Consider the following 139987-nt stretch of genomic DNA (forward strand, 5'->3'; position numbering starts at 1 on the left):
CAGGCCCCTCGGGACAGACAGGGCGCTTCATCTGCCTGTCTGTCCAGACCTCACTTGCCCTGGGGATCTTCCAGATGGGAAGGTCCCAGCTTGGCCTTCCTCTCTGAGGTCGGACATCCCTCATAATTGAGAAGTCCTGCCTGGTGTTCTGCTCAAAACTTTCCTGCGCCCTCTGTTCTGAAGACAAGTGGCTCGCCGAAGGCCCTTTGCCACTACCAGCACAGAAGTGCTGATAATCTGTGCCACCAAGCCGTGGGGGGATATCCATTGGGTTGGTGAGCTGGGGTCTGTACCAAAACCCTCCTTCAGGCAGAGGCTCCGTAACCATCTTTATTTCTCCCTTAAAAGCCCTAACATACAACCTTCCCTTGGGGGCCACTCTGCCCTTCCCACACCCCAGTGAGAGCCCCACTCACTGAGGACACCCTAACTCCCCAGATGGCCCTTTTAGTACCGAAATCCTGCAGAGGACCACCCCAGGTGGTCCCTTCCATTTGGGCCTCAAGATTGTCCAGCCAGCCCAGGAAAATAACTGCTTGGACTCCATGCAACCTGATTTTGTAAAGCAGAGGCGGGGAGAGCAAGCTACCCTCCGTTGCCCCCATCGGACTTCTGAAGGTTGCAGGGGAGATCCAGGTTAGACTACTTCCTCTGGTTCAGCGAGGAGGCACGGCGCCCGGGTGGTCGGCCTCCCCGCGGTCACCAGGAGGGGGCGCCCCAGGCCAGGCCACGCCAGCAGAAAACCCGGCCAGGTGGCCGAGAGCCAGTGGGGTTCGGGCGGGCCCTGGGAGCGCTGGGGGCGGGGCAGCTGGCCAGCGGCTGGAGAAGCCAGGCCACCTGGGGAGCGGGGGGGGGGGCAGTGGGGGCAGTGGGGAGGCAGAACGACACACCCCGCGCCCGCCGGGACACGGGAAAGGGAGTGGCATCGCGTTCTGCCTAGTCATCGCCTGCGAGGTCGCGTCATCCCTGATGTCAGGCCTTCGAGGGGCTTCGTTCCAGCTCCGGGCTCCAGGAAAGGACGTCGCGGAGCCCAGAGGTTACACAACCTCCCCAAGGTCGCGCCGGAAGGGCCCGGCACGCCAGGGAATCCGGACCCGGCCCGGTGTGTCCGCGGGCACAGTCTGCAGGGGGTCGGGCTCCGCGCAGCGCTCTTGACCAACCCGCGGCCTTGTCCTAGCGTCCTTCTTCCTGGCTCAAAAATGGTCTTTCATGCTAAGCTGTCCTTGGCGGCTGTATCATTAAAAAAGAGCCTCTTGAAACCACACGTGTTTTGAAATGAACCCGGGAGGGGTGTGAGTGGAGGCGGGTGTACTCCTTCTGTTACAGCCGCAGAGCGCAGCCCTCCTGCCCGGCCCGGCTCGGACCCCGCGAGCGCGCGGGTGGCACACGAGGGCCTTCGAGGCTCTCCTGAAAGCTCGCGAGTCCTTGGGCTCTGAGTGGTTGGAGTTCGGTCCATTATGAGAAATCTCCTTTTGAGCATGGATATATTCAAATCCAGATGTTGTCCCCGCAGAACAAAAAACTCTCCTAATTCTCTTTATGAAGAAGGAAGTTCTCGTTGAAGGAATAACATCTCTTGAGAAGTGCTTTTTTTTTTTTTTTTTTTTTTTTTTTTCCCTCCCAGCCAAGGACCTGCTGCTCTGAATATTTTAAAACCGATTTAATAGCCTCTCTCCATCCCACTTCAGATGCCAGGACGCCAGCGACAAGGTGAATGTCACCCGCTGATGGATTCAATAGATTGGGTATGGCTTCACTAAGAAGAGAATGCTGGGGTTTTTGTTGTTTGTTTTTTGTTTTAATTGGGTTTTTTTTTTTAATGTGTTATTTATTTAGGTAGATTTAACTCAAGATATGCATTCTAATGGGACAAGGGACACAAGAAATACAGATTGTCCAAAAGCTCCCAACTGCACACTTTGCTGATTCAAAAATGCTTAAGTAACGACTTTTCAGAAAAGAAAGATGCATTAAATATACATATGGATTGTAAGACAGTCCCAGTTTCAGTAATATTCACTTTTAAGTATACCTTAGAATAGGAGAAATATGGATTACATATTTGTTAACTGTAAGATGTGTATATAGAGCCGAGGAAGATTTTTTTTTTTAATCAGTAGGGCCCAGTGTTTTTGAGACTCTCTGAGGGCTCAAAGCAGGATCCTCTCCTGACGTGACTTGCACCTGCTCTTGACAATCACAGAGTGGGCTCTCAGTTCTTCCCTGGAGCGGGGCAGGGGGATACTTCCGCTCCTTCCTCCGTGCCTGGGTCTTCTCTCCAAAGTCAGTGTCCCCAGTTCTTCACGGTCCTTTGTCCTCCTCCACAGCCTGGACTCCAGCCTCTCCCTGTCGCCTCAAAAGCAGGACAACCAGAATTGAACCCAACCCTCCAGCGATCACCTCCCTTATTCTCAACCTTATACCTCTACAGATACAACCTGACATCACATTAGTTCGGGGCAGCCATTTAACGTGGGATTATACTGAACCTTTAGCTGAAAGCTTTTCATGAAAAATCTTTGCACTTTACGCCCATCCCTGTTCCATTTTATTTCAGGGGAGTTAGTCCATCCTGTCATCTGTTTTAGATTTCTTTGAACCCTGGTTTTATCACTTAAAATACCAGCCACTGCGTCTAGTCTTAGGTCTTCTGCAAAACGAATAAGCATGCCTCTTGTTTATTTATTCCACCTAGGGACAGACATGTTGCATGGGGTTCTTGACCCAGCCAGCCAGTGTCCTGGGACCCGAGTTTCCCCATCAATAACAGACAAGAGTGAAGAGATGAGCTCTGTTAACAGAGCTTGTGCACTGTGAGTCAGACACCATGTTAACATCCTGACATTTAATTCCTCACATCAATTCTCTGATGGAGGAATTCTCCTCCTCCTCATTCTGCAGGTGAGGAAAACCAAGACTTGCAGGATTCGAACCCAGTTCTGTCTGGCACGCAATCCGTGCTTTTCGGCACAACTTTAGCCACTGGCCAGCATCAGTATGGCCTAGAATTGGGCCCACTAGGAGTCATCTTCTTGCAAGCTGCTAAATGGCGTTCCTTGGGTACTCCTCAAAGACCCCCAAGTCCTACGCCTGGATCAGAAGCTGTGGAAAGCGGAGGACTTCCAGGGGCTTCGGAAAGAACACCAGATGCCTCAACCATGACAGGTGTGTGTGTGCGCATGCGTGTGCATGTGTGAACAGATGATCAGAGACAAATAATGACCACAGAAAAATGGAAACCTTTCTCTCACCCCATGCCTGATTCTTCTTCAGAGCAAGGCAGATTAAAAACTTCAAGGGCAACAGAAAGCAAGGTGTTAGCCCCCTCCAGAGAGCCGCAGACTTGGCGTCAGAACTTCAAGCTGGTTTCAGTGCAGAAAGGAAGCCCAGGCTTCTTACACGCCTGAGTGTGCAGTCCCGGAGTCAGACCCAGCCCACCCCTGCCTGGGTGCAGATGATGTATGCTCACTCAGAACCCCCAACAGCCCGGTGAAGAAGCTACTATTTTCAGAGATTAGTCTGGGGGGAAGGCAATAAAGTTAATCTAGGGGAGAGAGGCCCTTCCCAGATCCTGCAGGGCGGGGGGTGCTTAGCTTTCCATTTGTAAGTGGTTTGTTTGTTTTTTAAAGACTTTATTTATTTATTTGGCAGAAAGAGATCATAAGCAGGGCGAGCAGCAGGGGAGCAGCTGGCAGAGGAAGAGGGAGAAGCAGGCTCCCGGCTGAGCAGGGAGCCCAACATGGGACTGGGATCCTGGGATCATGACCTGAGCCAAAGGCAGAACATAAACGACTGAGCCACCCAGGCACCCCACATTTGTAAATTTTAAGAGGGCTCCCCCAAATTGCAGAAGCTTCAGGCCCCACCAAACCTACCCTTATTTCTGTCCCTATTTTCTAGATGGTGGAAAATACGGCAAAGAGAGGTCAAGCAAGTTCTCGGGGGAGGCAGGGCCTACAGGTGGTAAAGTCCAGATTTGAACTCTTAGCTCCCTCTGGTTCTGAGGGAACTCTTAGCTCCCAAGCATTCTGAGGGGTTCTCCCTGGGGATTCACGTCTTTAAATGCACTACTAGCATCTGCTACTTCTATATTATGATCAATTAATAAATATTCACTAATTTTTAAAAGGGAACCGTTTGAGAAACTTATGAGTGCTTACTGAATGGGCATTCACAGTTACTCAGTCCTTTTCTCATGGCTGAATACTGCCAGGTGTGCCTATGAAACTGTTTTTGAATGACTTTTATTACAATAACAAACTCATAGTCTATACCCATAATGGATCATGGGTTAAAGGAAAGAATTATTTTTTTAAAGATGTATTTATTTCAGAGAGAAAAAGAGAGAGCAGGCAGAGGGGCAGAGGAAGAGAGAGAATGCTCAAGCAGACACCCCACTGAGCACCGAGCCCAACACAGGGCTTGGCTCCATCTCATGACCCTGAGATCATGATCTGAGCCGAAATCAAGAACCAGCTGCCTAACCAACTGAGCCACTCAGGAGCCCCCTTTCTTTAAAAAAAAATAAAAAGATGGTGAACCCCAAATGCCAAGACCAAGAGCATACACTCTACTGACTGAGCCAGCCCGGTGCCCCAGTCAGGATAACATTTTAGTGAAAATATTTCTGCAAATTCCACATATCGACACACTGCTTACATCTGATAATGGCTTTCACACATTATTTGATAAATGCTGTTGGTACCATCAGGTATGCACCAGGATGGCTAGATTGGCCACCTTATACCTATGCCAAAATTATGTTCCAGTAGATTTTTTTAAACTATATATATGGGGCACCTGGGTGGCTCCATCGTTAAGCATCTGCCTTCGGCTCAGGTCATGATCCCAGGGTCCTAGGATCGAGCCCCATGGCAGGTTCCCCACTTGGCAGGAAGCCTGCTTCTCCCTCTCCCACTTCCCCTGCTTATGTTCCTTCTCTTGCTGTGTCTCTCTCTGTCAAATAAATAAATAAAATCTTTAAAAAATAAATAAATAAGCTATATGCATTAAAAAATGAAACCATAGGGGCACCTGGGTGGCTCAGTCAGTTAAGCATCTGACTTCAGCTCAGGTCATGATCTCTGGATCCTGAGATCAAGCCCATCACGGCTGCCTGCTCAGCAGGGAGTCTGTTTGTCTCTCTCCCTCTGCTCCTCCCCCCCACCTCATGTTCTTTCCCTAATAAATAAGTAAAATCCTAAAAAAAAAAAAAAAAAGTGGAGCCATAAGTGTGTCAGGGGAAAAAAAAAATGGGAGAATTTGCGTCATCATCTTAGAGTGGAGAAAGCCTTCCTAAGTATCACAGAAATCCCCCAAACCATAACAGAAAATAATCTGTCCACATACATTAAACTGAAAGATTCCCCCCCATAAAGGAAAAAGAAAAGAAAAAAGAAACTCACATACAAAGTCAATTAACAATCAACTCATAGGAAAAGAAAATAGGTAAAATTAAAAAAGAGTTAATTTTCCTACAAATCAGTAAGGGATAAGAAACCACCAATCCAATAGAAAAACAGGCCAACTGGCCACCAGAAAACGCAAACTGGGGGCAACTGGGTGGCACCGTGGTTTAAGCATCTGACTCTTGATTTCGGTTCCTGTCATCTCGGAGTGGCGTGAACCCCTAGTCCAATAGGACTGATGTCCTTATTAAAAGAGGAAATTTGGACACAGACACACAGGGAGCATGCCTTGAGAACATCAAGGTGGAGATAGTGTGACCTGTTTACAAGCCAAACCACCAGAAGGCATATTTATCTTCGCATCTCTCAGAATGAACCAACCCCTCCCGGAACCTTCCCAGCCTCCAGAAGTGTGAAATAATATGCTTCTGTTGTTTAAGCACCCAGTGTACAGGACTTGGTTATGGCAGCCCTTGCAAACCGAGACAGCCTTTGGCTCAATAAGACGAATTTATCCTGCTCCGTATTTGCTTGGTTGCCAAGTGCTGGGTGACTAGGGTCTACACTGTAGTATTGCTTGCCAATAATAGCTAACGATTAGAAAGGCCCAAATGTCTATCAGGCAAAAAGGCCTAAACAAATTATGATGCGTCCTTACAATGAAATATTTTTCGGCCGAATATTTTTCAGTAATGAGGCAGCACAACACACAGTGGTAGAGATTATCACAAAGGTTTATTAGGAAGTGAGCAAAGCAAGGTGCGAGGGCCTTGTTTGAATAGAAATAAGGAGAAACCTAGCAGATTGCACAGTATATATGTAAACATTCCCTTGTAGATGCACAGATTCTGTCTAGAAAGATACACAAGAAACTGCTAACTTGGGTTGATCTCGGCGAACAGGACCCCTTTAAGAACCAAGGAGAGGAGGCTTTGTTTCTACTAGAAACACACCTGTACCTTTTGAACTTTTGACGTTGTTTATGTATCACCTGCTCAAAAAAAAAAAAAAAATCTTATGTGAACGTCAAAATGGCTCTAGGACTTCAAAAACCCACACTAAAAAGAGAAAATATAGCCATTTTGGCTTTTCATCTTTTGGAAATAACAGCTATTCGTCCCCGAAATGGGTTATTTGAGGAGATCGTATCTCCTCTCTTATCTCTTCTTTTAGAATCAAAGCACAAAATTTGTTTTTAAAATAACTAAATAAATCACAGAAATGAAGCGCAGAATGCAAGAATTCCGAACTCACATGTAGTGAGAGCAAAGCCTATCTATTTTTTTAAATTCACAGCATGTACATTTCAATCTATTATGATAATTTCAGCATACATTCCGTCCTCAAACCAAGCCTGACAAAATGTTTAATTCATTCGTCTATAAATCGTACTCTTCCTCATAAAGTTAATTTAAATTCTGCTAAACAGTGGGCCTTACTTACTAAATAGGAAAGGGTCAAAAGTCACCTGTAAAAATAAGGAATCTTAATGGATAGAAACTTCCTCGTACAATCTCTGGGATCAGACTGATGTAAAATAAAATAAATTTTCTTCAAATATTTTACCTTGCAAAAAAAGTTGGAATTATTTTTTTTATTGAAAAAGTGTTTGCAAGTTTATTTATGGCTGTGAAACCAGTCTGAGTGTTCAAACATGTTGAGAAACAAAACCTAGGCTCACTGTGTATGGTTGTACAAGCTGTGAACTACATGACTCCAGGGGGTGCCATTCAGATCATAATCCAAATTGGGCAGTGCACCACCTATGCATCTGTGCTTCTATCCATCCCATGACTACTGAAAATGTTGGGGAGCCGTGGAAGACTTTTGGGGAGGGAGGTGTCAGAGCTGGGGCCACATGGACTATGAAGCCAGACTCTCAAGCACACAGCTTCCTACCTCTCTAGATTGACCTCCCTTTTGGAGTCTCTGGTCTAAGTTTTCTCTGAGCCTCATAACTTGGTTTTCCTAAGGCTGGGGGGTGGGGTGGGGCAGGACCATCTGCTAGGCCTACAATCACTTCCTTAGACCGTACAACTCAAACCCCTCTGTATTCACTTGGCCAGAAGAAGGGACCCCACCATGCCCCAAATCTTTACTCCTACCCTCATGGAGGCAGAGGTGGTAAGCACAAGGGACAAGGTAGAGGGGGTTGAACTTTAAGTGACACTCAGGACATGTGGACTCCAGGACCAGCTCTGCCACCACCTTTCTGTGTGATGTTAGCAAATCTTTTAAGCCTCTCTGGGCCTCTGTCTCCTTGTTCTGCAATATGAAGAGGATTACTGCCATTCTTGTCTCTGCCTTGTGGGAAAACAGACAAGGGGGGAAAAGACAGGTAGGGATGATTTCACAGGAAATGCATACAAATTCAAGCATTCCAATCATTATCATGAAACATCAAGAATTAGTGGACTGAGAGCCAGAGGGCCTACTGAGCAGCTATAAAATCTCAAACAAGTCTTGTGACTTCTCTGGGCCTTACTATGTGCCAAACAGCAGATGGTGAACCAGATCAGCAGTTTGCTAGCCTTTTCACCACTAAGAGTCAGTTCTATTATTTCCAAACATCCCCACAGAGCTCCTATTTTGTAAGATTTTATCCCCGATGCTGTATTTAGGTAATTATTACATACTTAATAAGTATTAAGTCGTTGTTGAGACCAATATAAAGGATATTTTCCGTTGTGAGTGATAGAAGTTAAGGCTTAGAGCTAGGAATAGCTTCAGGCAAGGCTTGATCTGGCAGCTGTTACCAAGGATCTATGTTCTTTCAGTCTCTTGGCTCTGCCTCCTGTGATGGTCACAAGGTGGCTTCCAGGAGCTCCTGGCACTGCTTGCTTTACTCATTTGTGATTGGCAAAAATCAGAGAGCTTGCTTCACAGTTAGCTCAAAGAAAAGACCTAGAATTGAGACTTGTTAACCCTGATTGGCCTGATTTGGGTCATGTGCCTTTTCCTGACCAATTACTAGAGCCTGGAGGCTGAGCTACTCTGACTTGCAATGGGGTCATTTCTGGCCAGATCACGGGCCTGGGAAATTCCCAGTACTGTCAGGAGGGAGAATGGGGCAAGGGCACTGTGGAGACCACCAGCAAGCTTCCTGCCCTGTGTTTATCAGCCAGTGGTATCTCAAACAGCCCATTACCCCTTCTGACCCGCATGTGAGCTACACACTGATGACCTCTGGGATCTTGTGAGCTGGCGGAGATGACAACCCGGTCTGTGGGCGGGCATGTGAACCATGTGAGCTGACGTCAGCACGGCTAGCAGCAGGCTCCTGACTCTGGGGTTAGATCTGGCCTAGATGCAGCTTCATCCCTGTCCAGCTTCCAGTTTTCCACTCCCTTCTGAACCTTCACAGGTGGCTCAGTTGGAGAGGCCTAGGACTGCCATTTTCAGAAGGGACATGTATGAGCTGCACTTGGCAAAGAGGGTACAACGTAGAAGCCTAATGCCAAACCCAGCTGGCATCCCTCGAGCTCACTCACATATTAACTCAACATGCATCTACCGACATCGGTGTATGCCAGATCCCGTCCTGGGGAGCCACAGTCAGGTGGGGAGCCAGGGGCAGTCCCAGACCATCACAGTTAAGTGTGGGAACATAGTATAGGGGACAGTGGGCATCCAGGGTAGAAGGCATGACTGGCCAGCCCAGCACACTCTGCAGCAAGGCCACCTTGGCCCAGCCCTTACTCTCCAGGCCCTAGGGAAGCCCAGGGGCCTGTCTGGCAGCCCCCAGGATATCACCAAGGTTGTGTTCCCTTGTGTGTAGATGAGGGAGCATTCAACCCAAAACTGGGGACCCGACCCCTGTGCACACCCTTAAGGCTTTACAGAATTCTCTTGGGCCTCTTCAGTGCAGTAGCTCTGGGGCAGGAGCCAGAGGACGGACCCTTCTGCCCCACCCCTGCTTCAGCCTCCATGTCTTCCTGGATCTCCAAAACCAGGTGGGGTTCACCCGGCAAGGGGGTACACAGAGGGGCCAAAGGGCAAACCGCGGCTGCCTTTAACGGACACTTGAGATACGACCATTCCTTCGGGTTAGGCACTGCCCTGATCTAGTCCGAGTGAGTCACCAAGCCTTCCCAGCACTTGCGTGGGTCTGAACCTCAGGGCTGCCACAAATGGGGCCACGGAGGCCAGCGATGGAGAAAGCCCGGCCAGTCCCGTTCTCAGCTATGCCTGAATTAACTTGCTGTGTGGCCGGGGGCAAGTCCCTTTCCCCATCCATCTCCCCATCTATAAAACAAAGACTCCAGGCTAGTGAAGTCTCTCTGGGGCTTTCCAGCTCTAACCATGCAGAATGTGAGCAGAATTCAAGGTTCAGAAGAGATGGAGCAGGGGGTACCTGGGTAGAGGGAGAGAGGGAGTAGGTGGGATCTAGGGAGGGGAGGCAGGAGGGCCATCTGGCCAGGGCCCCAGAGACAAAAAGGCCCCAAGTGTAGACTTGGGACACTGTCTCCAAATGGAAATATACTCGGTCACAGTGTACACACACACCCATGGAAATGAACAAAGACATCGGCCCCCTTGCCAAAACACACCGCCTTAAGGCCCATGATGTTTTATATACATACACAGATTTTTTTTTTACATCAACTTTTTTACTTTTGGAGTTGACGTTGGATTTATAGAAGAGCTGGAAAGATATAGAGTTCCCATACACCCCTCACCCCATTTCACTTTCTCTGATGTTGTCATCTGTCATCTCACACCACAGTGGCCCATTTGTGAACGCGACAACCACACAACATTGCTACATCTTTGTTGCTGAAGTCCAATCTTTTGTGGACTTAACTGGCTTTTCCATCAACCCTCGCTCTGATCCGGGAACCAACCCAGGGAACCACATTGCTTCCACTTGGCTTGTTTACAGGTGTCCTCTAGGCTGTGACTGTTTCTGTCTTTCCATACTTTTCATTTTTGGTGGTGGGGGGGGCAGATTTATGTATTTATTTGGGGAGAAGGAGGAGAGAATCTCGAGCAGGCTCTTCGTTGAGCGCAGAGCCCGACGCAGGGCTTGAGCTCACAATCCTGGGATCGTGACCTGAACCAAAATCAAGAATGGCACGCTTCCCAGACTAAACCAGCCACGCGCCCCTCTGTGCTTTTTAGTCTTAAGAAGCCCCTGTCAAGTGTTTTGTAAAATGTCCTTAAGTTGGTGTTCATCTGAGGCTTTCTCTGGGGTCATGGGTTTGGGGAAGAAGAATCACAGAAGGCACGTGCCCTTCTCATCACGTGATATCAGGCTCGCACAACAGCCACAATGCTCACTCCTGGCAAAGTAACCTTGAGCACTTGGTCAAGGTAGTGACTGACAGGCTTCTCCACCGTAAGGTTACTGTTTTCCCATTTCCTTCTCTATTGTCATTAGTCCACTGCGAGGTGGGGGGGTGGGGGTGGAAGGGGCAGGGCTCATGAACTCCAGATCCCGGAAGGGAGCATCTACATAGATTACTTGGAATTCTCCAGTAAGGAAGATTTATTTCTTCTTTCCGGGTTAGCTATCTATGCAATAAGTTATTTCTACCAGCATGGACTCATGGATATACATTTTATACTTTGGGTTATAATCTAATACTCTGTTATTTCTTTTATTGCTCTAATGGTTGCTGCCGTGGCCACTGGAGCAATGTAGCTCCTGGGTCCTTGAGACACACTCTATCCTTTTGCGTTTTGATCGCTTTCCAACTCTGGTGTCTCCTGGTGCTCCCAACTCACCTTTTCCTTGACCCTGCCCTACAGTCAGCCATTACTCCAAGGAAATGATATATTTTTAAGACCAATCCCCCAATTACTATCTTGTCAGTAGTCCACTGCATTTGAATACATGATGAAAAAAGTTATTTTGTTCAATTACTGTTTCAAACCTACCTCAATTTTTTTGTTTGTTTGGTTTCTTTTTGTAGCTCTACTGTGATGTCTTTTTAAAATATACTAGGAGACGGGGCGCTTGCCTGGCTCAGTCAGAGGAGCACGTGACTCGATCTTGGGGTTGTGAATTTGAACCCCAGGTAGAGATTACGTAGGTAAAAAAAAAAAAATTTTAAATAACTTAAAATAAAATATACTAGGAACGTTAAGACATGGGAGGGACCTGCTCTTTTCTCCAATTCTAGAAGTCCTTGATGAATTTAACCTCTGTGGCTACTCTGCTAAGGCTTGAGGTGCAGCCTGCCCACCCTTGCTACAGATGAGATCGATCTAGCTTCGGGGTCCTCCCCATTCTGAGTGGCCCAGTGGAGCTATCAAAGGCCAAGGTGATTCCTGCAACCTTTCTCTCTCCAGGTCCCCCATCCCCCACCAAGTGGGTGACCAGTCCTGGACCTCTGCGGACCTCACCCAGGCTGGCTGGGTGGCAAGAAAGCAGGCAAGCTGCAGGAAGGAAGCTGGCCAGCCCAGCCTCCAAAGACAGACAAGCGTGGGCTGGACACCATTCTATCCAGAGTGCTCCTGGGAATTAAGGCCAACGTTTGCAAAATCCAGCTGTAAGTGGAGCAGGGGTTCCCCAGAGCAGCCCTGGATTCTGCAGAAGAGTCAGCTTCTCAGGAAAGAGCCGCCTTCAAGAGCCGGAAGAGAGTGAGACTTCAGTTCACTTGGGGAGGGGACAGAGCTGCATGACTCATCACCCGGTCTTGCTGGCTACAACTGGCACAGCACTGGACCTCCCAGAGGAGGTCCCAGGCAGGCAATCACAATCCGGCACGTAGGGACACAGGCCGGGTGCCATGGGAGCACTAGGGAGGAAGCAGAGTGGCGTTTGAAGAGTCTCGGCGGGCCTCCCAGAGGAGGTGACATCATCAAAAAGATGAATGGAATTGGTCAGGTGGGAAGGAGGGGAGGGCACTCCCTGCCAAGGAAGAAGCAGATGCAAAGCACTGGCCCAGGGCCTGCAGCCTGGTGAGCAGTCCTTCAAGGTGAGGTGTTATCGCTGCGGCTGACTTACCATCATCACAGTGATTAACCTGGGCTTGTTTCTTAATATTTTTCTTATCTTAAAGTTAGTTCCTGCAATGAATAAATGCCTCATGGCACTGAGCTTTTCCTTACTATAAAAGGGTGGCGCTGAAAATCAGGGGTTCGGTATCCTCAGCATTCAGCCTGAGTAGCTGAGACCAGCAGGGGTGGGGGGGGGCATGGAAAGGGGCCTTGTTCTGCCTCTCTCCTTGGCTGGCGGCCCTCCCCTGGGGGGCATAGGAGGGAACATTCTGGGGTCTTTAAAGTTGAGAGGCAACAAGGCAGGGACCTGGGTAGACAGGGTCAGGCAAGTCCCAAGGAAGAGCTTCCCGGCCTGGCTAGAAATGAACGCTCCCTCCTCCCTGGGTCTTCTGTGGCTTCTTAAAACAGGAAGGTACTGGAGGTGGGTACCTCAGAAGGAGCTTCACCTTTCTGAAACTCTGAGTTTTGTTTTGTTTTTTTTTTAAAGATTTTATTTATTTATTTGACAGACAGAGATCACAAGTAGCCAGAGAGGTAAGTAGAGAGCGAGGGGAAAGCAGGCTCCCCACTGAGCAGAGAGCCGATATGGGGCTCGATCCCAAGATCCTGAGATCATAACCTGAGCCGAAGGCAGAAACCTAAACCACTGAGCCACCCAGGCGCCCTGAAACTCTGAGTTTTTGTTGCTTCAACTCTACAAGTGCATTAAGATATGTACGAAAATTTTCAAAGCACATGCCTGGTAACAGCTACCTATGTAAATAAGTAACAAATCCCAGAAATCACATCCGATAACAGAACGGACAAATAACTAGTGGTATAGTTCTAAAATGGAATATTATTCAATCGTAAAATAAATAACTTATAGGGACACCGACAACAGAAATGTATTTTAAAAAAACATTTCTTTTTTATGTCGGGGGAGCCTGGCTGGCTCAGTCAGTGGAATGTGCAACTCTTGATCTTGGGGTTGTGGGTTCAAGACCCACATTGGGTGCAGAGACTAGTTAAAAATAAATCTTAAAAAAAAAAAATCTGTGTGAAAATAGGGAGTCACATAATTATAGAATGATTCCATCTGCACACAAAAAAGGCAAAACTAAACTAAACAATACGATGTTTAGGGATTTATACCGAAGTGGTAAAACCAAGAGAAAGCCAAGGAAATGATTAGCACAATTAAAACAAAATTCAGGAAAATGGTCCTTCAAGGATGAAGGGCGGAAGCTGCAGTGGAGGCATGTGGAGGGTCTCAAAGCTACTGGTATGGGTCTAGTTTTTCAGCTAGCTAGTGGACACATAGATATTTTATTGTTACTACTATTATCCATTAAGCCGTACCTGTAGAGCATATACAGTGTCTTTTACCATAAAACTTTATGGCTGTTACACTATACTTACCTTATAGGATGCATGCCTACGATAAGGCAGAGAAAATTAAAGTACTGGTACACAGTCAGCTCCCAGTTTTGAGGGCTTTGGCTCTCTAAGCCTCAGTTTCCCCATCTTCAAAGAGAGCGCGTGATACTGCTGAGGCTTCATCCTCTAGCTTGAGGGTTCTGTGTTCCCCTTTTAAACACATACACACACACACACACACACACACTTGAGGGCAGGTGTCAGGCCCGATCTTCTCACCAAAAAGTCTCCCCTCTGCCCCAGGTCACTGGTGGTTTCAAAAATGGCAAAGGTGGCTCCTGGGGCCCTGGTGTGGAAGCCCCTGGTCCTCCTTCCAGTCCTTTCCAGACAGGGCAATTAAGCCTTTTCTGAATTTCTCGAGGGTAAAATGGGCCTAGCAATCTGTCTTCCTCACCTAAGGCCACGGATAAACAGTGGAAAGTGCTGTGCTGCAGTGGGAGGCCATGACTGCCTGACCTGGGACCTAAGAGCACCCTCACGGCGCGGGGCGGGGTGGGGTGCATCCGTGAGCTGCGCGAGAGAATACTGTGTGAACACTCCTGGTGATTGGTGTAAACGGACCTCTTTGCCAAGTTTTTCGCCTCGGCCACTGTGTATTTCCTGATTGTACTTTCCTATTCTGCTAAGTGTCCTCACCACGGCCCCACCTGTGTGTCCCTGTTCCAGTCACGGTGTACCTGTTGAGTGCTCCTGGCTCGGTCTGAAAGGTGCCCGTCTTTGCAACTAAGGACCTACCTCCAACGGTGGGTGGATCGACCTCTGGGTACCTGATTCATTCAGCGCGACCGTGACTGTACCGGGCTCAGTCGGGGCGTACTTGTCAAGCGCTCCTGGGTGTGAACGTGCGCGGCCGACCCGGTCCCCGCGTGGCCGTGTGCACCTGGCTCGGTCCGCGCCTCCCTGACGCCTGCGGGGAGATGCGCTGCGGCCGGGCACACGGAGGCGCTGCCTCCGCGGCTGCCCGCGCATTCCTGACCACCTCCCGGATTTGGACCGGCCGGCGGCCGCTCTCGGGCCGCGGGGGCGGGGCCAGGGTGGGGCGGGGCGGCGCGGGGGCGGAGCAGGAAGGGGCGGTGGCCGCTCCGCCCCCTACCGCCCTGGCCGGCTACCGCCTCCCGGCCCGGCTTCCGCGTCACGGTGCCGAACGCCACCTGCGCGCTCCGTATAAAGGCGCCGCGGGCCGCCCACCCCAGGACTCGGCCCGATGGAGACGCCGCGGGCCGAGGCTGGCGCTCGGCGGGGTGAGGCGCGCGGCGGGGGGCGCGGGCTCCGGGGAAGGGCGGGCGGCGCGGGGAGGGCTCCGGCTAAGACCGGCCGGAGGGGAGGGACGTGGGGCGGGTCCCCTCCGATCTCGCCGGTCCCCAGGAACCCCGCCAACTTAGTTCAAGTTGGGGGAGTCTGAGGGAGGGGCAAGGTACAGAGGGGAGCCGAGAGAGCTCGCGGCCGGGACAGGCTCCGCGTCACCCGCGCCCGCGGCCAGCCAGAGTTTCCCAGCAACTTTTCTCGCGGGTGGGTCTCCCCGGAAACTTCCCCCTTCCCGGCCCGCGAGCCCGGCCGCGGGCCCTGCGCCTCCTGGGCCTGGGCTCGGAGCGCGGGGCGAGCGGAGGCGATTGCCTCAGCGGGGAAGCCCCCGGCACCCCCTCCCCCCTCCCCGAGCGCACTTCCAACCTCGGGTTTCCATCCGAGAGCCCCGCCCAGCAGCTGTGGGGGCGCGGCGACGTCCTGCGAGGCCTCCCAGGACTGCTGGGTCCCCTGGGTTGCCGTGGGGCTGGGGGCGGGGTAGGAGGTGGAGCCAAACTGCCTAAGTTCAAGTCTTTGCGCCACCAGCTAACAGCTGGGTGACCTTAAGTTCTTGAAGTCTGTGGCTCAGTTTCATCCTTTATATAGTGAGAATGATGCCTCCTAGCCAGGACAGCTTTTGAGAGGGTAGGAGAGGTGACACACGCAGATGGCTTTGCCTGGTGCCACCAGTCAGTGTAGCCTCAACCTGTTGGGTGGGTAGGGACTGGAGAGGGGTGGGAGAGAGTGCTGCTCCCATCCCTCTCTAATTCTTACGGTTGTCCTACAGGAGCCGTGACAGGTGCCTTCCACCCGTGTGAACTGTGAGTGGCAGGTGGAGAGAGGTCCACTCAGAAAGCCAGCCCACCATGAGTCTGTGGGAACTGGGTTCCCCCAGACCGGCTCAGGAGCCCAGCACGGAGGAGACATCGGCTGTGGAGCTGCAGATGAAGGTTGATTTCTTCCGGAAGCTTGGCTACTCATCTGCTGAGATCCACAGTGTCCTGCAGAAACTGGGGGTGCAGGCCGACACCAACACAGTGCTGGGCGAGCTGGTCAAACATGGGTCAGCAGCCGAGCGGGAGCGCCAGGCCTCCCCAGACCCTTGCACTCAGCCTCCACTGGTCCCCCGGGGTGGGGGCACCCCCAAGGCTCCCACCCTGGAACCCTCGGCCCCAGAGGAGAACAAGGAGGGCAGTGACCTGAGACCTGTGGTCATCGATGGGAGCAACGTGGCCATGAGGTACATGTCACGTCCGGGGCCAAGGCCAGGGCCTGTGGTGGAGTGTGGTGGCCTTATGTCTCTGCATCTCTGGTAGAGGGGCTTTCAGGAAAGCGTTCGAACTGTTCTCACAGACGGATCGAGAGGAAGGGAAAACTCTTTACTGAGGCTCTCCCTTAATACTTACGGCTTCTTGGAAGTGGGTTTGTTAGGAATGCTTTAGGGATGAGGACAGGGGCTCAAAGATGTGCCCGTGGGCACACACCACTGGTAAGTGGTAGAGCAGGAATTCAAACTCAGGTCCCTCTGTCTCTGGTGTTCACCCTGGGCTTTTCGTCTCTCCCTAAAGACCAACACTCAGTCTCAGTTCCTCTCCTGTGACACGAAGCAGTATGGTGTAAGGGATTATAGTTCTCCAGTATAGGAGTCGGTCACTTAATGTCTTGGAGCTTTCTCTCCTTGTCAGTAAGACCCAGGTAACCCCTACTGAGGTGACATTGTGAGGAGAGGAGGCACGGAGCCTGCAGACACCCAAGCTCAGTAAGCAGTAGCTGTTACCACTGTTACTTCGGGGTCTGGGGCCTCTAAGCCTTGTGCCAGACCTGGACTCCTGTGGAAGTAGGCCCAGGTACTGGGACCTTTGTCGCTGTGACCAAGAGTGACCCCCAGGATCTGGCTTACATGGGGGCGAGGGCAGGCCAGCTGTGACTTGGGTCACCTCTGCTACAACCAGGTTTACCTGCGCTAGACTGGGCCTAGCCCCCAGGGCCAGAGCCAGGACTCCACCCCAGCAGTCTTCCCCTCTTCGCCAAGACTCTTAGAGGGAATGGGGTCAGGTGAAGCCCCGGCCGGGGCTGAGCCTAGGGAGCCCAGACCTACCTTCAGTCCAGGCTCCGCCCTCTAGGTCGGGGGTGGGTGGGTCGTCGACCGGGAAAAGTTCCGGTGGGCGTGGTCAGGGAGCCCCTCCTCCCTGCCTTCCCACCCCCGCCCCGCCACTGGTCGGGGTTCTGGGGAGCGCTCCTTCCCTGGCTGCCCTGAGGGGTCTTCCTGGGAGGTGTGGGGGGCTGCTTAAGGCTTCAATGCCCTTGGCCCCGCCCACTCCCAACCCAGCTGGGTCATGTCAGCTGTCAGGCCGGTCCTGGCCCAGCTAAGCGGTTGTGCAGGGGGCCCTGTTCCGCCAACTTGGGATCAATCTTCCTGCCTCTGAAATGGGCTGAGCCTCCGTGGGAGGTCGGATAAAGCTGGCTCCCGCATGCTAGCGGCAGCTGGTCAGAACCTGTGCTTTGAGAGGGATCCCCTCTCTGGCTCCAGCAGCTTGTGGCTGGCCCAGGAGCCTCGCGGGTCTGTGACTTTTTCCCCTGGAACCTTGGGCAGGCTTCGCTGACCATCTCCCGCCACATACACCCCCCGCCCCCGGGACAGCCATGTGCTCTGTGTGTTTGTGTCCTGGCGGGAGGAGGAGGGGCCTGGGCGGGAGGGGGAGCTGGCCGTAGGAGCCAGCCGGGAGAGGCACAGCCGCGGGGGGGTTTCTGAGCTGGGGCTGTAGCAGGAGGGGAATTCCAGCCTCAGACTTCCTGTCTCAGCTGCCGCTGGGTTCCTGCCCTGCTGCCCCCTCCCCCGCAAGGGCAGGCAGGCCAGCCCCCAGCGTATGCAAATTGTGGGGAAATTCACCTCTGTTTCCTTCTAAGGGAATTTTTTCTCCTCTAGCTGGGCCCAGCCCAGGCAGATCTCTTCACCTGGCTAGTCTGGCCTGGCCCTGCCCTCTGTCCTTGGGTGGGAGCAGGCCGGCCAGAGTGCCCTGCGTCCTCCCACAACTTAGCCAGTGTCTAGTTAGCTGGACTGGGGGTGCCTGAGCTTCTAGGCAGACAGGACTGCGGTGGAGAGGGAGGATGTCGGCTTTCCTGTGCCAGCAGAGCTTCCTCCACTGCAGCAAGAGGGACTAAAGTTAGCTCTAGCGAGGCGCTCTAGCGAGGCATTCCTGGCCTAGCTCGACCTGTGGAACTGCCTCGTGAGTTCAGCTCCTTCCAAGAGCAGGACTCTGACTACCTGCCTGGGGAGTATTTTAGGGGCTAGGACAGCTGTGAGCAGACTTGTCCCCAGCACAGGTTTTTCATGCCCAGAGGCAGTAACTCCTGGATTAAATCCCCGAGCTTGCAGATGCTGGCTAGGATGGGGCATGTGCACGCACACATGTGTGTACAGACATGGGGACGGTGGGTGTGTGTGTGCCGGCTGCTCTCCTGAGTCAGGGAGCCAAACCGGGGATGATCACATTCCCATGGTTGTGGGGAGGCAGCAGAGGCTCAGGGAGTGGCCAGGGGGCGGGGGTGTGTGGAATGTGACAGGAGAAGCACTGGGCATTTGAAGAGAAACCAGGGATCTGAGTTATCCTGGAAGGTCCTGGAAGGCTTCTCAGAGGCAGTGCCGTTTCTCGTGGGTCATGAAGAAAGAGCTGAAGTTAGCCAGATGCATCCTTGTCTCCTGTTCCCAGCCTGTTCCTACCTCCTAACACTTTGTTCAGGCTCACATTGGGGAGCTTTTCTTTCCGCTGCACAAACTTCAGGTCTTGCTGTTAGGACTAGGAAGGCAAGCCAGGGGCCCCAGATGTCGGTTCAAGTTCTGCCCCTTCCCACTAGCCGAGGAGCCTTAGATGAGTTCTGGATCCCCAGTTGCCTTCACTGTGGCCGTGTAAGGATGACGAAAGCAGGTGTGGGACCCATCTGGCCTCCAGAAGGAGCTTGGTGCCCCCTCAGCCCCATCTGCCCCCCTCCCCCAGCCAGGGTTGGTGCTTTGTGCCTGAGAATGAGCACAAGCTCTGGGCTGCGTCCCTGTTCCACAGTCCCTGCAACTGGTTGTGCTCCGTGGATTGGTTTTCTCATGGGAATGGAGGGGAGAGGGGCCTTTAATGATAGGACCCTCCTCAGAGGCTTGCTGATGATTCCCTGCTAAGCACTTAGATCAGGGCTGGGCTCCCTGCTCTCAGTAAATGTTAACTTTCATTATAAACAGGCTGGTGGACAGTGGGGGAGGCCCCACCACCTGGTGGGCATGAGCACTGCCTTCAGCTGGACTTTGCCTCCCCTACAATTTATGGAAACCTTCAGACTGGGAGCCCCAGCCTCTCCCCCAGACAGCCTCCATGCCCCCAGCTACCCTACTCCCATCTCTACCTTCTCTTGGGACTCCAGCTACCAGCCTCCCCCCTCCCCAGCCACCCACAGGATGTGGTTGCCCATGGACTTGCCTCTTTTGTGTAACGTTTATTCTGTTTTATTTGCCAAATATGAGCGTCTGAGGGGCGGGGGCTGTTGGGGAGGGAGCTGTAGCTGGCCTCGTCCAGGGCCTCCAGCCTGGGCTTGGAGGCATTCTACAACGGCCACTGGTTCCCCGGGAGCTCCCACCCCTCAACCCTCCCAGGAAGCCAGCTGGAACCTCCCTCTGTTGGACTGTCTCTGGCCTCAAGCAGACAGGAAAGTGATGCCACTGACATGGGCCCTGCAGACTGCCAGGCCCATTTTTCAGCTAGGGAAACTGAGCCAGAGCAAGCCAGCAGCCGATCCAGGCTTGCTTCTGGATCCAGCCCACCTTTGGAAGGGGTGACATTGTCAGACCACAGAAGGGGGATGTCCCACCTCCCATCTCTCCTGACAGAGAGAGTCCCCTGGTGGCTTCCAGATGGCCTTTCTGCCTCTGCTTCTGCCCTCCCAGGAGGGGCTAGGAGAGCACAGAGCAGTCTAGGCATTTGGGGGAATTGGCAGTCTTGGGAGGAAAGGCTCTTTCACTTTCAGACTGAAAGGCTTCCGTGTGCCTCTCCCACTGGGTCAGTGGCTTCCCTATGTGGGACAGTGGATCGTGCCTCCTTCCCCTTCGGCCTCCTCAGTCCCAGCCCTGGGGCCTGTGTGAGACTGAACTTTAATCCAGGTTTAATCTGGAGCAATCTGGTTTCTCTCCAGTTAGCCGGGGCTTGTCCCAGCCAACCCCCACCCACAGCACCACCCAGCGGGGCGAGGGAGGACTGGTGACTCAGTGTGCCTGTGTACGTCGGTGTCCCCGTGGTCCCAGCACCCCCGGGTGGGGCAGGAACCAGAAGGCTCCTGGAGCCTTTCCCCCACCCCCAGGTGTGTTGCAAGCAGCCTGACCCTCCCCCATATGGGGAGCGGGTGCCACCAGATTCCTGGGCGTCTCCTCACTGTCGGGAGATGGAACGTCAGGGAAAGTCCCTGGTCAGGCCATCCCGGACGCTGTGGGAACCAGCAGGGAATGCAGGCCTTAGGCCAGAGGGCAGTGGGCTGAGCCTGGCCTCCCTGCCACCCAGGCCAGGCCAGGCCAGGGGCTGGAGAGCAAGGCCTTCGCGCTCGGGGCTACGGGAGAGTGGGCCAGCCACCCTTGCAGGCTGACCCTGCCCCTCTTCTCCTTCCCAGCCACGGGAACAAGGAAGTGTTCTCCTGCCGGGGCATCCTCCTGGCAGTGAACTGGTTTCTGGAGCGGGGCCACACAGACATCACAGTATTTGTGCCATCCTGGAGGAAGGAGCAGCCTCGGCCCGATGTGCCCATTACAGGTGGGTAGCAACTCTGAGGGGGTGTGAGGGGCAGGGGCTGTCCTGCCCCCCCCACCCCACCCAGCGGGGCTTCTCCCCAGGAGAGACCCTTTGGGTGTGACAGCCGCTTCTAGGCCTCAAGCAGGGACCAGCATTGCTTTCCCCAGCTTCCTCTGCAATCAGCCCCTCCTGCTGGGCACCTGGGGTTCAGAACCCCTGTGCCTGGCCAGCAGGAGCTCCGGGGCTGCAGCAGCCCTGACCTCTGTTGACACTGTCTTACAGACCAGCACATCCTGCGGGAGCTGGAGAAGAAGAAGATCCTGGTGTTTACCCCGTCGCGGCGCGTGGGTGGCAAGCGCGTGGTGTGCTATGATGACCGCTTCATTGTGAAGCTAGCTTTCGAGTCTGACGGGGTGGTGGTCTCCAACGACACGTACCGGGACCTCCAGAGCGAGCGGCAGGAGTGGAAGCGCTTCATTGAGGAGCGGCTGCTCATGTATTCCTTCGTCAACGACAAGTACGGTCCTGGTCCTTGGGGATCAGGGTCAAGTATGGTCTGGGGTCCCAGGGTGGGGAGGGGAAGCAGGTGTGTCCTTGGGCGTTGGGGGTGGCTAGGAGGAGCTCTGCCGGGGCCACGGCCTTGCATCCAGGCAGCTTTGGGAGTGAGAGGGACCTGGCACCAGGTAGGAAGCTCAGGCTGGGGATGGGGGCGCAGGGCGGGAGGGGGTTAATGTGGAGGGTAGGGCAGAAGCAGTGTGATGGTTTATAGTTAGTGGTTCCTGGCACTCAGCCCCTGATCAGCCAGTGGATGGATGCAGCCTTTGATTCGGATTTTCAGGTTGCTGGCCTCCCATGGCCTTGGAGAGCTGCTCTAATGGCCTCTCCAGCTGGGGCCTCCTCCCCTCCCTTGGGGTAGTCCCACCTGGGGCCGAGGGATGTCATGCAGGATGCTCACCAGTTTAGGAGCTGTTGTCCCTCTTGTTCTTCCTTGTGAGGTGCTCTGTCCAGCCCCCCTCCCCGCTCAGCCCTGGGAAGTTCCCTTCATGCCTCCCACCTCCTCTGCAGGTTCATGCCGCCCGATGACCCTCTGGGCCGTCACGGGCCAAGCCTGGACAACTTCCTACGTAAGAAGCCGCTCACAGCAGAGCACAGGAAGCAGCCTTGTCCCTACGGTAAGAGACATGGGCCCAGAGCTCTTCCTCTCAGAGACTACCCAACCCCGAGTTTCCCATGCCACTCCCTTCCCTCTCCTGGCCCTGGTCCTGGAGCCTCCCGCCCCCCAGCTCAGAACTGTCCTCACTGTCTTGCAGGAAGGAAATGCACCTACGGGATCAAGTGCCGATTCTTCCACCCGGAGCGGCCGAGCCGCCCGCAGCGCTCTGTGGCTGACGAGCTCCGCGCCAACGCCCTCCTCCCACCCGCTAGGGCCCCGGGCAAGGACAAAAGTGGCCAGCGGGCTTCACCCTCATCCCAGCCCAGCTCTGTGCCCACAGAGCATGAGCAGTGTAGCCTGGATGGGAAGAAGCTGGGAGCCCAGCCGCACCGAGAGGGTCTGACCCAGCCCTTCGCCCCAGCGGGCAGAATCCTGCCCCCTAGTGGGGGCAGTGGCAGCAGCTTTGGGCCCACAGACCCATTCTCCCAGACACCGGATTCTCTCCCATACACCTCCCAAGAGTGTCTGGACTCGGGCATCGGCTCCCTGGAGAGCCAGATGTCAGAACTGTGGGGGGTTCGCGGAGGAGGCACCGGTGAGCCTGGCCCTCCTCGGGGCCCTTACGCGGGCTACAGCCCTTACGGGGCCGAGCTCTCAACCCCTCGGGCCTTCTCTGCCTTTGGAGGGGCCATGGGTGCCGGCCACTTCAGTGTCCCTGCCGACTACACCCCCCCGCCAGCTGCTTTTCCACCTCGAGAGTACTGGTCTGAGCCGTACCAGCTGCCCCCGCCCACCCCAGTCCTGCAGGACCGGCAGGTGCCAGGCCCGGGTGCTGACAGGGGCCCGTGGGGCGGGACCGGCAGCCTGGCCAAGGAGCGAGCCAGCGTGTACACCAAGCTGTGCGGGGTCTTCCCCCCACATCTGGTAGAGGCTGTGATGGGGCGCTTCCCGCAGCTCCTGGACCCCCAGCGTCTAGCTGCCGAGATCCTTTCCTACCAGCCCCGGCACCCCAGCGAGTGAGCCAGCTGTGCCGCGCCAGCCGCCCCCAAGGCTGGACTGTGGGAGGAGTGAAATAGGGAAGAGAACCTGCAAACCAAAGATACCGTAGGATTGGTTCTGGCCCACCCGGCGCCTGTAGCCAGCTGCCGTGTGGGGCAGGAGCGATCACCCTGTTGATGCACATTGTATCTGTAGTTTAAGGAGATGCTGCCGTAAAGGCATCAGTCCGTGGCTGAAGCCCAAACCCTCCTTTCTCTCAGAGGGCGGGGAGGGAGGCGGTGGGGAGCAGAGGCCTGGGCTGGGGGCCCTGTGCACGGCCCCCCACCTCCGCCCCGTCCCTGGGATGCCGGCCTCGGCTGGCTAGTTAGGCACTATGTGCCTGCCCTCCAAGGGCCCCTCCTGTACGCCAATGAGGCCTCATCCGTGCTCTCGCGGGGCACCAGGCTTCATGTTAGTAAGCAAGATGCTTCTTAATAACCCACCTTCTGTCCTACTCTGTTCGCCTCTCTCCTTGCCCCCACCCTCTCTTCCCCTCCTCTGTACTCCAAGTCCTCTCTCCCTTCCGCAAGAGTGGGAACGCATATATGTATGTGTACAGGTATAACGTTAAATTCTTTGTAAGTCCCTGCCTCCCTGAACACGTCAATAAAGTACAATGTGAGCCCCTTTAGGATATGGTGGTCTGGGTTGTGCTTGGGGGTTGAGCGGGCCTTTGCGCAGCGGAAAGTCAGCAGGTGTGCACTGGACCCAAAGTGCTTGGTCCCTTGGGAGCAGGGCCTTCCTAACAGGCCATGGGCCAGGCCACAGGCAGGGGTGGGGGAGGGTTGGGGAGTTGAAGTCCGTCCTGAGGCAGTGGGGTGGCAGGGGGTGGGGGTTGGGGTTCAGCTGTTCCCCTTTTCTGCCCTGTGACCTGAGAAGAGGGCTTTCAGGATAGTTTGAGGTGAGGGTGGTGGGGGAGTCCTTAGGTGCCCGGCTCCGGCCCCGCCCTCCCAGACACTACAGTGTTCTAGACGCAGAGCTGCAGAGTGAAGCAGGGGGCGTGGAAGCCGCGTGGAGAAGCGACGCCGGGGTAGCCTCCATGCGGGAGGGTAGGGGTTCTGGTCCCAAACTCAGGAACTGGCTCTGCCACCAGATTCACCTGGGGCAAGTGACTGCCCCTTCCTGGGCCTCAGTTTCCTCATCTATGAAGTGGAGATACTAATGGTAGCTACCTCACAGGATTGTACGGAGGACGTGAGAGCATGCGTTTGGCCACATCACCTAGGGCCTGGCACATAGTAAGTGCTCATCTAACGGGCCTCTGGTGTCGCTCTCTGTGGGCTATGTTCACCTCACCATCTCAACCTTCTCAGCGGCCCCTAGAAGGAAGGCAGCCAGGAAGGGAAAACACTTTTCTCCAGTGAAAAAATGAGATATAAATGTTAAAGATTTTAAGTGAAAAGCTGGGCTATCAAAAATGGTCCCCAAACAAAACACCATCAGCAGGAGAAAACAGAAAAAATAGTTTTAATAACTCTATAGCTGAACATGTCACCTAATCTGTACTTATTGTTTGTGAAGCTTTTACAGTATTTGTATTTTTTTTTTTTTTTTTTTAGTAACTGCTTTACCACAGAACATCTGTGCATCATGTTGAGGAAAATGCTGGTGTGGCCATCTCCCCGCATACTGGGCCCCAACTGCGCTCCTCACCCTGACCACTTTTTTTTTTTTTTTTTAAAGATTTATTTATTTATTTATTTTGAGAGAGGGAGAGGGAGAAAGAGAATGTCCAGCAGATTCCCTGCTGAGCGGGGAGTCTGATCTGGGGCTCAATCCCACAACCCTGAGATCATGGCCTGAGCTAAAATCAAGAGTCGGATGCTCAACCGACTGAGCCCCCCCACCCCAGGCACCTCAGCCCAGACGTTCTTTAGAGGCCTGCATTTAAAGCGGGAAGCAGACACAAAGTGGGAATGATCTCACAAACATCTCAAAGCCCCCGCACATGCTCTTGAAGGCACCCCATGCCCGTTGCTTCCAGCCTCCTTGGAACGTTTTATCCGCACTGAGAAAAGTCATTGCCTTCCTTATAAAATATTTTCTCCAGTCAAGTACTGTATTCCAGATTACAAGGCTATTTGTGGGTCTTTGTTTGTTTTATGGGACAGGAAGCTAAAAGACCAGACTGTCCAGTTCATTATCAGCTACTGGCCTGGCAAAGGAAGGCCACTGGCAACGCCAGGCTTAGTGGTTTGCCTGAGGTCCCAGAGACGAGGGCAGGCTGGAGCAGGCCCTCGAGTTTGGGGCCCCGGCTCCACACACCAGAAGGAAGGACCCCACGCGCTGCTTTGCAACAACTCTCAGGCCTGAGAAGGAGAGAGGAAGGGGGTGCCCTCAGCCCGCACCTCCCAACCCTGTATACAGCCACCACAAAGAATCCCTCCAGCCTGACAGTGAAAGGACCACCCCCCACCCCCGCTCAGCAGTGGGCACCCCAGCAGCCAAACCCACCAAGCCCCCCTCTATCTGCACACCATGTGGGACGCGAAGGCCACGAGGCCTCGGGAGCGGCCTGGAAGAAGCAGTAAGGTGCCTGCGCCTCTTCCCATCCCACCAGCCGGCTGCCTGAGAATTCGAGGGCTCACATTTGGCCCCTGACCAGAGCTGAGCTCTGGGTCATTTGCTGTTTCTGTGTTTGGGGTGCGGGTGAAGGACCCTCCAGGCAGGTGGGCAGCAGGCGACGGGCCCAGGCTGCGTGCGGCCCCACTGGCTGGCTGATGGGCACCCACAGGGGCGGCCGAGTCCACGCGGCAGGTGCCAGCCGAGGCCAGGCTCCGGGGTGGCTCCAGTCAGCCCAGGGCCTTGCGGGCCTGAGCTCACCCCGATGTGCTGCACAGGCCCTCCAGGACCTGGAGCCGCTCCTCTGGGCCTCTTCCTCAACTTGGCTGCCAGGCCCGAAGACCGGATGTATGTGTCCTCCCCAGGACGTGGGGTTCAAGGGTGGAGTTCTCCCAACCAGCTCCTGCCCCACCCACTGAAGCCCCTTCCCTCACAGGGCCTCGACGCTTCCCACCCATCCAACAGACAAAGTGAACCCTGCATCGCTCTAGATGGACAAGAAGACTCCTCAGTTTGTGGGGGTCCAGCCTGAGAGGGAAGGGTCCTGGCTGGGGGGGCCCTACGCAACTCACTTGCCCTCCTAAAGCCCCAGCTTCCTGGCTTGCCTCTCAAAAGAGTTGTGAGGTTCCCCCCAGGGCTCGCGGGAAGGCGAGGGTGGCAGGGTTGGAAGCCACCCCAAGACCCAGCTTCCAGCTGCCGAGGAGCTAAGGGGTTGGGACTCAGATGGCTGTCGCCCTGCCTGCCCTTTCCTCCTCTGCCTTCCTGGTTCCAGGAGCAGAGAAGCTGATGGGGAAACCAGTGAGTATGCAAATTCCCGCATTGTTGGGAAATGATCCCGGGGAGCTCCCAGAGGATGGCTGGCTGCCAGCCCCTCCCCACCTCCACAGGTCCCCCGCCTCACCCTGGGGCTCTCAGCAGCAGGGGCCGGACTCTGAGTCTGCTTTCCAGAGTTCAGTTTCAAAGGTGGGTTAACCCTGCGGGGGGCGTAGGGGGGATCCGGAAACCTCGGCCTCCCTGGCAAAGAACAAACTGGCCCCAAATAGATGAAGCTCCCTTCCTCGGATGTCCCCACCCACTCTGTCCCCATCCGACTCCACTAGCCTGAAGAAAACCCAGCGGTCCCTAAACGTCTGGGGCATTTCAGCAAGGAGCCCGAGGGCACTCAGGCTGGGGAAGCAGCCCTCCCAGGCCCCATACCCCCAGTGCTGCCAGCACTTCACACATCCCTGGTCTCCCGCAGGGCGGCTGGTGTGGGGTAGTGACTGGGAAGAGACCACCACTGACACAGCCCCCTGCGCAGCCACTTCCTCCCCTACATAGAAGGGCAAGACCCCTGCCCTCAAGGTGAGGCTGGGCAGGTCTCCATCAGGGAAACTGGGATTCAGTGGGACACAAATCCAGGAGTCGAGGCAGGTGGAGCCGGCACCTCACACCCTGGGCCTCGCTGGTCCCCAGAGGCTCCTGCCCCCAATAAGGCAGTCCTGGGATCCTAGCACTTCTGCTCCAGGGCTTCTCAAACCTCTGGCTGATTTTTTTCCCCTAGACCATAGCAGAGTGGGTGGAGTAGAGGGTAGTGAGTAAGAGCCTGTTCTGAGGACCTCCTCGTTCATGGGAAGGGTGTGGGAGATTTGGCTGAAAAGAGACAGGAAGTAGAGCCCTACAATTAAGGGAACACAGGCCATCCCAGGCCATGGTATGTAAATCCTTCCAGCTAGTTCCTGGATGGGGAGGTGGCCTCAGGCTGTCATCCTGGGATATGGCCTTTTGAAGGACATCTCAAGGCAGGTACTGGCCATCTTAAATTGCTCACCCATTTAAGAAATGGCTGCAAACTCGGTAGAAGGGAAGGAAGGATCCAATAGCTCTGATTCTGGCGGCTCTCCAGATTAGAGCCCCACTATAGGCCAGGGGTGCTTTTGGGGCTCTGCCTGCCACCTGCTGGCGCCTCCTGGTATGACTGTCTGTGCGGAAGGAGGTCGCTGAGCAACGGGTCTGAACCAAGTGCCCAGAGACAAGCATCTCCAGTAGGAGCCGAAAACAAGACTCTAAAGAGAATAATATAGAAAGTGCTAAGGCAAAGATGGGAATTCTTTTTTCTTTGCTGTTTTTTTTTAAACGTAAGCTCTGTTCCCAGTGTGGAGCTTGAACTCATGACCCTGAGATCAAGAGTCGCTCACTCTATGGACTGCCCTTTACAAAGTCGAAAGCTCCAGAAAATTCCAACTGTTATGTTATGGGTAACAAATCGCCCAAGAAAAATCCTCAGGAAGTGGAGGAATAAGAATGAATGGAAAAGGAGAAAAAAACATATGTATTCACATTTAAAAAGCGATTTGGGCAATAAAGTCACAAGGAAATCTGTTCTTTTAACCTTTGACACGGTGGCTCGGCAATCCCACCACTAAGAATCATATTTGCAAAACATAAGGCACTATGACACTGCCCAAAATGACAAAAGATGAAAAACAGCATTAATGTCATCATCAGCGGAGCGGTTAAATAAACTGTGGTGTACACACATAAAGGAATACCAAAGAGCCGACAGAAATGAGGTTCACAAGCTGCATTCATAGAACACTTTCTAAGCTGTATGACTAGCTACCATTTTGGTACTAGGCATATGGCTGTGTGCATATCGCTCATTCGTGTACAAAGCTCCTCCAGAAGGGTCCGCGAGGAACCGCCTCTGGGAAGGACAGATGGTTGCTGAGGGACGGGTGGACCTTTTTTTTTTTTAAAAGATTTTATTTATTTGACAGACAGAGATCACAAGTAGGCAGAGAGGCAGGCAGAGAGAGAGGAGGAAGCAAGCTCCCTGCGGAGCAGAGTGCCCAATGCGGGACTCGATCCCAGGACCGTGGGACCACGACCTGAGCCGAAGGCTGAGCCACCCAGGCACCCCACGGGTGAACTTTATTTTTCATTGACCATACTCCTGTACTATTTAAATATATGCCATTTGCATGTATTATTTATTCAAATGAAATCTTTTAACACCTCCTTAGGGTACAGAAATAAGTTTTGGGGATGGGGATCTGAGGAGGGTTCTGTTGGCCAGGGGCCTCCAAAGGTTATTCTTGTCCACGGACAGTAAACGCTTAGAGCACACGCACCCCCAACACGTAGGTGGCGTTACATCAGGATAACTGCCCGTTCTAAAGAGCAGGATGGCTAAGTGCAGCAACTGCTTGTGGTTCGACCTAACGTTTATTCCTCAATTATCTCCATGTACTAAAGAATATTTTTACACGTTATTATATACCACATTCAAAGTGACAACTAAAAAAGGCTGAGCCAGAAAATAAACACAAATCGAAGGCCTGAAATGTACCCTTCTAACCGTCCCCCTCCCAGCCATAGGCCATCCTCCATATCCTCCTCCTTGGGGACCACCGCCTTGCGCTGAGGTGGGGGTCGGAATCAACACCACAGCCCATCTTGGCAGTGACAATTTTACTGTGATTTTACTCTACAGAAGTTTTCCAAAGTGAAAACTGTTTCTAATCCTGAAGATTACCACTGAGAAAATTCAGACACAGTAACATTTACATGGACACGGGAGAATCCCAATGCCTTCTCCTTAGTCACCTTCCCAGGCCCCGAGCAGGACAGCAGCCCAGAGAGGTCCACGTGTACAAACACACATGCTCGCGCTCACACTCCACATGGCCCCGGTGCAGCAGCCCTGGCAGCGGGCTTCAGACGGGGATTTTTACATGCAGTCAGACCTCAGGAGTTGGGAGCAAGGATGAGGGGCAGACAAGTCAGAATAAAAGCAAAAACTAGGTCGCAGAGTGTTTCAAAACAGCATATTTACTCCTTTCAAAGTTAGGCCATTTAAATACTTGTTTCCATTCCTTTATTCACCACACAGGTTGCAGTATCAACAGTCCTCCTTGTAGGATACTTACAGAGTACTCTCTAGCCCCCAAAGGCTCCATTTCTCAAAGCATTCCGGAGGTCCCCAAGACGCGGACAGTAGCACTAAACTCCCGTGCCCTCGGCCTGCCGACCCCGTCCGACTCCCGGCACTTCCCTCAGGCCCTCCCGCTGGCCCCACAGAATAAGCAGTCCTCTCCTTTGTGGGTTGTCCCTGCTCTCCATCTTCAGCCTGCAGGGTCTGACGCTATTTAGAACATGCGGAGTTTCAACAAAATAAATGATTTCTCAGCCTCGGGAAAAGCAAGCATACTTGAGACTCCCTTGGGAGCTGTGTACAGACACCATCCTCCCAGGAGAAGACATGAAATAGAAATACCACGAGTCTGGATTTTGTTCAGTGTCTTATAACCTCGAACAGGAGCTAAGGGGAACTTCTTCCCGTTGTGGAGATAAGAAGCCTAAGGGCCTAAAGCAAAATACTATTCCAGACCCTGATAATCCGGTGAAGGCCTGCCTAGAAGGAAGTCCCTCTCATGGGTCCCTGGCAGCCACTCTGGCAGGGTCACTGGTCAGGTCTGAGTCTTTCAGACAAACTTAGTTAATAACCAAAGCGACAAATATCACAAGCATGGTAGGCATCTCTTGGGGTTTCTGCCCAAATGTCTCCAATTTAGAGAACATAAGCACTCCCTCGTGACTTAAATATCTTTAGTCTGTGGCCAGCTTACAGGAAAACTTGGGAGGTCCCCTAATCAATGACTGAAAACTTTACAGAGAAAATAAGTATAAAGCAAGCAGCCTACCTCTAACCATGATCATATACATACGTGTGTATTCATATACACAGGCATGTTTTTATATAACTTTTTAAGAGCAATCCCACCAGATCTCAAGCAAATGTCAAAACTATGAGAGAAATATTCTCAGGTTTGCTGTGCGCTCTCCTCTGGGCCACGGAGACCACAGGAAGCCCCACATTTCTCTCAAAGGAAAGGAGAGAAACTGACAAAGGAAGGTATAGAAATCTTCTGGTCCCCATGGTTTTAAGCTTTATAATTGTTCTTTTTTTTTCTTTTTTAAAGGATCAATCTGAATATAGGAAACAATTTTCTTAAAAACCTTAACATTGGAGTTCTTGCTACCAAAGACCTCTAATTAGCCACAGAGTCAAAAAAAAAAAAAAAAAAGAGTTTATTTGAGAAGAAGAGTAAAAGCTTTTGCACATCTGACAAGGTAGACTCATTCTCCTAACAGATGCCATCTGTATTCAGCTCTACCAACATTATCACAATGGAACATACTTGTTCTAACAAAGATATGGGCCTAAGTCAAGGACTATGACTAGACAGCATCAAAGGAAAGATGGGGCCCCAAATCTTATCTCCTAGACTGATTTGCAACATGGGATTTCAATCAAACACTCCTCATGCAGTGGTTCTCAAACCTGGCTTCTCATCAGAATCCCAGGGACTCTTTGGAAGGAAATCCCAGCCACTAGGCTGCACCCCAGTCGGAGTCTCTGGGGGTGGGAACCAGGCACCAGCAGGTCCTTAAGCTTCCCAGGTGACTCCCGTGAGCAGCCGAGGTCAAGCCCCACTCCAGAGGCAGATAACATCTCAATAAACCGGCAAGCTACCCAGCCCGAGCAGCCCTGTGAGGTAAGGGGTCTGCTGGGCATCGCTGGCTCTCGCAGATCCCATCTCTCACTCTCCTCAAGAATTCCAAACGTTACCAGCTCTGGGGGTAATGCTGAGCCTTTCCATATACCTTAGTGATTTTTAGAGCAATGTTTAATCAGGCAGATACCAGCAAAGAAAGAAAAATGGAAAAAGGAAGAAATTTCCATAAGGCATGATACGAATAAATAAAATAAGTGAAAAAACAATCTCAGGTTTAAAAGTAAAGCATGAGAAGTCAACACCTGTGAAATTTTATTTATATAAAAGAATAAAAATATCTATTTTAAAAGGATTGATTTAAACTTAGATTTTTCAGCTTTTCCTGTTCCTTGAACATGAAACTGCTTCCAACGCAGAAAGATTTAAGATAGGTAATTATTAAATAAACCCTCTTTACCTTCCCCCTGCAAAAACACAGAGCCAAGTTCCCCATTTTCTTTATGGTAAACCAGATTCTTTTCAGTTAAGAATACTGGCAACGGCACAAAGCAGATGATCAGATATATTGGCAGGAAGGTATGAGCTGTACAACGGCATTACAAAAAGTCCCCAAAGAAAAGAAGATGGTAAAAACAATAGAAAAATAATAAAACACAAAAATAAGAAAATGCCCGATATTTACAGCCTCCCTCTGAAACGTGACCTACATTCTACCTTCAGCATAAAACAAAACCAGAGAACATTTCTTGATGGGTATCACAGATGAAGCTGGTGCCAGCCAGTTTGCGGGGACACATTCATTCCAAGAAGGGAGAAATGCAGCGTTAGCAACTTGCTGGAATTATAACCATGTCTTGGTCTTCTTGCAGTTCTGTTACTAAAAATGACACACAGTAAATGATCCAATGTGGTCTTACAGAAATGACTTGTCACCACGTTTCAGAACAAACTATTCAGAGTCACAGGCACTGGGTCTGGGAAAGCAGAGGTGGATGGCTGCGCACTCAGGTGAGGGATACGTATCTTTGTGAGGTTGGAGGAGGGAAGCAGGGCTCTAGAGCCTGGAAGCTTCTGCAGCTTCTGCACTAATGAGTCTTCTAATAGTCCTGAAGAGAGAAAGAGAGAGTCCCAACTTACTCTCAGAACACTAGTTGGAACCTAAGAAAATAATCCATCAACGGCCCTGCTAGGGGATTGTTCTATAGCCAAAGATTCTAGGCCAAATAAAATAGACAATATTTCACATCTGAAACATTAATTCTGCCGTTATTAGGCCCCCTGAGCTCACCAATCCAAAACAAAACAAAAATAAAAACAACTAGTATTAACAATTCATTCTTTAATCAAAGGGAATTTTTCTTCAGTAAAAATGTGTGACCCCTCTCTCTAATCAAAACAAAACAAAAAACACAAAACAAGAACCAACCAAACAACAACCAAAAAAAAAAAAAAAAAAAGGCAAAAAAACCTAAGTAACCCTTAAAAGTTGAAGTATATCCAATTGGATACCCCAGCCTTTAAACTGGAGAGTTGTAACCTGAGATTAGAACACTCAGCTCTGAAGAGAACACATTTTTCTAATCATCTACAAAATCACCAGCCTCTCTGAAATGGTCTGGCTGATACTTACAGCTCGTGGTTTTTTGTTTAACTTCAGATCAATCCTGTGATAGAAAAGATAAAACATTTGCATTTTAATTTACAGAAAGAGGGGCCAGGAATCAGCTACTGCATAGGGCACAAGCTATAACAAAGACTATTTGGTTAAGTAAAACCCACATTCTTCATTAGACTATGTCATATTTAGTTGTTTATCCAGATATTATTAAGCAAGTATTTAAAAACGTAAGCAGATACTTTTCGCCACAGGGCAAACTTAGATGACAAAAAGAAATACACAGCAGTTATGAAAGCCATATAATTTAAAAACTATTCAAAACTATGCATTAAAGAGATTGGACTAAGAGGGCATGCTCTATGTTAATGTGTTAGCTTTGTAACTATATTACTGATAATCACTGAGACACATAATGATTAAGAACAGGAAAGAGACTAGGAGTTTGTATTTCTGGACATGAAACACAAAAGAAATTAAACAAATTTCAATTTTTAAATCTTTCCAAAGCAAAATATCAAGATCTTAAACTATTAATCTCCTTATGAAGCAAAGCCAGAAAATCAATTTAAATGTGAATTAAAGGTTATCTATTTTTAAAGAAATTAAGATGCATAAAAGTGAAGTTTACTTAATTTTGCTTATGCTTAAGTTATTAAATAAAATGTTACCTCCATCACGTTTTTCTGTTTTTAAAAAAAACTTCCCAGCCTAACCTAATATACATACCTACAATTAAACAGATAAACTATGGGTTAGAAAGGTCTCAAAAAGGCATATTGGTCTCTACACACTAAACAACACAGCACAAATACTAATTCAAATCAAACTTACTCAAAGTCATAATCAAACATGCCAGACGGGCTGAGGGGCAGCATTTGAAAGGAAGAAAGCAATAGAAATTAATATACTAATTGAATAAATTAGTCGATTAGCCACCCTAGCAAGATTCATAGAAACAAAATCAGCTTTAAGAATCTTAAGCCATAAAGTTTCAAACATCAAAGCACCAAAGATTCTGTGGTTGGGAGAGTCCCTTCCCTCACTGGATTTCGTATCAGAAGAACAGACTAAGAAATGAAAAGTTATTGCATTAGAAAACGAGGTACCTGCAGGCCGTCTATTAGCTGCCAGATTCAGAGTTAGAACTTTTAAAATACGTGATTGTAGTGAAAAATATAAACAGCACATTAGAAGAAATAGAGAAAGAAGGGTTTAGTCATATAATGAAAGGGCGCTTTAAAGATAGTACTAACAATTCAGCACAATACACTTTGACTAACATGAAAGATAAAAACATTATACATTTTTTAAAAGAAGACATTCTGCAACTTTTAACCCAAGTCCTAAGTTCTAAGAATATCCAGGAAACATGGTACTCTTTTTCTAGAGCATTCATCCTAGAAAGCCAAGGGTCAAATGAATAAACTTTTGTGACAGTCTTGTTCCAGAGGACTGCAGGGTCCCATCACTTTGCCCCTGAACTGGTGATGGCAGGTAACTGTTTATGTCAGGGCTAGGATTAAGAACACCCAAATCTACAGGCCCCGCCTCCCCCAGGAAGACAAAGGAGAGCCGACATCCACAAGCACCTGAGCTTCAGGGATCTGGAAGGAACAGTGCAGGGGAGGAGGCTGTTTAGGGCATCACTGCTAACAGGCCATGGTCTGGGCAGACCTCCAAAGCAAACATTAGCCCTGAGCATGACTCCAGCTCTTTGGCTGGCTCCAACACCTTTCACACTGTAGACAGGTGCTGAAACCGTATGCAAAATGCTCTATCTTCCTCCTGGCCCATGTTTGCAAGAGTGAAGCTGGAAGAAAGCGTAACTTCACTATCTCTTAGGCAACCGCCTCACTTAAGTCATTTGTGGAAGAGTACGCAGCGTGCAAACCAGGAACCATCAAAAATTTTAACTTTTCAGGACACCTGGCTGGCTCAGTTGAAAGAGCCAGAAGAGACTCCTGATCTCGGGGTCGTGAGTTCGAGCCCCACGATGGGTGTGGGGATTACTTCAAGTAAATAAAACTTTAAAAATAATTTAATTTTCAGCCTAACCTAAATTTGTTCACAAGTGAGACTGTACCTACTTAATGAAAATGTCACAAACTACCTAGAATTCTAGAGTTCTGTGTATTAGTAAAAACCTCTAAGAGCAGCTATAAGTTATTATTTCTACTTTTTTCTTTAAAGTCACTGGGACTTATTATTCAGATAACATATAAAATATACAAATTCAGAACACTGTGATCATTTATGGATGCTAAAAATTATTTGACATATGTTCATATTCCTCAAGAGGACAAACCCAAAAGTTACTACTTTTTGCTATGGTACCGTATTCATTTCCACTTTGCTTTACTCACCCCTACACAATGCCTGGCACACAGCAGACTTTCAGACATCTGTTGAAATAATTCACTATCGACTTTCTGAGAGTATCTGGGGCGTGGCAAGTTGGGAGGAGAAACAAGTAGGGTACTGAATGCAAATGTACACACATGTGTGAACAAAGTGCTCCACTCTCCACCCTTCCACAAAGACAGGAGTCGGGGACAAGGAGTTTGGACACTTCCTGACTGAAGATGGTAGGAATCAGAGAAACTTCACTGGCCCCTGAGGTGCCACTCTGGTGCACTGAACGTTTTTATATAGAAAGAAGGCAAATCAGCTCGACTCTGCTCCCTTGGAGCATACAGGCGCCTACGGCCAATGGAAAAGGCAAGCCAGGTATTACACCAGGGGGATGACTAAAGGATCCTGGCTTTCCAAACAGAAAACACCATTTGTGAAAGCAATAAATAATACCCAAATCTTTATAAATCCTTCTATTTTTCTGGAAGGAGTTAGCTCTAGGAGCCAGAGGAAAAAAGGGTAGGAAGGAGTAGTGTTCCTATGGAAATCTACTAGAAACCCACAGGAGGAAGTTAAGTTCATGTCTAATTCCCTTTTATCAGTCAGCTGATCATGGCATTAAGAAAAGGGGAAGTATCACCTACAATGAACAGTAGCTACCTACTGAATCACTAATGGAAAAAATGTCCCAGAAACTTTCAAGGAATTGTCCCCCTATTCTAGACACTGTGAAATAGGAAAAGAATCGTTACTTTAAAATAGCACTGGAGTAAATTTAATAAAAACAACATAGAACATGACATTTAAATTACCTTAACAATTTAAAAAAATATTTTAAGAGTCTAGCTCCCTGCTACTGCTTGTGATGAGCTAGCATTAGGCCTACCGCAGTGATCAAATGCCTATAACCTTACTAATCTTAAGATCTTGCTATTTCTTTACTGCAGTCATGAGATTGGCATAGTGATTTTTGGTTTGCAGGAAAGTATTAAACAGTGATCTTGAGTCACTCTTTGGAGGAAATACTATTTCTGCAGTCTAAAAACCACCCCCACCACGGACAAGAAAAATTCTTTAAAAAACTAGAGAATCTGCTGATGCTTAGGAGGCTTAAACCAGTTCAAGTTCATTCTGTATTACCGCCATGTGCCATGACCACGAAGCTAACAATGTGAATGCCTTGGGTGTGTGAAGGAATATCCTACAGGTCTGTAGAGCAACCCAACCCAAAGGGTACTGGAGGACAGGGAACCCCGCCACTCCTTGCTTGTATCCTTTCACCTCAGTATGTAAGCTCCCAAGAGGAGCAGGACAAAAGCCAGCCTATGGACACCTGGTTTTCACGCCTGCCAGAAGACAGTTTGAGGTCAGGGAAAGACTGATCACTCTAGAAGCTATGCATCCCCCTCCCTGAGTACAGCTGTACAATTATGAGTTAATAGGCCCTGGCATTATCATACAAACCCCAGGCAGAGTGTAATGCTAAAATCCTCTCTGGGTGACACCTGACCTCTCTGTCCACTGATGTCATTCCTATCTCATTACGCACTGTAAAATACAAAAACAAAACAAAACACACACAGTGGACAAACATTATCTAGAAAGGTATTCTCATATCTTAAAGACTTTATATTATTCCTCTCTGATATCTGAAATCAGCAATTACAGAGATGTATAAAACAAAGAAATCCTAAGCAATCAAACACTTGTATTTAAAAAGGAAAAAAAAAGCCTGTCAGAGATCAGCTCTGTCCACCCACAAGGGAGTTAAGTGTAAGCAGGGACCAGGATTGGGAGCAAAAGACTCTCTCCCAATTGGCAGCTTCCCAACATGTACGAGTGCCATATTCCAAGTCCTATTCTACAGACTTCCCCTTTCCTCCTCAGATTCAATATGGAATGAAATTCTTTACACCAGAACAGTGAGAAGGCTGTCTTCCTTTACCGTCACTCTAATGCCCACCCATTCCTCCACTAGAGAAAACTTCACCTGTCTCATTTGGACCAAAGCAATTTCTCCCCACCTGCAACAGAAAGACGGCACCAAGCCTGACGCGTTTTTACCCTAGTAAAGCCCCTTCGCAGCAATGATCATGGCCGCTCTGGGCAGGGGAGTAGAGGCAGCGGAGTGGGGGAGGTCCCTGCCACTGACCTGTGTCGGTTTTTATTCTTTCGTTTTTTATGGCTGCTGTGATGACTCCCTGAGGAAGTAGAAGAAGCAGCCTTCTGAGGCTTCACTCCCTGCACAGATCCGTCCAGATCCTCAGGGTCCTCCTGGCTGGGCTCATTCTCCTGATTGTGGAAGTCTGGAGAAGTATCACTTTCCGTCCCACTTCCTGGCTCCCCTGGAGGGAATAAACACAAGTCCCAGAAGCATCAGCAGCACTCCTCAGGCAGTCGTCTGTCAGCCAGGAAACATGTTGTTGAGCACTAACAGATAAAAAAAAGTGACGACTTCCCATCCTCCAGGACCATACATTCTCAGTGACAGGAAAATACCTGCTGTCAGAGAAAATATGTGCAGTCAAAGCATCAAAGTTACCAGAGTTCCAGAAACTCAAGGAACCTGAAACAGTGTAACCAGAAGCAACCTACCTAAGGACAGCTGGGGGATGGGACCATACAAGCAGGAGTCCCTCCTCTTGGCTGCATAAAGGTCACTTAAACAGCAAATATACTAATGGGATTAATGATTATACAAGAAGCCTGGGTTCCTTCCCCAAACGGTACAGGAATCCTATCAAGGGGGAAATCAAGAGGACAGGAGCCTCATTATTCTGAGAAGTCTTAAGAATAGTATTTAAGGGATGGCTGGATGGCTCAGTCCGTACGCATCTGCCTTCGGCTCAAGTCATGATCCCAGGATCCTGGCATTTAGCCCCACACTGGGCTCCCAGCTGGGTGGGGTAACTGCTTCTCCCTCTCCCCCTGCCTGTGCTACTTTTCTATCAAATAAATGAATAAAAATCTTAAAAAAAAAAAAAAAAAGTATTTCAAAAGTGGTAGTAATACTCTTCAGCTGACATACATTCCCAATTTTAAAATTCTTTATATATATTAAGTAAATTCAAAAACAATTTGCATAAATATGTATTTTTAAGAATAATTACATAGGGGTGCCTGGGTGGCTCAGACGTTAAGCATCTGCCTTCCACTCAGGTCATGAGCCCACATGGGACTCCCTGCTCCATGGGAGGCCTGCTTCTCCCTCTCCCCCTCCCCCTGCTTGTGGTCCCTCTCTCGCTGTCTCTCTGTCAAATAAATAAATAAAATCTTAAAAAAAAAAAAAAAAAGAAAGAGGGGCGCCTGGGTGGCTCAGTGGGTTAAAGCCTCTGCCTTCGGCTCAGGTCATGATCTCAGGGTCCTGGGATCGAGCCCCACATCGGGCTCTCTGCTCGGCGGGGAGCCTTCTTCCCCCTCCCTCTCTCTCTGCCTGCCTCTCTGCCTACTTGTGATCCCTGTCTGTCAAATAAATAAATAAAATCTTAAAAAAAAAAAAAAGAATAATTACATATATTCTAGTAAAGGTATACCTATTTTTTCCTGAAAGGAATTTCCTGAAACCATAATGGATAAGGATGGAAGAATATTTTGACTTGACTCAACTACTCAAGGAGCCCAAATACGTACATGGTTTCTTTTTCTTTTTATTTAATTTTTGTACACTATCAGTTTCTAAAAACTGTCAAAAGCGGTTATATGGACAACAGGACCAGGGACCAGTTTTCTTCTTTTTATATCTTTGTATTATAAAGTGCTGGGAGGGGACTTCAAGTTGAGTCACACATGGGCACAAGAGTAAAAGAAAGAGACAGTCCCCAAAAAGCAGAAGGGAGCAGTGGAACCAGATCTCAGAAATCACAAGACCATATTTTTTAACATGTCACGAGTGCAACAGAAGAGGGAGCTCTACGGCTATGAAGCTAGAAAAAGTATGCTGACGAATCCTGCTCCTAAACCAATTTCATATAAAAATTGGAAAACAAACTTCAAAACTGAGTACCCAAAACTACAGTAACCAAGACTGCGGGTAAGAAGAGACATACAGATCAACAGAATTCGAAGTCCAGATAAAACCTTTACAGTTAGGGTCAAATGGCTTTGAAGGGTGATGAGACAATTCAATGAATCGTATTTTTGATAAATAAGGCTGGGACAAGTGGACATCCTCAAAGAAAAGAATGAAGTCTGGCCCCTATCTCACACCACACACAAAAATTAATTCAAAATGTATCAGAGGCCTAAATGTAAGAGCTAAAAACATAAAACTCTTAGAACCCACTTGATTAGGTAAATGGTTTCTGAGGTATGAGCACAGAAGGCAGCCTAACAAGAAAAAATACACAAGTATGTGGAGAAACTGGCACCCCCACACATTGCTGATGGGAATAGAAAATGGTACAGCCACCTGGAAACTGTCTGGCAGTACCTCAAAGCCTAAGAACAGACTTAACAAATGATCCAGCAATTCCACTCCTAGGTATATATCCAAGAGGAATGAAAACAGGTTCACACCAAACTTGTCATGAATATTCACAGCAGTATTAAACCTAGTAGCCAAATGACCACTAACTGATGAATACATAAATAAAATGTGGTGTATCCATACAATGGAGTACTATTTAGCATTAAAAAGAAATGTAATAGGGACGCCTGGGTGGCTCAGTTGGTTAAGCGGCTGCCTTCGGCTTGGGATCGAGTCCCACATCAGGCTCCTTGCTCGGCGGGGAGCCTGCTTCTCCCTCTGCCTCTGCCTGCCTCTCTGTCTGCCTGTGCTCGCTCACTCTCTCTCCCTCTGTCTCTGACAAATAAATAAATAAAATCTTAAAAAAAAAAAAAAAAAAGAAATGTAATAGTAATACATGTTTTGTTTAGGGCTTTTTATTTTTCCTTGGTATGATTATAGTGGTAAGAGCCTATCGTTTATAGAACTACCATAACACGCAGCAATCCTATTTGTGGGTATTTATCCAAAGAACTGAAATCAGGATTTTGAAGAGACACCTGCACTCCCATGTCCACTGAAGCATTCATTATTCACATTACCCAAAGTGTGAAAACCACCTAAACACCCATCAATGGATGAATGGATAGAGAAAATGTGGTATTTATATATATACAGTGGAATATATTTTAAAAGTCTCAAAAAAAAAGAAGGAAATCTTGTCATATGCTACAACACAGATGATCCAGGAGATCACGTTGAATGAAATAAACCAGTAGCAGAAGAACAAATACCGCATGATTGTATTTATGTAAGGCAGCTACAACAGCCACACTCAGGGAAGCAGAGAGTAGAATGGTGGCTGCTAAGGGGAAGGAGAAATGAGGAGTAGAAAGTTTCAGTTACACATGAATAGGCTCTAGAGATCTGTCATACAACACTGTACCGGTAGTTAACAATACTATAGGAGGCACTTAAAAATCTGTGGAAGTTGGGGGAACTTGATGGCTGAGTCGTTAGGGCACACAACTCTTAATCTCAGGTTTTGAGTTCAAGCCCCACTTTGAATATGGAGCCTATTAAAACAAACAAACAAACAAACTGTGAACTTATTTTTAACTTTTTTTTTTTTTTAAGATTTTATTTATTTATTTGAGAGACATTACAGAGGGAAAAGGAGAAGGTGACTCGCTGTTGAGCAGAGAGCCCGATGTGGGCCTCAGTCCCAGGACCCTGAGATCATGACCTGAACCGAAGGCAGATGCTTAACTGACTGAGCCATCCAGGCACCCCTGTTTTTACCACAGTCTAAAAAACCTATCATTTGGAGAGACCTAAGAAACATGCATACAAGAAAATGGTAGGATGTCTAGGATTTTCAATGTAACATAGGAGGTGGAAGTGACAGTAGGGGTATGGACGGAGCACTGAGCATGCTCTGGGATTTGGGGCAGTGTAACGGGTACACAGGGGTTTTTTTTTTTTTACCTTATTTGTATAGATTCAAAAACTCACTTTAATAAAGAGTTAAAAAGTATTCACTTTTCCCTGTAGTTTATTTCAATATCTATAACAGGCCCTCCCAATATAAGTGGTGATACTCTTTTTGGAAAGTCTAGGGTGTTTTCCAAAAACCAAAAACCAATTCGCTGATTCTCCAGACACCAACAATTTGATTCCGTTCTGACACTTATTAGTAGAGTTAGGGCAGACCCACAGGTTAAGGGCTCAGTCCCATAAGCATGCCTTCCTCACTTCAGTCCCAAGTCCCAGGCCTCTCACACTTCTGACCAATGAGCTATATAAATCAGGGGGTACCCTAAACTCCTTCTTCAGGTTTCATAATTTCTCCAATAGCCCCAAGAACTCAGGAATATGATTTATTTACTATTAATTGTCTGTTATAAAGGCTACAACTCAGCAACAGCTAAATACATAGGGCAAGGTATGGGGAGGAGCGGGGAGCTGCCATGCCTTCTCTGGGCACACCACCCTCCTCGCACCTCACTTCATTCACCAACTAAAGCTCCACAGTTTAGGGTTTCAGTTCTTTTTTTTTTTTTTTAAGATTTTGTTTATTAGAGAGCATGCACGCATGCTCATGGCAGGGCGGGGGCAGCAGAGGGAAGCAGACTGTCCACTCAGCAGGGACGCTGATGCAGGGGCTCAATCCCAGGACCCTGAGATCATGACCTGAGCCAAAGACAGATGCTTAACCGACTGTGCCCCACGGTTTAGAGGCTTTTAAGGAAGTTTCATTATGCAGTCATGATTAAGTCATTGGCTACTGGTGATTAACTCAGTCACTAGCCCTCCTCCCCTCTCTGAGTTTCCGGGTAGGGCTGAGAATTCTAAGCCCCCATCCTTCACACTCTCTAGGGGCCCCCAAGCTCTCAGTCATCTCCATTAGCGTTCAACAATTTCTTCTGTATGCAGTGAATACTAGTCATTCTTATCACTCTGGAGATTCCAAGGGTTTTAGGCGCTGTGTGCCAGAGCAGGGGACAAAGACCTACTATGTATTTCCCACCACACCACAGAAAGTAACTGTGCTGTATTTACGAAAATCACCCTTTGACACAATAATGCCACTTCCGGGACACCAACCTATAGAAATAAAAAGCCCATTACACACAAGATAGTGTATGAGGAAGTTTCCTGCAACATTGTTTATAGTGGGGAAAGTGGAGAGTGTGAATGCCCACCAAGGGGGAGGAGGCACAACCAGACTGCTGGGTATTTTCAGCATTTGAAAAGAATGTGAGGTTGTAACAATAGCTAACAGAGTCCTAACTAGAAGCCTGGCCTGTTCTATACCCTTTACGTACATCGTGCCTAAAGCCCTCACAGAAACCTCTGCAACTATGATGACCACTTACAGAGAAGGGAACCGAGGAGGCTGGAGTTTAAGAAACCTGCCCAAGGTCACACAGCTAATAAGGGAAAGAGCCGGGATTCATAGTTAAAGACAGTTTGGCTCCAAAGCCCGCGCTCTTCATCACTACTCTATGCACTTCTATCCAGATGTGTTCAATCTGCAGGGGCATAGGTGAAAAAGCAGATAAAATGTACTGCTGGATCCAGTGTCTTTCTTTTTAAAAAGGAAAATCTCAATAGATGCAGAAAAGCATCTGCCAAAGTACAGCATCCTTTCTTTTCTTTTTTTAAGATTTTATTTATTTGACAGACAGAGATCACAAGTAGGCAGAGAGGCAGGCAGAGAGAGAGAGAGGGGGAAGCAGGCTCCCCGCTGATCAGAGAGCCCGATGCGGGGCTCGATCCCAGGACCCTGAGATCATGACCCGAGCCAAAGGCAGAGGCTTAACCCACTGAGCCACCCAAGCGCCCCCACAGCATCCTTTCTTGATCAAAACTCTTCACAGTGTAGGGACTGAGGGTACATAACCGGCTATCATAAAAGTCATCTATGAAAAACCCACAGCAAATATCATTCTCAATGGGGAAAAACTGAGAGCTTTTCCCCTAAGGTCAGGAACACTGCAGGGATGTCCACTATCACCACTGCTATTCTACATAGTACTAGAAGTTCCTACCCTTGGCAATCAGACAACAAAAAGAAATAAAAGGCGTCTGAATCGGCAAAGAAGAGGTCAAACTCTCACTCTTTGCAGATGATATGATACTTTACGTGAAAAACCCAAAAGACTCTACCCCAGTACTGCTAGAACTCATACAGGAATTCAGTAAAGTATCAGGATATAAAACAATGCACAGAAATCAGCTGCATTTCTCTACACCAAAAGCAAGACAGAAAAAAGAGAAATTAAGGAGTCGATTCCATTTACGATTGCACCGAAAACCATAAGATACCTAGGAATAAATCTAATCAAAGAGGCAAAGAATCTGTACTCAGAAAACTATAAAGTATTCATGAAAGAAATTGAGGAAGGCATAAAGAAATGGAAAAATGTTCCATGTTCATGGATTGGAAAAACAAATATTGTGAAAATGTTTATGCTACCTAGAACAATCCACACATTGAATGCAATCCTTATCAAAATACCATCAACTTTTTTCAAAGAAATGGAACAAATAATCCTAAAATTTGTATAGAACCAGAAAAGACCCTGAATAGCTAGAATGTTGAAAAAGAAAACCAAAGTCGGTGGCATCACAATTCCAGACTTAAAGCTCTATTATAAAGCTGTAATCAAGATAGTACAGTACTGGCACAAAAACAGACACACAGATCAATGGAACAGAATAGAGAGCCCAGAAATGGACCCTCAACTATATGGTCAACTAATCTTTGACAAAGCAGGAAAGAATGTCCAACGGAAAAAAGAGTTTCTTCAACAAATGGTGTTGGGAAAACTGGACAGCCACATGCAGAAGAATGAAACTGGACCATTTCCTTATACCACACACACAAATAGACTCAAAATGGATGAAAGACCTAAATTTGAGACAGGAATCCATCAAAATCCTTGAGGAGAACACAGGCAGCAACCTCTTCGACCTCCCCCACAGCAACTTCCTAGAAACATCGCCAAAGAAAAGGGAAGCAAGGGCAAAAATGAACTATTGGGACTTCGTCACTATAAAAAGCTTTTGCACAGCAAAGGAAACAGTCAACAGAATCAAGACAACTGAAGGAATAGGAGAAGATACTTGCAAATGACATATCAGATAAAGGGCTAGTATCCAAAATCTATAAAGAACTTATCAAACTCAACACCCAAAGAATAATCTAATCAAGAAATGGGCAGAGACATAAACAGATGTTTCTGCAAAGAAGATATCCAAATGGCCAACAGACTCATGTAAGTGCTCCACATCACTTGGCATCAGGGAAATACAAATCAAAACTTCAATGAGATAACACTTCACACTAGTCAGAACAGCTAAAATTAACAAGTCAGGAAACAGCAAATGTTGGTGAGGATGCGGAGAAAGAGGAACCCTCTTACACTGTTGGTGGAAATGCAAGCTGGCACAGCTACTCTGGCAAAGAGTATGGAGGTTCCTCAAAAAGTTAAAAATAGAGCTATCCTATGACCCAGCAATCGCACTACTGGGTATTTACCCTAAAGACACAATGTAGTGATCTGAAGGGGCACGTGCACCTCGATATTTATAGCAGCAATGTCCACAATAGCCACACAATTGAAAGAACCTAGATGTCCATCAATAGCTGAATGGATAAAGGAGATGTGGTGTGTGTATACACACACGCACGCGCGCGCACATACACGCACACATGCACACACAAACACACACACACACGGGAATATCATGCAGCCATTAAAAGATGAAATCTTGCCATTTGCAACGACATGGATGGAACTAGAGGTTATTATCCTAAGCAAAATTAAGTCAATCAGAGAAAGACAATTATATGATCTCACTGATATGAGGAATCTGAGAAACAAGGCAGAGGATCATAGGGGTAAGGAGGGAAAAATGAAACAAGATGAAATCATAGAGGGATACAAACCATAAGAGACTCTTAATCTGAGGAAACAAACAGGGTTACTGGAGGGGAGGGGGGTGGAAGGGATGGGGTGTCCGGGTGATGGACATGGGGGAGGGTATGTGCTATGGTGAGTGCTGTGAATTGTGTAAGACGGATAAATCACAGACCTGAACCCCTGAAACAAATAATACATTATATGTTAATAAAAAAAAATTTTTTTAAATAATAAAACCCTTAAAAAAAGTCCTGGAATAAATAAACAAACAAAAAAAACCCCAAAAACAAATAAACAAAAAAACCCTCCAAGTGAAAAAAAAAAACAGAACCCAACTCTGCGCCTGCGTGTGTGTGTGTGTGTGTGTGTGTGTGTGTGCAGGTGGCTGTGTTAGGATGATTATCAAGCTGTTAACGTTGGTTACCTCAGAAAGTTGGGTCTGAAGTTAATTACATGAGGTAATTAACCTATTTCATATTCACCTCTAAATAGTTGGACTGAATAAAATCAGAATATAATCCTTTCCTAATTAAAAAAAAAAACCTCTAACAAAATAAAAAAAGATGAGTCTAAAATGGAGACATATGATCAGGACAGCCTTCTTCTCCCATAGCCACTCCTGTTTTTATGTAGGTTAAAAAATGTCATCTCTAAAACTGCAAATGGCAGAGGCAATGGTGAGGGAGGGTACAGGCTGATGGGGCATGAGGTCACAAACGCTTTGGATCATAGGGTGAAAGAAGGGGCACAGGACTGAGTAGGGGGCTGGGCAAAGGAAGAGAGGATGAACTAAAAAGGTGGGAGACAAGTCAGAAAGGTAAGTTAGATACAGCAACTTCTGCCTAAACTGCAATTCTGTTAAATGACATTAGTGAACCAAACCAACCGTTTCCTCATTTCGGACCCGTTGCTATGGGAAGACTGAGTAAATGGATGAGCCGGTCATATTCTGTCAGCACCCATGGGCAAACACATACAAAAGAGTGTAAAATTGAATCAAAGCCCTGTGAAGGGAGAATCCACCTGTGTTACTTCTCTGAAGAAAAAACATCCTCGGCAGTAACTAGTGTCCCAAAGGACAGATACGGATATTAAGCACCACGGGAGCCAGAGAAAAAAGAGTGAATTATTCAGGAAAAGCTTCACAGAGGAGGTGGAATTTAAGCTGGACCTTGAAAAATGAGAAGCCAAAATAAGTACAAAAAATAGCACAAGTGAAAGCGCAGAAACAAGAAAACACCAGGTACACTGGGGCCAGATGAATCAAACAACATCTCTTAAGCAGACAGCTTGAGAAATGAGAGGTGAAATAGCAGGACAGGGTAAGGAAGAGCCATGAGTGTCGGATTAAGGGATCTGACCTATGGAGACAGTGTGAGATGATGTTTGAAAGAGCTGACTGGTCGCTTAACCTTTCAGACCCTGTTTCTCCACCCGTAAAATAGGAACTCTTTCTCTACACTGAAAATCCCTTAGAGACCAGGCACTGGGGTCAACGCTGGAGCTACAGAGATGCTCCCTACTTTCAAGCCCATACTCTGTATCTATCCTTCAAGAAGTAGCTTTGAGGAATAAATGAGACCAATGCAAGTGGCTGCGTAGTATCTAGAACACAGTTAAGTGTTCAAGTCTCAGTATCCTTGAGATCTACAAACATGCAAGTCAAATTCTCAACAGTAAACAATTTGCTGTAAAATAGTCGCTAGCAGGACATAAGATAAAGTCATCGAGTATTTCTAAACAGAGAAGCGACATCAAACAAGGAATGTTTTCTGAGTTCTCTATGCAAACCTACGTTTTAGGATTAGTGGGCTCAAAGTGGTTTATAAGAGGGGCCACAGCCAGCGAGACCACATTAAACACTGTTAAAATACAAAGCGTGACCACAAAGAAAGAATTTTTATTTATTTATTTATTTATTTATATTTTCTATTCTTATTCATTTATTTCTATTTATTTATATATTTTATTTATTTATTTATTTATTTATTTATTTATTTATTCGAGAGAGAGAGTGAAAGAGACAGAACACAAGAAGGCGGACAGTCAGAGGGAGAAGCAAACTCCCTGCTGAGCAGGGAGCCTGATGCGGGACTCGAATCAGAGACTCTAGGATCATGACCCGAGCTGAAGGCAGACGCTTAATCGACTGAGCCACCCAGGTGCCCCAATAATTGTCTTTTCTTGGCTCGTGGAAGTAGGAGAGAAGTGAGAGCAAAAGGGGTGGGTTACAACACCCCAAAGTACAGCAGTGAGTCAGTCAACCCTATGATGCTGTCACCAGGAAAAGACACGTAAGTTCATTTCTCACTGACATATAAGTGAGCTACTTGGCTTTAGAGTAAAGAATGCCAGATTTTGATTAAGTGTAATACACCTACAAATGAGACACTCTACTTATTTAAACAACAACAACAATAAAACACCTACTGAATAGTGCCAAGGCACTAACTTTGATCAGCACAAAAACCTTAAAGGATGAAAGAAATATACCCAACTATGCTTCATGCAGCCATTTATTTATCCACTGCAATGATTTAAATGCTGAGGAAAGATCTGGTTTGATGAAAAGTTCAGAGGAGTCTGGTAAAACAAACAGTAGAAACTAGGCTGATCCTTTAAAGGAAACTGGATAAAATCTGGCTGTTTGTTTTTCTTTCCGTAATTTGCATACAATTCCCCTTTGGGGATCCTGCTAATCCACTCTATCATGCTAGTTTGGGTACATAAGTCAAAGGAAGCAGAAAGTAATGCAGCTTTTTTTTTTTTTTTTAAAGATTTTATTTATTTATTTGTCAGAGAGAATGAACACAGGCAGACAGTGGCAGGCAGAGGCAGAGGGAGAAGCAGGCTCTCCGCTGAGCAAGGAACCTGATATGGGACTCCATCCCAGGATGTTGGGATCATGACCCGAGCCGAAGGCAGCCGCTTAACCAACTGAGCCACCCAGGCGTCCCAGTAATGCATCTTTTTAAAAAGTTTTCAGAATGGTTTGAACTCCAAAATCCTTGAGATCTAAGAATGTGTAACTCAAAATTCTAAGAGAAAGGAATGTGTACTTCATCACCATCAAAAATCAAGAACCAGGAGTCATTCCACAAGATTTGTTAATACAGAAATTCTGAGACATTGGAGAGATTCTGTACAAAGGAAAAAAAGCAAAAGATGAAGCAGACCATTCCTCTTCATGGAATTAAAGCTTGGTTTGAATCACTTGGGTCTTTCAGGGACCCTCAACTTGGTTTAGATGTCTAAACACCCAGTAGAAGAAAACATAAAGTCTTTGGAAGATGGCACCTTCTTCCTCACCCTCAAATTATTCTATAAATACTTGAGGTTACAATGAGCAGCACACAGTCAAAAATAACCAGGCACACAGGAAAATTAGACTTTATGAGAAATAACCAATGGCAGCAACAGACAACACAAACTCATCTTGAAGGACTTCAGAGGTTGAAATTAAACACAGAATATGCAACAACCGGGCTCACTCTGCTTAAAGAAGTGAAATAAAATTTAAAAATAATTTTTTTAAAGATTTTTTTTTAATAATAAGGTTATTGCCTTTTTTTTTTTAAAGATTTTATTTATTTATTTGACAGACAGCGATCACAAGTAGGCAGAGAGGCAGGCAGAGAGAGAGAGAGAGAGGAGGAAGCAGGCTCCCTGCAGAGCAGAGAGCCCAACGTGGGGCTCGATCCCAGGACCCTCGGATCATGACCTGAGCTGAAGTCAGAGGCTTTAACCCACTGAGCCACCCAGGTGCCCCTAAAGATTTTTTTTTTAAAGACTTTATTTATTTATTTGACATGGAGAGAGTGAGAGAGAAAAAAAGACAAAGAGTAAGCACAAGCACGGGGAACAACAGGCAGGGGAGAAGCAGGCTCCGAGCAAGGAGGCCGATATGTGGCTTGATCCCAGAACCCTGGGATCATGACCTGGGCCAAAGGCAGCTGCTTAACTAACTGAGCCACCCAGGTACCCCCAAAAAATCAAGGAAAGGTTTAACAGCAAATCAGATTCAACTGAAAGATTTGTGAACTGGCGGGCGGCCCAGGGGCAAAGACAAGACATGGAAAGGCTAATAAAAGACATAAAGGATACAAAGAGAAAGTTTAACATACATGTAAGCAGAGAAGGGGAAGAGATGGGAGAGAGCTCAGAGCAAATGCAGTATATGAAGAGGTAATAGCTGGGAATTTCCAGAACTGATGAAAAATACCAAGGCACCATTTCAAGAGGTCCAATGAAACCCAATCAGATAATTACAAAGAAATTCATACATAGGGGCTCCTGGGTGGCTCAGTGGGTTAGGCCTCTGCCTTCGGCTCAGGTCATGGTCTCAGGGTCCTGGGATCGAGCCCCACATCAGGCCCTCTGCTCAGCAGGGAGCCTGCTTCCCCCCTCTCTGCCTGCCTCTTTGCCTACTTGTGATCTCTCCCTCTGTCAAATAAATAAAATCTTAAAAAAAAAATTCATTCTTTCATACTTAGACACACTGTAGGTGACTACAAAAAAATCAAGATGAAAATAAACTAAAAAAATAGCAGTAAGGGGGCACCTGGGTTTCTCAGTCGGTTAAGCATCTGACCCTTGATTTTGGCTCAGGTCATGATCTCAGGTTTTTGAGACCGAGCCTCATGTTGGACTCTGTGCTCAGCAGGGAGTCTGCTTGAGATTCTCTCTCCCTCTGCGCCCCCCTCCCAAAAGAACAGCAGGAGGAAACAGTAATGACAGGTAGTGAGACAGAACAGACAGAACCCAACAGAATTACTTTAAAGGGGCTCTGACCATTTGAAGTGATACACTCCAGTATTTACGTAATTCTCTATTCTAAAAAGAATTCAAAGCAGTTTACCAAGATTCATATAACAAAATCAACTTAAAATGAGACAAGTAAAACAAAGAGGAACAGAAGACTTAAGTAAGCTGGATGCAACACTAAGATTCATTCCCCAAATGCACGCTATACATTTTTACTTCCTTGCTAGAAGAGAACCACTAAACATTCGAGCACCTGCACAAAGAAACAGTCCATTACCAGATATTCAGTAAAAACCAACCAGCTGTTCAAGGAAAATAACTATTCCTTTTTTTTTTTAAGATTTATTTATTTATTTGAGAGAAGAGAGACAGAGTGTGCATGTGTGCGAGTGGGGGGAGGGGAGAGGGGGAGGGAGAGAATCAGACTCCCAGCTGAGTGGGCTCGATCTCACCACCCCAAGACCATGACCGGAGCCGAAATCAAGAGGCAGAGGCTCAACCAACTGAGCCACCCAGAGTCCCCTCAGGGAAAGCAACTATTCCTAAAAATCATAATAATTAGTAATGATAGTAAACATCTATAACATTCTCTTACAATAAATACAGTAGCATATTTAACAGGACCAAAATATAATTCATCAAATGCAACATGATAGGGAAGACCAAGAAATACCACTCTGACATATGCCAGGGACGTGGCTCAAATCAAGGGGAAGATCTCAGGGGAACGGAAGGCCTACACCTGCTTCAGAAAACCTTCAATACGTAAGTGCTTATCTCAGCCAAGCTTCTGCAAGCTGAGGTTTTAAGACTCATCTCCTCACGAGTATCTAGGCGCAGCCATTCTGTGTGGGTAGTTAAGACCAAAGCCAGATGCTGAACCACCCACCAGGCCAGGAGGAGGATTATGGGCTTTTCGTGAAAACTAAGGAGTCAGACATCATTCCATTTCAACTCACACAAGCGAGGTCCAGGGTGTTCCTTAACCAGTCTTATGACTCAGAAAGCAGACAATACTAGCGCTACATTCTACAAGTGGCAATTCACTGAAAAGAAGATTTAACTTATTTAAGCCAGAGTAAAAGAAAAATCAAAAGGACTCGGTATAATTGATTGGTTGGCAGAAAGGAATCAAAGATGCCTTCAGGGATGAATGAGGGAGAACAGAAGTACTGTAACAGAAAAACTGAGCAGACAAGTTTTGAAAAAAACAGAACAATTCGATTTTAGATAAAAGGTGTGAGCTTGAATACCCGAGCAGAAATGACTAGAAGACATTTTCCAGAATTTTCTAGATATTTAGAAATCTGTACACAGAGATAAAAATCAAAGTCACTGAGTAGTTCTAATTCCCAAACTACCAAAGTGGATTTTCCTCAAATCACTGGCCCAGTGCAAATACAACGGGATCCCACAAGATAGACCACCTGATCATGATCTCAGGGTCCTGGGATCGAGCCCTGCATCTGGCTCTCTGCTTGGTGGGGAGCCTGCTTCTCCCTCTCTCTGCCTGCCTCTCTGTCTACTTGTGATCTCTCTGTCAAGTAAACAAATAAAATCTTAAAAAAAAAAAAAAACCACCTGAAAGAAGCACACAGCCAAAATACAAAAAAAGCAGGTTATGTTTCAGAGTGGCCCAGTGCACAGGCAGTGTCCAACACAGATAGCTCCATAGAGTCTGACTCAGATAAATAACTGTACGATCTATATCCCATCACTAGACATTAGAATAGAATTAGACTATATGGCTTACCTACAGAGAATGATACAATTTCTTTACGAAGTAAATACTATCTACTCTGCGTTTTATATTTAAGAACACATAGGTACATTCTGTTCCCAGGATGAGATTCTCCTAAGAATTATTAAACTGGGGACATGGAGATTTATCATATATGTCTGAACTTTTCCATGATAAAAGGTTTTCTTTTTAAATTAAACAAACAAATGAAACAAAACAAAAAAACTCCCTAACACTTATCAGCAAGGAAGACATATCTTTGTGTCTTTGAGCAACCAGAGTCAACCTCTCATGACAGATGAGGCAGGAGGGACATGGTTTCCTCCTCAAAAAAAAAAAGAGGAAAAAAGACATGATTAAGGAGACTCAAAAGGATTCCTAACTTCTAGGTTGAACAGGAGTTAAATATAAGGGTTATTGTGGCTTAAAAATTAAGTAATAAAAAAGTAAAAAAATAGACTTACTCTTTTCAATGAGCTGATCCTGAACTCCTGCCAACGCACTTACTGCCTAAAAGAAAAAAACCACCTGTTACTAGAAAAATTATCACAGACCTCCACAGCGCACTCAGACAGCTGGGAAAGAGAAAACGCGCAGAAATTTAACTGAGGTGTTCCTCCGAGATGGGCCACAGGAAAGCTCCCCCCACCTCACTTACAGCTGCTGAAGTAACTGAGGATTTACTGAAGAGCCGCTCAGCTTCCTTAAACTTCCGGTTCCTTCGATCGTTTTTGCTATTGGAGTTTCTAAAACACACACAAGAAACTTGTAAGCACCAAGCTGTATCTATGGCTCAAGCTGAGGACAGCCCAGGCCTATGTAAGGAACTCTCTCTCTCACTGTCTCTCTTTTTTAAATTACCAACTTTCAGATGGAAATGCCTCCAACACCGTTTGGATTGACCAAAATGACCTTTATGCTGAATGCCTACACAGACACCAACAGTTTCCAATATATGGCAGGGGCTCCACTGTGGGACATTACTTGCTTGGTTCCCAGTCACTGTATTTTTAATATGTATTCATATTGATACTTATTAAAAACAACTAGCAGAGACTAGTGGTATGAAATGTTTGTCACATAAGCTTAACTGAAAAAATTTAATGAACATGGGGCAACCTGGCTGGCTCAGGGGAACATGCGACTGTTGCTCTCCGGGGTTGTGAGTTTGAGCCCCACACTGGGTTTAGAGACAACTTAAAAAAATAAAATCCTTAAAAAAACTTCAAAGGACAAATCAGAGTTCCTTAAGGAAGTGTTTGGTATCAGTTCTGGGATAAGAAAAGGCTAAGGTGAGTCTAAGACACCTTGTTGGGACAGAAAGCAACAAAATGCTCGAAGATTAAAGGGTCATGTCAAAAAGGCAAAGGAGGCTCCCTCTGTCTACATGTAGGGCAAACCAAGCACTGAAAGGATAATGATGGTCACACTTCTCTGTGTATATTTCAGTAAGTTCAGAGTAAAAAATATGCCTCTACAGTAAAAAAGTGACAGCACTCCATTCCAACACACTGATTTTTTTTTTTTTAATCCACTGGTCTCTAGTGATACTAAAAAGAGAGGGCCAGAGATAGAGAACGAAAGGGAGAGAAGATATGAAGGGAAGATTCTTCCTTCCAAATGCCAGTAGTCCACATACAAGGATCAGAATCAGCAGTATATTGAGTCAGGTAAAAATCAACAGTGGATATTAAAACACTGAATAAAAACCTGGAGGAGCAATATATTCACACCGTCTAAAAGTAGAGTCCCCGATCACAAAGAGAGAAAAATGAATTTTTACAAGGGAGAAATCATATGCTCAAACGTCGTACCAGTAATGGGACAATATGACATTATATGCCTCCCAATCAAAAAGAGGTAAATGAGACACCAGGCATACAAGTCACTTATGTAACATTTTTGCCAAAAATCCTTAAAGGATCTCTCAGGAGGCCACAAACAGAAAAATCTGGAATTGAGGCATTCTGTAAGACAATGTCATGAACTTCGCCACCAAAAAGGGTAGGAGACTCTCCTAAATGAAGAGATGAAAGAGTAGTAACAGCCAAATACAATGCATGAACACCCGATGATCAAAACAAGGCAGCAAAGAATGTTGGGGACAATTTGGGGAAACTGAATAGACTACAGTAGGTGATACCATTAGTGTAACGCTAATTTTCTATGTGTGATAATTGTGGTTAGGTAAGAAAAATATTCTTAGGAGGTAACTGCTGACATAATTATGGGCAAAGTGTCATGCTCTGCTTAAATGATTGGCCAAAAAAAGGGGGGGGAGGGAAAATATAACTATAAAGGGGTAGTAGGCAGGAAATCTTTGTGGTGATCAAACACTTCTGTATCTTTTTTTTTTTTTAAAGATTTTATTTATTTATTTGATAGAGACACAGCAAGAGGGAACACAAGCGGGGGGAGTGGGAGAGGGAGAAGCAGGCTTCCCGCTGAGCAGGGAGCCCAATTTGGGGCTTGATCCCAGGACCCTGGGACCATGACCTGAGCCGAAGGCAGACATTTAACAACTGAGCCACCCAGGCACCCCAGCACTTTTGTATCTTGACTGCAGTGGTGCTTACAGGAATCTACACACAGTGGCAGAACTACACATACACATTGTACCAATGTCAGTTTCCTGAGTTTGATATTCTACTACAGTTACATAAGACCCAACCACTGGGGAAGACTGGGTGACGGGTACATGGGACTCTTAATATTGCTGCAACTTCCTATGTATCTGTAATTATATCAAAATTTTTAAAAAAATTTTTTTAGAAAGGAGGGGGCAGGGGCGCCCGGGTGGCTCAGTGGGTTAAGCCGCTGCCTTCGGCTCAGGTCATGATCTCAGGGTCCTGGGATCGAGCCCCGCATCGGGCTCTCTGCTCAGCAGGGAGCCTGCTTCCTCCTCTCTCTCTGCTTGCCTCTCTGCCTGCTTGTGATCTCTCTCTGTCAAATAAATTAAAAAAAAAAAAGAAAAAAAAAAAAAAAGAAAGGAGGGGGCAGGGGCAGAAAAGAGAGAGAAAGAATCTTAAGCAGGCTCCACACCGGGCATAGAGCCCCGCCTTGGGGGTCGATCCCACAACCCTGAGATCATGAGCAGAAATCAAGAGATGGACGCTTAACGGACAGAGCCCCCCAGGTGCCTCTAAAAATTTTAAGTAGAGCTACAGGTGTGTGTCTGTTTATATACATTAGAGAGAAAGCAAATGTGGCAACATGGTAACGACTGATGAATGCAGGTGAAGGGTATCAAGTGTGCACAATACTATTTCAACTTGAAGTGTCTCCAAATTTGAAAATTTTCGAAAAGCTTGGGCAGTTTTCAAGAATAGTTATTACTAAATAAAATTGTGGTATGGTTGGCACACAGGTGTGGCAAATCTTATAAAGGTCAAACTCGTGACTGAGTAAAAAAAATGGAAAACACTCACACAGTGATATGTCAGGTACTGTCATTTGCTGCACTTTGTTTATGCCTCACACAACCCTGTTCCAGGGGCTCGACTTTCCCCATTTCCCAGATGTTAGGATTTGTCCACAGTTACTCTGTGAGGCAGAGGCTGAGCCAGAGTCCAAGCTGAACCCCACACGGCTTTCTACACCACCACTCTACTACTGCCCCCTGCCAGGTTGCTAGCAAGAACACAGTCCAAAAAACAATCAGTAGGGCACAATGCCAACACCACAGGCTTCTGACACTCACTTCTGGTTGGTCAGATACCGATCCCAGCCACGAATAATATTGCCATACATCTGAGTGTCTTCCAGGTAGCTTCCTTCAAAGGCATAGATCTGTCTCTCCAAGTTTGCCAGTGTTTCCTGGGAGATGAAAAACAAGGAAATGGATAATGCCTTTTAAATGCAAAAGTTAACTCTGACCAAACCAAACTCTGAATATCAGCCTTAGACATTCTCGAGCTCCACTACACTAAGCCACCCCAGTTGGAAAGACAAGACATGGGGAGAGGAAGGCTATTTTAGTCTAAGACAGTCTAGACCTTAGACCTGTCTTGTTGGAGTCCTTCAAGAACAGAAGGGAAGGTACAGGCCTGTCTCTGAAAAAATTTGCAAAATTCTGCATATACTTCGGAGGGCTCGTGGAAAAGCCTGTCAAGAACACCCCCCCACCTCAGGCAGAACGTGAGCAGTCTCCACTCCCACGCACCAAGGTACTGCTACTGGGGAGAGGAAAGGGTGAGCAGCCTTCCAGCGCCGACTCGCTCCCCTCCCCGCAGGCACTGAGAAGGCCGGCAATGGGCTGTCAGTTGCCATGGAAACCTGGAAGGGCAGCTTCAGGTGACATGGCCCTCCCCGGGGCCCAAGCCTAAACGCGGGGGGGAGGGGGTGGCCACCAGGGTGCCTGGAACCCTGGGTGCATGTCACAGTTCTCAATTCCCTGGACTGAGTCCTTTCCCCTCGTCTGTCACCTTCTAGATGTTCCCCAAAACATCACAGCCATGCCCGTCAAAAACCCCATCCAACGCATCTCCTAGTCCTCAAAAGGACACGCGCCCCTCCATCCTCCAAAGGCCAGACTGGATGACTGGGTACCCATCCCACACTCGCCCCCTACCCCACCTCCTCAGCCCACTGGCAAGCCCGAACAGGTGGCTTACGGCCCCCCAGACACTCCCGAACCCACCCCTCAAAGACCACAGACCTGCCCGCCCTCACCCACCCCGCAAAAGCCAAGGGCACAACCGCCCCCATTCCCAAAGCTCAGAGAAACTCGCCTTCCTCGAGCTTCCATACAGAAGCCCCCAGCCCAGGCGCCATCCCTCCTCCACGCCCCCGCCGGCACCGGCCCCTTTCCCCTCCCCCGCTCCGTGCCCCGCCCCCCCAGCCCAGGCCCCTGCCCTGGCGCCCCGGCTCCGGAGCTGCGCAGCCGGCAAGCCGTGCGGTCGGCGGGCCGCGGAACGCGCAGCCGGCCTCAGGCCGCCGGGCTCCCGGCCGCCCCGTTGCGCCGGGGGAATAACGGCCTGGCGCGATCGGGCCGAGGCCTGGAGGCAGGGGAGGGCGCGGAGCCCGCACCGAGCGCCCCCGCGCCCGGTCCCTCACCGCCAGCTCCTGCTTCCGCTTCACGAGCTCCGCCAGCTCCCGCCGGGTGTCCGGGATCTGCGGCGGCGCCGCCTTGTTGTGCATCGCCATGTTGGGCTGAGGCGGGCGGCGGCGGCGGCGCCAGGCTGGGGGCGGTCCCTGTGCGCCGCCGCCCGCCAGGGGGCGCCCGCGCCGCACTGCGCCTGCGCGCGCGGTTTCCGGAGCCGGGCGCCGCGCCGCGCGCCGCAGCGCTGGGGGCTCTCGGGTTCGCGCGCGCCTCTCCTGGACCTGTCGGTGATGCGCCCCGCACTGCGTCCTAGCCGCTCGCGGCTCCTCGGCGGCCGGCTGTGCGTCACAGACACCCCAAATTCACCTTGTCCAAAGCCAGGCTCCTCCCAGGTCACCTCGGTGAATGACTTGACCTCTCCGCCGAATTGCCCGAGTCAGAAACGTGAATATCATCGTCGATCTCCTCTGCCCCATAAAGCCGGGTCCCGAGGACTAGCCTCCGGAAGAGCCCGCAGTCCACTGGCTTTTGTCTGCCACCACCCGCCTCATCCAGGCCCTCCCTATTTTTGGCTCCCTTATTCCCACAGACCCCTTTCCACCCTTAGCTCTATTTGATCCTTATTCACAGTGGAGCCAGGATGATTGGTGTTTGGAAAGCAAATGTGGGGTCACTCCTCTGGTTAAAACCTTTAGATGGCTTCCTATTGCCCTTGAGAGAGACAAGTTTGTGCAGCAGTTAAGGTCACAAACCTAAGCCGGAACTACCTTGTTCAAAATCTTACCTCTACCATTGCTACGCTGTGCCATTTTGCACAAGTAACTGAATTTCATTCGTCTCAACTTCCTCATCTGTAAAATGGAGGGAATAACAGTACTTTTTATCCCTACAATTGTCCTGAGGAGTAAATCACTTCGCCTACGGGCTTGGCAAGTAATAAGGATCGTGCAAACATTCGTTTTTGTTTTTTTTGTTTTTTTGGTTTTTTTGACCTTGGAACTTTTTATTGGCCTCCTGCTCCCCAAAGGGTACCCTGCTTCTGCTCCCTCAATGCTTCAGAACTTTGGTGTCATTGGTCTCCGACCCGACCTTGCCGTCCACAATCCTGCGGGTAGTGGTTTTCTGGATGGTCTGCATGGAGCTGCTGCTGTCCAGGGCATCACTGAGATTGAAGTCCTCCCCATCTTCCCGCAGGCGACGGTAGGTGGTGATCTCAGCCTCCAGCTTGACCTTGACATTCAACAGGTCTTCCTACTCCTGGGCCTGGCGCTGCCCCTCTGCCCGGGTCTGGGACAGCTCAGACTCCAGGTGCAGCAGGACCCCGTTGAGCTGCTCCATCTGCATGGTGTAGCGGGTTTCGACCTCCCTAAGGCTGTTCTCTAAGCTGGCCTTCAGGTTTCTCATCGAGTCCAGGTTGATCTCCAAGGACTGGGCGGTACGTCTCAGCTCCGTGAGGGTCATCTCAGCCTCTCCTATCTCCGTGGTCTGTGTGGTGACCACTGTGGTGCTTTCCTCAATCTGCTGGGACCAGTACTTGTCCAGCTCCTCTCGGTTCTTCCGAGCCAGCTCGTCATACTGGGCCCGGATGTCTGCCATGATCTTGCTGAGGTCCTGAGACTTGGGGGCATCCAACTCCACGGTCAACCCAGAGTTGGCAATTTGGTTCTGTAGACCCTTTACTTCCTCCTCATGGTTCTTCTTCATGAAGAGCAGCTCCTCCTTGAGCCTCAATCTCTGTCTCCAGCTGCAGCCTAGTGACATTGGTGTCATCGATGACCTTGCGGAGCCTGTGGATGTCACTCTCCACGGACTGGCACATGGCCAGTTCCGTCTCATACTTGACTCTGAAGTCATCAGCAGCAAGACGGGCATTGTCAATCTGCAGAACGATGCAGGCATTGTCCACAGAACTTGCAAAAATCTGAGACCTCAGCTCCTCGATGGTCTTGAAGTAATGCCCCCAGTCTCTGACCTGGGGTCCCTTCTTCTCCAGGTGTTCCCGGATTCTCACCTCCAGTCTCTGATTATCTGCCTCCAGGCTCCTCACCCTCTCCAGGTAGGAGGCCAGGCGGTCATTCAGGTCTTGCATGGTTTCTTTCTCGCCCTGCATGCCCCCTATGCCGGCCAGACCCCCCGCCATCCCAGCGGCCAACCCCGTGGCCAGGCCTCCGGACCCCCAGCAGCCCCGGAAGCTGGTGGAGCGGGATACGGAGATCCGGGAGCCTGAGCCTCCGGCGCCTGCATAGACGCTGGCCGCGCTGCTGACGGGCCAGACCCGGTGGCTGGGCGACTGCATGGAGCCCAGGGACCGATAGTTGGAAGAGAAGGTGGAGTGGGTGGTGAAGCTCATGCTGTTCGGAGAGTAAGATGAGAGGCCAGGACTCGGGCTCGGGCCAGGGCAAACATTCGTTTTTATCATTAAGTCCGGCATCGTTAACTTGGTTTTCATTTGGCTCTTGGTTACTTCTCTTTCTGTAATTCCACGATCATGAGCGGGATTTTTTCTTCATATTTAATTTTTTTTCCACCTTGAAGTCTTTGGGTTTGTACAATCTGTAGATTGGTATCTTCCACTAGCTGAGAAATTTTCAGCTTTTTCTTTAGGTACTCCTCTGCCTCATTTTCCTCTCTCCTTCTGGAACTCAAATTGAACATAATCTCTATTTTTTTTACCCACTGTTTCCCATCTTTTTGTCTCTCTGCTGCATTCTAGATAATTTCTCTTGTGTATTGTCCTTGTAACCTGAAATCTTGCTGAACTCCCTTATTAATTCTAGAAGGGTTTTATTGCCGATTCCTTAGGATTTTTTACATAGACAATCATTTCATCTGCAAATAAGGGTTGTTGGTTTTGGGTCCCCCCCCCCGCCTTCCAATCTATATGCTTTTTATTTCTTTTTCTTGCCTTACTGTGCTGGCTAGGACTTCCAGTTCTACATTGAATAAGAATGGTCACAGTAGACATTCTTGACTCCTTCCCTATCTTAGAAGGAACGTATTTAGTCTTTCACCATTAGCTGTAGGATTTTTGTAGATGCTCTTTATTGAGGAAGTTCCCCTCTACTTTTGGTTTACTGATAGGTTTTATCACGAATATGTATTGAATTTTGTCAAATGCTTTTTTCTGTACCAACTGACATGATCATTTTTCCTCTAGCCTCTTGGGATAGTGGATTATATAGATTTCTTCCCGTATGTTAAACCAGTCTTGGATATCTGGAATAAACCTCACTTGGTCATGTTGCCTAATTCTTTTTATATATGCTGGATTCAATTTGCTAATTCCAGAATTTTTGTGACTAAATTTCTGGGATATTGGTCTGTAGGGTTTTTGTTGTTTCTTCTTCCCCCTTTTTCTTTTTTTTTTTTTGGTACTATCCTATTTGGCTTTGATATCAAAGTAATACTGCCCTTATAAAATGAGTTAAGAAGGTACTGCCCAATATTCTAATCTCTGGCAGAGATGGTATAGAATAGTGCTAATTCTTCTTAAAATTTGATAGGCTTTTTCAGTGACACCATCACCTCTGAACCTAAACATTTCTTTTTGGAAGCCTTTTATTTTTAATTATTTTAGAGAGAAAGAGAGAGCACTAGGGGGAGAGGGAGAGACAACTTGAAGCAGACTCCAGGCTGAGCACGGAGCCTGACATGGGGCTCCATCTCACGACCCTGAGATCATGACCTGAGCCAAAACCAAGAGTCCAACATTTAACCAACTGTGCCACCCAGGCACCCCTGGAAGCTTTCTCCATTACAAATTTAGTTTCTTAAATAATTATAGGACTATTCAGATTATCTATTTCATATCAGGTGAATTTTGGTAGCTTATGATTTTTGAGAAATTGGACCATTTGTTAAATTTATGTGCATGGATAATTTCTATCTTCCAGTTCACTAATTCTCCCTGAAGCTTCTGTTCTTTTGCTTGCTGCCATTTCTTGTTCCCTCTATTTTCAAGTTTATCATTTCTTTGAGAATAGTAACCATGAACATTTTATAGTATCTTATAATTCAAGTATCTAGTCTTTGAGAATCAGTTTGTTATTCCTGTTGGTTCTCACCTATAGTAACTTTTCTGGTGTGCTTTAAAAACATAATTGTATCTTTGCAGGGGGGAAAAAATGTAGAAGTAACAGGGGAGATTTAAAAAAAAAAAAAAAAAAAAAAAAGTCCCTGCCTCCAAAAAGTGATTTCATTCACTTCTATCATACTTCTGGAGGCATCATTAGTACAGGATCATCTTAAGCCAGGTTCAAGGCTTGAATTTTCCTGAGCTCCCAGGCTGCAAATCCCCAGGAGGATCTGATTTCTGATCACCTCTTTTATTCTGCAAACGACAGCCCTTTGGCATGCCAGCTTTTTATGGGAAACATTTAACAGTCTATTCATTGTATGTGGGCTCTGGGTTTTGATTCTGTCCCATTCAACATAGGGTAAGGTCTGATTGGCTAGAATCAAATGTGGTTTGCCATTAGATCAAATGTGGTTTCCAGGCATTTGTGCTCCATTTCTCCCTGAATTCTTGTTTATCTTTGCTTTTGGCCTGATAACATTTTTAATAATTTGTCAGTTCTTGAATGCTTCCAGAAATATTTTTGCTTGTATTTTATCCAGAAATTTTGGCTTTTTGCAGCAGGAGGATTCACACACAGACAAAATAACTTAGTCCATCATTAAGAGAAATCAGAAGTCTCACTCACTGTTTCCCCTATTGAACTTCCAGCACTTCCAAAACCTCATTAGTTCATCACCTCGGGCATTTCTAAGTGCTAGCCTCTCTGCCTAGAAATACTGCTTTCTTTCCTGGACCTCACTGACCTCTTCTGGCTAGCTGTTCATTCTTCTTTGACTCCCGAGGCTTTGTTAAATCCTATCTCTCCATGCTTCCACAATCCCCAATGCTTCTACTTCCCAGCACTGTCTATAGCTGCTAGTTACATTGCTCTGCAAGGGCCAGACCTTGTACATCTCTCAACTACTTAGGAGGCAGTATATCGCAGTGGGTAAGAGTGTGGCACCTGGAACCAGAGTAGGTTTGAATCCTGGTGTGACCTTAACTTCTTTGTGCCTTGGTTTTTGCATCTGCAAAACAGAAAAATTCAAGGCTGTGTTAATGCTCATGAAAAATGGTTAGAATTGTGCCCATACATAGAAAGTTCTCCTAAGTACTGGGCAACTTTATTATCAACATCTCACCTCATAGCACTTGTCAGGCACCTGATTATTGAAATGTTTATATACTTTTATGAATCAACATGATGATTTCCAAGCAGCTCTGACTTGGTGAGGTGATTTGCCTGAGCCACTGTCTACCCCTTAATGACCCATCCACTGTGATTTCTTTGAACCCACTAGGAATCAAGAAGCCAAGAGGGGCCTGGGTGGCTCAGTGGGTTGAAGCCTCTGCCTTCGGCTCGGGTCATGATCCCAGGGTCCTGGGATCGAGCCCCACGTTGGGCTCTCTGCTCAGCGGGGAGCCTGCTTCCTCCTCTCTCTCTGTCTGACTCTCTGCCTCCTTGTGATTTCTGACTGTCAAATAAATAAATAAATAAATCTTTAAAAAAAAAAAAAAGAAGAAGAAGAAGAAGCCTAATGCACCAGCTGTCTTTTCCCTCAAATCTGTCCACTAAGGACCGCCAGGTTGCTGGGAGGGAATAGTCTAGAGCAAAGACCACTGAACCAGGACTGAGGTGATTTTTCATCCTAGCTCTACGCCTGCCTTGCTGCGGGACCTCAGGAAAATAGCGTCATTTTACAGAACTCCTTCCGCATATCCCACTCCACTCCTGTGGTCCCCTGGACTGCTTGGTCTGTAACAATGCCCTCTTCTACCAATAGTTCAAAACCAACCTGTTCTCTAAGACACACCACAAATGCCAACTCTTGCACAGGGTACACTTCTAGATGACTGCTCCGTTTCTAACTCACAGTTGTAATTCAGCTGTTAGCACAGTAAACTTATACAATCACTTGTTGGAATAACTCACTTGAACTTTAAATATGAACCAATCAACTGTCTTTTTCAATTGTTTCCCACTCAATAAATGAAAACTTTACCCAAAGAGACCAGATGAAGCTTTAAATTCCAAAGCTTTAATTTAAGTCAAGCAGGCTTCTCGCTTGCATAAACATACATACCCAGGAACGTTGTGGGTTCAGAACACCCATCACACAAGGAGGCACTGCTCGTTGATGTGTGCGAGTCACACTTGGGCTTTCATTAACATGCTTTCACCTCATTCCTCACATTCACGACTAATTTCCACAAAGGGAAGGATGTTAAAAAACATAACCCGCTGTGCACTGTATCAAATAATAATCAACCCAAAGTATGTATTTCAGTTCTAAGCCTTTTGAAACCAAGCTATATTGTATACTGGCACACTCCATACACTAATACAAAAATGATAAAAACAAACAAAACAAATCTCATTATCTGAATTAGTTATTCTGCTTTTACTTATCACCAGAATACAATAAAAATATTTGAAAGCTACATCACCAGTTGTTCTTAATGAGGTCTCCTTTGTCCATGTCCAAATGAGAGAACTAGGTGACTAGAAAGAGGTTTGATGGAAAAAACCTGAAGATTCCATCCTATACTTCAGCAGTACTCTAGACCACTAGAGGTTTTGGGAGAGGGGCTCAGAAACAAAGTTCTGCTTTTATAGAGAGCTTGGTTTTGACAACAATGTTTTACAGCCAGTGGGGAGAACAGGTAGAGAATAAAGAAGTTGCAAATGGCTAGGAGGAACATGAGTCACCAAGCAAAGAATTCAAGAAGAAAGTTGTAGGATTATGTCAACTTCAAATGAGAAGTCCACTAGTGATATCTGGCTTTGGAGATGGGTAGTGTCTTTTTTTTTAGCCTTTTTTTTTTTTTTAAAGATTTTATTTATTTATGGGGTGCCTGGGTGGCTCAGTCAGGTGGGCGTCTGCCTCTGGCTCAGGTCATGATCCCAGGGTCCAGGGTTCAAGCCCCACATTTGGCTTTCTGCTCTGGGGGCGGGGGGAGAGCTCTCCCTCTGCCCCTTCCCACTTGTGCTCTCTCAAATAAGCAAAATCTTAAAAAAAAAAAAAAAAGATTTTATTTATTTATGAGAGAGCACAAGCACGTGCACAAGCAGGGAGGGGGGTGAAGGAAGAAGGCCAAGTGGACTCTGTGCTGAGTGAGGACCCTGACCCAGGGCTTGATCCCAGGACCCTGAAATCATGACCTGAACCAAAGTCAGATGACACTGACTGAGCTGTCCAGGCGTCCTGACCCTCTTTTGTGGAAAAAAAAAAAAGGAAAAAAAAGGATGTCAGCGTTTTGGAGGAGGGTGGAAGGGGGGCACCTTCCCAGATGTTTGACATGACTCTTTTAATGCAAGAAGCTATTCCTCCACTAAAGCAAGTTTACTTCACAATTGGGACCTTTTACTGAAGAATGTGGGCAAGTGGTCACACCTAGTATGCTGCCCAGCAGGACAGAGTTTGCAGCAAAGCTGGAGGCTGCCTGAAAGCAGTAGTAGGAGCACAAACTGAACAGGAGGCCCTGGAGGCCAAATTAGCACCTGATTCCAGCAAGAGAAAGCCATCGGCTGGGATCCATCAAAGCAAAACCTTTCAGACAGACACAGATGCAATAGGGGCTCTGCGGCAGATAGGAAAATAGCAGTCACAGTGGCCACTGTGGAGCACACGGGCGTGGGGGGATGCTAACTGCTCTCTTGACATTAGAGCTTCCCTATGTCTAACTGACCTCATTAAGTATTCACTCTTTAAGGGGACCTTTTCCTTTTTTTGGCATAAACGCTAGTCAGCTGCTGCTCCCCACACTAGTCAGCACTTAGTCCTGAGTCCACATGGGTAGGTGAGACCCACCCTTGGTAGGTGGGAGAAAGACCATCTCACAGCATCACAAGTTTCCAAGAGGAGCAAACAGTGGACCGCAGCACTGAGCAGCATCACCCTCTCCGCCCCCCGCCCCCCACAGGCGACACAGCAGGGACAGGGATGCGCTGGTACAAGCCCCACTATGTAGAACCTGCCCCAACAGGCTAGGAAAACCCCTTCGCTGCCAATTCAGAAACTGCCGCGGCCACCGCAGGACCAGGACTCACTTGCTGGTGTGTGAGGGTCTAGCTTCCAGAGCTGCTGCTCGCCCCAACTTCACTATTTCCTGGTCTCACCGCAGCACACCCTCTGCAACTACTAGGAATTTACTAGGTAAACTACTGTTTACCTCCAAAGTCCTGACGCAAAGATGACTGTGGCTACACACAGACCAATAAACACAAGGTCCTTCTGCCAAGAAAGAATAACCCTTTGAAATGGGGCTATATTTACAAATTTTATTATTTTTTTATCCCAAAAATACATATAAATGAAAACCTGCTATTCAAATGCAGGGAGGCCTTCGCCTATAATGTAGTATCACATTTACATCACAAAACATTCTCATATGAAAATCAGTATGCAGCTCTTTCACTCACACTTTTATGTATACACACACAAACACCCACACACACACACACCACACACACACAGTGTATGGAAGTAGCTACGACTCTGTTACTTACACATATTCCTCTGTGGAAAATTAGGAAACAGGGCAACTCCCTTGCTTCCCGGCCTTGGGAAAGTAAATACAACCTCTCTGAACATTTTCTAAAAAGATGAAACGTGTCAACTATACAACCTCCTTTACACATATACATACGTTGTTAGAATAAAGCAAGGACCGTGCTACATGAACGACACTGTTTTGCAAAGAAGGAAAGAGAGAACATTTGAATAAAAATGCAAAAGTGAACAGATATGATGATCAAAATGGTTATGTACATGCTTTATGGAGAAATCGGAATTCTCTCACAGGAAACCGATCCATGACCCATTTCGGCCTCTCGTGACGTTAGATCAGCACCCACTAGCAGGAGCCAGGATCTTCCTGCCCAGTCGCAGCTTCAGCACGTCCCATAAAGCATCTGTTTAAGTCCAACAGTTAATAATGAGGTCATGTGGTAAGTTCCCACCCCCCAAAAATGAAGTGCAAAATCAACTTCTGTGACTCAAGAGCTCAACCAGGTCAAAGCTTTGGTATATAATGGAGGCTGTTTTGGTGACAACCAAAGCTTAGTAAGATTCTCTGTATCAGGGTTTGCCCCAAAAACAAAAAAACAAAAACAAACCCAGTCCACAAAGCTTAACACCTATATAAATAAAGTAATTGTACAACGAGAACAAGCCACAATTCCCCTTGAGCCAAGGGTCTGTAGTTTCCTAGGAAGCAGTTCTGAAAGCACCAAGGACAGCCACGATGCTTCTACTGCAACACGATGTGTTGGTGAGACTGTTCTGAAAACAAATGCCCACAGGCAAGGGGCTGATGTGCCACAGAAAGAAGTTCAACCAAACAGAAGTCAGTTTTCTTATACTATAACATAAGGTGGTCAGCAACAGAGCGAAGACTTAAGGCAATAAGAGGCATTAACAGAGAGCACCGTGGTGCTCTCTGACTCAATCCCAAAACCTTTAAAGAAAGAAAAGGTCTCTCGAGAGTTTGGGCTGCTTCCGAGTTTGCTAGCTGTCAGATACTTCCTCCTCCTCCTCGTCATCCTCATCTTCTTTCCTGTCTACTTCAGAGGTGTCAGAGGACTCGTGAAGCAGGACATACTCTCTGCTGCTGAACCCAAATTTAAGTACATCCTTTTCCTTTAGTTCATAGTATCTCTGTGGCTCAATGCGCTTGTTGTTCAAGAACGTTCCATTGCCTGAGCCAAGGTCAATGATGTAGGGCTTCACCCTTCGGCCAACTGTCCCATCAGCACGGGTATATTCCACAAGCCTAGCAGAGAGAAAAGAGAAACTTATGAGCAAAATCCCACCTCGGACCATCTGGCATTTTGCTAACACGGCCTATGTGATGTAAATTACCTGGCTTGAACGCAATTCAAGTCCAAACTCTAGGAAAGCAAGGGGAAGGTATGGCTTGGATCTGGAAATTGGAAGTGTTAAATATACTTAGAAGAAAAGGCAGGAACTGGTTGCTGAGGGAGTAGAGGAGAGAAATTCATGGTAGATCAAAAGCTTAAAGTCAGAATCTAAGACCTCTTGCCATGATTAAGAAAATACATTTTTGCGTTGTTTATAATCAAGATGATGCTTCTTTCACCTTTATTTGAACATATTTTAGCTCCTGTCCCAATGGGAATAAAGCAGTGGATTTTAACTTCAGAGTCAAGGGAGCTAACTTTGAACCAGATCATTTACTAGGCTCTGCTGAGCTTCAATCTTCTCACCAGTCGAATGGGGATATTAACAGCTGACCTATCCTCCGCATAGGAGTGCTGTGATGATCAAACAGTAACAGAGGTCTACACAAACAGTCAAATACAGCTTAGCGGACACACATGCCAGCCACTCTCAGGTACGCTTCCATTTAACTCCCCAAATAGCCCTTTGAGGTAGGGAGAAACAGGTACAGAGAGTGGCTTGCCCCAGGCCAAACCCCTGGGACGTGGCAGTGGCAGAATTCAAAATCTGGATCTCTGACACCAAATGTGATGCTTTTAGACACACGTAAGTGATAATCCAAAGGGCGGTTAGATTCATAAACTTAATACGAAGATTAGATCTGCAGAGCATGGGATTCTTCTGCACACACGTGTACTCAAACGTTAGTAATCCTGAGACTCTCGGCTTCTGCCCACGCTTCTGGTTCTTCCTGCAAACGTGTACTCACCGATACTGAAAGACAGCGTGCTGCTTTGAGCAGGAGGGATGATCGATTGGGATGTCCGCTATGCGGCGGTGCCGACCTAAGAGGTAGGCGCTCTGCCGATGGATGTACATGACAGGAAGCACCTCGTCATTTTTAAAGGGGTAGAGGCGCCATCGTTTCTTGGGGATACGTGCTTCTGGGGGCTCACTATACTTAATGACGACACCCCGGAAGGTGTTGGTGTCCTCGAGAAGTGCCCCGGAGAGTTCAAAGCTTGGCTTTTCTTTAGCGGGTGCCTCTTTGTCTTTATTGTTGCCCCCAGGTCGGGGAACCGACCCCTGAGACTCATTACCACCAGCGCTAACTTCGTTCTTCTGGCGATTCTCCCGTCTTCGGGCGTTGTAAAACTCCCGCTCTGCGTCCTGAGCCTGTAGATTCTGAACATCTCGGTCCCGTCCCTGAGTCTGCCCACTCCCGGGCCTCTCATTAGAGCTTCTCCTCTGGTGAGAATGGCCCCGGTGTCTGTCACGGTCACTGTTTCTAGCTCGCCTGTGTTCCTGGCCTGATGATTCCCGGTGCTGCCGTTCCTCCCGTCCTCTCCGGGTATGATCCTCACGTTCCTGAAATTCAAACAGGTCCAGTAAATGAGAGACAGTCCACACTCTGTCAACAGATGCATTCAAAAAGCCATTTGTGATTTGGTCTTTGGAATTCAGAGCAAAATGTCCCACAGAAATCAGGTTAGCAGTGGTGGCTGTATTCCCTGGCAAGGCTCCACACACTATTTCCATAGTCACCTGACTACAGCTCTAATGCTGCAAGTCCAGGTTCACAGCCCTAGAAACTATGGCACCCTCACAGGGAAGCATACACATAAAACAGAACGAATGGAATTAAGTAGTCATGTATAAGATAAACATATAAAGAAAAACAGCTAGTTTTCTCTTACAACAAAAATGAAAATGTAATTAATTTTAAAATATCTCATTTCAACAGTAACAAAAATTGTTCAATACCAAGGAAGATACTTTAGAAGTATGTAAGACATATAAGAAGAAACTTGTAAAAATTTATTGATATTTTTTTAAGATCTGAAAAAAATTAATAAACATATCATGGTTTCTTGAAAAACAGTATTGAAAATCAGCTTTGCAAAAACTGCAACACATAACATCTATTAATATACCAGTAAGAAAATAAATCGGTAAGACAAACAATTCAAGAGAAAAAAATGGGCAAAGGATATTAACAGTTTTTCTAAGAAGTATCTAATGAACACACAAATATAGTAAACTTATCCTTATTAATAACCAAAACATCAGAGATCAAGAGGGAGCCCTGCACACTATGAACAAGGCCACCCTACCTAGAAAGGATAAAGAGGATCTGAGCACTGAGATCTCACTGCCTCCCCTACTCCCAGGGCTTCTCCCTGCTACACACACAGGGGTCAAGTACAGGCCTGCTTACTCAGAGCAGGACTCAGTTTTTCTAGACTGCCTAGCTTCCAAAGACAAGCATCAAGAGGGAGCCTCAGACTCGCATCCTTCCTACCTTAAGGAACTCACAAGCTTGCCACCACTACCTACTAATGTCATTATGCCCTTTATCCCTGATTAAATGAGTCACTAAGAGAAGCCACAGACTCCAGGTTATCACCCCCACCTCCCCCGTATCCTAATCCCCATAAGGTTCTATATATCCACTATTTCAATGGCCAATTAATCCTCAGTCCTCACTTTAAAGAGGCACAGACTGTGGCGCCTGGGTGGCTCAGTCGGTTAAAGCGCCCAACTCCTGATTTTGGCTCACGTCATGATCGCAGGGTCATAAGATTGAGCCCCATGTCAAGCTCCACGCTCAGTGGGAAGTCTGCTAGAGATTCTCTCTCCTGCTGCCCGCCCCCCAACCCCTGTCACACAGGGTAAATAAATAAAGATGGGTAGACCAGGCAAAATTAGCAAGAACTATGGAAAAGGATAGGACAAATTATACAGCCAGATGACACAAAATAACTAAGATTTCAATTATTGGTTAAGTAGGATAATATATATAATATGGTTCCTTTAAAAAAAAAAAAGATAGATTTATTTATTTATTTATTTATTTATTTATTTATTTATTATTTATTTGAGAGAGTGAGAGAAAGAGATCACAAATAGGCAGAGAGGAAGGCAGAGGGGGAAGTAGGCTCCCCGCTGAGCAGGGAGCCTCATGTAGGGCTCAATCCCAGGACCCTAAGATCATGACCTGAGCTGAAGGTGGAGGCTTAACCCACTGAGGGTTATATTTATATTTTTATATAAATATAAAATTTTTTTTATATTTATATAATATAAATATATGGTTTATATATAGGCTCCCCAATATGGTTCCTTTTTAAAAATTTTTTAGAAGATTTTATTTATTTGAGAGGGAGAGAGAGAAAGCAAAAGCAGCAGGGAGGGGCAGAGGGAAAAGCAGGCTCCCTGCTGAGCAGAACCCCTAACATGGGGCTGGATCCCATGGGATCCTGACCCAAGCCAAAGGCAGACGCTTAACTGACTGAGCCACCCAGGTGCCTCATGGTTCCTTTTTTTTTAATTGAAAATTTTGCATGGAAAACACACAGAGATACATACTAAAACATAAAGGAAAAAAGGAGAATGTAAGTATAAGAGAGCCATGAAATATAAATATCAAACTAGTAACATGGTTGCCTCTGGGGACTTAGATGATTTTTTTCTTTTTTTGGGAGGGAGGAGGGAACCTGCAACTTTGGGGATAATGGGAGAAGTAACCAGACACTATATATGCCATACTCTCACTTTTTACTTCATATACTTTCATATACCTATGTGTTATAATGAGCACACAATCAAATTTATTTTTTAAATGGTGGGTCAGATGTGGAGAAGAGAATGCCTGCAAGCACAAATCATGCTTAAGTCTGAAGCTGTGTGTATTCCTCCTTAGGATTAACCCATGTGAAAGTCACTCAGTGTCATCTGCCTGTCAAGCCCTTTTGCTTGAGAGCCATTTCCAAGTTTCCAACTGGAAATTAACTTTTCTAATTAACACACAGAAATCAGCTCTTAAAGAGATAATTTAATATCAGAAGAGAAATTAACATAGATAAACAAATGAAGACACATCAAAACAATAATAAACACAGAAAAGTTCCATTTTAGGCACGCCTGGGTGGCTCAGTCAGTTAGGCTTCTGGAGTCAGGCTCTTTGCTCAGCAGAGCCTGCTTCTCCCTCTGCCTGCTGCTCCCCCTGCTTATGCTCGCTATTTCCCTCTCTCTCTCTCTCTCTCTCTCTCTCTCTGACAAATAAATAAATAAATAAATAAAATCTTTAAAAAAAAAAAAAAAAAAAGCTTCATTCTAAAAGTCCCAGAACTTACCGTAAAAGGTTCATTTAGAAACCGCAGGTAGGGAGCTGCCAGTTGTACAGTGGAAAAAAACAAAACCCAAAAAACGAAAGGCCTCGTCCTGGTGGTGTGGCTCTGGGAGCTGCATTCTGAGAGCTAAAGCAGCGCCTGATCAATTCACACTGCACACCGCCAAGGCTGTCTGGCTTTCTATCTTTAAGATACTAGGAAGTTGGTCCACAGTCTCTCAAAGTAACAGGAAAATCCATTTTTTTAATGTCTATTTGCACACTGTAACACAGTCTCTTTAAAAACACAGAATGCTTGCCTCTCAAGTTTGAGGGAAAAGCAAGGGTGTCCCCTCTCACTACTCTCATTCGAGACAGTGCTAGAAGTCGTACTTAGTACAGTAAGACAAGACAAGGAAATACAATGCATAGAGATTATAATGGAAGAAATGAACCTGTCCTTATGTGAAAATATGATTGTCTATGTAAAAAAAAAAAAAAAAAGAAATCCCAAGAAATCTACAAAAAACCTTCCTGGACTAAATCAGCTGAGTTCAATGAGGCCACAGGATATAAGAAAAACACAGAAAAATTAAAAAATCAATTATATTTCTATAGATTAGCAATGAACATGTGGACCAAAACTTAAAAATATCACTTATAATCACTACCCCAAAGAAAAAACTTCATGTAAATCTAATAAACTATACATAGAACATAAGTGCTAAAAACTAAAAACGCTGAAGAAAAAAATCAAAGATCTAAATAAATGACTTAAACAGTGCTCATGGACTGGAAGATTCGATATGATAAAAAGCAATTCTTCAGGCACCTGTGTGGCTCAGTCAGTTAAGTGTCTGCCTTTGATTCAGGTCATGATCCCACAATGAAAGGAGTACCTGGCTGGCTCAGGTGGTAGAACATGGGACTCTAGAGTTCACGCCCCACAATGGGCGTGGAGCCTACATAACATGAAAAATAAATAAAACGTAAATAAAATTACAATAAGGTATCATTACACATCTACTAGAATGGCTGAAACAAAAAATAATGTCAACACCAAATGTTGGTGAGGATGCAGAGAAACGGCTTCACGTACAATACAGGTGGGAATCGTAGGATGGTACAGTCACTGTTAGGGACTGAATAGTGTCCCCCCAAAATTCATATGTCGCAGTCCCAACCACCATCCTCAGAATGTAACTGTTTTTGTGGTATTTTTTTTTTTTTGCTTTTGTTTTTGCTTCTTATTGAGATAAGGTCTTGAAAGACGTGATTAAGTTAAGATGACAGCAAAGCCCTAATCCAGTATGACTGGTGTCCTTGTATGAAGAGGGAGAGACACCAAGGGTATGAGCCCACAGAGGAACGGCCACGTGAGGTCACAGACAGGAAGGTAGCATTTGCAAGCCAAGGAAAGAAGCCTCAAGAGAAACAAGACCTGCTGACATCTTCATCTGGGACTTTAGCCTCCAGAGTTGTGAGAAAATTAATTTGTTGTTTAAGGTACCTAGTCTGTGGTATTTTGTTATGGAAGCCCTAGCAAACTACTATAGATACTAGCATACAACCTAAGAACTGTACTCCTGGGCATTTACCTCAGAGAATGAAGATACGTTCACACAAAAACCTGTACACAACTGTTACACAGCAACCCTACATATAATAGCCCCAAACTGGAAACAGTTCTTTAGTGGGCAAACGGTTAAATCCATGTCACAGAGTAGCACTCAGCAATAAAAAGAAATGAACTATTACTGACAGATACAACAGCCTGAATGACTCTCCAAAGAATTATGCTGAGTGAAAAGAGCCAATCCCTAAAGGATACATGTATGATTCTATTGACATAACGTTCTTTTTTTTTTTTTTAATATTTTATTTATTTACATGACAGAGAGAGAGAGAGATCACAAGTAGACAGAGCAGGAGACAAAGAAAGAGGGGAAAGCAGGCTCCCGCCGAGCAAAGAGCCTGATGCGGGGCTTGATCCCAGGACCCTGAGATCATGACCTGAGCCGAAGGCAGAGGCCCAACGCACTGAGCCACCCAGGCGCCCCTGACATAATGTTCTTGAAATGACAACATTATAGATACAGAGAACAGATTAGAAGTTGCCAGGACTTGAGGGGTAAGGGTGAGAAAGAAGTGGGTGAGACTACACAAGTACAACATGATGATCCTCGTGATGATGGAAATGTTCTGCATCGTGACTACAACAGTGTCACCTGTGACATTGTACTGGAATCCTGTAAGACATCCCCAGTGGGAAAAACAGTAAAGAGTATACCTCTGTATTTTTCTTTTTAACCACTGAACGTAAACCAACAATTACCTCAAAAAAAGTTTAACAAAACAAGCAAGGAAAACAAAAACCCATTTCTAGAAAAATCCATTACAGTACACGTAAACACACATGATGACGTGTTTGTCAGGATGGGAAGAGGTTCTAGATTTGGACCTGGTATCAAAACATCTCAATCCACTTACCTGCTTCACTTTGACTGTTGAGTGGTGAGGGCTTCGGCTTCTCTTACTCCGAGGAGACTTGCTTCTTCTCCCTGAGGACTTGTTTTTCTTTTTGGCTGGGGACCTTTTCAGAGCATGGTACACACAGGGTTTTATCTCAATTTCCCTTCCCCCAAATAAATTCACTTCAAGTAACAGGCTTACCTACTAACACAAAGAGCACATTTGTGAAGGGCTCTGCTTTTCACATTAACAGAGGCGAGCACTTCACTCTCCAGCCCTGACGTCTTCCTTGAGTTCCAGACCCACATACATGGCTATCTACTAAACCTTCTCACAGAGCATAACTCTTGCTTTCTCCAACCCCTCAAAACCCTTTCCTCCCTCAGTCTCTGCCATTTCAGTAACCACCTTCCAGCCTGCTCCTCAAGACAAAAACCTAGAAAACGCCCTTAACTCTTTTTTTCCCTCACCACCAACAGCTCCCCACTCCCTCCCCCCACAACCACATTAATCCATCAGTGAGTCCTGCGGCTCTATCTCCTCCCTCTCCCACCTCACTCCTACGACTCTCCTTGATCACCGGACAATTCCCCCCCTATGTCTAGAACAACCACATTAATTCGGCTTCAGGTTCTTTGAGCGCATTGTTTCCTCAGCCCGATCCTTACGAGGCAGGATTAGTCTTATCATTCGGGTCTCAACTCAGATGGCACCTTTTCAGGGAGCCCTTCTCTCACTTCCCTTCGAACTCCATCACATGCCTGTTTTAACCTCTTCTTTAACCTAATACTTGTTACTAACTGAAACTATTTTCTTTATCTGCTTACTATTTTGTCTCAAGGTGAGAGCGCATCAATTCCCCCAGGGCAAAGACGACTGCTCACCCTTGAGGCCCCTGTACCTAGGACACTCTTTAGCACCCAGTAAAAACTATGTTGAAGGAATGAATCAACGAGTCCAGCAAGAGATCATTTTCCTTCCAAATCTCTACCAGGTAGACCGCCTAAGCTCTCAACGTGGGAAACTTTTGGGGCAGATAACTGGAAAGCCAAAGCCGGCACTCCATTTGCAGGCAGATGGGGAAAATCTTTTATTTCAATTCGATCAGTACTACCTGCTGGGCCCGTACTCGGCCAAGAACTGGGCGCAGAGAGGAAGGGGTGGGATCCTACCCATTAGGCATCAGGCGCTTTAACCCAAGTGACAGGTACCAGAGTAAACATTCTTCAGCACAAACCCGACAGGCTCACTTCCATCGCTTTAAGATTAAATCCAAGCTGCAGCGCGCGGCATTCAAGGTGTGTTTCTGACGCTAGCCCTGTCTCTTCTCAAGGAGCCAGACCCAAGTCCATCCCGGGCGCCTTCCCACTTACCGGCTACCTCCTCGGGCTCGGTTCCCGCGGTGACCAGGGCGGCCCGGGTCGCCGGCTGGCGGGGACGCGCTACCCCCAGAGGAATCTGGGCGGCGGTGGGCGGGAGGCGCGGCTTCCGGGCTGAGGCGCTCCTGCTTCACCTTCACCACCACCGCCGCCGCCACCACGTCCCCGTCGCGGTGCCTCCGCCGGCTCCCCCGCTCCCGCTCGCTCTTTACCTCCTTCATGCTGAGATACGAGCCGAGCGAAGGAAAAACAGGTCCGTTGCGCTCCTCTCCCTGAAGGAAATGACGGCCCTGACCCCTGAACTTCCGCTTCCGGGTGCGTGTTCTCCCAGAAACCCTGGCGGCGGAGATCTAAGCACGTGACAACCGCTCCGCAGCTGGCGGGATTGTAGGGACCCGGTCGGGTGGCGGGAATTTTAAGTGTCAAAAAGAAACAGGGAAACAGCTCCCCTCGAGGCTGTTTGTTGCCGCGTTATTAGTAATTACTAAACGGAGACAATCTGAATGCCCAGCAGTAGGAAACTGTTTAGCCAACTGACGAATGGTCTGTCTCCGTTCGTAATGCGGTTTACAAGCTCTGTGACGGAGGGAGGAATCCCTGCTTTGTTCAACGAAAGAAGCGGCATCAATAATGGTGCGCAAACTGTGATTACACTTAGGTTTGGAAATACGAAGTTAAGAAAGGAGGAAATGGAATCACAGTACTGCCCGTGGGCCAGTCATTAGTATTTCCCTCTCTATTCTCGAACTTTATGTTATGTTGTCATTTCAACATCTAGTTAAAAACAAACTTTTTTTTTTAAGATTTTTTTTTTTTTTTTTTTTTTGACAGATCACAAGTAGGCAGAGAGAGAAAGGAGGAGGAGGCAGGCTCCCTGCCAAGCAGAGAGCCCGACGCGGGACTCGATCCCAGGACTACTGGGACCATGACTCGAGCCCAAGGCAGAGGCTTTAACCACTGAGCCACCCAGGCGCCCCCAGAACAAACACTTTTTAAACATGTTTTATTTTCAAGTCATCTCTGTAGCCAGCGGTGGAGCTCGAACTCACCGCCTCCAGATTAAAAGTCTGACGCTCCACTGACTGAGCCAGCCTGGCGCCCCCAAAACAAATACTTTTTAAAAACCTGGACCTCCAGGGGCGCCTGAGTGGCTCAATGGGTTAAAGCCACTGCCTTCCACTCAGATCATGATCTCAGGGTCCTGGAATCGAGCCCCACATTGGGCTCTCTGCTCAGCGGGGAGCCTGCTTCTCTCTCTCTGCCTACTTGTGATCTTTCTCTGTCAAATAAATTAAAAAAAAAAAAAAAATCTGGAGCTCCAGATGCCCTCCTCTGGGGATCTTCTCCAGGCCTTCAGGGAGGAGTCACGTGACTTCCATTTTGCTGGCGACAAAACTGGGGGTCAGCGAAGGTGACTTGCCATCTCATTCAAATTGCGAACAAGATGCAGCACAAGGACTCCAGCTCCTGTTTTGCCCGTTTCCAAAAGTATCAAGGCGACCAGTGAGCGGGAACCCTGATAACGTAAAGCACAAGGAGAATTTTTCGCGAAGGCTGAGCGGAAACTCACGACTGCTGGCCCCGCCCCACTCCGAAGCCCCGCCCAGGCCACGAGGAATGGGGAGGAGGTTTCCATGGTGACAGCAAACAAGGCGCACACTTGAGGGGCAGCAGCCGGGCTACTACCCGCGTCACCGCCATGATCCCCCCTGCGGACTCTCTGCTCAAGTATGACACCCCGGTGCTGGTGAGCCGGAATACGGAAAAGCGGAGCCCCAAAGTAAGGACAGGTCTCATGGAGCGGGGGAGCCCGGGAGCTCCGATGGGAAAAGATCCCTGCGGTGAGGGTCCGGGGTCCAGAGAGACGTGGGCTGCAGCAACTGGGAGCAAAGGGAATTGGGACAGGGGAAGGAAGATGGGAGAGCGGTACAAGGAACCCAGATGGGTGACCCCAGAGGGCAGATTTAGGATGAGGAAGGAAGTCATAGAGGTGGATGGGGCTCATTCTTTTTTGTAGTTGTCTGGTCCAGGAACAGATCTGGTAGTGACTGTTCGCTCCATCACTAGAGGGTTGAGCACCCGTGCCGGAAACACTTGTTCCAGGAGATACAGGTCTTGGACTGGGGTGGCTCCGGAGGCTCTTCATGGCTTCCTTAAGCTGAGACATAACTTTTGAGAAGACAGGTGGAGAAAGTGATCTGGGAAGAGGGGAAGGGTGTTTAGAAGACCTGGGGCAACTCCGAGGGCTTGGATATGTGGAGTTCAGTGTCTGCCCTAACTTGTCCATTTTTCTCAGGCACGGCCACTGAAAGTCAGCCCCCAGCAGCCTGGACCCTCCGGTCCAGTCCCACAGCCACCAAAGACCAAGCTCCCCTCAACTTCTGTCCCAGATCCTACAAAGCAGGCAGAAGAAATCTTAAATGCCATCCTACCCCCAAGGTAAAAATTTAGGAGCAATGGCTGGGAGAAAGCCCAGGCTTTGCTATCCCAGAACTTGGGAATGTAGGAAGAGGTACCCTGTCTCTGCCCCTGGCCAGGATTTCCTCCCAGCCATCCAGCACTCCTAGAGCTTGCAGATGGCTGGATCCTGGAAGGGTGGGGGGCAGGGAGACCTCTTCTCTATCGTCCTTTTTTCCTGAGTGCTCAAACCCAGGCTCATGGCTTTAAATACCATCTATATGCTGATGACTCCCAAATGTGTTTTTCCAGCCCTGTTCTTTTCTCTAAACTCCAGACCCGTATATTTTACTGCTTCCTCATTAGCTTCATGAAGGTGTCTCCTAGGCGTCTCAAACTCAGCATGTCCAAACTAAATCACGATGTCCCCCTCTCCCAAACTACTCACCCCCAGTCTTCTTTCTCCTAGTGGCTCAGGCCACCCTTCATTCCTTTTGGTCTCTCACGTCACACTTCTATCCTTCATCAAATTCTTTTGGCTCTACCTTCAAATTTATATCCCAAATCCAACCACTTTCCACCCCCTCTGCTTCCACTGTTCTGTTTCTCATCACTGTTTGTCACCTACATTGGCCTCCTATCTGAAAACCTTGCTTCTATTCCTAAGCCAGATCATGCCAGTCTTCTGCCAGGAACTCTTTAATGGTTTCCCATGTCCCTCCGACTAAAATCCCAAGTCCTTTCAATGACCTGCAAGAGTTAGCATCATCTGGCCTCGTATAGCCGTGATCTCGTCTCCCATTATTCTCCTTCTCTTCAGGGGGGTGATGCCACAGAGGCCTCTGCTCACTGTCTCTGGACACTGCTCTGACAGTTGCTGTTCTCACTGCCAAGGATACTCTTCCCCCGATGTCCACCTCGTTCCCTTCCATCTCTTTACTCGGGTCTTGCTCAAATGTGATTGCCTCAAGGCAAGCATTCCTTGAGAATCCTTATTTTAAAAAAAACCATTTTCCCTTCTTCACCATCCCCCTACCCTGCTTCCTCCTTATCTGACATGCTTTGTTGACTATTTTTATGTAATACGTTAACAGCACGGTTTCTAAGGCTGTGTTGAAAAGAGACTCATCCGAGATGGAAGTCAAAGAAGGGAGGGGAGATTTTTCAGGTGACTCCCTCCTGTCAATAAATGGAAATCCTCTCCCCACGGTGATTCTTCCCTCAGGCTCCCTTCTTGTGATTCTGGAACCTGACCAGGCCTCTGACATAAGGTTTACTGGGGGGCAGACCGGTGGGGGGAGCGAGGAGGGGACCACATAGGCACACGCCTTCAGGAAGCTCCCCACTGCACACATTTGCCTCTTTCTGGCTGGCACAAGTTTTATGGTGCCCTGTGTGTCCCACCCCACAAGTCAGTGGGGAATTCTCACTGGCCTTTCTGTTCCAATCAAGCACCAAGGCCCATGAAGCTCCCCTCACTCAGCTCATTAGGAAGGTAAGATCTGGAACATGGGTGCTGATTTCACAGAGAGCCACAGGAGGGTAGAGATTGCCCAGCTCCCAGGCAGAGGCCCCGTGGAGGTGGCTTAGTGGGTGTGGCTATTAAGCCCTGCACTCCTCAGAGAAGAGATGGATAGAAGCTTCTGGTGGGTTGGTGACAGAACTGCCCCTTGTTCCTGCTCAGGCAGAGGACCCAAAAGGCCAGTTCTGTTTGAGTCCCGGGGCCCCTCTAGCTGTGGGTTTACTCAGCCCGGCTGTGTCTGTGCCACAGGGAGTGGGTGGAGGACACCCTGCTGTGGATCCAGCAGGTGTCCAGCACCCCCAGCACCAGGATGGATGTGGTGCATCTCCAGGAGCAGCTGGACCTGAAGCTGCAGCAGCGGCAGGCCAGGGAGACCGGCATCTGCCCCGTGCGCAGGGAGCTCTACTCACAGTGCTTCGGTGAGCGGCCTGGCGTGGGCTGCGGTTGCAGGACTACGCGGTCTTCTCCTACCTCCTGCCCTTCCCCATAAGCACAGACCCGAGTTCTGAGTACCCCTGAGCCAAAGCCCACCCCATCCTGGAATTGTCTTCTCTCCCAATCCCTGCCCCCCAACCCCAGGAACTGCTAAAGGCGTCCTCGTCCCCCCATCTTCCAGCCAACCTGGACACCTGTTTCCTAACCTCTTAGCAAATGGTTAAAGATCAGAACTTCCATTTTAAATCTTTGTAAAAAAAAAGATTTTTTTATATTAAGCATGTTAGTTTTTTTTTTTTTTTAAGATTTTATTTATTTGTCAGAGAGAGAGAGAGAGAGAGACAGACAGTGCGGGCGAGCACAGGCAGACAGAGCAGCAGGCAGAGGCAGAGGGAGAAGCAGGCTTCCTGCCAAGCTAGGAGCCCGATGTGGGACTCGATCCCAGGACACCGGGATCATGACCTGAGTCGAAGGCAGCTGCTTAACCAACTGAGCCACCCAGGCATCCCAAGCATGTTAGTTTTTTAATCAGAAAGATTACTGTTCCGTATTTATATCCACCCATCAACATTCAGCCCTTGGCCCAGGAAAATATTTCAGGATGATTTGCTACTAACCAACAGTCACCAAAGAGTTAAGTGATAGTGTCAAATGGCTGTCCCCCAGCCCACACTCCCTGGCCTGAGTGGACTCTGACATTCAGACTGCCGCCACACCCTGCGGCCAGCAGGCTCCCCTCAGTCTGAGGGTGACTAGGGTTTGCTGGCCAGGTCAGCATCTGTGGGAGAGATGGGTGGGCAAGCTCGGATACTTAGTGTTTGCAGCCCCAAGCTGGTCCAGCCAAAGGGGCACGCAGGAGTTCCCAGCTGCTTTAAAGTAGTCATCATCCTCAAACTGAAAAGTCAAATTTCTCAGACTAGTACCCTGGGCTTTCTTTCTGAGGGTGGCTAAGAGGGGCTTCCGGCTACAAGCAAACCTGAGGGCTCCTGTCTCCTTCTGCCCCGGGCTCGCCAACTGCCTGTCCTCCCAAGTGCTAAATTCAGAGCAGTGGTTATCTGGCAAGGCTCCTGGGGCCTCTGTCCCAAAGTGGGGAGGACACATGCTATGCTGTCCCCAGTAGGAAGGGTGGTGAGCCATAGACGTGGCACGGTTTCCCTCCCGCCTGCCCTCCTGAACTCATTGTGTGTGCACTTTGGAAGATGAGCTGATCCGAGAGGTGACCATCAACTGTGCGGAGAGGGGGCTGCTGTTGCTTCGAGTCCGGGACGAGATCCGCATGACCATTGCCGCCTACCAGACCTTGTATGAGAGCAGTGTGGCCTTTGGCATGAGGAAGGCGCTGCAGGCTGAACAGGGGAAGTCAGACATGGAGAGGAAAGTGAGTGGGGTTGACCATGAGGTTTCAGCCCTCTGTGAATTCTTCTGTCAATCTCAGGGCCACAGGGTTGCCATTCCAGATGAAATTCTGGCCTCTGAGGGGGCTCCAGCCATCCTGCCAACGGGGACCCTTGGGTTCAGAGCGGCTGGTCAGCCTGGTGCCGGCAGATCCCACTCCTCGTGGACGTGCCGTGCCAGTCACAAACCCTCCACTGGGTGGCAGCACAGACCCTGACAATGTCAGCTTGGACAGCTGTGCCCAGGTCCCCTCCACCCAGTCACACGATCCTGACCCTTGGTGGCAGCCCAGGATGACCCAAATTTCTGTCCTCAGATTGCAGAATTGGAAGCAGAAAAGAAAGATTTGGAGAGGCAAGTGAACGAGCAGAAAGCCAAGTGTGAGGCCATCGAGAAGCGGGAGGTTGAGAGGAGACTGGTAGAGGAGAAGAAGCACAATGAGGAGATTCAGTTCCTCAAGCGGACGAACCAGCAGCTAAAGGTGGGCCCCCCGCCCTCCCTGGCCTCCCCCAGGCCCACGTGCTGCCAAGGAGTGAAGGAAGCAGCGGTGGGGATGGGGCGGGGTGGGAGGAGACGGTGAAGATTTATTATGTATCTTTTCTAGCCATCGGGCTCTGGATTCCCACAACACATCAGCCCGACTCTCCGGTGGAGGGTGTTTTCCCCTTGGAAAGAAGTCACCCATCCCCCGGGAGGGGCAGATATGGCAGAAAGTGGAACTTCTCTCCCATGACAGCATGGGCTGGATCTCTTCAGCAGGCTCTCTTGGGAGGGCTTTTCCCACCTACGGCCCCTCTGAGGCATGGCCTTTGGGGTGGGCAGGGAAGGCCCTTTGAGAGGGAGAACCATTTCAAATTAGGAACTTTCCCCAAGTGCATGGTCAGGGGAAGGCAACTGGAGGTGTTTTTCCTCCAAGTCCCTTTGCCAGTGGTTTACGTTTACCCAGCCGAGCTGAAGTGGGGCCAGGCCCCTGAAACTGTACGTTCTCTGTGGAATCTGAAGTTTCCCTAAGACTGGGCCCCAGACCAGCATCATCACCTGGGAACTTTTAGAAATACAAACCACTGGGCCCATCCCAGATCTACTGAGTCGGAAACATCGGGGCTGGGGTCCAGCAACCTAACAAGGTCTGCAGCGGAAGTTTGAGTACCGTTGTTCTAGACGGCGGACCTGTTCATGTTTGGTGGTGGTCTCCCATGGCCCTGGCCAGAGGGGCCCGTGGTTGCTGTCTTCCTTTCCTCCCTAGTCTCGTGGGAAGTTTACATTCTTGTGATTGGCAGGCTTCTTGGGGCTCCACCAAGGACAGGCACTTAAGATAAAGACGGGCTTGTATAAACTGCTAGTGCGGGACGACAGATCTTCCTGTTGCTGAGTTTAACGAAGAAAAGCTAGAAACTTCACAGCCAGACATGAATCTATTTACTTAGCAGCTTCTGAAGCTGCGTGCCTTATCTGCCGTGTTCCCTTCACCATAAGCCCGAGTTCCTCACTTCCTCCTGCAGTTACCAGCAGCAGGAGCACAGCGGAATACCTTGGCTTCTAACATTTATAAGCAACCTTGTCATCCCCAGGGGGTAGGACTCTTTAGAAGTGAGTTATTTTTATTGGCTCCAAGCTGCACTGCAAATGAAGCAGTGCCTGCAGTCCCCAAGACAGACCTGCTTAAAGAGCGGTCCACACACCATGTATAGAAAATTATTTGACTGGCTGCCGGAGGAGCAGAGTAAATAACTCCCAAGCGTGTTAAGCTTTACATACAAGATGGACAGCTCCCTACTTCCTGGTAGCAATTTCCTCTAATTGGGTGTCAGGTTGTCTCGGTGGCTGGAAGATGGCTGTTTCCCAAACCTCTCGGCCCAGCACAGAGCTCCCAGGATCCCAGCCCGGAGGGCCAGATGTTTACCTTCGCGTTTCAGGCCCGAAATCTGAGCCGTGAAAAACCACTATTTCAACAACTTTTATTCAATTTCCTTTTCAATGCTTTATATTCTACACGGAGCCATTATTGAATGGAAACCAGGACAGCTCTGGTTTCTCCTCCGGCAGCAAGACTGGATGCCAAGCCCGAAACCAGCTAATCTAGGAAATACGGAATTGGGAATGGAGGGGAAAACACTTGGTGGGGCGGCATCGAATTCTTCTTCCCAGGGACTTTCTCACCTCTCAGCTAAAGGCTGCAAGCTTCAAATATTAATGGAGTTTGTTTTTGTTTTTCAGGCCCAACTGGAAGGCATTATTGCACCAAAAAAGTGATCATTTCCACATGGGTCTCGGCGAGCACTGCTACCCCATCCTAAAAGCGTTGTAATAAAAAAAGCTAGTTTCCTGAGTGAACAGGCCATACCCTCCCCCGAACCCCCATCTACATGTTTGTCAGAAGTCACACGTTGCCCCAGTGGCATGAATACAGGTCTGGCAGCCAGGCTCCTGGCTGGGCTGTAGAAGGCAGTGCAGCCAACGGTCTCTGTACGTGGCCAGCCTTGGGATTTGCCAACTCAGAAAGTAAGGCCTTTTGCCATATCCCTTGCAGGTGAAACAACTGCCTTCCCACCACTGCTCCCTCCTCCCAACTACTCCTAGCCAAATGGGCCGCCTCCCTGTCCTATCTCTGGTCCGTGATGCATCTTGTACCTGACCTTGGGCTGCTGTGGCCTCGGTCTTTCCCTTGAGGTCTTTCACCATCCCCACCCTAGTGCAGTTGTAGTGACTGCTGCAGGAGCTGTGCTTTTATATGAGGTCATTTTACGCCTGCCCAACATGCCCACCACAGCCTCTTCCCTAGTCTCAGGCTGCCCAGGTGAGGCAATGGCAGAGTCAAAGCCATGGCTTCTGAGCGAGTAAATGTCTGCTGGGAAGAAACACAAGCCACAAGGTCCGAGGGCTGCCTGCACCTCAGCAGCCCTGAGTTGCTTTCTTCATCTTACTCGGCAGGGAATCCCACCGTGACCCTACAGCCCTCTAGCTAGCTGTGTTAGTGAACTGGAGAGGCACCCAAACCTCACATGCAGGTCTAATTACTCAGGCCGGAGGCTGCGGCCTGGAGACTGCATTTTACGACTCCTCCCAAGTTCAACCCAGAGTTCAGAGGCCCAGGGCTGCTCCTGGTTCCACAGGCAGAACAGTACATGAGCAACACAGATCTCTCGTTCAGGGCAGCCCGGAGTGGGCCAGCGCAGCAAGAGGAGTGACTGCCCTCCTTCCTGCAGATGCAGATTGCACGAGGAACACACTTGGGAGGGCACGAGCGTGTCCACTTGGCTGCGCTGCCTCAAGTGGCTCAGTATTGCCCTCAGGTGCCAGGAGGGACCCTCCGTAGTGGACCTCTGACCCGACATCGTCCCTCTTAAGGCTCCAAGGCTCCCTGGAAGGGCAGTCTGACAAGAAGAGCTGTGTTCCAAGCCAAACTTGCCCTGTACCCCTCTCCTCTAAGATCAGAAGCCAGCTTTTACCCCTGGCCACATGTCCTCGGGCATTCTAAGGCGCCACGGCAATCACCTGTGGGCTGCCATTTTCGTGGGCAAGAGCTCTGCTCACTGAGATGGGCTAGACACGAGAGTTCTTGGCAGTGTAGCACCTATGTCCTCACCACGACTCAGGGACAGCTTGAGAGGCATTTTCCCCTCCTATTTTAAAGCCTGGGCCATGTACACTACATCCTTGAGATTTTGTTTTCACACTTCTGTTTCAAACTAATTGCCGGTATGACAGAAATACCACCTTTTCCATGCTGTAGACCTCATCCCTGTTTCTGTCAGAGACCTGCATGCCACGTTAACGCTCTGGAGGAACTAAGAGGGCTCGTGGAGGTGTCAGAAGTGCCCCTGGACCCCATCACCTAAAGCCTTGGGGTTGCAGGGACTTTCTTTTAACAGCACTGGTGAAGGGTTTCAACTGTCAAACCTCAGAATACATCAGGGCCTTAGAAATGCCAACTGGGCATGAAGAGAAGAACACAGTTTCTAATTGCATATTTTTGTATAATTTAATAAACTTTTAAAATGTTACTGCTTATGTTTGAATTTTTTGTGTTTGTGTTTCTGTCCGTCTGAGTCATTGGTCTTCTTTTTGTTCCTGTTCCTATTTTTCACATTGTGTGTTTCATAGTAGCGTACACCAACTTTCCTGGACTGCTGCTGCCGTGCCGCTCGCCTCCGCTATAAACAATGGCAAGAAAGAAAAAAAAATGACCAAAAAAAAAAAAAAACAAAAACACCCCAGCCAATCGTAGCAAAGTCCCAGAAGAGCCCCTCTGTTTCTCTCTGCTCCCTTCCTATGCTGCTCCCCCAAGTACTAGAAGCAGTGCTAGTAACAAGGAAGGGCTCCCCTCACAGACCCAAGTGTGCTCTTGCACAGTAACTCGTGACTGTGCCATGTTCTAGACGGTCATTTGGTCCAACCATCCACCATGCTGGAATCTTTTCTACCGCACTCCTGACAAGGGGTCCTCTAAGGGTGAACACTTCTAGTAAAAAGCTCTTCATTCCCCGGGGGGGCCACCCCAGCTCTGATGAGCCCAGTAACAGAGCTGGGGGCAGGAATCTGTCTGCCGAAACAGCTCTGCTCACCACAGAAAACCAGCGGACCCTTCTAGAGGGGAGCCCACCTGTCTGAGGACAGTGATCAAGAACTCAAGGACCTTCATCCACTAGGCCAACTCTTAATCCCATTGAACTAATCGCAACTAGGTCACTTAGGACTGGGGTTCTGAGAATTCAACTCCAGACCAGCAGTTCTGGAAAGCATGTCTCTCAGGAAATGGATTGTTCCTCTTTACTTCCCGGGTGACGTTTAAGACCAAAACCACATACTTCCTTAGATGTAAGCATTCTGCGAGTCTTATTTGAACGGTCCTCTTCCCTCTGTGCCTTCCTTTTCTTTCCCTTTTTGGTAGGTGCTGGAAACATAACACACAAACATACAGAAAAGAATCAGGAATTTTCTATCCAAAACTCTGTCTGTGAATGCGAACATGAGAATGAGCTTGATTGTGTTGGAGGGAGAAGGCCAGTGTGCATGGAGTGTGGCGGGCACGGTGCAGGGGAAAAGCGGGATGAGGCCAGGAGGGCGCCAAGTCAGGGGGACCCTTCCAGGCCGTACCAGGGTTTGCATTTATGCCACGGAAACACATTTTCACGTAGAAGCTGTGAGTCCAATGGAGTAAAGAACAGATACCTGACCCATCCCGCCTCCCACAAAACAAATCTGGCTGACTCACCCCTAGACTATAAGGTTACTAATGGTCTCTTTTTACAGGAAGCCTCCTGAATTAACCCCACGAAATGTGCAGAACGGAAAGGAATAACCCCAGCTATACAACAAACAGGGTCACCTGCCCCAAATGACAAGCACCGTGCGGGGAACAGCACAATCCCCCAGTGCAGAGATCAAAGTCACACGTCCCAAGCGGTTTGATGAATTTAACTTTACCTGTGTCTTCTGCAACCTCTTCGGCTGCTCTTTGTTCTTCAGATTTTGCAAAAACCTTTTCACTTAGTCCCTTGGATATTCTGCAACAGAAAAGCCAAGTAACACAGCTGCCCGATCACGTGCCAACCCGGGGGCAGGGACCACCCTGAAGACTGCAGAAAGCCACCCTCCTTCCCGCGGTTGCCACTGCAGTGCACCGGCAGGAAGTGAAGCCCCACAGTTCCAGCAGCTCCCTGGGCCTTGGGCAGAGGCAGACCTAAGCCACTCATAATTCAGGGAGCTCCCTCTCATAAAAGGACAGACCACTTTTTTAAAAAATGGCACTAACTCCTTTCCACCTCCCATAAAAATACTGCTCCAGTCCTTGTAGCAAGTGTCTTAGAAAGGAACGAGCAAACTACAATTTGTGAGAAGACGACGATACGACCTGACTGCTGAAAACTTCTTAGCTTTGGCTTTGTTTAAAAACTTCTGATATTTAGCAATCTTTTCATCCAGCGCTCTAATAATGGCCTTGGTGTCGTTTCCCACGTGTTCTCCCTGGGACTCCGGGCAAGACTCCTCTTCCTCGTCTTCCAGTTGCTCCTGTTCCTCCTCCTCCTCCTCCTCCTCCTCCTCCTCCTCTCCGGAAAAGCTCTCAAGCTCTTCATCGATATCGGACATCTCCAAAGGGACCAGGTCATCCCCGGAAAACTGAGGCACGACATTGATTTTGCCGAAATTCTGCCGAACCCGTGCCAGAATCTGCTGCATTTCTGAGTCCGTGTCACAGTGACTGTTCTCGTTTTCCTTCTCAGTGACACGCTCTGAGGCTTCCCCTCCAGTTGCGGTGACTTCCTCTTCAGCATCCTTCTGGCTTGCTTCTGTGGCAACTTCCAAAGATGGGGAGGACAGGAGCTATTCAGGCCAAAAAGGGGGACAGGCGAGGGAGAGAAATGGGAATCAGAAAATAAAAACCATTTCCGAACTGACAGCCTGCTCCCGAAGGAGGCAGTCCCCTTCTCGGCACTACGGGAAAGAACTGAAAACCCACTCACTGGAATCCCGTCGTTCATCTACCGCAGGCCAAGCCCCATTACACCCTGAAGCCGCGACTTGGCTCCAAGGCCTTCAGCTGTGGTTCCAAAGGATGAGCCCACTGTGAGTATCGAACCACTCAGACCATCCACCATGCCCCGCAGAACGTCTGCCTCCCTCCACCCTCCCTGAGGAGGGGAAGGACTGGGGCTGTGGAGACAGGCACACCCAAGGCGAGCACACACAAGTGCCCTGGACAGAAAGCAGACTGCTAAGCGGTGGGGTGCAGGAGAAGCCCCCGGAGGAAAGGTGTGATGACCAAGAGAAGGGAAGCTTGTGACGGGAGGCCATGAGGAGGCGAGTTGGGGGACAGGGAAATAAGCCGCCTCTCCGAGGTAACAGTGTGTGGCAGGCTTTATCCTGGCGCCTCGCCTTTGTGGTATTATTTTATCCTTGCAACGGAGATTCACGAACCTTCAGGGATTTTCCGAAGGCAAGAGTGGTCGCACACCAAGTGCTCAATAAGTCAGGAATCCAGAACATTCAGGAAATTGTATACAAAATTTGTAGGTACATTTTTATACCTGTTCCCAAAGCTAAGGTTTTAGCTTTTAGATTCTGAAAGAGTTTCGGCCACTACCAAGAGAAAAAAAAGAAGAAAATCGCAGACTGGGGGAAATAATGATCTAAAACTCAATGACCAGACATGGAGGAAGCGCTCAAGATAACCCTATGATGTGCACATAGGGTGACAAGAGACCCTGCCACACCTCCTTCCTACAACCCCCCCCCCACCGCGAGTCCCTTGTGCCTTGTGCCGCTGCGGTCCGGCCCCATGACTTCCTCTCGGCACATGGATCACAGCAGGCAGGCCCTGCCTTCGGCCAGTCCCCTCTCCCAACAAGACAGCTACTCCGTTCCTGCCTCACACCATTAAGGTGTCTACCAAAACGCCACTTCCTCAGAGGCCACCCTCGCCCACCCCACGTACAAGAACACTCCTCTGTCTCCCATGCCCTGACCCTGGTTTTGTCTTCCTCACAGTAAGCAGTGCTTCCTGACATTTTTCTATTTATCTGTTTACTGTCTGTTTGCCTATAGTATCAGAACGTATGTTTGGTTTTGGCACAAGAGCTCTAAACCCCTGAGTAAAAAAAAAAGCGTGCCTGCCATTCTTCCTAACAAGCCCCTTTCCACCACCCAGGAGTTTATGCTGATGACATGCTCACGGTGGGGGGGGGCTCTCTTCAGAATGGGGGCTGGTCACCAGAAGGCCCAAGCACCTGAAGAGAGAGTGAGAGACAGGAGTTCGATCACCAATGGCCAATATAATGGAACGTCCGTGGGAAGCCCTGAAGGGTAAGGTCTGGGGAGCTTCTGGGTCGAATGTACTGATGTGCCAGGAACGCACCAGGCCCAGAAAGGGCACAGGAACTCTATGCCACCCACAACCCAACACCTGGCCCTAGGCATCTCTTCCATTCGGCTGTTCCTGAGCTATATCCTCTATGACAAGGTGGCCATCATAAACCACTTTCCTGAGTTCTAGGAGTCGTTTCAGCAAATCATCAAACCTGAGAAGCTCTCAATTTGTAGCTGGCTGGGCAGAAGCGTGGGCAGCCTGAGAACCCCACCCGCAGCTGGCCTCTGAAGGGGGGGCCGTTCTGTGGGACTAAACCCTTAACCTGTAGGTCTGGGCTAACTCTTGGAGCACGTGTCAGAACTGAACTGAATTACTGGATATTCAACTGGAGTCAGAGAGCTGCAGAGCTGGTATGGGTATCAGAGTGCCCAGAGATACGGAAGGGCATGAGGCAGGGACCCGTCTGCTTCTGCTGTAACACCGCCAGCGCCCAGCGGAGTACGGAGCACAGAGGACGTCCTCCGCACGCTGGTGCTGCCGGAACGACTCAACCAGCCAACGACTTAACAAACCAAGAAGACGGGAGAGGACTGGGTTTTGGCTTTTTTGGCTGTTTTGGGGGCTCAGCTGGGAGAGGGAGAAAAGTTAACATACTTCAGGTACGTCGATTCTGAAATGCTGGAGAATATACTCAACCGGAAGTTTCTAGCTGATAATTGAAACTCTGGGAACAGAGTTCAGGTAAGAGGGAACCAGGACGACAGGAAACCGAAAGCACCAGCACAGAAGCGACACTAAAGCCATCTCTTTCAAAGGCTTAGCACAGCTCTGAAAAAGAGCCTAGAAATAGAAAAGCAAAGGGCCACAGCTGGAGCCTTGCGGCAGTCCACTGCCAGGGGGAAGGAAAGGCAACAGAAGGGAAGCTTCTCAATCCAGCCCAGAAGCCCAAAATCTAAGGCTTCTTTCCCTGGCTACAAACTGTACCACTCTCCTTTCCCACCCGATCATGAGCTTCCTGAGGGCAAGGGCTGTGTTATTTATTCCTACATTCCCTGTGCCAGGCACGTGGCTGGGCCTAACAGATAAATGTAAAGCCAATCCTGGAAATGCCTCTGCTCCTCATGAATAAGGAAATACACAGGATCGGAAAAACACTTACAGGCAGAGCCCTCTTTGTTCTAGGCCCTAAAGACTGGTATTCAGACTTGGTCTTCTATCACAAATCTACTTTCTAGTTTCCAAATGCCACCCCCACCCCAAGAAGGTCATAACAACAGCTCTATGGGATGGGAGACAGTAGAGGGAAACGCCCCAAAGAAAACAGGTGCTTCATAAAGGAAGGCAATCAAAGGCACTACGCCTAGGTCAGTAATCACACTTTCCAGAAGGCAGGCCCACCCTGGTCTCTTACCTGGGAGGCCGCAGGGGGCTCTGCATTAGGCGGCTTGACAAAGAAAGGAATCCGGCCCCTCTGCCAATCATTGAGAACCATCTTGCCCACAGTCTGCAAGTCCGGCTCTCCACCCTGAAATGTCACAGGAAGACTGCCGGTTAAATTCAAGAATAAATCCATTTCCCAGCGTGGAGGCACTGCAGCCACCCCAGTTATTCATCACCATCTGCTTGCCAAGTTCCATACTGTTCACGACAAAAAACATCCAGCAGAGCCTGGCTGGCTCAGTCGGTGGAGCATGAGACTCCTGGTCTCAGGCTTGTGAGCTTAAGTCCCATGCTGGGTGTAGATTACTTAAAAATAAAATCTCTAAAACAAACAAACAAACAAACAAAAAAACAAAACAAAAAATAAAAGAAGGCCCATTTAAAAAGAAAATCTTTAAAACAAAAAAACCCCCCAAAACAAAACCAAACCAAACCACAAAATAAAAGAAAGCCCATTACCCCCCGCACCCCCCCACCGCCCGCCGACCTCCCCACCCTGCCACGTGTCCTGGTCTGCATTTGCACAGACCCTCGCTCACCTTCAGTAACTTCCCAGTCCGGAACGCCAGCTTCTCAAGAAAGTCCTCAGCATTCTCCCAAGAATCAATCTTGTAGGTTTTGCTGATGTATTCTGGCTTCGCTCGTTCAAGTACAGCACTGATATGGTCTTCGGGAGTCTTTATTTTTTCAACTTGAACCTAGATGTTAACAGGAAAATTCCTGCCTTATAGACTTTATATGGAAGCAGTGAAGTTCACATTTGTATCAATATCTGAAAATAGATTTCAACACCGTTGTGCAAGCGGAGCCTGGCAGGGCCAGTCTCCGAGGTGGCCAGCCGCGGTCAGCTGGAAGGTCCCTGCACGCCGGCCACCACCACAGAGCCAAGGACTCGGCGCTCATCCCTGCTCACCACACACTAACTGTGTGGTTCTGCAAGCAGTTTCAAGTTGGACCGTCTCATGCTACTCACTTGAGAAACGGCGAAAAGCCTGCCAATGCCAGGACACAGAGAGAACTCGATAGTTTAAGGAGAGAGGGAAGGAATGTGCTCAGGATGTATGGCCAGCAGCCCTGGCTAAGGTTAAGTGAAGCCGTTTAAAGGTTTTGGTCATATTCAGAAACAAGTGAGGAAACGCTTGTGTTCCAAAATGACTCAGCCCATACACCCTCGAAGATGAATGATCCCTAAACGTAAACAGGCCCTGCTTCCCTCCGGATCCCACGTGGAAACTACAAACTCTTTTGTGGGATGACATTGAGCAGATCTGCCCTGGCTCCAGACTCCCCAAGCAGGCTACAGCGGAATGGAGAGGCCGCCCTGCTGAGCGTCGTGTTCCTGAAGTCTGTTCAGATGGGTGGACCCCGAACAGCCTCCCCAGTGAGTGAAACGCAAAGGGATCCAAGGTCCCCCCGCCGCCCCAGACTGCTCCCCACAAAGAGCAAACAGAGAGCCTGTCGGGACTAAAAGTACTCACCACTCCTTTCAGCACAATGTCTGTCTCCGAGTCTTCGGAGGGGTAAACCACACCTGGACAGTCGATAAGGAATATCCGACGCATCAAGGTGATGTACTGCCAGACCTGAAGGCAGAAAGCCAGAGACCCCTGGGTCAAACCCTCGGTCTGATCTCACAAAGCTACAAAGGCTCTCCTCTACTTGGGCCACTCATGAGGCACTTCCACAAAGTATCAACTACCGTTTCCACCGGCAAAGAGTCTAAAAGTAAAGCCGATCATAGCGAGTCAACCTTTCCCTAATTTTTCAAAGTACTCTTCGAAGATTAATACTGTCTGACTCCTCTTCCCTTCAGCAGAACTCATGCTGCTCCCCAAACACTCTGTGCTTTAGGGTCTGTCCCCAACGGCCAGAATCTACTGTAACACTGAGTTTTCTTTCATAACCCAGGCACCAATATTCTTGGGTTAGTTTTGTTTGCCAAAGAAAGGCTAGAGTAACAATTTAAAACAGACTTAAAGGGGCACCTGGGTGGCTCAGTGGGTTAAAGCCTCTGCCTTCAGCTCAGGTCATGATCTCAGGGTCCTGGGATCGAGCCCTGCATCGGGCTCTCTGCTCCGCGGGGAGCCTGCTTCCCCTCTCTCTCTCTGCCTGCCTCTCTGCCTACTTGTGATCTCTGTCAAATTAATAAATAAAATCTTTAAAAAATAAAAAATAATAAAACAATAAAACAGACTTAAAATGAATGGCACCTCCCTGATCATACCAAAGGCACACAGTGCCATACAAAGTACTCTCGGTCTTACCCAAATGGGTAGAAACAACTCTGGTACGCTCCAAACCATCACACAGAGACTAAACTCTCAATGGTGGCTTTCATTCAAGAGAAGTAGATAGATATCTCCATGACCTAAATAACCACCCTCTGTAAAAATAAAATATAGAGACATAAATAAGGCCCTCTTGAGCCAGACATACCTTTGTTTCACCTGCAATGGGGGCCACGTTGCAAACTTTCTTGGAGCGCAATGTGTTTATCACAGAGCTCTTGCCAACATTTGGATAGCCAATGAACCCAACACTGATCTGCTTCTTGTCAGTGTGCAGCTGTTAAAGAGAACACACACCACATACACACGGTCATGAACATCCCCCGGGAAACATAGGTTGTGTTACTTTGCTCAAAAACAAAGACACAGGGCAAAAGTGTCACTAGAACTTGATCTAAAGCCTAGACACACACCAACTGTGTCATCTGAGTGGGCTGCACATACACACACTTATGAATCAATCAGATGTGACTCATTTCCTCAGTCGTCAATGTGCTATTGTTCTTCAATGTTTTAAGGTTAAAAATACGTAGGTCGAAAATCAAAGGGAGAAAGAACTTGTTAGTCATCAGTTTAACACCATCCACAGATAACACCAACTGGCAATCCCAAGACCCATCCCTCCTTTTCTCTGTACAATACATTTTGCATTTTCATTGCCAAAAACAAATGACAGAAGAAAGAAAAAGGAACCGCAGAAGTCAGACCATTGGATGAGAGTCTCAAGGAGACCAGAGCTCAACAAGAAGTCTGCAACCGGCTGAGGGCTTCCGATTAAAGATGGCGGACTGAACGTCCACACTGGCCTCACTCCCTCCGCAGACTCCACTATGAGGACAGCAGTGAGAATGAATACACGGGAACCAACGGAACCAGGCATATAAAACCAAAGAATGAACTGGAAATGAGACAATAAAAACAAACAGACAATGTTAGCAAAATACTAGCGGCTAGAAAGTAGTATCTAACTTGGCCCACTACAAAGATGAAAGCTAAGGTAGGAAAACTAAAAACCCAGCAAAAATATTGCCAAAGAATCACAAATGCCCTCAGGAACTGGCAAGACAGCTACAGCTCAGGGGCTCTGAAATCAAGACCAGCAAGAAGTCCGCGGAGCAGGGACACCACTCTACCTCTCCCTCCGCCAGCACAGGCACCCAGCTTCTCTGCCCCACTGCCTTTCCAGATATGGATTTTTTTGGAAGCCCTGCATGCATCTCTGAAAATATCTTTCATTTTTAGATGGGAACCTAAATGGGAACCTATGTTTGGGGAAAACAGCAGCTAAAGGCAAGCATTCCCAGTGTGATTACCTGAAAATCTAAATATCGATGTCCTTCCTCCCGCTGAGTTCCCAAAACCCCAGCAGTCAAGCTTATACATCCCTGAGCTCGAGACTGGAACACTCCTTTAAGGAGAAACTCTCAGATCCAGGAGTAAAGACCTACAGACACTGACACCGAGGGTGCCCTCCAACAAAATACTGGGTTTCTGCCTAGTTACCCTACAGTGAAGTCTATTATTCAATAGTCATCCCCCCACCCCCGAACAAATAAAACTTCCATTGGGTTTTTAGTGGCTCACCCTTACATACAAACAAAAAGTAAAAAATAACCAGAAATTTAAACTGTGACTAGTACAAAAGACAGAAAAAACACAAAAAAACTGGCAGGAAATAGAGTCAATACAGGAAGAAAGGAAAATTTCAGAATACAATATCATTGCCCTTCTCAGAAACAGACGAAAGTTCATCTGTGACACAAGAATAGAGGCAGGCCAATGCTTAAAAGTGAGAGGCAAAATAAATGTTACTAAAGAACAGCTAAATGATCAAGTCAGAGAAACTTCCCATGATATATAGCAAAACATCACAAAGACACCAAAGTAAAGCAAAGAAAATTCAAAAATCAAACCAGGAGATAAAACCAATTTCCTGAACAAGAACAGGTGATGGGGTAGAGGGTGGGCGATCTCTAAGAAATAATACAGGACAACATCAGACAAAGTTCCGTCCAGTGCCTAACTCACTGACACTGACTCACCTAAAACTGTGTCACTATGAAATTTTAAAACTGGAATTTTTTTAGGAGATCCCAGCCACAACAGACTGGGCATCAGAACAGCCTCAGACTTCTCTACACCATGCCAGAAGCCACCAGAAGATAACGCAGTGGTGCTCTCAGCATTCTGGGGAGAACAGTGTGAAGACAGAATAAAGGTATTTTCAAAACACAAGGTCTCAAAAAAGGTACCTTTCTAAGCTCAGCTTCTTAAGAAGCTTTTAGAAAATATGTTCCATTAAAAGGAAAAAGTAAACCAGGTTAGAAGAAAAACCAAGAAAGAAGATCCCCTGTTGGATCCCTTGATCCCAATGAACAAGGTATCCAACCCAGGAGAGAGCCACAGGAATGCTCAGGGTGACGGTGAAGGACATCCCAGGAGGACAACTCTGCAGCCAGCCCGGGGGGCAGCCAGTCCCGACTGGAAGGTAGGGTCCCCAACACTCTCGAAGCTCCCACTCTGCCAGCGGATTTGGTGACATGTTAGTGACAAAGGACAAGGAGCTAATTAACACCAGAGAGGACAGAAGGTTCTATTAGAAAGGAATTACAATCACAGCACCATGTGGGTGAGCTGTGACTGATGTTCTAGGTCAAAATAATGTACACGCTGAAGGAAATGATCATCTAGCCAGATGACATATAACAACAGAGCGAGAACAGAGGGAGAGGAGTACGTGTGGGGAGAGGACAGCTGTAAGAAACTTAATACACATTTTCCACAGCACAGACTTAGCAAGTGTCCAAAATGGCAGGTGCTGGGGAGTGGGGTAGGGGAGATCAGAAATAGAATCAAAAGCAGGTACTAAAAATATGGAAGAAAATAAGGGAGGTAACTAACAGCCACGAGCTGGAAGTGTCTGCTTCCAGGAACGGGGAAGGGTGGGGCAGAGGATGTGTGTCCTTTGTCTGAAGCCAGGTAGAATGAATGAGACACGCCAACACCTAGCTGCAGGTACAGAATGTGAAGCTCCGAGAACATCTGTGAGGGCGACCTGGTCGCAGGGCTTCCCAGAGAAAGTGACATCAAACCAGGGATCAGCAGGGGGCCCCCCGGCGGGGGGCTTAGAAACTGCACAGGCCTGAGGGCAGAGGAGGCATCGTAGGCCTCGAAAAGCAGGATGGGGAACACAGGGGTGTGGGGGAGGGGCCGTTCTCAAGCAGAGGATGGACCATCAGGAGCCAGGGATACTGCATGAAGGGAAGCAATGTTTGTAAAAGGTAGGGGCTATGGCTGAGCTGGAAGACACTTTCCACAATCCCTTATAACCCCAAGGCTCTAGGAGTTTTTAGGTCTCTCAGACACACACTTATTACCAAGATGGTGGAACTGAGGTGTGTAACCTAACACAACTGGCAAGAGAAAGTCTCCCAAGGACCCACAGCTACACACTCCAGGAGAGGCAGGTCAGGTCCCAGTACCTTTCCAAACTGCCGGAGAAGCTGAATAAAGGCTCCTTTGCCAAAGGGGTTGGTAAGACTTGCGTGGAAGGCAAGGGTCGGGTAATCCTGGGAGAGGACAGCCACCCAACGTTTCTAAAAGGCGAAGACAAGACACCTGTTTATTCATAAGCCAAGAAAACTCAAAGCTTAAGTTACACGCTGTTTTTTACATACAGAGCTAAGGAAAACCTTAGCTAAAATTCTTTAAAATATTTTTTTTTTTAAAGAATGCTTTTTCTTTTGTCTCACAAACATGGAACAATTACAAAAACGCCTTCATCGAGACTGAACGCAACTAATGTAACAGAATGAGGAACAGGCCAGCAGCTGCAGCAGCGTCTCCTCCCGAAGGGGCCATATCACCCATCCTGTGGGTCCCGCAGCCGTCCCTTCGCCAACCATCAGCGGGTGAAACATTAACTCCGCCCGCGGTCGGTGAAGCACATTTTCGTTTTGCTTCCAGTGAGAAAGCTTCCACAACTACTAGGTCAAAAAGTCCAGAACTTTAAGGTCTCAGATCTCATTTGAAGTGAAACATCTTTACTGACAGAGAGCTTGGCCTCCACCTGCAAGTCTGTCCTGGATAAGCAGCCGTACTCACTGTCGCCCAGGTTGGAACAAGGTCACATTTGTTAAGAACAAAAATTAGGTGTTTCCAGGGTTTTTCCTTCTTCAAGTAAGTCTCAATGTGAGGGGAACGGGTACCCATCGGATCTCTAGCATCAAGAACTTGAACTACAACATCTGAAGAATCTATCACCTGCGATTCAAAGAGGCGAAAAGGATTTGTTTTAGTACAGATGAGAAGTGGGAGACGGAGGACATTTAAAGGAACCTGGGAAAAATAAAACAGTGAGAACTTCACAACAAGGGTAGGTTGTGGCCAATCTCAGTGCCCAGTGATTGGAACTTTTTCCATCCTGTGAGTAGGAGAAACTTGTCGAATTTCAAAGAGGAAAACTAATTTAGATGTAACCCATACTATTTCACAACTACTGTTCATTACTGAATGAAATCACTTACTTCTTAAACTTCTACAAGTTTCTACTGTCACAGGTTTTGTGTATTCTACAAAAAACTAGAACATTTAGTTTACCTTCAGGGTATACTTTCCTGTTAGGTTACTGTCGGATTATGAGATTGTGCTGGAAAGCTTTTAGTGACCAAGAATTATCTCGAGTACTCGGACATCAAACTTAGCCAGCTGAACCAGGACTCGAGACACACGAAGGCTCCTCCACGAACCAGTGGGGTGAGCTGGGTAAGGTACTCAACCTTTCTAGACAGGTGTTCTCATCTATAAATGACAAGGCTAAGTAACTTAAAACCCCCCCACGCAGCTCTAACCATGTATGATAAATCCAAAGTCTATGGAACGTAGCTTTTATTATTATTTTTTAAAAAAAGCACAGTTATCCATCCAGAACAATGGTAGCAAGTGCTTAGCCACATCTGTCCTGGTTTTGGAGGGGAATAAGGATGGAATGAACAGCGGAGTTTGTGCTTTCTTTGTGAGAGCTTCCATATATCAAGATCAGTTTTCTCAAATAAGATAATGAAAGCCAAAGGAAGCTTGCAACAAGAAGGAACTGAAAGTCTTACCTTGTAGAGCTCACCCCATATTCTTTTGGACTGTCCCTTCTTATAGATCTCTTCTTGGGCTTCACTTCTAAATAAGAAAACACTCCAGGTGAGCAAGTGAACCCTACAAAAAGGATGTTTAGGGAGGAGATGACGATGCCCCGCAAGAAAAGGGCATCAAAACTACTTGGAGATGGGGCAAAAGCAAATTTCACTGAAAAAGCCAAATGCCCATCAGTGGAGGGATGGGTTAAAAATGTGCGGTATACACAATGGACTGTGACTCAGCAACAAAGAAGAACAGAGGACTGACACGGGCCACAACCTGGATGGCCCCAGCGACATTCTGGTCATGAAAGGACAGAGACTGCGGGACTGCATGTAGGACCGAGTACCTCTCAGCAGAGCAGTCAAACTGCTAAGAGACAGACCGCAGAAGGGCAGCGGCCAAGCGCTAGGAAGTTACTGTCTATTGGGTGAAGACTCTCGGTTCAGGACAACATGGAATAGTTCTGGAAGCAGACACGGAGCTGTGACAGCTCATACCCACATGGATGTGCCCAGTGCCACTGCAGTGCAGGCTTCCAAGGGACTGAACTGGTATAGCCTTTGTGCAGTTCACCACAGTGAAAGACTTAACTTAAAAACAGTGACTCAAGGGGCACCTGGGTGGCTCAGTGGGTTAAAGCCTCTGCCTTCGGCTCAGGTCATGATCCCAGGGTTCTGGGATCGAGCCCCACATCGGGCTCTTTGCTCAGCGGGGAGCGTGCTTCCCCCTCTCTCTGCCCGCCTCTCTGGCTACTTGTGATCTCTGTCAAAATAATAAATAAAATCTTTAAAAAGTCAAAAAACAGCGATTCAAGAAACAGCAGGTGTTGGCGAGGACGTGGAGAAAGGAGAACCCTCATGTACCGCTGGTGGGAATGCAAACCAAGACAGAGGGTCCTCAAAAGTTAAAAATAGGAATGCTGTGAAATGTCTAAGACTGACGAATCACAGACCTGAGCCCCTGGCACAAATAATACATTATATGCTAATAAAAATAATAATAAAAAAGTTAAAAATAGGACTACCACATGATCCAGTAATTACACTCCTGGGTATCACGCAAAGAACACAAAAGCACCAATTTTTTTTTTTTTTTAAGATTTATTTATTTATTTATTTGACAGACAGAGATCACAAGTAGGCAGAGAGAGAGAGAGGAGGAAGCAGGCTCCCTGCGGAGCAGAGAACCTAATGCGGGGCTCGATCCCAGGACCCTGGGATCATGACCTGAGTTGAAGGCAGAGGCTTTAACCCACTGAGCCACCCAGGCATCCCTAAAGCACCAATTTTGGAAAGATATAGGCAACTCTATGTTTACAGCAGCATTATTTACAGTAGCCAATAGCCAGGTGGATGCCCAAGCAGCCATCAACAGATGAATGGATAAAGAAGTTGCGATATACACACACGACGGAACATCACTGAGCCAGCAGTACAACATCTGCAACAGCATGGCTGGAGCTAGAGTAAAATGCCACATGAGATCAGTCATTCAGAGAAAGACAAATAACACAGGATGCCAACTCATGTGTGGATTTTAAGAAACAAAACAAATGAGCAAAGGAAGAAAAGAGATGTTCTACAGCAGGACTGTCGATTAAGTACTGACATGGAAATCTATTGTTAATAATTTTAAAAAAATTTTTTTCTAAATATTTATCTAAAATAAAATGTAAGGGCACCTGGGTGGCTCAGTCATTAAGAGTACACCTTCAGCTCAGATCACCATCCTAGGGTCCTGGGACTGAGTCCCGCACTGGACTCTCTGCTCTGTGGGGAGTCTGCTTCTCCCTCTACCTGGCCCTCCGGGCTCATGATCTCCATCTCTCTCTCTCACATTCTCGCCCTCTCTCTCTCAAATAAACAAAATTTTTTAAAAACTAAAATATTTAAAAAATATAAAGGGCAAGTTAAAATACAGTCTTAAGGGGCATCTGGGTGGCTCAGGGCCTCTGCCTTAGGCTTGGGTCATGATCCCGGGGTCCTGGGATCGAGCCCCGCATCGGGCTCTCTGCTCTGCGGGGAGCCTGCTTCCTCCTCTCTCTCTGCCTGCCTCTGCCTACTTGTGATCTCTGTCAAATAAATAAATTTTTAAAAAATCTTAAAATACAGTCTTAAGATATTTATAAATGAACATGGAATGTAAAAAAGATCTAGAATAATATATGTAACAGTGACTGATTCTTGACCTTCTTTTGGGTATGAAGCCCTATGAGAATATGACAAAGCTATTGATCCTTTTCCTCCCTCTCCCCAAAACAAATATAAGACCGACAAAACAGCGGCACCTTTATGCATGTACATACACTTTCCATGTTCTCTTCACAGGGTCACAGGAAACTCAAAGGCCATCCATGAATCCCCATGGTCTAGAGTCTCTGTTTAAGGAAGCCCTGACATTCACAATTTTAACAAGTTAATAACATGGTCGCTGAGATTATGAGCTCTTAGTTTCTTTGTGCTGCATTTCTAATTTAACCCTATATTCTAAATTGTCTATCCTAGACTTCACTGCTGTTATAACGAAGAAAAAAGTTTATCTTTATTTTGGGAATGAAAAAAGAGACCTAGAAAAAACCAGCCACCTCAAATTATTTTCAGTCTGGCCCCAGCTTCACAAACTTTTCTAGTCAAAGGGAAGAACACTCTCCATCTAGGAGTTAAAGCACCAGGGCGCCCGGGTGGCTCAGTCAAGTGTCTGCCTTTGGCTCAGATCATGATGCCAGGGTCCTGGGATCAACCCCTGTGTTGGGCACCCTGCTCAGCAGGGAGGCCGGCTTCCTCTTCTCTCCCTGCCAGACCCCCTGCTTTGTATGCTCTGTCAAATAAATAAAATCTTAAAAAAAAAAAAAAAAAAAAGGAGTTAAAGCACTGAGCTTTAACTCAGCATTATGTAGGTAAAATAAAGGTAAAGACAACGTTTTGTTGCAGAAGAGCAAATGAGAGCGGTATGAACGTTCAAACTGTACCTGACACCAGTGTCTTCAGTGACCAAGTCACGATCCTTGCCCTGGTCGTAGCTCTCAGTGGACATTGTTGCATTTTCTAGAAGAGACTGCATATCACTAGCAAGTAAGTTTGGTCGCTTCCTCTGTGACTTCGGGCCAAATGTAGTTTCAAAGCTTTCAGTATCAAGAATGTGCACCTTTGAGTTCTAAAGAGAAAAGAGAATTATTCAAAAGGTAAGGAAGGCACTGAGCAAAAGCAAAAGTTAAAAACCAACCCGGGAAAGGTTTTCTTCTTTTATCTTTCCAAAGCTCAACCCACACCAAAAACTACAACATGGATGCAGCCTGGTTTCAAATCAGCCTGAAATCGCAAAAGCACTTGTTCCCCCATTCTGAAATTCTGGAAGACTCCTTGGACTAATACAAAGTAATATAAATAGTCAAAGCAAGTATGAACAGTTGTGTAAGACTTGCCAAAAACTCTGCTTTATTTCATTTATCATAAATTGCAGTCAAATGTAATTAAGGCTACAATGATGAACATTAACTTATCTTTTCTGACTTTTTTTTTTGAGCTTTCAGACAAGTGCATAAAATTCGCCAAATTCACAGATTTTGTCAAGGACAATCATACTCAAATTTGTGTGTTTTTTTAAACCAACTGTAAATGCCAACTTTTTCTTGGAAGTTAATTTCTTTCATGGCTAAAAGGAATTGCTTGTTTTGTAAGATGCATTTTAGTTTCAGATAACATTTTCCCTAATTTAGGTAACGTTTTTATTAAATGCACATGGAAAGTCTTCAGATGAAAAACATCTAACAAGAGTCCAAAATAATAGTTCAGATGTGATAAAAGGAACCTGATACTAACTAGAACTTGCTGTGTCTGTAAAGGAGTTACGGGCATAGGAATTTTTGAAGCAGGATAAAAGTCAAAGTTTGAGTTAGGATCTATCACGTAACAGAATGTTAACAGCCGGCAGAGAATACCCTCCCAAAAAAAAAAAAAAAAAAAAAGGCCTCTGCCCCTCAGTGCAAAGCTCCTCTGTAAGCACCAGTTACTAAATGTGGATGACGAAGCCTCCCCTGTGGCTTCTGACCTTGATCCTACCCCCTCCAATTCCCAGACCCTTAAGCTATGGTCACTTTTTCTTTTTAAATTTTTTAAAAAGATCTTATTTATTTATTTGTCAGAGAGAGAGAGAGAGAGAAAGAGCGAGTGAGCACAAGCAGGGAGAGAAGCAGGAAGAGAGAGAGGCAGGCTCCCCGCTGAGCTGGGAGCCCAATGTGGAACTCAATCCCAGGACCCTGGGATCATGACCTGAGCTGAAGGCAGACGCTTAACTTACACTGAGCCACCAAGGCATCCCACTACAGTCACCTTTTCAGATTATCTGACCCATCTCTTAGTTCAGTTTTACCTGCTACCCTCCCACAAGAGAACATCCCCAAACAGAAGGTTGGTTGGGTTTCACACTGGAACTAGATACTAACGTCGCCATGAAAACTGTGACCACAGTTATCCTTGGAAATCTCACAAGTCACCTATAGAGCACACAGAGCACAGTAGACACAAGGATGTGTATGTGGAAAGCTGTACACTGACAAGCGCCACGCAGTTAGAGGCAGTAGGGCAATAAAGGACGCAAATCAAATCAGTTACAGTATTTTTGCTGTATTGCTACAGAATCAGTGACTGTAATGTGCACGGGGCTAAAAGTTAAAGCGTATCTGATTAGCCTGCACTGTGCGGCCATCTGAGAATTAAGTTTTATAACCAGTAGTAGATACCGCACTAAAATAAACAGGGAAGGTTTTTCAAGGCCAAAGCACAAAGCTCTTCCCTTACCCTGAGCACCTAGCTGCACCAAAACCCCAGATGAGCGCTGCAGCTGTGGACCCCACGGCCTCCGGACCAGCGACTGACATCTGAATTTTAGAAGCACCAAACTACCGGGATGGGCAACAAAGCAATAAATCCATAATAAAAAACCTCTCAGTTCTTCTCATAAACAGGATTCAATAGTTTGTTAAAAGATGGCTTTAGGGAGAACAGACAAAAGAGAACAAGGGAAATGAGCAACTTGTCTGTGGTTCATGAATTACACTCATGTGTTTCCCTGAAAGAAACCAGTCATTCCGCTAATAGGCGCCATTCTTCTCGTCTGTCATAAAACAAAGCATAATTGACAAAACCTGAGGCAATAACCAGGCCTTGGTTTTTATTTTGTTCGGCGAGTAAACAATTTTCTTTGAACTGTTTAATCCATGTATGCATGTCAATGTTTCCTTCCCCTCCTTACATTGGAACCAAGGCTTATACACTGGCTACATTTCTGGGAACTATTATTCAATACGAGTAGAAATGTGCAAACATTAGGCCATTTCTTTGGTTCTGTGTGAAACTCATTCCACTTCAAGCTGGATTCAGTCCTTACTGTCCTTCAACTCCAGCGATCATTAAGAACCAATCTGACCAGCACCCTTTCCTTCGCTGGAAAGACTTCCAAGGGTCTCACAGAAGCTGAAAGTACATAGCACCAAAGGCCTCCCTCCTACCAACCCAATCCCCACCCTACATGTCCCTGAAGTCTGCTGGAGTCACCACTTAAACTAGTTTGCCTAACCAAAAACAACCGTACAACTAGCGTTATTAATAGCCACAGTCTAGCTATCGGGCAGTGTGCTATGTGCTCATTATATGCCAAATGCCTCATCTGCATCGGATCACCCAAGGAGGCGGGTTTTCCTGACTCTACAGCCATGGAAGTGAAGGCTCACGGAGAAACCGATGAAGGCTCTAGGTCAGAGGAGAGCAAAGACTAAGTCAGGCCTGACTCCCAAGGCCCTGATCCACAAGGTACCACACCTTCCCGACACGATGTGGTTCCTACTAAGGCGAGACCCCGAGAGAGGGGAAAGCTTATCATGACTGCATCAAAGCCACTCTTCTCTATGGAAGAACAAAAGACAAAGATGGTACAAAGGGACTGGCGTCAACTGTGCTTAAGAAATTCCATTGCCAGGGATATCCTCCAACTTACATGAGGCTGGATCCGATCATGGAGAAGAGACATGGGCAACTTGCTTTGCTTCATGACAACTTTGTATGGGTCCTTCAGAACTGTGCCCATTTCCTCTTGAAATTTTTGTAATGATGACTGTTTAATCACACGTGTGTTTCCTGTTTTACAGAAGAATGTTGCTTTTTAATGAAGAACTCCTTTTTGCTTCTGTATCCTTCTTCCCAATGGCATAGGGAAAAGCAAAACTCCGAATTACCCTGGCTTCACCCAAACACCTGCTATGCCCATCCCATGTATCCGTTTTCAAACTTAAAAGAGGGGGGAAAAAATAAAAACAAAAAAACTGCCTCTCCTGCATTCATAGACTATGAACTAATCCACCAACCCAGACACACAAAGGGTTTCAAGAGTTTTCCAAGCCCAATTTCCTGACTGGATGAAACCGAAAAATCAACATCACTGAATGGAACGGAGATTTGACAAATGTCCGACACTTCCTGCTACATCTGGCAAAGAAATCCGGAGCCAACCAGAGCTGATCAGTATACGGAGAGAATCCTGAAGCCCAGAACCTGGGTCGCAGCTGCTGCTTTTTACGGTTATAAGGGTTGAAAGGACTATTAAATTAGCCAATAAATCCACGCAAAGGAAACCAAATAAAGCTACATAACACTAGCTGGAGAACAATTTGTAAGCGAGGGGGCCTGAAACACATAGGCAACGGAACAGCACGCTGGAGCACAAATGCAGAACCCAAGGTGGTGAGGGCTACAATGCCTGCGCCGATGACACAGGGCTCACGGCCTGCTGTGCACGACCCTGAGCACCACACACGGGCTCGCCCACGTAATCCCCACAGCAGTGTTCCAAAATACAGACTATTTTTATCCTCATTTTACAGACAGGAAACCAGTGAACAGAGAGATGTAGTAACCTGCCCCCAGTCACAGAAATGGCAGAACTAGGATTCACATTCAGATAGTCTGAACCTAGACCTAGTCACCATATACAGCCACCATGCTAAACATCTCTCTAAAAAGTTTTCTTTGACACTTTCCTGAGTTGCAGCTTCCTAGAGGGTATCCTGTCAACAGATGTTAGACGCACTGAAAGGTAGCTGCCATCTGCCACCAACCACAGAGGTCAAGCACTGGGCCAATGATGGGGTCTGACCATCTGACTGGCCCACACACCTTGCAGGGACTAAGGGAAAGCCCAGACTGAGGTGTGGGTGGAGTTTCCCAGAAAGAAGCCCTGATCCCATTCCTTTATGCTTGGGAAAGACCAAAAAGAGATCCTTCCACTGTCAGTCCAAATCCCCATTAAGAAACGTTTCAAAGGAATGGCCAGCGAATGCACTTACACTCCGAGTTAAAGCTACCAACCTATCTGCAAGGCCACTCTCAAACAGCCACGCTCTCCAGGCTACCAGAAAGGCAGAGATGAGAGTTCTCTGGTCTGGGAAGGCTGGTCGCTAACATGTAAAGAATGGGTTCACCTGTTTTAGAGGGTTCACTTATAATCAACAATGATGAGCGCTCTACAAAAACAACCTGTTTATGGGATCCACCACTACTACTACTTTTCTCAGTACTCTTCCCACCACGGGCACTTCTCAGCCCTTTCTCATATAACCCTTGACAGTTTGACTCACCCCCAAACTTCTGCCCTTTAGATACCTTTTAAGCCTACCTTTTTCCATACAGCACATGTTCAATAGAGCACAAGTGACAGAGGCCAATACTCACCAAACCACTTAATATTTGGTTCCACTCTCGCCACCGTGCCAGAAGCCACCGTGGACTGATACTGCAGAGGCTTAATCACTTTGCCACGACTGTTCCTAAATTGAGGAAGTAACAGATTCTGGTTGATGACAGAAGAAAGGCAAGAGCAAAGCTTGGTTTCCAGAACACCCTTTCCATCAAAAGGAACTTTTTTCTTTTTTTGGTTTTAAATGATCATGAAACACAGATTTCAGTAAACAAGAAGTACTTCTACATTTGAAACAGATTGTTCAAAAGTCATTTAACCTCTTGCAACAGAGCACGTAATGATTTCTGCTGGATGAGTAACAAATAATGCTGATGTTTAAAAATCTGTTTATTGTTTATTTGTCTTTAAAAAAAAAACCACATACTTGAGTTTTTTGGGTAATTATTTGAAGACTGGTTTAAATGAATTTTAAGTAGAGGGTGATTTATGCTGGAACTCAAAATTCTAAAACAAACAGAAGAGGAGGTGACTAAGGCAGATTAAGTTCATTGACGTTTGTGTTTTAGACACATCTTTCAGAACGGATGAAGAATCTAATTACCAAACAAATTAAGACCAGCTAGCAAAATGCCAGGCTCAGCAAGTCCCCATGGTAGAGGCTGCCTCAGCAGAACTTACAGTTGTGATGAGTTTCCAAGCGCCACAATGTTGTGATCTAAAGTTTTGCATTAAAAAAACAAGTTTTCTGGCTGCTCTCATTAACTACAGTCCTATATGCTTTGTTAAAGAAAACCAGATTTCTACTTGAGGGATATTTAACTAGAGATTTAATGCGCTATCCGTGGAGGCTGAGGCCGTTGAGGAATGAAACCTCCTTTGGTCCTACAGTGTTGTGACACAATCACTATTTCACCACCCGCTACCCACGTCTTGAACCGAAAATTCGCCATTTATCTTAACAGCAACCCCATAAGACGATATTCGAAAATATGCTATTCCTATCTGGGGGAAGAGGGGGTGGGGATTAGGTCTGAGCTAGGAATCCAGGACACGAAGGAAAGGAGAGGATGGCAGTGTGGAATACTCACCTGCGCTCCTTTTGCCGGTACATATTCAGGCGCCGGATTGTGGCCCGGTCCCTCATGTTTTGGCCTCCTGCTCCCTGCACTCGATCTAGGAAAGACAGAAGTAGACCGCAAACTATTTGATCACCAAGTTTAAGTATGGTCGCTGCCTCAAACACACCAACTAATTCACTCAAAGTAGGCACGCTGCCGCTTTGCTGCAAAATGTCTTCTCTCTCCCTGTATCATTCCAACAGAATTCTTATCACTGGATGCTACCTGGTCTAACAAAGCTGACCTAATCTTTGATTCTCGGTATGACTGTGTTTGGTAAGAGTTAATCATTTTGAGTATTAACTGTGGCACTGTGGGACCCACATTTACAGCCATCACCTCACGTAATCCATGGAATAATCCTATAAAGAGAGATACATTATCCTCATTCTGCAGGCTAAGAAACTGAGGCACAGGCGCCAGGCACCTGCCCACGATCACACAGCTACCTAATGGCAGAGCGAGAATTAGAACAAAAACATTCGATCGCCATCTATGCTCTAACTGTGGGTCTCAGCTGAGCCGGCTACATGCAGGGCACCACCGAGACCACGATTTTGATACTTAAGTGTTCCATATGTACCAGTTTCTTAATTTCCTAATGTTTTAGTTTAATCAACAGCTAAGTAGGGATTTTTGCCTTACATCTTGGAGAGAAAGAGAAGGACAAATAAGCATGCTGATACTAGCCTAGCTTTTCCTTTTGGGGATATCTTCAAGTCACCTGTCTACCCCTGAAGTGATACAGTAGAAAACAGGCTGAAATCCCAGCACTGGTGCTTCTACTGCTCACCAAGTGTGCCAACTGTGATGAGCCACTTCCCAATTTTGGCCCCACCTCTTCACCTATATCGTAACTTCTCAGGGCCCTTTTGAGTCTAACAGTCTAAGATTCCAGTCTACACCAATTGAATAATTTATCAGCAATCCAGAGAAAACATTCCATGGGATCTGTTCAAGTCCTCAAAAACTTTAAACCATATTTTAAAACAAAGTTCCAGTAACTAAACCCAATAGAAAGGACTCCCCCAAGACTATCTTGTTCATCCTGCAGGTGGAAACTCAGCAAAACTCATAAACATCTCTAAAAACCTCTTTACTGAAATGTTCATTAGTTATCTATCTGTAGGGTTTTCTGTGCCCTTTACCAGGTGGGATGACTCCAAGAGCCGAACGTAGGATCCCTTTCTCATTTAAATAGTCCAAGCAAGAGTGGCAGGCAAGTGTGGTCAAGTGTGAAACGCCAGCTGGGTCGACCTACTTGTAATCTGATTTTACCTAATTTACTGCTAACAATTCCCTGAGCTGGAAAACTGTAATCATACAAGACTGAAATACGCTGCGGGAGGGGCTGACATACACAGGAACACGAGAGGAGGTCAAGATCACTGTCCCTTCCAACGCAGAGCTTCCCAGTCTCCGCACCTCACAACTGGAGACGCCCCAAGGATGCCAGGCCTAAGTGTTCGCTTTTCCCGACGTTAGACAGGGTGCCTGGCACCTGGCCCTGAGAAGCGTTCAAGACGTCAGCACTCCTCAGTGCCTCCGAATTAAAAAACCACCTCCTCCCTTCTAGTCCCCAGTAGCCGCTCGGCTCGAGGCCACTCCAAGCAACGCCGCCCGGGTGTCCCTCCTTCCCCCTCGACCTCCTCCGAGCCCTCCCCACCAAGCTTCCTCCAAGCTCCACCCTCCGCGAGCCCCGCCGCCTGTACCAGGGTTTGTGCTGGCTTTGGAGGGGTTGATGGTGCTCCGTCCTTTGTACTTGGGCTTCACCATCTTGCCGACGGGACCGGAACCGGAGCGCTAGACCAGGTCTTGGACGAGTACACGAGCTCCTAACTTCCAAGGCCCTGCGGTAAACGACCCTCTGGAACCACGCTTGACCACGTGGGCGCGGGCGACGTCACTTCCGCTCGCGCGCCCGTCGCTTCCCCTGCGCGACTTCCTGCGAACGCGCGGCGCGCGCCGCCGCTCTCCTGACTCCGCCTCCGTCCCGGTGGCTTAGCCATCACCCTGCGTGAAGCCCCCGCCCCTTTCGCTGCCTAGCAACCGCCAAGCGGCTCCTCCCCAGCGGCTGCCTCGGTGCCCGGCACGCGCTGCCCCGAGCGCCGAGAGGGTCCACCCCCCACTTCCCAGGTCAATAGCACAAGCTTAAGTTCAATTATCTCCTGAGGTTGTCCCGTAACCCTTCCAAAACTGGCTGACCATATAGAAGCCAAATATCAGTCATACCTCGTCACCCTTCTTAAAACTCCAGTCGCGCATCATCATACTTAAAGAGAGAGAGAAACTCAAAACTCCTAGCCATCCCTACAGAATTCTGCAGGATCTGGCCCCTGCCTATTTATCCGACCTCATTTGGGCCTCCCTCCCTCTGATTATTCTGACATTTACACTACTGGATCCGTCCCCCTGAGTCACTCTTCCTTGAACCTTTCATAGCAAGTTCCTTGTGGTCATTCTGTTCTCCACTGGGATGTCACCTACTGGTAGGGTTGCAAGATTTCACAAAGAAAAATACAGGATACCCAGTTAAATTTGAATTTCAGATAAATAATAATGTTTAGTGTAAGTACGTCCCATGCATTATTTGGGACATAATTTTACTTTAAAAAAAAGTAATAGTGTATCTGAAATTCACAATTACCTGGGCATCCAGGATTTTATCTGGCAGTCCTTTCTACTGGGAGAAGACTTTCCTGTCTGACCTTTCCAAATCAGCCATCTTCTGCCCTTCAGCAGTTATTCTGTTTTATTTATTTCATGGCATTTATCACTAGCTGAAATCATGTTATTTACAGGTTTATCTGAGCTTCCCCAAAAATAGAATGTAAGTTTCTTGAGAGCAGAGACCTTGTAAGTTTGTTCACTACTGTAACTTCAATACTTAGACTAGGACTTTACGTACAGTAAAGACTTCATAAATATTCACAGAATGAAGGAATGAATAGATGGTGTTTTTAGCTCAGCCTGTTGTAACAAAATACCGTGGACCGAGTGCCTTAAACAACAAACATTCATTTGTCACAGTTCTGGAGGCTGGGAAGTCCAAAGTCAGAGTGCCCGCATGGTGGCATTCCTAGAACTCTCTCCCCAGCTTGCACACAGCTGTCCTCTCGCTGTGTCCTTAGAGTGGAGTGAGGAGGACTCTGGTCTCTTTTCCTCTTCTTATAAGGGCACTAATCCCATCACAGGGGCTCCACCCTCAGGACCTCATCTAAATGTAATTACTTCCCACAAGCCAACAACACCCTCTTGTTGGGAATTAGAGCTTCAGTGGATGAATTTTAGGAGAACACAAACATTTAGTCAGCAGCAGACCGGAATGCTTCTTGCCCTGAAGGTAAAACCCAGCAGTTGCAACTTCTATAGCCAAAATACGGAAAATCTCTAGATGCCTAGATGTCTCCCTCTGTTTTTCGCCCTTCAAGTTGTCAGAAAGTGCCCATCGCTGTGCCTTGCGGATAGGCCAGAAAAGAGGTGGTTAGGCGGGAGGAAGGTGGATTCCCACCGGTGGTGTAGCTCGGTCCCTAAAAACAAACAACTTGGTATAAAGAAGGTACTCTGTGGGGTGGGGGTAGAGGGATGATCGAGTCTTTATTTTCTGAGTCTGAAACAAACCAAAACAACAAATCAAAAAACATTCTTTGGAGAGCAAAGGCAGGTTACGTCCTGGACGGGAGTGGGAAAGACCTTCTCTTCCTGGAGATTCCCTTTTACTGCCCCAAGGACAAGTATCACGAGATTAAACACAACTTTGCTGCAAAGGCCCTGACCCAGACGTGGTGTCCCAAGGGAGTGTTTGAGAGACAGTCAGAAACAACCTCATTGCCCAGTGAGGATCCGGAGATGTCCCCCTCTTCCTTACAGTGTCCCTTTGCCCCCCCCCAAACATGGGTGTAACAGCCCACTCCTGGAGAAAAGACTAGGATAATGTGTTTCTGATGCCTCAGTTTGGTTCGAACCAGAATAAACCCGAATGGCAAAAATCAGCCCATGAGCTCATTCAGGCTTTGATCAGAGACATAATTTCATTATGAAATTTTGAATCAGGCTGTTGTGAAGTCTTGCCAAGGAGTTTCATTTTCCCAGATGATATGGTGGGTTGTTTCTCTCCTGTTCTCATACTCAGCTGCGTTTATTGTACGAACTTCCCATCTATTTTTATAATCTGACCCATCAATCCTTTTACAAGTATTTGCCGATCCCAACAACCAACCTCAGTTCAACTGGCCAATCATACGTTTGATCTATGAAGGTCAGGCCAAAGTTGTTGGTTTGGTTTGCCTGCCCTGCTCATGTAATTGTAATACATTGACCATTTTTCACCCTCCTTCATCCCATCATAGTCATCAGAGGAGACAAGATGCACCTCCAGGCCTGTGATTCCTCAACTTTTAAACAGATGTATTTATTTAACTACCCTGAAAGGTTACAGTAGGGTCATTTGAATTATGGTATATGAAAGCATTACAGACATGCTACACATCATGCATATGGGCTGTCTGATCTTTTCCTCCAGACCTATGGTTAGATCTTCCTTTCCTGGCTCTGGAGCCTCCAGATCCCTGGAAACTTGCTCCCAGGAACCACAGGGTGATCTGAATGAGAAGATCGCAACAGGAACCGGCTAGAGATGCCACCTTTCTGATACAGCCTCGTGCCAAGTTCTGACAGGAAAGATGGGGCAGCCGTGTTCACAGGAACTGGAGAATCTTCCTTGACCTCACTTCTTCTTTGTTCTGTAAAAACGTTTTCTTTAGGATCTAACGGGCAAGTAACAACAGCAGCTTCCTCAGTAGCATTTTTCAAAGTGTGGTCTGAAGACCACCAGCATCAGAACCACAAGGGAGAGCTGATTACAAATGCAGACTCCTGGGTTTTGCCCCAGAGCTACCGAAATCAAACTCACTGGACCTGGAAAGGGGGCGGGGTGGGGTAGGATATGCATTTTAATGAGCTCCTCAGGTAATTCTGGTACGCAGCTGATCTGAAAAGCAATTGCTTTCCCCAAAGTCACCCTGAGGCTTTCTGACAGCTGACCAGAAGGCAACCTTAGGAGCACAACACCCTCCTTCCCCACCTGCCTTAAATCCTTTTTTCTTGCAAAGCCAGGGTGAGGAAGGCTGCAGCAGTGTCTAATGCACTCTGAAAATATATGTCTTGGCTCTGCCCCAAATGCCTTGATATTTATGCTGTAGCCTGAGGGTCGTTATCCTTTGGCAACGCTCCATTGTAAGGCCATTAGCTCTTAATTAATGCCAGCTTGTTGGTTTATCCTTCCCAGTTGAACTGAGAGGAAGCTTCTCTATTCAGTCCCCTGTGTCTGTCCTCTGGCAAGTCCCTGATGAATTACCCCCACCGGCTGCGGCCAAGGCTTGGGCCCCTGACTGGCTGCTGCTCAGTGTGAAACAGTTTTTGGGCCCTGCATCCCCCCGCCCCCCGAACCCCAGCAGAGGCTCTGGGACTCTGGAAGAACAGAGAAGCCCTCGGAAGATATGGTTCAGAGTTTCGTTGTTTTGTATCATCTGTACAAAACAAAAAGAGTCCTCGGTGTATAACCTCAATGATTCATAAGGGAATACAAGAAAAAGAAGGTGTGTTAACTTTGAGTTTTGTAGGCTAGGTTGCCCACCGTTTTCCGTCTAGGATGCCTGGGAAGTTTGGGGACAAGAGTCCAGCTAACTGGTAGGCCGAGGGGCTCACCTCTGGGAACCTCGGGAAGCTTCTCCACATGAGCGATGTATCTGGTCACCACTTTTAAGTGGGAGAAACATGGTCTGTATTGGTCTTGGCGTTCATCGTCTTGCTGGGCAAGGAGCTCTTCAAAAAGATCCCTAGATTAAGCCTCAGAAAAACAACTAGCAGCATTTTGGTTCTTCCTATCGCTGAATCCCTGTGGCCCTCAGCAGATTCTGCTTATGAAAATCTGAGAAGCAATTTTATGAGAGGCTATTAATGGCTTCTAATTTTCAGCCTAGTTTAGATAACTCGAGATTGCTGGCCGTGTCCCGAAAAATGGATCCAGAACACACACTGATGTGGGAATTTAAAGTGTAATTCCAAATCGTAGGTAATTGTTTAAGCTCCAAAGAGACTGAAGGGTCCATATTAAGTCATCTCCCCAGGATCAGTGTGTTTCCTATTACACTCGATATCTATCTGTCCAGTGATCCTTTTGATTTTTAAGCCGTTAGACTAAATCTGTGTGTAATTCTTTACCCCCTCTTCTCCTGCCTACCTCCCCCCTTTTCCTTAGGAAAACACTTCTAAAAATGTTAACCAGGTCCCTTGGATTGTTTCCAGAAGAATAATGTCACGTTAAAGAATCTGAAAAGTCAACTCCTGAAGCCAGTGTGTCAGAGGGCCTCTGTCTGTCAGAAGGTCATTCTTGCCCTAGAGGGGGCTTCTGCCCAGCAAGACACTAAGGTTTTCCATGGCCTCCTGCAACCCTCTTGCCCCCTTGTCTGGTCTAGTCTAGACTGGAAACAAAATCTGCCGCCCAAAGTAGAGACGAAGGCTGAGGTGTTGAAGAAAGTTAGGATGAATACCTTTTCAAGCAGCAGAGGAAGAACAGATCAAAATCTTGATTTATGTAACTTTATAGAGGCTTGATTAGAAAATGACAAGTCTGCCACTCCCCCACCTTGGTGGGGTGGAGGGGGGAGCAATCCTTCTGACAATGTAAAACCAGGTTGGAGGAAAATTCCAAATGCTTTAAAGTTCCCTTTGAGAGACTTCAGATTTGATCATGTTGCTTCCTAACAGAGCGGGGAAAATCCCCCAGATTGCCTGGACATGATGTGCCCAGGACCCGGAGACTCAGGTTTCTGCTGCGTACCCCTCATCCCGGCCCACCCCACGGGTGTACCAGGCATAAACCAAGGAGTAGGCAAACCACAGCCTGCCCACCAAATCCTGCCAGCTGCTTTATTTCTATGACCCACAAGCTAGAAATAACCTTTACATTTTTAAATAGTTGAAAGAATCAAAATAAGAATATTGTTTTCTTGGGTCAACTGGGTGCCTCACTTGGTTAAGCATCTGACCCTTGATAATCAGCTCAGGTCTCCACCTCAGGGTCATGAGTTCAAGCCCCATGTTGGGCTCCACGTTGGGTGCGGCGCCTACTTAAAAAAAATAAAATTTTGTGACACATGAAGATGACACGAAATGCAAGTTTCAGTGTTCATAAAGTTTTATGGGAACACGGCGCCACCATTGGTTTACATGTGATCTACACCTGCTTTTTTGCACGGCAAGGACAGAGACGAGTAGCTCTTGGCTCTTTGTAGGAAAAGCTTGCCCATATCCCCTGTTAGGGGTCTAGTGTATGCTCTGTGCATCAAGCAGCAATGTACCTGACTCTAGCGGGTTGTCAGTTGCTACTGCCCTCTGAGAGTGAACCCTGTCTGTCCCCATGTGAAGGTACATTTAGGTTTGTTTGTTTTTTCTTGACCAGGGGATTCAAACAAGGGGGTTGGCTGCACCCCTGAATGCATGTGATACTAGTGGATTAGCAGAGGGCTCTCTACAGAGGTTTAAATTTCTTGGGGAGGAGGCAGAGGGAGACTTGTGTAGTGGAAAGGTGGGTCTGGGTGGAGCAGCACAGGTCTCTCAGTCCCCTAGCAGATCCCTGGGATTTTTTTCTGGACCCCAAAGAGAGTGAAGCTTCAACCAGAAATCCAAAGAGTCCCTTTGCCCAGGGTCTTTATGGGACCACCTTTGGTGACCTTGAGGCCAAGTATAATACAAGTAGAGAAGAGACTCTCAGCTTGGCCCAAAGTGGCTCTGGTATCTGGGAATCTTCAGGAGCTGCTCTCAGCACGAGCGCCTGTAGGAACAGAGTGTTGTAAGGCAGTCCCCATCCCTGTGGCCTGACGCTGGCCCCCAGGGTGGCAGCCATGCTAAAGCATTCTTGAACAGCTTCACGAGCAATGGACCCTTGTGAGGGGCTGAAGGAGAGAGGCAGAGCCTGGCAGGACGGCTGTGAGGCCCCTCTGGCATTAGTGGTGAGCTCATGGGATCCGTCCCCTGGATCCCATTCCTCTTCCCAATAAACAAGTGAGATCTGAACAGGCTGGGAATCATGGCATGAGGAAGAGCATGTGCAAAAAATGTGAGTTTTCACCCCACGGGGCGGTCGTCCAGCCAGACTTCCTGTGTTCTGGTCCTGGCTCCACCATTCACCAGTTGCATGCCCTTGGTCACATGCCTTCACCAGTTTATGTCTCGGTGTCCTCATCGGCAAAATGGGCATGATCACAGAATTCACCTGGCAGGGCTGGGCTGAGGATTAAGTGAGGCGATGCAAGTAAAAGGCAGAGAGTAGCGTCAGAGCTGTTTAAGCGTTTGCTATGATTATTACTAGTATGCTTCCGATAGCACACACACCTTGCTGGGATGTGGGTAAGAGCAGGGAATGCAGCCAGGAATCGCACAGTCCCTGCTCTCAGGACCTGGCATGTGGCTGGGGGCATCGACGTGGGTGTGTTTCATACAGCTCTCTGTAGAGGGGAGGAGATAGCCGCGAGGGGAACATCTTTGCACAATTCTTCAGTCCAGGTATGAGATATAAGTAGAAGATCCACAGATAAGAGCAGGGGGAAAGCACATTTTAGGGGGAGGGAACAGCACAAACCAAAAAACTCTGAAAATGCATTTGTACAGCCCCAATGAGTAGTTCTCAGTAGGTCAGTAGACAGGAGCGGGAATGGAGTGACTGGTGATGACTGGCAAGCTGGTGGTGGCCAAATGACCAAAAGATCAAGGTCAGGTTTCTTTTGGTTCAGGGTCCTCAGGAGCTTTGCTTCTGGCCTCACTTATTCTCCCAGAAGGAAAAAATAGTCACGATCAATAAGTATGCTCTCCGGGTATAAGAGGACAACAAACCCACTTAAGGGGGACCTTCCCATCCATTCACTTTTTTTATTTTTTCATTCATTCAACAAACATCTAGGCCAAAGGCAATTGGTGGAAAACGCAGGGGAAATACGGGCTGGGAAGAACATCAAAAGGAAAGGTGGGAAGGGCCCCCGAAAAGCTCTCGGGAGAGTGGAAATGACCACTCGGCCGACATGAAGAGCAATCAGGAGGACCAGAAAGTTGAACAGGTTGTTTGGTTTGTGTTTTCTTTTTTCTTTCTCTCTTCCTTTTTGTTTTTAAAGAGGAAACTAGGCAAAGGGTAAGCCATGGGAATGTGATGATGAGAATGTGCTTGTGAGAAATCGAGCCGTAATGTCTGGGGACATCGGTTGGTTTGGTGGCAGGAAAAGAATTATAAATATGCTTGGTAGGAAAATACCTCGTACAATAAAGTACCTTGTGAGAGCAAGTGAGAGGGCAGGAGAGAATTCAAACATAGTCTTACAGCAGCGGTCCTGCCCCTGGGAGACAAACCAAGTATAGATTCGAGGTTTTTGTTGCCAGGCTCCCAGCCCCCGGGGCGGATCCCAGGAGGGCTGGACGGGATGGGTTCTCTGTATCTCGCTGGCACAGGCTGCTGCTGCTGGGCCGTCATTAGGCTTTTGTGTCTCAGGCGCTGCTCCCCACCCTCCACTCGGAGGCCAGCACTTGAGGTGGCCCCAGCAGTCCCTAAGGCCACTCAGTGCCCAGAGGGAGGAGGCCCTGGCTTCAGTCCAGTCCCAGAGTGCGGCTCACTTTGGGCTTTGCTCTGTCACGGGCTCCCCTGTCCCACAGCGCCTTGGATCCAGGGAGCCCCAGAGCAACGCAGTGCCATTAAGTGTGTGGTTTCCTCATGCCCCTGGTGGTCAAGAGCACAGAAGCCAGCCACTGGCTCAGCTCAGGAACCATTATCCAAATGCAAAGCTCTCAGAGATAAATAAAAGCAGTGATAGAGATGTTCAGATTAAAATGCCAGGTTCTGAGGCACCTGGGGGCTCAGTGGGTTAAGCCTCTGCCTTCAGCTCAGGTCATGATCTCAGGGTCCTGGGATCGAGCCTCGCAACCGGCTCTCTGCTCAGCAGGGAACGTGCTTCCTCCTCTCTGCCTGCTGCTCTGCCTACTTGTGATTTCTCTCTGTCAAATAAATAAATAAAATCTTTAAAAATAAAATAAAACAAAATGCCAGGTTCTGCTATCGTGATCCGGCTCTTCACGTGGCCTTCACACCTAGGCCCTCCTGCGTCCGTCCTCCAGCATGAGGCGGTAGAGTTCAACGGCCCGAGTGTCCATCCTTGTGTGCCCCCAGGACAGGCACAGGGCCCGCAGACCCAGAGCCCACGGATCCACCCACCCCACCGCCTGAGCCTTTTTCCATTTCCATGTTGGTGTCTTGCTGCAGCTCCCAGTCCTTGACAGGACACTTCTCATGGTCCCTGGGATTGTAACATCCTTATTGTGACCACCTTTGCCAAGTGAGCTTTCCAGGGCTGGCTTGGGAAAGCACTTTGCTTTGTTCCTGGAGCTGTCAGCTTGTTTGACAGGCTTGGATCTGGTGTGGCTGTTCCAGCATCACTTAACCCCCTCCGCTGCCCCCAATCCCTGATTCCGCCCCCCCCAATCCTGGTCCCCTGCCCTGAAGGCTGCCGGCTTATTCCTTTTGGAGATGAACTCATTGTTGACTTTAACTCACTTCGATGTTTCCCAGGGAAGCATGCTGGCGGGAAGCCCACCCCAGCTCCTTGAAGAAGACAGCCGGGCTAGTGCCAAGACTGGGTGCCAGGGGCCTCGGAACTGCCAAAATGCCTCCCATTTTATGGATAGGCCTGGCTCGACCTGAACACATTCCAAGTATTTAATCAGCAGCCCATGGTACATATTGGGTTGCAGAGGGAGCCCTCAGAAGCCAGCCTTTTCGGCCAGAGGAAGGAGCTGGCCTTCTCCATGGGCCAGGCTGATGCTCAACAGATGGCGAAAGTACATCCCAATCACAATAATCAATAAGCAAAGGCCGGCAGCTGGTGTGGCCTGGCCCAAGGGGCCCTGAGGGGCTTGGCTCTGCCCTCTTTCCCACACCAGCCTGAGTCTAGCCAGGAATCCATCTCACCCACCTCCCTGCACCAAGCTCCGGGAGAGCGAACAGGCAAGGGAGGAGCCATATTTCACATACTTTCTCTTTCAAAATGTAGCTCTGTTTCGCAATTTCCTACTTAAGTTCTGGAAGGCTCTAGGGTAGGACCCAAGCCACCTTCTCTAGCTACTGCCCCCGGGTCTTTTATCCTTCTTACCACCGACCTGGTGGCAGGCTGGAGGTGCCAGAGAAAGGGGGCCCCAGTTCGGCAGGTCTCCCACCTTCCCTGTCCGCGGCTTCTCATGCAGGGTCTCTGCGGCCATGTTGAAGGAGCCTCAACCAAGCCTCCAGCCAAAACCTGTTTATTCTTCACCCCGTGTCGGTTCTTTCCCTCGGGAGAGCCAGGAGGTACACCACACCAAAGCAGGTGCGCCCAGCTCTGGTATGCTCGGCCTCAGCAACCCCGGGGGGAAGCTAATCTTTAGATCTCCTCTACTCTCCTAGAACAAGGCTTTTGTTCCCACTCACTTGTACTAGCTAGACAGCGCTCTAACCCCTTTGCCGTGAATCTCTTTAATCCTCCAAAATGGCACTTGTGCTCTCTGGTGGCTCTTCCGCTTCCTTACCACCTTCGGGGGGGTTTCGCCAGCGGTCCGCGTAAGTCCCATCTGGACCACGGCTGGAGGAGTCGGGGCACGAAGGCGGCACCTCTGTGACAGGCCCTGGCTCAAAGGCTTGAATGGGGCCCAGGAAGTTGACCCTTTTCCTAAATTCTCTCTCAGTCCTTCCAAATCAAACCAAACCAAACCAAACAAACCAGAGGGCGGCAGGGTGGGGGGGGATAACCACTTAAAAAAACAAATCCAGAAAACAACTCCATCACTCAAAATACTGAAGTGGAAAACAGATCCATGCTCTAGAGACTTGGTCTGAAACATACCAGAGCTGGCACTGGGTAAGGTGGCCAGAAATGTCTTAGTCCAGGCAGAAAGGTGACCCTGTTGAGGGCAAAGCTAACACTTCCCAAATGACAATGTGGGAACATAACAGCCACATGTGAATCATGGGCTGTGTTTGCCTAAACCGGGGAGTAGGGTTAGGAATCTCGACAGGACTCCCTCTCTCCAGCACCTGCTCACTCTAAAACTCACCAGGTGGGACTTCTGGTCAACCCATACGGTCTCCAGGCCCAGGTGAGCTGCTCTGGGGGCAGTGTGCAGGTAACTGAACCCCATCATGAAACATATACCTCGTTGCCAGCTCAATAAATAAATAAATAAATAAATAAATAAATAAATAAATAAAACCACCATTCTTAGTCTTGAAAGGATAAGAGTAAGACAAGGGTGAGACAGGTCTGGGCGGGCTAACTTTTCAAGGAGGGACTGGAGTCCCACCAGGAAGCACTCAGCATATTGGTATCAGGATACTTCCCTCCCACCAGTAGTTTTGCAGGTGTGGAAGCTCAGGACCCACAGAAGACCACGTTATGTTCCCTTGCTCTGTGGCCTAGAGCTTCAGGAGCAGCTCTAGAAGGCACGAGGAGATGATGCAGAGAAGGTGAATGCCTTAGAGTGTCACCAAGGTGACGCTGGAGATGCAGGAGGATTCAGATCATTCCAGGTTCTAAGATTCTGATTTTTGCTTTGATGTTGTTTTAGAGGAAAGCTTAAGGCAATGCTTCTCAAATGCTTAACATGCATGTGAAGGACTTGGGGACCTGAGGCAGATTCAGAGTCTTTAGGTTGAGGAGGGGAGTGAGATTCTGGACTTTTAGGCTCTGAGGTTGCTGATCCATGGCCACACGTTGAGTATCCAGGACCTAGGGGATCTGGGACATTAGGGCACGTCAGAGCCAGAGGCAGCCAAGATGTGGAGGAGCTGAGGCTGATGCCCAGAAGAGAGGCAGAACAACAGAGAGACTAGAATCAAAGACTGAGGTAGGAAAAGAGAAAGACACAATGGTGAAAAGAGGGACAGACGAGGACAGAGTCAGAGAAACAGGGAGGGGCAGAGGCAGAGACCAAAACTGGAGATGGAAAACAGATGACCAGCAAGATGGCAAAGATAGTGCCAGGGTCAGGGAGAGGGGGCTGTGGGCAGCCGGACCCCCAGGATATAGCTCAACCTCCAAATCCTGGCCTGCAGTGAGGGCGCTATCCGGTATGGATGTGAAGAGCCCCACAGAGGGTCCGGTGCACACACCTGAGATCCCCCACCTTCCAAACCTCCATCCTTCCCTCACCTGCACCAGCCTCTCCTGGCTCCCATCTAGCTGTCCCTCCACTGGAAGCCTTCCACTACTGATTTTCCCTTTCCTCTCTCGTGGATTCAACCTCTTTCTCTAAACTGGATGCTTCCCAGTGAGTTTTAAACATTTTCAAGTCTTTCCCACCTTAAAAAAAAAAAAAAAAAAAAGGAAAGAGAAGGGAAGGAAAGGGAAGGAAAGGGAAGGGAAGGGAAGAGAAGGGAAGGGAAGGAAAAAAGACTCTCTCCACCCTCATCTCTCTTTCCAGCCCCTGTCGGGCTTCTCCCCATTTCTCAGCTAAACTTCCTGAAGGAATGGTACATACTGATTTCGGCTCCCGTGCCTGCTCCAAATGGCTCCTGTTGAGGTTTCCATTGGCACACGAGTTGTAAGTCTGACGGACAATTTCCAGTCTTTGTCTACTTGGTCCCTGAGCACCTTAGGCCCTTGTGATCTCTCTCCTGCTTGCAGACTCCCTCGTTCCCTCTCCTCCTCCTGCTCTGCCTTCTCTGCTGATTGATCCCCATCTTCGGAAATTTGTACCCAGAGGGTCGCACAGCTGAGTCCCCAGCCTTCTCTTCCTCCAACTCTCACTTTATGCTATCTCTTCCAAACCCTCAATTACCTTCTCTACATCAGTTCATGCTCCAGCTCCAACTTGCCCTGTGCGGGCTAGACCTTCATTCATGTCTACACACTATCTACTCTCCATGGTCACCAGGATGTCTCAAAGGCACCTCGCACTCAACATAATCAAAACCTTGTCTTCCCAAACCAGTCTTCCTGACCAGTTCCCCATCTCAGAACACTGAACCATCACCCTGGGGGTGTTCGAGCCAGAAATGGAGATTTTGTCCTTGACCCTTTCTCTCCCCTTCTTTCCTCTTCCACCTCCAGTTTATCACTAAACTCTGCCAACTTTATTCTCCAAATGCCTTGTGACTTTATCCATTTCTCTCCATTTCCACCCTAGTCCGTGTCTGCAACACCTCTAGCCTGGATGACAGCAATAGCCCCCAACGCAGCTTCCCTTCAATCTGCCTTGTACACTACAGCCATCAGAATTTGAATTTGTATTTGTATTTGCAAAATACAAATCTGTTCATCTTGGCCTGCTGCTTAAAACTCTTTAGCAGCTTCCTCTGGTTCTGAGAATAAAGACCCAAATCCAGGGGCCCCTGGGTGGCTCAGTGGGTTAAGACTCTGCCTTCAGCTCAGGTCATGATCCCAGGGTCCTGGGATCCAGCCCCGCATTGGGCTCTCTGCTCAGCAGGGACCCTGCTTCTCTCTCTCTCTGCCTGCCTCTCTGCCTACTTGTGATCTCTGTCAAACAAATAAATAAAACTTTTAAAAAAAAAAAAAAAGACCCAAATCCAGGAGACCTTTCTAGAATCATCTCACCTCACTTGTCCTCCAGACCTTCCAGCTATATTGGTCTTCTTTCAGTTCCTTGAACACCAATCTCCCTTCTGCCACAGGACATTTGCATGTGCAATGCCTTCTATACAGAGCTCTGCTGTCCAACACAGTAGCCACTAGCCACATGTAGCTAGTGAGCCCTTGAAACATGGCTGGTACAACCAAAGAGCCAAATTGTTAATTTACCTAATTTTAATGATTAAATTTAAAATTTAAAATATACTCAATTCAAATTGTTGGAAAAATTCTAACTCTTCCTGAAGCAGGAATTCAGTATGTGAGTCTACTTTTCCATTTTTATGAACTCTAAATACAAGTCAAGTTATTTCTGGTGAAAATTTAGTGTCCAAATTAAGATATGCTGTGAAGTGCAAAAATACACAGAATGTTGAAGACTTAGTTTGAAAAAAAAAAAAGAATGTGAAAGATGTTGTTAATAATTTTTATATTGATTACATGTTAAAAAGATAACATTTGAGCATATACTTGGTGTAATAGTAATTAAATTAATAAATGGCTATAATTAAAATGAACTTCACCTGTTGCTTTTTTACTCATTAGATGTGGCTACTAGAAAAATTTTAAATTACGTCAGTGGCTCATCTGGTATTTCTATCAGACTGCACTGGTCTAGAACACCATCCCTTCTCTTTGTCCTAACTCCTACTCATCCTTCAGAGCTTGGCTCAAATACCACCTCCTCTGAAAAGCTTCCCTGAGATAAAGCCTTATTTTTATTTACCTTTATAGCTCATTGTATGTGCCAGTAGTTGCCTGGTCTTAACCCTACCCATTGGTAATTACATATTTATTGGGATGATTCTTTTGTTCATGCCTGTTACCTTGACCAACTTCTAACTCCAGGAAAGCAAGGCCTATGCCTGGTTCCCCCTAGAAACCCCTCAGTCCAGGGCCCATATGGCACACATGGTTGCCAGTGGACACTTGAGAATGCCACAGGAGGTCATGCTGTCCGCTGTCCTGTCCTTGGATCCAACAGTCCCCAGCTGTCTTGGGGAGCCTGAGCACTCCCTCCCATTAGGGTGTCATTACAGTGCCCTAGGACTCAGATTCTACCTCTCCTGGATAGGAAGTCTTCCTTAACAGGGGGACCAGCATCCCTCCTGTGACAAGCTGGCCAGGACCTTGGTTCCCACCATAGACGTGATCAGAGCAGAGCTTCTTAAACTTGAACGCGCGTTCCAGTGACCTGAGACCTCATTGTAATGCAGACTCTGGTTCATCAGGTCTGAGATGGGACCTGAGACTCTCCCTTCTAAACTGCCCGGTGATAACGTGAATGCTGGTCCACAAACCACACTTTGAGTGACAAATAAGGCTGCAGAGAACCTGGTTATCACCCTCAGAGTAGCCTCAAAGTTTTCTTCCTGCTCTGGGCCCTCTGCCCAGGGGCCCATGAGGGGGTCTTTTGAAATTCAGCCCTGTCCTGTCCTGCTCCCAGGTAACCCACCAATCCTTGTCCCCTGTGAAGGAATGTGGTGCCTGTGGCTACCGTTGTCATTTGGTTTTGTTTTTAATTTGAAATAAACCTGTGAACAGTTTTCAGAGTCGGGGCAGCCCTGATACGGATCATGGGCGTGTAACAGTACTCTCCAAGTATAAAGTCACACAGCTGGAAATGCTGAACAGTCCCCAAGCTCTGGCTCCTGTCTGCCATGCTGGGCCGATCCTATCAGCTCCTCCAGAAGGATCCACTCTCTTTGGGCTTGGACGCTGGGAAATGTTCCCTCTGACATGTCCCTTGGGAGCATCGCAAGCCAAGTCTGTGCCACTGGGCCCTCTACCAGGCAAAGGGGAACCCCTCTACCTCCCCACCCTGCTCCTGTGATGATGTCCAAGAGAGAGAAGTGTCTTCTGGTGGCCTTGGTTGTGTGTGTGTGTGTGTGCACGCGCACACGTGTGCACATGCACACGTGTGCACATACGTGTATGTTGGTTGTATGTTTGAACATGGGCCCTGTGTGTGTGTGTCTGTGTGTCCATATATGCATGGAGAGTGCGTACACGCTTTGCCCCCAGCGCTCCAGTTCAGTAAAGCTTTCATCACACAGAGCAGCGCTGGACTCTTCCTGCGTGGGCCTGGAGGTGACAATCATCCCTAGGTGGGCCCCGTAGGCGTGACCGGCCCCACTGTTCCTTGGTGCTGCGGCTGTTGGTGGCCCTTGCGTCTCCGAGAGCCGGCGCCCGCCTCCTTGCTCTCCTTCCTGCTCGGGTTCCTGTTGGCGTTCTCCCGCCGGCCCTGGCCCCCTTTCCTCCTCTTCTGCCCTGCAACCCCAACAGCAGGAAGAGTCAACAAAGGACGTCCTGCAGCAAGCGAGGAGGCCCCGGGCATGGCCCAGGGCTCGAGGAGGGGACTGGGGAGGAAGCTGTGGGGGTGGAGTTACTGCCTTTAGGCTGTGGCGGTCCCCTTCAAGGCCTCTTCTGACTAGTGGCCACTTCAGGGGACCCTACAACATGGTTATGGAGACGGGGGTCCCAGGAGCCTTTCCCCCCATCCCTCGATGAACCAGACACCCTCCTCTTGCTTGTGTTTCTCACAGACCTTGAACCCCACTGGGCCAAGATGTTTGGTGCAGCTCTCAGGACAAGCAGGAAAACCCCCAGCTCCTCCGCCCCACTCCACAGCCTCTGGGGGCAGCTGCCACCTCAGGGCCAACTACAGGCTGTGTGACCTTGGTCACATCACTATACCTCTCTGAGTCTTAGCACCTGCTTCTGTGGCCCCCCTCAGACCTCTGAGGGTCCTTCTAATGCCAACACGTGCTGGTTCAGAGAAAATGGGGAAACCGGAAGACACAGACACTGAAGCTTCCAGCTCCCACCACATGGAGCTCTGGGGACTGCTCTCTGCCAGAACCTGGCACTGGTTCCCCCAGCATGGCATCTTGAACTGGAGGTTCCCATCTGGCCCCAGCCTGTGGCCCTTTCCCAGGTGACAGGCAAGAGGCAGAAGTGATCAGACCTCTATGGCTGTCCCCGACTCCCAGCCCCGGGGAGGCACAGACCGCACGCAGCTCACCCTCCGGACAGGGTGTCCTCCGCACTGTGCACCTGCGGGTCTCCTTGGTGTCCGAACAGGTAGCGTGGTCCCCCCCAGGGGCATGGAGCACCCTCCGAGTCCGTTCCTCGGAGCCCCTCCGGAAGCCACAGAGCCTCTTCTTCTTAGAGCACGGCCCCCACGGGGACCACTCGCTCATTTCACATTGTGCTGGCAGGAAGGGAGGGAAGAGGGAGAGAAAGAAGGGGAGGAGGGGGTCACCTCTGGGTACCCCAGAATGCCCCAGGGGAGCCCCTCCCACCTGTTCTCTGCCTGAGCCTGAGGCTGGAGGCATCTTTGGTTCAGAGGCCAGAAAAACCTTGGGACGAACCCCACAGGGCTGTCAGGGGAGGGGCTGCAGGTGGGGGATAAGCAGGCTCTCCCTGTCCCTTCCCTGGGGCCCAACCCCCTTGGCCCGTAGCACCCCCGCAAACTCACCAGGACTGCTACACTCCGTGGTGCCGTTGGCAGCCGCCGAGCCCTCGGGACAGGCCGGATAGCAACGGCCCTTATGCAGGTACAAGCTTTCCTTACACTTGGTGCAGAAGTTGTGGCTGAAGCAGGCCTCACAGTGCTCAATCTTGCACTCTGAGGAGAGGGCCAGATTGGGGGCCTCTGGCTCACCCCCATCCCCAAGGCCCCTCCACCCTAAGGGCAGCCCCCCCAACCCTGAGGGCAGGACCCTGGCCCTGAGCTGCCATGACCGCAGGAGAGTCCTGGGAGGGAGGGAAGGCAAGGGAAGGGTGAGCCGAGGAAGCCAAAGGGGTTGCTCTTCAGGGCTGGCTGGGCCGGTCAGCTACACTACCCCAAACCCAATCCCAGGCCCTGGAACCAAGGTGAGGAGCAGAAGAGCTGGTTTCAGAGGAGCAGGGCAGGACCCTCTGGGATTCGTTGGGGGAAGGGGGGATAAGGGTCCCAGCGCATCATGGCACACCAGAGGACCACCTAATCGGAGTTGAACTGAGGAATACAATGACCCGCTCACAGCTGTATGGTTCCCTCTCACCATAGCTGGGCATCCGTGACACCCCAAACCCTGGTTCCCCTCCTGCCCTGAGAAAAGAATCTGCTTGGAGGGGGAAGGAGAGATCTCAGGGCAAATTCCTCTCCCTCTGCAAGGCCCAGTTCCAGGAACCACCTTGGTTGGACTCCTGGGTCCCTCCCTGATCCCCTCTTGCCAGCTCTCCCTCCTCTGGGGAAGTTGGGGGAGGGAGGGTCACAGGGCCCTGGCTGAAAGCAGGCAGTCTTTCACAACATCTCCCTTCCCAGACCGTGGGCAAGGCTGACTTCTTCCCAGTCTCTGGCACCTGCAGCTGGGGCTGCCAGTTTTGCGGGAGCTGGCTCAGTCAGGAGCTCCTACCCCAAACACCCTGAGGACCAAGAGGGAAGCCCCAGGGTCCCCCCCTCCATCCTCAAAGGCTTCCCACCCCACCGCACCCGACCCCTCCTCTGTGCCTCCTGGAGGCTCCTTCTCCTCCACTCCTCCCTCCTTTCTCAGACTCCTGGGTCTGGTTGCAGGGGACATACAGTAAGGGTAGCCACTAAGGGCTTTCTATATGCCTCTGGCAACAGCCCTAGGGGGAAAACTAGCACTCTCGTTTCAGACATGAGGCTTTGAGAGGCTGCAACACGCCCGAAGTTATACAACGAGAAAGAAGCAGAATTAAGCTTAGAACCCAAGGCTGATCTCGGGTCAGCCATTTCCCCAGCAGGCCTCATTGCTATCAGCCTCCGAAAAAAGGGCACCTGTCACTTAGGTCCCATCTCCCTCCAAAGGCTGTTGTGAGGCTCAACGGACACATGATCTAGAAATGCATTCTAATCTCCCAGGCCCTGAGCGAATGGGAGGGGCACTGGCATTGTTCACTGGAGTGTGTTCCCTGCCTGTCCCCCAGTATGTCACAGTGAGCCTGAACAGAGGTGGGGCAGCATGTGCCTTCAAACATGTAGAGCTACAGCGGCTGTGGGGGAGCCCAGCCCAGCTGGCAAGAAGACTTGGACACGGGGGCGGGGCAGGAGGGTGCATGGAACAGACAGGCTGGCAGGGGCTTGAATTTCCCTGCGGTAAGTGGGGCCGGGGTGGTTTTCAAACAGTAGTGTGATGGGACAGGACACGTGTCTCAGAAGCATCTTTCTGGCTGTCATGTGGAGGGAGGGCTCAAGGGAACTGGATGAGTGCTGGAGGACAGAGAAGCAGGCTACTGAGATAGTCCAGGATAGAGGCAGTAGGAACCCCGGGCGAGACTATGGCAGTAAGGATGGAAACGAGAGGCAGCAGGCACGATCTGGTCATTAGATGGATGGGAGATGACATGAAGGACAAGCTGGCTCTCAGGTCAATGGCGTGAGTGGCCCAGGACACCGCGGCAGTGCAGGTGGGTACAGGTTTGGAGGCGGGAGATATGGCTCTGATATGGATACACGAACTGGGAAGGTGGAGGGACTCCCTGAGATGTCGGGCTGGCTGCTGGATACTTGAATCGGAGCCTCATCTCCCCTCCTCCATGTCCCCTCTCCTCCTCCTCCTGCCTGCCACCAACCATTCAAAGCACCCTCCCCCAGTGTCCAGAGTCTTCTCCAGCCCTCCCCACACTCACTGATGCACTTGTTCATGTCGGGGTTGCGGGCATCGAAGTATCCCGGGGGGCAGGAAGGCAAGCAGACGCCCACCTGGCGAATGTCGTTCCTCTCCAGTAGGATGAACAGCTTGGGCGAGCACTTCAGGCAGCCGTTGACCTCAGAGCAGAGCTCACAACCTTTGGCACAGGCCTGGCTCCCCTCCGCACTGACTGCAAGGGTGGAAGAGGGATAAGAAGGCGGCTGTAGGAGAGACCTCCATCTTTCCCAGGCTCCCACAAGGGTGGGAAGTGAGTAGAAGAGTTTCTTCCTACACGACAAAGGTGCTTTTCAGAAAGTACAGGCCAGGATGTCCACTCCTTGTAAGGCTGCTTGACAAGGCTCCCAGCAACATCCCTCAAGGGAACTGGCACAGATGTCTGAAGCAAGAGACCCCCCCATCCCTCCGAAATGTCTGCCCCGGCTCCAGGCACAACACCGGCTCACTCTCCAGGCTTGCTTAGCCATTCCCCGAGGAGCTCCTGAAGCTGCACCTTTCCTGGAACCTTCCCCAGCACCTCCAGAGAAGAAGAAAAGCTCAGCCTCAGGTATGGAAGGAGGGGATTTTTTTTTATCCTTGCGAAAGTTTTAAGGTCAAGAAGGACAATGGGTTAAACTATCTGAGAAAAAGATCGTCTGCTCAGATGCAGGAGGACAAGTGGAATAACTTGGGTCTGGAACAGTGGTCTCAACCAGAAATGATTTTGCTCCCCAGGGGGTATCTGGCAACATCTAGAGATGCTTCTGATAGTCATACTGGGGAAGAGGTTGTTGCCGGCATCTGTGGGAGACAGGTTGGGGGTACTGGTAAACATCCTACAAGGCATGGGGTGGGGGGCCCACAACAAGCTGCCTGGTTCAACATGTCAGTGATGCTAAGTTTGGGAAACACTGGCCTTCCTTTGAGGCAGTGTGACCTCCAGCCCCAGCATGGGGTCTCAACCCTTTGATGTCACTTATTTAACCAAAACTCCCTGCACCCCTCCCAAGTATCCTGTGCCCAGTGAGCACTGGGGACATGGAGGGAGGCTCGCCTGACCACTCTAAACTGATCTTTCAGTGATGCAGGCAGACCTGCAAACAAGTATATGCTGACAGCCGCAAGGCCTAGTAAGAGTAAACCCAAAAGAAAAGAAGGAAGGAGTCACGAAGAAGGTTTCCTTTGGGCCAACTCTTGAAGAATTAGTAGAGATTTGTCCATCATGAAGTAGAGGTGAGGGTCCTTCTAGAAGCAGGCCCGCAGAGGTAGAAAAAAACCCAAAGGGAATTACAGATGATTTGGGGTGCAGAAGGGACAGGGAGGGGAATAGTGAAAGACAATCATGCTAAGGAACTTGAACTTGATCCTGCCAGGCAGCGTTTCCCAAAGAGCATTCCTGGAACACGCTTTCCCATAGATGTTCCTTAGAGGCTGTGGAGAAAAAGCCAGGACATCAGGGAAGACAGAACACTGGGTCCATGGGTCTAAACAGCGTTCTTTAGCACAGGGCTTCTTCAACCTTTCCCATGTTCCTGCACAGAGTGACTCCCTAAGAGGAGGACAGAGGAAGCTTCACTTGCCAAACATTGTGGCCAAAGGAGCCCTGTTTCGCAGAGTTTTTCTTGGGACCTTTCTCATAACTGATTAGCCAGTAGGAAGCTCTCGGCAAGGTGCAGGACCCGAACTGATTTACATGTTGAGAGGATCCTCGGGCAACCTGGATGGAGACCAGGGACTAAAGGACCATCTGGAAGGAAGCTGATCAGATCAACCAGGTGAGAAAGATGAGAACGTCTTAAATAAAATTCTGCAAAGTTGGAGATGGACAGAAGATTTGAGAGAATTTGGCAGAGGAGACCAACAGGAGAGAGGAGTCTGGGGTCAGGGCGAGGGTAGGTGGTGGTGGGACAGTGGGGCTGGTCACTAAATGAGGTCCACCCTGCAGGAAGAAAAGCAAGTGGAGAAGGTAACACACAGAGAGGAATGAACCACTTAGAAGCAAGCATGAAGCAAGGAGCTGGCGATGCAGGCTGGGGGCAGAGCACTGGGGGGGACAGAACAGACGGCACGAGATCACGGAGCGTAGGGAACCCCGAGCTTCGGCTGGACCTGTGCCCTGGGGCAAAACACGGTGTCTCGTGTGCCTCCTTTCCCACCACTGGAAACGGTAAGGATATCTACTCTGGAGGGCTACTGGGAGAAGTACCAGCTGCAGGAGCGATCCCTGATTTCAGAACTGGAGAATGAGCAAGAGTTAAGAACGTGAGCAGAAGGGGAAGGAGCTGGAAAAAACACAGCCGTTTCACAACCACCATGGCTGCTGACTCCCACACGTGGCACGCTTACTCTGTTCTCGGGGCTCCTCATGCGTTCACTTACTAAATCCTTACAACCCACGCAGCAGGTGTGATTATTAGTTTGTAAGCCTTGTTTTTACAGAGGAGGGCATGGGGAAGTGAAATGACTTAAACAAGGCTTTGCAGCCAGCATGTGTGCCAACGCAGAGGAAACAAAGTTTAGGAAGGCCAAGGGCAAGACCACATGAGGTAATGTGGAGACTGGAAGTTCAGGTAGATTGATTTAAAAAATATATATATATATATAGAATTGATTTGTATAGAGCCGATGTTAATTAATCAATATATTTAAAAATTAATATTGTTCTTGGTTTAGTTCTTCTAGGAGCAAAAATATTTAAGTGTTGCATTGACGTTATGAGGGAGCCCTCGGGTTTCCTTTTCCACTTTGGTCCTTTATTTGGTTGTATTACAAATTTTAGGTATTGCTTCTACTTCAAAGATATTATATTCTCTATTATTCAAAGTTTCTACTAAATTCATTGTTGAAATGAATGTCCCTTCTATCCTTGCCTTGGTTTCAATAACTGAACTGATCCCAGTGTCCTATTTGCCAGCCATATAACTATGTTCCCATCTCGTGTCTTCATCCTTGTCGTTTTTGTTAAGGACAGATTTGCAAAAGGCCCTCTCCGAATCCTGCTGTCCTTTTTTCAATCAACCAGCACATCTCTGTGTGCATTTCTCTTCAGATCTCTCAGTGACACAGCAAGAGAAAGCGTGGAGCCCTCAGGATCTGAAATCAGCGTGGGGGCAGGGAGCATGGAGGGAGGGGTTAGACGTGAAGCTGGAAGGGAAGCAGGCCAAGATAAGAAAGGGTCTTGAATCTGGACAAAGGAGTCTGGACATTGTCCTAAAGGCAGTGAAGAATTACTGGGGGCTTTAAAATCAGAGACATGGTCGGATCACTCTGTGATAGGGAGAATGGGTCATAGGGACGGCAAGTCTGGAGACAAGAAGATATCTCAAGCCCAAAGAGACAGCTGGATGGAGAAGATGCAGAGCAGTGGACACAGGTGAGATACTCAGGTGGGAGAATCAATAAGACCAGGTGATGTGGGCTAGACTTGGGGCTGAGGGCTGGGGAAAGTGCAAGCTGAGGGTGACTCCAAGGTGTTGGGCTTGTGTGACAAGATGGCCCTTTGCCCTTCGCCAAGAGGGGACCACAGGAGGCGGAGCAGGTTTGGGTGGGGGAAGGATGAGTAGTCAGGTTTTAGATGTGTTGACATTGTGGCTCCTGTGGGATATCTGGGGAGAGGTGTCTATTAGGCAGTTTAACCTGTGGGTCTGGAAGTCAAGAGAAATATTTTGGCTGGAGACTTCAATGTGGAGTTTTTAACATGAAAACAGTCATAAAGGCATGAGCATCCACAAGACAGAAAGGACAGTGGGTCGAGAGAATGAGCAAAAGAACCAGGAATTTAAGGGAAGGGCAGAAAAAAGAAAGGCCCCTCAAAGGCACAGTGAATATGAAAGCCAAGAGCAGAGCTCACTGGGCAGGCCAGGGAGGCGTCGCTGTTCCAAAGCTGCTGAGGTGTCAGGCAAGGAAGCAGCAATGTTGCCCCTGATGGGGGCAGAGGGCAGAAGGCAGGGGTCGAGGAATAGAGGAAGGAGAGTCATCTCATTCAAGAAATCAGCTGTGGAGCAGGGGAGAGAATGCAGGGATCCTACTTTGGAAGCTGTGGTCATCAGTGGTTAAATCATGGGACGGGGAGTCATCCCAAGGCAGAGCCTAAGCAGCGGGCAACACTCACTCAACAGGCCAGCTAAGGAGGAGGGGCTCAGAGAGAACTGAGAAGGAATCCCGGGGTAGGGGTGGGGGTTGCTGAGGGAGAGTGGGCACAGGAGCCAAGTTGCAAAGGGGGAGATGTGCAGAGACAGCTGGGAGGAGACCATAGCCACATACCGGCATGGGGAGGTGACCCACTGGCTGACCCCAAAAGGAGCAATTCTGGTGGAGTGGGGGATGGGAAGCGAGTGGAAGGGGTGGAGGTGGAGATAAAGGGAGGAGAGGGCCAGAAAGCATCTAAGAACATAGGAACAGAGAGGGGAGAGCAGCTGGGAGCAGGGGCTGTGATCACGTGCATCTGAGACTCCAAGGCTGGGTAAACTGATGGAGTGAAGACCCGAGGATACAGGAGAGTTGCAGTGCAAAGCAGAGTGGCCTTGGGGCTTGAGACAAGGACAAAGGAAAATGAGCTCCATGAAGTCTGGGGGTGCAGGAAGGAGAAGGAGAGCTTATCAAGGAGGAGAGGAGTTCAGTGATGGGCAGGGGTTAGTTCAGTGAGGAAGGGGATGCTGGTCAAGAAGGATAAGAACCCAAGGGTGTTCTCAGCTTAATGAGACAGGTGCATGGGCAGTGGGGTGCTAATAGACAGCCACAGGGAGGGGGGCTCTGTGTGCGGGAAACGGGGTCTAAGGAAGATGGTGGGCGTTGGGGGATGCCTAATGATTCAAAGGGAAGAAACCAAGGCTCATTCATTCCATAGACATTTACTGCACACCTAACCTGTGCCCAGAAGGACTGGGAGCTGGGGACCTAGAGCTAGAGCTGAGGCATAAACAAAGGCCCATCCAGGGATGCGGCAAGCAGGGCTGGCTCACGCTGTGTGAGTGGATGAGTAATGGAAGACACTCCCTTACCCAGCCGGCTAGGTGAAGAGGGTGTGCCACACAAGAGGAACAGCCTGTGCAAAGGCTCTGAGGCACCGAACATCTTAGTGCATTCACAGAATGGAAAATAGGGCTTTATGCTACTGGCAAGGAAGGGGACCTCAGAAGGGCACGGCCAGATTCACCACATGCAAGGTTCCTATGCCCATGATGTAGGGAGGCACACAGGGGAGGCAGCCTGGTAGGGCTGTAGCTTCGCTGTGGAGGCTGGGTGGGCTGGAAGTGGAGGACATTCAGAGAAAGGATGGAGCCTACTTCCCAACCTCTTCACAAAACCCCCTCACACAGCTCTGCCCCCGCCAAATCCTCAGTGAAGCCCACTTCCCCAGACTGGGAAGGCAAGGCTGTGCCCCCCCTCCATTCCCTGGGGCTTCTCAGGCCCCTTCATCCATTCTTGCACAAAACCCTTGCAAACTGATATTCCTACAACCAAAACACCCCTTCCTAAAATCCATCGATGGCTCCCTATCACCAGCAGAACTGAGACCCATCTGGTCTTACTAACTTCTTTACCTGGCCTAAAAAGCCTCCATGAGCTGATCCTACCCACCTCATCTCTCAACACTACCCCTCAGCCAAACAGAACTATTTTCGTTTGTCTGCACACATCACATCATTGCACACCTCCGTGCCTTTGGTTAAGTTGGTCCCTCAGCCTGGAACATTCTCTTCCACCTCCTGAGCCTGACGAACTCCTTCAAGCCTCAAAACAAAAGCCGCCTCCTCCAGGAAGTCTCCCCTGATCTCACTTCCCCACAAAGTCTGGATGGGGTCAGACGGAGGAGCCGGGCTTCAGTGAAGGAATGAGGGACTCAAGGCGACAGGACTGAGTAAGGGACCCAGGAATCAGCTAAAAGAGTCTCAGTAAGGAGAAGGAGTACTCAGTGTGAGGAGTGGGGAGTCAAGGTGGGCACTCTGAGGACCAGGCAGGAAAGCATTCAGGAGTGGGTGAGGGCCAGTGAGGAGACAAGAGGCTAAGTGAGTGAAGACGGGGCTTAGGGAGGGGAGGGAGGGCCCTCAGTGAATGGGAGGAGGAAATCACCCAGCTAGGGTTCCTAACTCACAGCTAAGAGCCCTTTTCTCAATTTCACTCCCTCCGTGCGGGGAGACCATCACCCAAGTCTGAGATCAGCCATTTCTGGACTCTAAACTGGTATATGTCTCCGGATCAGTGCTCTATCGGGTGTCTTCTGACAGCAGACAGAGTTGACAGACCTGAGGCTCATCTGCACAGCCAGCCTACCTCCCCACGCTGGCTCCCCACTGCCCCCACAGTGGCTACAAGGTCGAGCAGCCACACACAGCATTGTGGTCCTTTCTTCCCTCCCTACTCCACAGAAACCCTAGGGCCAAACGGTCCACACATTGTTCATGTAACAACGACATGCACCCTGAAGTCTAGACAGAGCTTTGCTATTTTCTAAAGGGTCCCCACCAAATATACACGCATAAATAAAACCTCCCGTAGGCTGTACTATATCCCTTTGCAATCACCCTTGTAGCTTTATGGTTTTTATTCAACAAGCATTGTCTAGCAACCCTCATCCCTCTCCAGGTCCTCACTGCACCCCAAGTCTTTTCCCACCCTCACATGTCACCATCAAGGACATCTGCACTCATGCCACCCGGTACAGGGCTGTGGTCCCATCAAATTGGGGCATTCACCTAGCCTTTGCAGGGACCAGGTCTTTCTGATGCTCAAGGCAGTACTTTGTTATTGTTGTGGTTGTTTTCGATACAACAGACTTGTATCAATACAACAGGTCTTTGATCCCTGGCTGGGGGGTGGGGGGACTCTCCCTGTGAGTGGAAGTGTGACAGCTCATGTGTGTCGCATGAGCGTGGGTGCCCCCCCCAACCTTGGAAACAAAGGAGACTGGTTATAAACCGCTAAACCACATTGGGCCTGCGAAACCCAAGATACTGGAGCAGGGAGGAAAATCAAGGCCTCGATGATGATTAAACCTAACCGCCTCTAATTGTGTGTTAAGCCAGGGATTTTCAGCTCCACCAATTTTCTGAGCTTCTCTCCCTGGGCTGGGTTCTGGCCTGGGCCGCACTGGTGAACTCCACTGCCTCCCGACTTTTCCTGGTGGGCCTGGGTTTGACAGCCTCAGGAGGAAGCAAGAGGGGCTTGTGCCGCACTTCAGAGGAGCCTCCCACCTGTGGGAGTGACATGACTTATGGGGGACGCTGAAAGGGAGAGAGCCCTTGGGTCTGTACCAAAGGCCCCCTCCCTCTCCCTAGTCAGTTGGCACAGCCAGCAGCGACTCCCTTCACATACTAGGCAGGTGCGCATCCCCCATCCCCCATTCCCCACCCCCCATTGCAGGAGCCAGGATGAGGCCGGGGGCTCTCAGGTCTGCCTGGGATGGGATTCTATGCGGACAGGTTCGCCGTGAGCTCTGTCAAGCTCTGCTTTTAGGAAGACAGGGTTCATGGGAATTGGGTTCCAGTATCAACCAGGTGTCCTTAGGCCTATTTGTATCACAAAAGAATTAAAATTTTTTTTTTCTTAAACTGTGGGAACCCCTCCTTCCAGTGACATCTCATGTGGAATCTGGCTGAAAACAGGAAAGAGTGAGCAGTCCTCTGCTTGGATGGGCGGTGGGGCCACAGTCCTTCCCACTGCCTCCCCTTCAGCCCCCAGTGCAACTCCCCGAATCCCACTGTGCAGAGTTAAAAACCACAGGAGTGGACAGTCTCACGAGCCTCCCTACTCTGCTGCATCTGCCCCCATGAACTTGGCAGGGAAGCTGTTCCCCAAGCTTAGTAGAGCTCCTGGCCCCAAGGGGTTACCGGGGGCCCGCACTCAGCCAAGACCCAAAGAAAAGAGCTGAGAACTCCTATCAGTGAGGAGGGGGCCGAGCACCCTGGGGCCGGGGCCCCAGCAGCAGGGGACCCCATTTCCATGGATACCACACAAAGCTGGTGTTATGTCAAAAGGCATAATCCACACACTGGATCCTCACAAGAGAGGGGTTAATCTAGAAAGCAGAGTCTACAAAGGGGAAAATAGACAAAAGTAATCTATAGAGGGGCTAATCTCAACAAATTAATCCATACACTGGATAATCCACAAACAGGATAATCTACTGAGTAATCTACACAGCTGTAATAGACAAAGTAAAATCTGCCATGGTCATCACTGAATGAAACCGCCGATGGCCCTCTGGTCCCAGGCGGCCCCCTCCCGCTCCCAAGGCCAGCAGTGGTCCAGCCCCGCTCCATTACTCACTCCGCCTCTGCCTCTTGCCCTTGATCCCCCGGCTGCCGGCAGCGAGATGCATCCAGCTCAGAACCAGGACCACCACACACAGCCCAAGCCGCATAGTCACTTGCCAGCTTCAGGCCCCTGGTAGAAGGGGTGGTCTTTGGGGGGTGGGGGGTTGGACAGCGCAGGGCTCTTGCTAAAACCTGCGGGGCTGGTTCAGCAGCAGGAGGCCCGGGCCTGGGCCGTATCCCAAATCCACCATAATCTCAGTTGGGGACAGAGAGGGTGTGGGGAGCCCACTTCTTCATCAGCCCATTGGGAGGTCCAGAGAGCTTTCCCCAAAGGCACCTCGAGTGTGTCACATGGGAGAACTTGCCACTTCAGCGGGGACACCTCCAAAAACCAACCTGTTGGGGGAGGATAAAGAGAGGTTAATTCTGGGGAACCATGGGGTCTCCCCAACTAATGTCTCCTACCCTCCCACGTGGTCTCCTACCCAGAAGACTGTGAGAACTCCGAATGGTTGAATAGGACAACTTACCCACCTGCCCCCCGCCGCACCCCCCACCCTGTAGAAGAAATCTGCTCCTTTTCCTGGGAATTTCACAGAACACCCTAACCTGGGACTGGAGCCGGCTACCCAAGCAGCTGGACTATGGCAGACTCTCACATCCAATTTGTGGATCCCTGGGAACCAGCTGGCCCCACCCCTGACCGCTATTGGCCAGCTCTGCCTGGATGTGCTTCTTTAGATCTACCCTTCTGACCTCGTACTGCAGGAATAACCTTTGTCTTGAAGAGGAGCTCTCTGTCCTTCTGTGAGTGACCCCTCAGCCCTCTCCTCCCAGTGCTGAGTCACCCTTGTGCCTTTCACCTGTGGAGCTCTAGTGGCGGCCCCCCAACAAGTGGGCAGACTCTGCGTGGCCCTCTGGGCTTGGCGGGAGAAAAGGAAGTAAGGCTTCCCCCGGCCACAGAAACTCTGACACAGCAGGCCCTGCGGGCCTGGCCTTTGTGAGGGGATAAAAGAGGCAGCGGTGCCCGCCCTGGCCAGAGACACAGAGAATGGGGATAATCCCCTTGGCCCAGCGAGAGCCAGGTCTCTGGACCCGCTGGCCTGCTGGCCCGGTGATGGGGGCAGGGGCAGCTGGTCCCTCCCCAGTGCAGTGTGTCTGGAGCCCAACCTGGGAGTCCGGGCCGAACACCGCTTCACACTCTGAGATCACTTACTCCCGCATGTTCTCCCAGCCCAGGCATGCTGGAAAGTGTTGCCCTGAACGCTTGGCTGCAGACCCACCCATGCTCGCCCAGGGACAGAAGGAAAGAGCCGGGCTTCAGGAAGCTTCGTAGATGCCATGGAAGCATCGCCCTCCCACCCGCCAGCTAGATGCCTCTGGACACTTCACTCAGCCTCTCTGAACATCAGTTTCTTCATCTCTAAAATGGGAATCAAGATGCCTGTTTCACAGGCTTGTTCTGAGAGTTGGCTGAGTTTTGGCTTACTAATGAGAAATCTGAAATGCTGGAGCGGCAGGGCCCCTCCAGCCCTGTCCCAACCCCTTTCCCCTTGGCCTCTGGGGGAGGCCCCAGGGAGCCCACCTGCACGGGAGATAAATCGTTATCCCTCAAGGGAGCTCGACTTCCCTGCTCGGCCTCTCCCTCCAGCTTTGAAGGCCAGTCACACTCAAGTGGTTAAGCTGCCCTTGTGAGAAGTGTTTACACGAGGCTGACGGGTCCCACCTGGTCCTGCAGCCTAGCCGAGCTGGGGCGGGGATGCCCCCTGCCACCCCCAAATGCCAGCCCCTGCGTGCCCCTCCAGGACTCCCCACGTGCACTGCCGGAGCCCTTCTCCTCCCCTGCCTCCACCACACGCGTCCCTCACCTGCAAATTGTGGTCGGTCCTCCAGCTGAGCTTATCAGACTGGGGTCTTTAGCCAGAGGCCAGCTGTAGAGAGCATGATGGTTAAGGGAGGAAGCAGAACGCTGGGCTTCTAATGTGGGCAGTGCTACGTATTAGCTGTTACCTCAGCCTAGTTGTTCAGCTGGTCCGAGCCTTGGTTTCCTTATCTGTGACAGGATGGTGGTTTTTTATAGTTTAAATGAGCCAATATATGAAACGGCTTAGAAGGGCACCTGGCACGTCAGGAGGACTCACTCATAATGGTTGTATTTTTCTATGACCAGGAAGCCACAATTTTGTGTCTACATGCCAGTGGTCATCCAAAAAGCAATACAGGTGTTTTGTTTTGGTATCATCTGGATACGGACCTTAATACTGAGCCCTGTTATGCAGTTTCCATACTCGCATTCATCCCAGTGTGATCACTCACTATGGCAGGGTTGACGTTTAATTGAGGCATTTGTGAAACTGAAAACTCCTGGCAGTTACATTCTTGGGGCGCCGTGGGTTCTTACACTGGACAAACACTGGAGGAGAAAGCCACATTCGACCAACCTGGTGTGAAAGCCGGGGTCTGTGAGAATTTGGTCTTACTGTGAGCTCAGTTATCAATGGGATCTTAGGAGCAGAAGAGATCTCCTTTGCCTCTCCTCTGCCAGCCCGGCCCAGGGCCTGGCACACCAGGTTGGGGGCTCAACTGATGTCAGCTTCCTTCCTCGCCCTCTCTCTACTTCGCCTCTGTTCCCCTCAGTCCTCCTACGTCTGAGCTTTCAGCCTTCCTCTTGCCATGCTCATCCAATCCTCACCAGTGAGGCCCTCCTGGCCCACTCCCACCTGAATCACTGGAACCATGATCTCAGCTGGGAAACGGACAGGAGGATTCAGATCTGAATAATACGGGAGCAACTAACACTGACCTCACTCACCTATCGCTGGATGGGAGGAGATTCAAGCACTTTAAAAAGTATATACATGGGACACCTGGGTGGCTCAGTGAGTTAAATAAAGCCTCTGCCTTCAGCTCAGGTCATGATCTCAGGGTCCTGGGACCGAGACCCTCATCAGGCTCTCTGCTCAGCAGCGAGCCAGCTTCCCTCTCTCTCTGCCTACTTGTGATCTCTGTCTGTCCAACAAATAAATAAAATCTTTTAAAAAAGAAGTATATACATATAATCAACCCCGAAAAGGAGCTAAGGCCGGGAGTATAAGCAACAAATAGGAGGGCAGCCAGCCGGTTGTGGAGGGGGTGTGCTGGGGGGCAAATGTCTCATCTAAAGGGAGCGGGTGCTATTCAACTCCAGTGGACTGTTGATGGGCAGAGATAATGATTAAATATTGTCAAATCTTCTGATTTTTTTTTTTAAAGAGAAGTTGAAAACTCAGAATTTGATGTGAAATCCCATTTTAAAAGCTGGAGAGGTCTCAGACTAAGGACGCTGCAAAACAAGCCCCCAGAAGGTCCCTCCAGAAGGTCCCTCCACCCCTCCCTCCATCCCCATCCCATCCAAGCACATACACAGACTACCCTGGACCGGCAGAGCCAGCAATGGGAACTGCTGGCAGTAATCAAGGCCTCAGGCATCTGTGGGGGGAAGGAAGGGCATTTTGTCTCTGCCAGGGTAAGGGTGAAGGGCTCACATTCATCAGATGCCTGCCCCACCTGACATGTGCTGGGCCAGCATTTACTCCGAATACCTCTAGGAAAGAAGTGAATTATTCCCATTGTATTGGCACTGGGAGGTTAAGGGTCTCAGGGTGACAAATCTAGCCCAGTGACCACTGAGTGGGGTTTGTTGCTCAGGACTGGGTGTCTGGAGGGCGGGGCAGGGGAGCAGGGAGCTGACCACGGAGGTGGGGAAGGAACTGGCAGCAGAGGCAGAGCTGGTGCGGGAGACTGAGGAGAGAGGCCGCGCACAGGCTAGGTGGTCTGGGGAGGGGAGGACACAGGCGGCCCCGGGGAACACAGCAGGGCCGGGGGGGGGGGGGGGGAGGCTGAGGGCGGGGACTCCGTGCCCCCACAAGGTTGCAATAACTTTCACCTTCTTCCCTGTAACACTATCAGGATAAATTGGTACTCCGTCCGGGGCCGGATACAGACCCAAAAATGTAAACCATCCCGATAATGTCTCATTAACCCTCCCCGGGACCGGCTACGGGTGGGGAGTTTCGGCCGCGGAGCGGGCTGGCGGGCGGGGGCAGAGGTATTGCTGGGCGGGGGGCGGGACCAAGTACGTGCCTGCCCGACCTGTCGGGATTAGCGTGTCGGCCGGAGCCAAGCCAGGTGCTGGGGCCGCCCCCCACCCTTCCAACACCGAGGGCAGCCGGGAAAGGCTCCTGCAGGTCCCTCCATCTCTGCCCATTGCGCGCAAATTCTTCTTCCCTCCCCACTGTCCCGGGGAGGCCCAGCAGGTGCAGGGGGAGGGGAGGCGGATCAAAAGTCCCTCTCAGTGTCCCCCCCCAAATCCAAGAGAATTCTCCAAGAGGCCAGTTTCACAAGAAAGCCTCAGCCCCCAAGCACCCGCACCCAGAATCCGTCCTTGCCCTCCTCTGAGCCCCGGACGAACACAGCCCCCCCACCTCTCCGCAACCAAGCAGTACCATCCGTCCCTCAGCGACCGACCCGAGGGCCAGTGAGTCGCGCCACCTCGCAGCGCACTGGAGGCGGTCGTGCTCGCAGCCTGCCACGTCGGACCCAGACCCAGGCTGTGGGGCTGAGGTGGAAAGAATCAGGGGCCACGGGTCTCAGGGGAATCCGAGCCGACAGCACCAGGGATCAAGAGCTGGGGAAGAGGGGTGAACAGGACTGATGGGCTTGGGGAATCCAGAACGATCAGTTTCCATCAGTTTCAGATTCAGAGTCAGATGAGATCAGATCCAGAGTGAGGACGATCACCGGGGGCTGCGGGGTTGAGGGGAACCCGAGGCAGCAACCGGGAGGGGGCTGCCCATTGGCTTGAGGGATGACGCGGATGGCGGCGGCAAGGACTAGAAGGAGAGGCTCCAGGAGGTGCCCTCTCCCGCCCTCTGACCCCACAGCAGCCAGAAGTCCCCTTCCCCTCGCTGTCGCCCCCTCCCCCCCCGCCCCCCCCCCGGCACTCAGCTCGGCCGAGCCCCGACGGGAGGTCCCCGGCACCCCAGGTCCCGGGAAAGGGGGCGCTAGGGAGGAGGACGGAGCAGCTCAGGGGGGACTCACCTCCGCGCTGCCAGCCGCGGCGGGGGCAGGCTCGGGAGGGGCGAGGGCGCGGCCGGCTAGCCCGCCTGCCGCAGGACTGTCCTGGGCGCCCGGCTCGCCCGCGCTCCGCCTGCGCGTTCCTAAGTTGCTCAATCTGCGGGCGGCTCACGCCCTCCGGGGCCAGCGCCCCACCCGGCGCATCGGTCCTTTGGGGCGGCTCGGTCCGGCCCTCGCTCTCCGCAATGCCCCACTCCGGCGGTCCGCTCCCCGCTCTCCGCCCAGTGCTGGTGCTCTCCGTCGCGCCTCCGCTTTGCCGGAGCTCCCTGCCCGGAGAGGGGCCAGTCCTCTGCTCGCACGAGGGAGGGAATCCCCCCCCTTTGCAGTCCCACCCCCCGAGCCGGCCCCCCTTGCCTGGATCCGCAGCAAAAAACGGACTGGAGTGCCAGGCCCGGGAGTCCCTAGCCCCCTCCCGCAAGCCCTCGCCCGCAGCAGCTGGGGCGCCGCGCTTGGAGCGCGGGGCTGCCAGCCGCACACGTCCTCTGGACCCCGGCGCAGACCCTCTGCCCTAGCCTCCCCCCCACCACGCCCCGCACCCTGGGGATCCCACTCAGCCACAGCCCCCGCCGCAGTTCCAGGCATCTTGGGGGTCAGAACAGGGTCTGAGAGCCTCGAGAAACCTCAGTTTCCCTATCGGGAATCAGAAGTGACAAGGACCAGGCTCACCAGGGCCTGTGGTCCTGGCCACGCCCTCCTCCTCTCAGGGTCAAGTCTTCCAGA

At 48.8% G+C, this 139987-nt stretch overlaps 7 protein-coding genes across 13 annotated transcripts; 2 read left to right on the forward strand and 5 right to left on the reverse strand.

Moving 5' to 3' along the window:
• The first annotated feature begins 14900 nt into the window (after positions 1 to 14900).
• ZC3H12A (zinc finger CCCH-type containing 12A) lies at positions 14901 to 23637 on the forward strand. Of its 2 annotated transcripts, XM_032877284.1 has the most exons (6): positions 14901 to 15013; positions 15841 to 16293; positions 20694 to 20833; positions 21095 to 21329; positions 21878 to 21984; positions 22123 to 23637. In XM_032877284.1, exons 2-6 carry the CDS (start codon positions 15920 to 15922, stop codon positions 22983 to 22985), a joined length of 1719 nt encoding a protein of 572 aa, XP_032733175.1. In that variant the 5' UTR covers positions 14901 to 15013; positions 15841 to 15919; the 3' UTR covers positions 22986 to 23637. The 2 variants fall into 2 exon arrangements, with proteins under 2 accessions (XP_032733175.1, XP_032733176.1); XM_032877285.1 differs by lacking the exons at positions 14901 to 15013; positions 15841 to 16293 and adding an exon at positions 16844 to 16900.
• A 7582-nt stretch (positions 23638 to 31219) lies between these two features.
• MEAF6 (MYST/Esa1 associated factor 6) lies at positions 31220 to 56622 on the reverse strand. 4 transcript variants are annotated; one of them, XR_004384983.1, is made up of 9 exons: positions 56473 to 56622; positions 55118 to 55233; positions 52076 to 52163; positions 51882 to 51927; positions 37189 to 37381; positions 33516 to 33545; positions 33353 to 33410; positions 32697 to 32730; positions 31335 to 32172 (listed from the first exon to the last, which is right to left on the reverse strand). XR_004384983.1 is itself a non-coding variant. In XM_032877286.1 (8 exons), the coding sequence occupies exons 1-8, from the start codon at positions 56560 to 56562 to the stop codon at positions 32164 to 32166; spliced, it is 606 nt and encodes a 201-aa protein (XP_032733177.1). In that variant the 5' UTR covers positions 56563 to 56622; the 3' UTR covers positions 31220 to 32163. The 4 variants fall into 4 exon arrangements, 2 of the variants coding, with proteins under 2 accessions (XP_032733177.1, XP_032733179.1); XM_032877286.1 differs by lacking the exon at positions 33353 to 33410 and having other exon boundaries at positions 31220 to 32172; XR_004384984.1 differs by lacking the exon at positions 33516 to 33545.
• Positions 56623 to 57450: 828 nt separating this feature from the next.
• Positions 57451 to 58850, reverse strand: LOC116879233 (keratin, type I cytoskeletal 18-like). The gene is given in 2 exon segments (XM_032877289.1): positions 57451 to 58184; positions 58186 to 58850. Coding segments are annotated over 2 exon segments (1302 nt in total). The 5' UTR covers positions 58809 to 58850; the 3' UTR covers positions 57451 to 57505.
• A 5927-nt stretch (positions 58851 to 64777) lies between these two features.
• SNIP1 (Smad nuclear interacting protein 1) lies at positions 64778 to 74669 on the reverse strand. The gene is made up of 4 exons (XM_032877293.1): positions 74375 to 74669; positions 73020 to 73122; positions 67188 to 67786; positions 64778 to 66290 (listed from the first exon to the last, which is right to left on the reverse strand). Exons 1-4 carry the CDS (start codon positions 74599 to 74601, stop codon positions 66026 to 66028), a joined length of 1194 nt encoding a protein of 397 aa, XP_032733184.1. The 5' UTR covers positions 74602 to 74669; the 3' UTR covers positions 64778 to 66025.
• Positions 74670 to 76028: 1359 nt separating this feature from the next.
• On the forward strand, positions 76029 to 82956 carry DNALI1 (dynein axonemal light intermediate chain 1). The gene is made up of 6 exons (XM_032877294.1): positions 76029 to 76160; positions 76677 to 76819; positions 78549 to 78718; positions 79934 to 80112; positions 80446 to 80610; positions 82347 to 82956. Exons 1-6 carry the CDS (start codon positions 76080 to 76082, stop codon positions 82380 to 82382), a joined length of 774 nt encoding a protein of 257 aa, XP_032733185.1. The 5' UTR covers positions 76029 to 76079; the 3' UTR covers positions 82383 to 82956.
• Positions 82957 to 84097: 1141 nt separating this feature from the next.
• On the reverse strand, positions 84098 to 107505 carry GNL2 (G protein nucleolar 2). Of its 2 annotated transcripts, XM_032877290.1 has the most exons (16): positions 107317 to 107505; positions 105575 to 105659; positions 104519 to 104613; positions 102789 to 102928; positions 99766 to 99950; positions 96770 to 96836; positions 95769 to 95927; positions 95147 to 95260; positions 91813 to 91941; positions 90855 to 90959; positions 89916 to 90074; positions 89348 to 89461; positions 85984 to 86453; positions 85557 to 85636; positions 84938 to 85023; positions 84098 to 84283 (listed from the first exon to the last, which is right to left on the reverse strand). In XM_032877290.1, exons 1-16 carry the CDS (start codon positions 107378 to 107380, stop codon positions 84131 to 84133), a joined length of 2205 nt encoding a protein of 734 aa, XP_032733181.1. In that variant the 5' UTR covers positions 107381 to 107505; the 3' UTR covers positions 84098 to 84130. The 2 variants fall into 2 exon arrangements, with proteins under 2 accessions (XP_032733181.1, XP_032733183.1); XM_032877292.1 differs by lacking the exons at positions 102789 to 102928; positions 105575 to 105659; positions 107317 to 107505.
• A 14687-nt stretch (positions 107506 to 122192) lies between these two features.
• RSPO1 (R-spondin 1) lies at positions 122193 to 139528 on the reverse strand. Of its 2 annotated transcripts, none has more exons than XM_032877295.1 (6): positions 139232 to 139528; positions 134166 to 134548; positions 125899 to 126090; positions 123740 to 123889; positions 123284 to 123472; positions 122193 to 122529 (listed from the first exon to the last, which is right to left on the reverse strand). In XM_032877295.1, the coding sequence occupies exons 2-6, from the start codon at positions 134257 to 134259 to the stop codon at positions 122363 to 122365; spliced, it is 792 nt and encodes a 263-aa protein (XP_032733186.1). In that variant the 5' UTR covers positions 134260 to 134548; positions 139232 to 139528; the 3' UTR covers positions 122193 to 122362. The 2 variants fall into 2 exon arrangements, with proteins under 2 accessions (XP_032733186.1, XP_032733187.1); XM_032877296.1 differs by lacking the exon at positions 139232 to 139528 and adding an exon at positions 136021 to 136041.
• Positions 139529 to 139987: the final 459 nt, after the last annotated feature.

The sequence above is a fragment of the Lontra canadensis genome, unplaced genomic scaffold, assembly GCF_010015895.1.
Source record: "Lontra canadensis isolate GAN:19392208 unplaced genomic scaffold, GSC_riverotter_1.0 scaffold60, whole genome shotgun sequence".
Taxonomy (NCBI): Eukaryota; Metazoa; Chordata; class Mammalia; order Carnivora; family Mustelidae; genus Lontra; species Lontra canadensis.

Excerpts from the sequence above, each read along its gene's own strand:
- ZC3H12A (XM_032877284.1), top strand. The coding sequence starts at position 15,920 with ATGAGTCTGTGGGAACTGGGTTCCCCCAGACCGGCTCAGGAGCCCAGC. Across the intron at positions 20,834-21,094 it reads GCCCGATGTGCCCATTACAG|ACCAGCACATCCTGCGGGAG; the intron begins GTGGGTAGCAAC and ends ACTGTCTTACAG. Across the intron at positions 21,330-21,877 it reads TATTCCTTCGTCAACGACAA|GTTCATGCCGCCCGATGACC; the intron begins GTACGGTCCTGG and ends CCTCCTCTGCAG.
- MEAF6 (XM_032877286.1), bottom strand. The coding sequence starts at position 56,562 with ATGGCGATGCACAACAAGGCGGCGCCGCCGCAGATCCCGGACACCCGG. Across the intron at positions 55,234-56,472 it reads AGCGGAAGCAGGAGCTGGCG|GAAACACTGGCAAACTTGGA; the intron begins GTGAGGGACCGG and ends TTCATCTCCCAG. Across the intron at positions 32,731-33,515 it reads ATGTTTGATTATGACTTTGA|GATTGATCTGAAGTTAAACA; the intron begins GTAAGTTTGATT and ends TTTCTATCACAG.
- SNIP1 (XM_032877293.1), bottom strand. The coding sequence starts at position 74,601 with ATGAAGGAGGTAAAGAGCGAGCGGGAGCGGGGGAGCCGGCGGAGGCAC. Across the intron at positions 73,123-74,374 it reads CGAGCCCGAGGAGGTAGCCG|GTCCCCAGCCAAAAAGAAAA; the intron begins GTAAGTGGGAAG and ends TGCTCTGAAAAG. Across the intron at positions 66,291-67,187 it reads CACGCTGTCTTTCAGTATCG|GCTTGTGGAATATACCCGTG; the intron begins GTGAGTACACGT and ends TCTCTCTGCTAG.
- DNALI1 (XM_032877294.1), top strand. The coding sequence starts at position 76,080 with ATGATCCCCCCTGCGGACTCTCTGCTCAAGTATGACACCCCGGTGCTG. Across the intron at positions 76,820-78,548 it reads AATGCCATCCTACCCCCAAG|GGAGTGGGTGGAGGACACCC; the intron begins GTAAAAATTTAG and ends TCTGTGCCACAG. Across the intron at positions 80,611-82,346 it reads GGACGAACCAGCAGCTAAAG|GCCCAACTGGAAGGCATTAT; the intron begins GTGGGCCCCCCG and ends TTTGTTTTTCAG.
- GNL2 (XM_032877290.1), bottom strand. The coding sequence starts at position 107,380 with ATGGTGAAGCCCAAGTACAAAGGACGGAGCACCATCAACCCCTCCAAA. Across the intron at positions 90,075-90,854 it reads ACATTGTGCTGAAAGGAGTG|GTTCAAGTTGAAAAAATAAA; the intron begins GTGAGTACTTTT and ends GTTAACATCTAG. Across the intron at positions 85,637-85,983 it reads AAGAAGTTTTCAGCAGTCAG|AATATCCAAGGGACTAAGTG; the intron begins GTCGTATCGTCG and ends TTTCTGTTGCAG.
- RSPO1 (XM_032877295.1), bottom strand. The coding sequence starts at position 134,259 with ATGCGGCTTGGGCTGTGTGTGGTGGTCCTGGTTCTGAGCTGGATGCAT. Across the intron at positions 123,473-123,739 it reads CACGGAGTGTAGCAGTCCTG|CACAATGTGAAATGAGCGAG; the intron begins GTGAGTTTGCGG and ends CCTTCCTGCCAG. Across the intron at positions 122,530-123,283 it reads GAGGACACCCTGTCCGGAGG|GGCAGAAGAGGAGGAAAGGG; the intron begins GTGAGCTGCGTG and ends TTGGGGTTGCAG.